We start from the raw sequence: 137611 nt of genomic DNA, 5'->3' as shown, positions 1-137611 counted from the left end.
GTTAGACACGTGGGGAAAGTGTGTGGAGGAAAGGGAACCAGGGTAGAATGTTATCCAGGAATTAGGTCGAGGCAGATGTTGAGGAAAGTAGAAGAGAGGGAGGAGGGGAAGGAGAAGGTGGTAGTGTTTCACGTTGGTACCAACAACGTAAGGCAAGCTGATATAAGTACCAACATAGTTGGAGATGTGTGGGATCTGGTAAATGCAGCACGGGTGAAGTTTAAGAAAGCGGAGATTGTTATTAGTGGAATATTGTGTAGGAGGGATACTGACTGGAAGGTGATTGGTGATTGGGGATTTAAATGAGACTATGGAGCAGGTATATGGGAAACTGGGAGTGAGATTTCTAGACCCTCATGGGTGGGTAGGAGTTAGGGATCTGCGTTCAGATGGCCTTCACTTAAACCGCAGTGGTACATATAACTTAGGAAATTTGTTTGGAAGGGTATAATAGGGAGGTACATTCAGGGAAACCGGATGGCCTAGGGAGCGGTGATAAGGGAACAGGGAACTGGAAATCAAGTAGGGATGACATAAAATTGTTAGTGTTGAACTGTAGAAGTATTGTAAAGAAAGGAATAGAATTAAGTAATTTAATAGATATATACTGTACTTACCAGATATTGTAATATGAGTTGAATCATGGCTGAGAAATGATATAATGGATGCAGAAATTTTCTCACGGCACTGGAGTGTGTATCGTAGAGATAGGATAGGAATAGTAGGAGGGGAGGGTTCATTCTCGTGAAAGAAGAATTTGTAAGCTACGAAAAAGTTAAAGATGAGACACATGAAATTCTAGGTGTAAGGCTCATTTCTAAAGATAATAAGCAACTTGATATATTTGGAGTGTACAGATCGGGAAAGGGTAGCACTGACGCGGATTCGGAATTATTTGATAGGATAGTCAGCTATGTGGGAAACGACATGGAAAGAAATGTGATTGTAGCGGGAGATCTGAATTTGCCAGATGTCAATTGGGAAGGAAATGCGAACGACAGGAAGCATGACCAACAAATGGCAAATAAGTTAATATGGGAAGGACAGCTGATTCAGAAAGTGATGGAACCAACCAGAGGGAAAAATATCCTGGATGTGGTGCTGATAAAACCAGATGAGCTCTATAGGGAAACTGAAGTAATAGATGGTATTAATGATCATGAAGCTGTTTTTGTGGTAGTTAAAAATAAATGTGATAGAAAGGAAGGTCATAAAAGTAGGACTGTTAGGCAGTACCATATGGCTGATAAAGCAGGCATGAGGCAGTTTCTAAAAAGTAACTATGATCGGTGGAAAACGGTAAATAAAAATGTAAACAGACTCTAGGATGGGTTTAAAGAAATTGTTGAGGAATGCGAAAACAGGTTTGTACCTATAAGGGTGGTAAGGAATGGTAAAGACCCACCTTATTATAATAGAGAAATAAAGAGACTAAGAAGGAGGTGCAGACTGGAAAGAAATAGAGTTAGAAATGGCTGTGGAAGTAAGGAGAAATTGAAGGAACTTACTAGAAAATTGAATCTAGCAAAGAAGGCAGCTAAGGATAACATGATGGCAAGCATAATTGGCAGTCATACAAATTTTAGTGAAAATGGAAGGGTATGTATAGGTATTTTAAGGCAGAAACAGGTTCCAAGAAGGACATTCCAGGAATACAGTAATTAATGAACAAGGGGAGTGTGTATGTGAAGATCTTTAAAAGGCAGAAGTATTCAGTCAGCAGTATGTAAAGATTGTTGGTTTCAAGGATAATGTCGAGATAGAGGAGGAGACTAAGGCCAAAGAAGTAATAAAATTTACATATGATAACAATGACATTTACAATAAGATACAAAAGTTGAAAACTAGAAAAGCGGCTGGAATTGATCAGATTTCTGGGGATATACTAAAGACAATGGGTTGGGATATAGTACCATATCTGAAGTACTTATTTGATTATTGTCTGGTCGGAGGAGCTATACCAGATGAATGGAGAGTTGCTATAGTAGCCCCTGTGTATAAAGGAAAGGGTGATAGACATAAAGCTGAAAATTACAGGCCAGTCAGTTTGATATGCATTGAATGTAAGCTATGGAAAAGCATTCTTTCTGATTATATAAGACATGTTTGCAAAATTAATAACTGGCTTGATAGAAGGCAGTTCCCTTTTAGGAAAGGTTATTCCACTGAAGCCCAACTTGTAGGATTCCAGCAAGATATAGCAGATATCCTGGATTCAGAAGATCAATTAGACTGTATCGCGATTGACCTGTCTAAGGCATTTGATAGTGTATATCATGGGACACTACTGGCAAAAATGAGTGCAATTGGACTTGACAAAAGAGTGACTGAATGGGTGGCTCTGTTTCTAGAAAATAGAACTCAGAGAATTAGAGTAGGAGAAGCTTTATCTGTCCCTGTAAAAATCTAGAGGGGAATGCCTCAAGGCAGTGTTATTGGACCTTTAGGTTTTCTTACATATATCAATGATGTGTGTAAAGAAGTGGAATCAGAGATAAGGCTTTTCGCAGATGATGTTATTCTGTACAGAGTAATAAATAAGTTACAAGATTGTGAGCAACTGCAAAATGACCTCGATAATGTTGTGAGATGGACAGTAGGCAATGGTATGATGATAAACGGGCATAAAAGTCAGGTTGTGAGTTTCACAAATAGGAAAAGTCCTCTCAGTTTTAATTACTGCGTTGATGGGATAAAAGTTCCTTTTGGGGATCATTGTAAGTATCTAGGTGTTAATATAAGGAAAGATCTTCATTGGGGTAATCACATAAATGGGATTGTAAATAAAAGTTACCGATCTCTGCGCATGGTTATGAGGGTGTTAGGGGTTGTAGTAAGGATGTAAAGGAGAGGGCATATAAGTCTCTGGTAGGACCCCAACTAGAGTATGGTTCCAGTGTATGGGACCCTCACCAGGATTACCTGATTCAAGAACTGGAAAAAATCCAAAGAAACGCAGCTCGATTTGTTCTGAGTGATTTCCGACAAAAGAGTAGCGTTACAAAAATGTTGCAATGTTTGGGTTGGGAAGAATTGAGAGAAAGAAGAAGAGCTGCTCGACTAAGTGGTATGTTCCGAGCTGTCAGCGGAGAGATGGCGTGGAATGACATTAGTAGACGAATAAGTTTGAAAGGCGTTTATAAAAGTAGGAAAGATCACAATATGAAGATAAAGTTGGAATTCAAGAGGACAAACTGGGGCAAATATTCATTTATAGGAAGGGAAGTTAGGGATTGGAATAACTTACCAAGGGAGATGTTCAATAAATTTCCAATTTCTTTGAAATCATTTCGGAAAAGGCTAGGAAAGCAACAGATAGGGAATCTGCCACCTGGGCGACTGCCCTAAATGCAGATCAGTATTGATTGATTGATTGATTGATTGATTGATTGACTGATTGATTGATTGATTGATTGATTGATTGACATTGATGGTCAATCTAGTTCTCACTAGATCCTTTGGTGAACCGCGTTTCACGTTGAATCAGTGTAGTATGTAAGTCCTCTTTTCTTTATCCGATGTAGATATGTGAGATATCTTGCTTATTTTGTGTTTATTGTAAATATAGCGTAGGAAAATGCCACTGGTATTTTTCATAATTCATATCGTGTCCCATTGCGTCTTAATTTTCCTTTTGATTCGAATGTTTTATTTTATCTTAATTTTTCCTTTTTACGTTTAATCTTGCGACGACTCAAGGTACGTAGAATACAAGGTAGGGATCACGAGAGAGGTGCGCAGTGGCAAAGCAGAGCTGTGACGTCACGCAGGACCCTCGCGTTGAATCTGCTCTGAGTGAGGTAGAGGGAGTTCGAGTAAGAATCGCTGTGCACGCAGAAGCTGGGTGCTAATGATACACGATAGTAACATATCTGTGGTGTATAAGAAACCGTGTGTGTTTATTTTACGAGATAAAACGTAAAAAAGCAATAATAATGTACACTTTTCAGTATACTTTGTCATGCCATTGAAGGCTGCACAAATCCTAGCAGGCACGCGAAGGAACGAAACATACACTTTCATGAATTCCCTCAAACCACTGACGTAAATAAATGGTGACAGAAGTAATCAAAACACTATCGAAAGCTATCTTTCTCAGCTTCGAGAGTTCGGAAGGCTTTATGACGATCCTCTTCCGACAGCTGTGACGCGAAAGGTGAAATCACTGCTTCTAGCCTCAATGCTTCCAAGGCGATAAGAAATTCCAACTGTTCTCCGGAAGATTATGAAATATTGCGCCCAAATATGTACTGATGAACTCGATCAAAACTCGGATATCGTGTGCCAGTCTAAGGCCAGCGTTGAGCCCACAACATCCTATTTTTCATCGGAGGATGAGCAAGGGTTCGTTAAAGCCCTTGAAGATCTAGTAAAACAGCTCGAGGGGAGTCGTGAAACCAAGGAGCTGCTTGAAGACTTCACTGGCTATATAGCTTTTAGGATAAAGAAGAACCTCGATATAGAAAGTAATTACGGAGAGAAAACAGGTCAATCTACAAGGGGTGGAAATTAAATTTCAAAAAGAGTCCCTTTTTTTTGCAAATTGCTTTACGTCGCACCAACACAGATAGGTCTTACGGCGACGATGGGACAGGAAAGGGATAGAAGTGGGAAGGAAGCGCCCGTGGCCTTAATTAAGTTACAGCCCCAGCATTTGCTTGGTGTGAAAATGGGAAACCACAGAAAACCATCTTCAGGGCTGCCGACAGTGGGGTTCGAACCCAATTTCCCGAATACCGGATACTGGCCGCACTTAAGCGACTACAGCTATCGAGCTCGGTAGTTTCAATTTTACCACGGGAAAGAACTGAAAGAGGGTTCTAACATCATCACAAACCTTACGGATATCCTGAAAAAGAAATTCTCCGAAATTTATGAGCTTGCAAGTTGCTTCGTTAGAAGCCGTTCTTTTATTCGAATGGACGCTTTAAACAAAAGTAAGACATTGAATAGATCGGGTTTCTGTTAATACAACACCGATAAAGAAAGAAGAAAGCAAAGAAATTCCACTGATGCTATGGATAAGTGTGTTTGATATTTTTTTTAATATCAGCATTATTCTTTGTGTATAACATACCCGTTATTTTTTTATGAAAGGCAATTTATTATGTTGTATATGAAACCAGTGCTAAGAATGTTAATATACAGGCTCATGAATATGGCCTATCTAATGTTAACGTGGAATTTGTCATTTCTTGGCACTTGCAGGAAAACATTTACTATACTGTTTGTATTGTGGACAGTTTCCTAACATTTGCTGTTTGTGTTGTTGACGGTGTATATAGTTTCCCAATACTGCTTGTAACAACGGTCATATTTCTTGCAGTCATCAAGCTTTATGTTCGAGTCTGTAACAATTAGAGCCCCTTGTTATTGTTATCATAGGTGTTGAGAACATGAACATACGGAATGGCCATTCCACTGCTATCACAGTCTTAGCATTGTTACATCCTTTTATACAGATCGAAATACTTCAGAAACGCTGCTGGATTCACACTGTATTTGATCTCCTATTATTATCTCCTATTATTACTCTACTGTAATAGTGAAGTGGAATGCATTTTCTTAGGTGATGTTAAAATATCAATGAAGTTATCTCTAACTTGTGGCTAAAACAGAATAGCTTACAGCTGTGTATTAGCCTTCCTCATAGAGAGGACAAGGCGCTGAGGGTTCACGTGACGTCATCGACGGCCAAGCTTGGTGGGGAGACCTGCGCGTGATCCCTACCTCTTACTCTAACTACCTTGGCGACGACTCTAGAAAATTAAAAACCCGTATCAATGTGATACTTTAAATTATGTGGCTCCATGCGAATCGATTACGAATCAGTATACGCTTACGTATGCTATTACATAAAATGGACACTGGACAATCTGATGAAGAATATTTTGAAAAGTTTACAAGTATTCAATGTTGTGTTTGAGATTTTATTTCACATTTAACTTTTTTTGATTAATGATCGTTTTAATGTCCAGTCTTTCTTCAGATTTTGAGATTATGTCAATGTCATCATTATTATTGATTTTCTTGACTTTTATTAGTATGATTCGGGGCTATTTTGTGAATAAATTCATCCTAGCCCATATTATTGTTTCTCATTCGAGTTATACCTCCATTTTCCTGTCATTTACTTATATTTAAGTGAGAAACCTCGACTTTTAGCCTGGCCCATCGACAACCAACCCACTTCTCTGCCCAACCCTGAGTTAGTTTGGATGTTTATACAGGAATGGAGGCATCGTCCTAGTGGGTTACGACCCCTGGGTACGGTACAGTACATGCCAAATGTTGTCCAGGAAGGCGACCGATTCGGACAAGGTTCTGTGATGGTGTGGAGTTGAATCATTATTGATGGCCGTACGGATCCTGTCGTCTTCCGTGGTAATCTTACCGCTACGGGGTACATCGAGCAGATACTGCTATAACATGTGTTGGTTGCTGCATGTGGTATTGGCCCTGAATTCGTACTCATGCACGACAATGCCAGGGTTCATGTAGCGCGCATCACCAGAGCTGTCTTTCGAGAACTGGACATTCAAGAGATGGAATGGCCAGCAGAGAGTCCCGACCTTAATCCCATTGAGCATGTGTGGGATAGGCTTGACAGAAGTGTTCGTGGGCGCCCTGTTCCACCACAGACTCTCCAACACCTCGAACATGCTCTCATTGAAGAATGGAACCTGATACTGCAACCTGACCTCCATCGACTTATACGGAGCATGCCACGTAGGTGCTAAGCTGTGATAAATGGTCGTGGAGGACATACGGCACACTGAAGCTTTCCAACTGTGATAAAATCCACCCTGGAGGTCTGTTTCTGTTTGTTTTTGCCCCTATTTGGACATTTCCCTTTGTGTTCTGAAAATGAACGCGAATCCATCGATGTTCTTCTGTATCAATCAATCAATCAATCAATCAATCAATCAATCAATCAATCAATCAATCAATCAATCAATCAATCAATCAATCAATCAATCAATCAATCAATCAATCAATCAATCAATCAATCAATCAATCAATCAATCAATCAATCAATCAATCAATCAATCAATCAATCAATCAATCAATCAATCAATCAATCAATCAATCCTGATCTGCATTTAGGGCAATCGCCCAGGTGGCAGATTCCCTATATGTTGTTTTCCTAGCCTTTTCTTCAATGATTTCAAAGAAATTGGAAATTTATTGAACATCTCCCTTGATAAGTTATTCCAATTCCTAACTCCCCTTCCTCTGAATGAATATTTGCCCAAGTTTGTCCTCTTGAATTACAACTTTATCTTCATATTGTGAACTTCCCTACTTTTAAAAGCGCCTTTCAAACTTATTCGTCTATTAATGTCATTCCACGCCATCTCTCCGCTGACAACTCGGAACATACCACTTATTCGAGCAGCTCGTCTTCTTTCTCCCAATTCTTTCCAGCCCAAACTTTGCAACATTTTTGTAACGCTACTCTTTTGTCGGAAATCACCCAGAACATATCGAGCTGCTTTTCTTTGGATTTTTTCCAGTTCTTGAATCAGGTAATCCTGGTTAGGGACCCATACACTGGAACATACTCTAGTTGGGGTCTTACCAGAGACATGTATACTTCAACGGTATAGAATAAATGTTTAGTTGGTAATAAACCTGGGTGTGAGCTATTGTTTTGTTGATCATGGCGTACGTTCAAAACATGTTCCCCTAATTTTCTGAACTGCGTAGTATTTTAAATAACTGCTGACGATCCGCACAACACTAGGAGTGGAAAGCGAGGCTTAGTGAAAATCAAAAACATTTACGATAAGTTGGAGAATCTACTGCCTCTGTGGTGTAGTGGTTAGCGTGATTAGCTGCCACCCCCGGAGGCCCGGGTCCGATTCCCGGCTCTGCCACGAAATTTGAAAAGTGGTATGAGGGCTGGAACGGGGTCCTCTCAGCCTCGGGAGGTCAACTGAGTAGAGGTGGGTTCGATTCCCACCTCAGCCATCCTGGAAGTGGTTTTCCGTGGTTTCCCACTTCTCCTCCAGGCGAATGCCGGGATGGTACCTAACGTAAGGCCACGGCCGCATCCTTCCCTGTTCCTTGCCTATCCCTTCCAATCTTCCCATCCCTCCACAAGGCCCCTGTTTAGCATAGCACGTGAGGCCGCCTGGGCGAGGTACTGGTCATTCTCCCCAGTTGTATCCCCGACCAAGAGTCTGAAGCTCCAGACACTGCCCGAGGGAAAAGCCGACCCTGGAGGGTAAACAGATGATGATGATGATGATGATGATGATGATAGAGAATCTACTGGAGATAGTTACTCCGGCCCTCACTTTAACCGCTCAGTTGCTTACTGTGTTTCGCTTCTCTCGAGCCGTGAACGTGCTGTGACCTCACAAGTTAACGAGTTGTTTGAGGCTGGTTTAGATCATTCATAGAGACTTGCAGACTAAACAAGGCGTAACATCCAATAACTGTTACGTTTTTTTATGAATTATGGATTAAGATGGAGTATTACATGGATATAAGGACACTGTAGCGAACTACTCTGTAAGCTAGTGTATGAGGGAGATATCGCGTGCCACATGTAGGACTAGAAAATTGATTCAGTTTGTTAGACCGAGCTGTAATATGGGGGTGTAGCTCAGTGGTAGAGCGTCCGCTTCGCATGCGGAAAGTCCTGGGTTCAAATCCCAGTTCCTCCATTTGCTTTTTGATGCTCAGTAGATGCCGTTTATGTCCTCGTACCATTCAATTCTTCGTGACAGCTAATCACACTAACCACTACACCACAGAGGCAGACTACAAAATGAATGTAAACAAATATTGAAGCATAGATTCTTAATTTATTCTGCATTGTTTGAAACCAATTGTAATCGCCGTGTCTTTAATGAAAAACTAATCTGGAATACCTTCTTTCTTTCTTTCTTTCTTTCTTTCTTTCTTTCTTTCTTTCTTTCCTTCTCCCTTTCTTTCTTTAATCTGTTTACCCTCCAGGGTTGGTTTTTCCCTCGGACTCAGCGAGGGATCCCACCTCTACCACCTCATGGGCAGTGTCCTGGAGCGTGAGACATAGGGTCGGGGGATACAACTGGCGAGAATGGCCAGTACCTCGCCCAGCTGGCCTCACCTGCTATGGTGAACAGGGGTCTGGTGGGGGGATGGGAGGATTGGAAAGGGTAGACAAGGAAGAGGGGAGGAAGCTGCCGTGGCCTTAAGTTAGGTACCATCCCGGCATTTTCCTGGAGGAGGAGTGGGAAACCACGGAGAAACATTTCCAGGTTGGTTGACGTGGGAATCGAAACCACCTCTACTCAGTTGACCTCCCGAGGCTGAGTGGACCCCATTCCAGCCCTCGTACCACTTTTGAAATTTCGTGGCAGAGCCGGGAATCGAACCCGGGCCTCCGGGAGTGGCAGCATCCGGAGGATCTAAAGCCCTAAATAACCAGTCCACCACTACACTTGAAGTGTCAGCACAAGACACGACAACGCTCATATTGGAAAAGAAGAAGCCAAACTCTTGCTCTGCTAACATCGGTCTACCACGCGGATGCCTGTTCAACTACTCGTCAACTTACATGAAATAAGGACGAGACACGTCACGTGGATAGAATTAGGCGTAAATCTGTATTGTTAATGTTAGGTAGCGTAGCTGGTTGACGTGCCTGTTTAGTAAACAGGATTTGGAGGGTTCAAACTTCTCCGGTGCCAAGCATCCCTTTAAATGATGCTTATCAACCCGAGATCAAGTCAGATATTGTTCAGCTATATATACTTCCCGCCTGCCTCTGTGTGTAGTGGTTAGTGTGATTAGCTGCCACCCCCCGGAGGCCCGGGTTGGATTCCTGGCTCTGCCAACAAATTTGTAAAGTGATGCGAGGGCTGGAACGAGGTCTACGCAGCCTCGGGGGTCAATTGAGTAGCGGGGGATTCAATTTTCCACCTCAGCCATCCTCGAAGTGGTTTTCCGTGGTTTCCCCACTACTTCTCCAGGCAAATGCTGGGATGGTAACTAACTGAAGTCCAATTTCGCTTCCTTCGCTCTTCCTTGTCTATCCCTTCCAATCTTCCCAACCCGAAACGTTCGAGTTGTTTAATGTCCATCCGTTCTTAAAAGACGCCGCGCTGTAGGAATTTTTCCCCATAGCAGTTCTACGTGCCAGAAGCCAACTACATGGTATTATCACCTATAAACACCCTTAAAAGCCACCGACCACAGTCCGGTTTAAACCCGTTAATTTGGGATTAGTAGACTAACGCCGTATCCACTATACCACTGCGGCCGGCAGTCAAAAGTCAAAGCAAAAATTGATCTGATACCTCCGACTGTACTGTTCACTACAAGTGCTAAGAATACAGTAGGGGCGAAAATCCCGACGAGCAACAGAGGCTAGGATAATAACTCAACGATCCAATGTAGATGACGTACTGTGTACTGACGTGATCGGTGTACGATGTCTGTACTGTATGCTTCAATCTGTGTTTACGAGTTGAAGGGGTACATTGATCAGTTCTATCCAAATAGAGTTGTACCCGGTTACGGCACTTGCAGATATAGTCTACCTGTACGGACAAGCAAATGGAAGCAGCAAAGAAGCCGAAAGATTGTACAGGACCAAGTATCTACGTAGGAGACATCCGGCTCGCACAGTGTTTCCACGACTGTTCCAGCGATGAAGTGAAACAGGGCAATTGGTAAAACAGTACAATGACCGATGAGGACGACCAATTACACAGACTCACGACTTAGGAGATGCAATGCTTGCTCGCGTGGATGAGGCGCCTGCAATCAGCACTCGAGCAGTTGCACGTGAAATGAATGTTTCGCATATGACTGTGCGGCGGGTATTACGCGAAATGCAGCTACACCCCTACCATCCACAGAAAGTACAGGCTTTGAGTCCTGCTGACTTCGCATCTCGAGTCGTGTTCAGCCAATGGTCTTGCAGCGCCTTGCAGTATATCCTCACTTTTCTGCGTATGTGCTTTTCACACACGAAGCCTGTTTCACCAGAGACGGAATGTTAATTTTTCTCAATAGTCATGTTTGGGCCGATGAGAATTCCCAATCTACAGTTGTGAAGAGCCATCAGCACAAGCTTTCAGTCAACGTGTGGGTAGCCATAGTCAATGATTACGTAGTACGCCGTACACAGTGCTGCTCAGAGATGTGCTACCCATATTCCTGGAACACATCCCACTTGCCTTTCGTCAACGGATGTGGTTCCAACACGATGGAGCCCCACCTCACTTTGGACTGAGGGCTCGTGAACACCTGGACCAGACAATCCCTGCAAAGTCGATAGGAAGAGGAGGTTCTGTTTCGTGGCCCGCTCGTTCACCTGATCTCACCCCACTCGATTTCATCTTGTGGGGCCACGTGAAAAGCCTTGTGTATGAGATACCTGTCGACACTGAAGAGGATCTCTTGATAAGAATTCTCGCTGACTGCGACGCTGTTCAAAAAACACAGGAGATATTCGAACGGGTACGACAGAACTTTGTGCAACGATGCCATGCGTGCATTGGCGCAGAGGGACGCAATTTCGAACATTTGTAGTAAATAGATCAGCTTTTGAAACTTGTACAGGTAAACGGACTTAAATGAGTAGAATATTGCTTAACTTTTGACTCGATTGTTTCCGGAATATGGTTCCTTATATCAAATTGATCCATTTGCCGTCCTCCATTATCTCTGAAATTTTGTAACATCATCACGGATACACCCTGTATAATTGCAAAATCCTATTCACAATAAAAGCAATAACATTCTTCTTCTTCTTAATCTGCGTACTCACCAGGGTCCGTTTATCCCTCGGACTCAGCGAGGGGTCCCACCTCTACCGCCTCAAGGGCAGTGTCCTGGACCATGAGAATTTCGGGAGGGGGATACAACTGGGAAGGAAGACCAGTTCCTTACGCAGGTTGCCTCACCTGTTATGCTGAACAATTAGAAGTTATAGACATGGAAGAGGGTGGAAAGCGGCCGTGGCCTTAAGTTAGGTATCATCCCGGAAACCATGGTAAACAACTTCGAGGATGGTTGAGGTGGGGATCGAACCCCTTTGTACTCAGCTGACATGCCGAGGCTGAGTGAACCCCGTTCCAGCCCTCGTACCACTTTTAAAATTTCGTGGCAAAGCTGGGAATCGAAACGGCGGGGGACAGATAATCGCACTAACCACTACACCGCAGAGGCGGTCTCTAACCAAGACGTAAACCTCCAAATAACCAGTCTGCCACTGCGCTTGAAGCATCAATACGCCAGCCCTTGCATTGGGAAGGACCAGTGGAACTCTAGCTTTGATTACATCGACCTCCCACTACGATACCTGCACTACTACTTGCCACCAGACATGTTACTATGTACTGCAATAGGACGAGACCCTTCACGTGGATGGAACAAGATTATCAATCAATCAATCAATCAATCAATCAATCAATCAATCAATCAATCAATCAATCAATCAATCAATCAATCAATCAATCAATCAATCAATCAATCAATCAATCAATCAATCAATCAATCAATCAATCAATCAATCAATCAATCAATCAATCAATCAATCAATCAATCAATCAATCAATCAATCAATCAATCAATCAATCAATCAATCAATCAATCAATCAATCAATCAATCAATCAATCAATCAATACTGATCTGCATTTAGGGCAGTCGCCCAGGTGGCAGATTCCCTATCTGTTGTTTTCCTAGCCTTTTCTTAAATGATTTCAAAGAAATTGGACATTTATTGAACATCGCCCTTAGTAAGTTATTCCAATCCCTAACTCCCCTTCCTATAAATTAATATTTGCCCCAATTTGTCCTCTTGAATTACAACTTTATCTTCATATTGTGATCTTTCCTACTTTTAAAGACGCCGCTCAAACTTATTCGTCTACTAATGTCATTCCATGCTATCTCTCCGCTGACAGCTCGGAACATACCACTTAGTCGAGCAGCTCTTCTTCTTTCTCTCAATTCTTCCCAACCCAAACATTGCAACATTTTTGTAACTATACCCTTTTGTCGGAAATCACCCAGAACAAATCGCGCTGCTTTTCTTTGGATTTTTTCCAGTTCTTGAATCAGGTAATCCTGGTGAGGGTCCCATACACTGGAACCATACTCTAGATGGGGTCTTACCAGAGACTTATATGCCCTCTCCTTTACATCCTTACTACAACCCCTAAATACCCTCATAACCATGTGCAGAGATCTGTACCCTTTATTTACAATTCCATTTATGTGATTACCCCAATGAAGATCTTTCCTTATATTAACACCTAGTGTAACGGTTCAAATCCCGTTACAAGATGATATCTGTATTTTTATTATTGTATGATTTTATCTGTATTTTATTATTATTATTATTATTATTATTATTATTATTATTATTATTATTATTATTATTATTATTATTATGTCAGTATTATTATTATGTTATCTGTGATATTGTACTATTATTGTAATTATCCGTTTTATTCAATTTTGCAATTGCCTGTTGCTTGCAAGATTGTACTTAGATGTATACATATATACGTATGTGTAGTATAACACTCAATACGTGTACAGTGAGAATTGTTGTATATATCAGAGATTAGATGTGACGTTGGGACATTGTGCAGGATTAGTGGAGATTCTGCCAAGTCATCGCCAAGCCATGGCTACGTCATCGTATTTATTTAGCAATGCGCGCACGGACTCAGTCGCCGCGGGGCGATTTCACCACTGTTTGTAATATCTGTCGCGTAGGTGGGAGTATGTCATGGTTATTTCTGGAGATTATGTAGCTGTGTCAACCAACGTCTATATAAGGTGGATGCATATTGTAGCGTCAGTCATTAGTTATACGGATGCAGTACAGTGAAGTAGTCTACTAGATCAAGAGGCCTTAGTTGGTCAGTCAACCAGTGTGAACGAGAGATGGTGAAGACTCAGTGAGCCATTATTGGTCATTGAGAGAGTGAGACCAAATGGTTGGTCCGTCACTAAGTGGAAGACACGGACGCAAGGGTTTACCATGGAGTCAGAGAGGGCAACCCTGGACCTGCCAAGAGGTCATACCATATTGACTTACAAAGAAGTCAGATGATATGGAGAAGAAGCAGTCACAAGGATGTATCACCAAGTTAGGCGTGACACATCTACAGTAAACACCAGATCAAAGGAATACGTCGTAATTACACTAAAAGTGTTGAAGGTACAGTCAAGTGAATCAGTGAGGGAAATATTTCGTATAAATTGTTAAATGTCCGGTCAAGAAGAATTCAAATTCATGCCTAGTTTCTTTCAGTTGCAATGTCATAATTTCATATTCTCATCTGTTTTATCGCAACAAGACTCACTATTTTTTGATATATTATTTAAAGAATATATATTGTTCTATCAAACGAATTCATAGTTTCATTTCATTGACAGTAAAATATCTTAACCTCAAAATTAATGGGGAAACCGAACGCCAATCTCCTTTTCCCAGAAATTATATGGTATGTTGTCAAAAGTAAGCTTATTACCCCACACCCTGTTAGTTTTTAGTAATAAATAGCCTACAAAGTGTCGACGCAACGTGGGACTCGAAGAAATTCAGAATTTGTTCTGAATGACAGCATATCATAGGTTCATTTGGGAAGAGTATGCACATTTAAGCCAACGGAATTATTACCGGTAAATTTCAGGACTATAATTTTGTGATATATATTTGTATTTTGGGGATATGTCAAGGGATTTGAAGAGGGAAATTAATTTGAGATCGCGTACTATCACTAGTGAACCAAAGATGGACAAGGAAGACAATAACAAGTCATGTGACGACGAGGTCATTGTTTCTGCGGACATCCAAGGTGAAATTCAGAGTAGGGAGCAGGTGAATACGATGGAAGCTTCTGAGAAAATTCAGGAAAGTGCAGAAATTGAGAAGCACACTGAAACTCAAAAGGAAGTCCCAGGGGGGATGAACCAAGATCAATTTTCCTTGCTGATGGCCACAATAATTAGTAGTAATGAAAGTCAGAAACGTATGGAGGAAAATAATAAAGAGATGAAAGAATTAATTAGTAATAGTAATGAAAATTGTAATAAACAGATTAACTCCCTAAGTAGTAAAATCGAACAAGTAATTAGTAGTAACGAAAATAGTAAGGAAGAGATGAAAGAATTAATTAGTACTAATAATGAAAATTGTAATAAACAGATTAACTCTCTAAGTAGTAAAATCGAAGAATTGATTAATGGTAACAGTGCGATCAATGAGAAAATAGATGGGTTAAATGAATCACTTAATTCTAAAATAGATACTAAGATAGTAGAGGTAACTGGTCAAATATGCAAGTTAGAAAATAAGTTAAACAAAGAGTGTGGTGACCTTAGAGAAGAAATGGAGTTGAATCGGAGCTATCTTCATACTCAAATTGAACATGTCAAAGGAACTTGTACAAAGAATATCAAAGAGTTAAGTAATAAGATTTCGAGTAATCGGGAAGAAATTCATGAGGTAGTCGAGAAAAGATTGGACAAAATTTACAATGCAGTTAGGGAAGATACGAGGGAACAGATTAGTAGAATTGAACAAATTGAAAGCAAACTTGTGGAAGTCAGTGAACTACGGAACGAACAGGAAACGCTATCACAGCAGGTGAGTGAGAGAGAGGAAGAATTGCAGGAAGACGTGAGAATAGTGGAAGAGAATGCTGAAAGAGCAGCGGAAGAAGAAGAAGTTGAGAACTGCCAGGGAGTGATACGGCAGAAAGGTACAGGTGAGACGGCGAGAGAAGTGGTAATAGCGAGTGGTTTGTTCAGTAGAGATCGTGATTTAACCAGGTTTTCTGGAAGACAGTTCAGTACTATAGAATTTGTAAAAGTAGTTGAGAAAAGATTTGCAAGTCGAGGAATAATATTAATGAATGGGAATATGTGTTGGAGATTTTGTCTAATGTTTTTATCGGTGAAAGTAAAATAAGGTTTCGAGTGTACTGGGATAATATGTCTATTTTAGGAGAGTTTAAAGTGTTCATTGACAGGCTTTGGGAAGAATGTTTACAGGGGCGAGAGAGAGAGCGCATGATGTCTGGGGAAAATAGTATAGTAGAGAGAGGAGGAAAAATGTTAGCCGTGTATCAGAGGAGAGGTAGTGATCATGATCCGCAGAGGATTAATAGTTGTGTTGAAGGTGATAGTGGTCGGAAGAGTAATCAGAGAGAATCGGGAGATGGGAGGCGTATGTATTTGAGTTATGAGGGAGAGGATCAGAAGAGTAATCAGAGAGAATCGGAAGATGGGAGGCGTATGTATTTGAGTTATGAGAGAGAAGGTCAGAAGAGTAATCAGAGAGAATCGGAAGATGGGAGGCGTACGGATTTGAGTTATCAGAGGGATTACGATAAGCCGAATATGAAGGTTATCAAGGTGTCGTTATCGAGTCAGAGTATTTCAGATTGACAGGGAATCGGGTAAATTAAGTGAACAGTCCAAAGGTAGAAGATGAACTGGTATTTAGTATAAGTAGTTATGTAGTGAAAGTAGAGTTAAGAGTAGTGTGATTGTGACCTAAGTAATGTTAAGTGAGATATTTAAGTAATGACGTAGTCGTAGATAATGATGTAATTGATGGTAGCAGTAAGTTAGACGTAAGAAGTGTTCTGTTAAGTGATATAAGTACTTGTAATGCCGAGAATATGACGTAAGTAGTGAGGTAGTAACTCCGATGACGGAAATTGTGAGGTGAAGAAGGTAATATTATAACAGCCGTTGGGTAAGTCAAAGTGAGTAAATAAAAATGATAGCGGTACCAATCATAATTGAAGATAATTGTAAGTTTCAGACATGCCTTGTTGTACCAGAACTTGTGTATTCAGTTGTTTTAGGGGCTGACTTGGTTGCAAATCATGGAAGTAGAGTAGACTTTAATTTAGGTAGTGTGTGTTTGTTCTATGAGGAAGCTAGCAAAGAAGTACGTGTTAATTATGATGGTCTGAGGTAAGTGTGTTGGTGACGTGTGTTCTTTGAAATATATGAGAGGTAAGTGAGGTTGTTCCTAGTGAGAGGAAATGTTTTGTTGGGTGTGTTACGTGCCTTTACGACCAGTATCCGAGGGATAGTCGGTATGAGGCAGTGACGTGAGGTAATTTGGGTGAATTACAGGAGGAGTAATTGTGTTCGATGTTAGGTAAGCATCGATATGTATTTAGTGGTAAGTGAGGAAGAACACGTATGTGAACATAAATTTGTTGTACATGACCATTCATCATTTGTGGGAGGTAAGTACCCCATTCAACTTAAAAATGCTAGTGACGTCGAAGAACAGATAAACATTATGCTGGATTACGGAATAATTGAACCATCTTGTAGCTATGGTATTGAGTCTTTAATTATTGTTGCCAAGAAGGATGTGATTTATTGATATATGTAAGTCAATGAGGGCAAAATTGTTTCAGTTTGAGTGACAGAGTGCTACTCAGAGTTCCATTCCCATCATCTGCAGAGGCGGGAAATATGTCTAAATTCTTTCTTTTGTATCAGGGGTATTTCACTATTGTGAACCGTATCGGGAAGTGTGCATATTCCTTAAAAGATCAGGAAGGGAAGATTGTCGGTACTTACAACATTAAGAACTTAAAGAAGTATTTCACGTGAGATTTGTTGAGATAAGAGTAAGATGATTAAATTTTGTGAGAAACTGGCAAAATAAAACTAACATCTGCGATTTGCGTGTGAACCAAGTGTCGTATTGGTGTATTGGAAGAATAAGTGCTACATTGTCATGTACTGTGTGACAAAAAAAGCGGAGAACAGGACATTGGACAGTTATCTGCGATAACAATATGCGAGAACAGTTCTCATATAAGTGATATTTCACAAAAAGTTTTGATATGTTAAAAAAAAGAAGAATGTTGTATATTGATTGAAAATTATTTGTGTGTGTTAAATTGAGTGCTTTATCCTTGTGATTTGTATGAGAGAAAAAGAGAATGGGACACTGAACAGTTATCTACGATGGCAATGTGCGAGAAAAATTCTTATATGTGATGTATTATAAAATGTATGGATGCTGAAAAAGAAAATTATTGTTGTATACTCATTCAAAGTGTGTATATGTGTCAGTGTTATATTTATATTATGTTGTTCATAAATCAATCGATTCTTTGTTCTTCGATTTATTTATGAGGGAGGCGAATTGTAACGGTTCAAATCCCGTTACAAGATGATATCTGTATTTTTATTATTGTATGATTTTATCTGTACTTTACTATTATTATTATTATTATTATTATTATTATTATTATTATTATTATTATTATGTCAGTATTATTATTATGTTATCTGTGATATTATACTATTATTGTAATTATCCGTTTTATTCAATTTTGCAATTGCCTGTTGCTTGCAAGATTGTACTTAGATGTATACATATATACGTATGTGTAGTATAACACTCAATACGTGTACAGTGAGAATTGTTGTATATATCAGAGATTAGATGTGACGTTGGGACATTGTGCAGGATTAGTGGAGATTCTGCCAAGTCATTGCCAAGCCATGGCTACGTCATCGTATTTATTTAGCAATGCGCGCACGGACTCAGTCGCCGCGGGGCGATTTCACCACTGTTTGTAATATCTGTCGCGTAGGTGGGAGTATGTCATGGTTATTTCTGGAGATTATGTAGCTGTGTCAACCAACGTCTATATAAGGTGGATGCATATTGTAGCGTCAGTCATTAGTTATACGGATGCAGTACAGTGAAGTAGTCTACTAGATCAAGAGGCCTTAGTTGGTCAGTCAACCAGTGTGAACGAGAGATGGTGAAGACTCAGTGAGCCATTATTGGTCATTGAGAGAGTGAGACCAAATGGTTGGTCCGTCACTTAGTGGAAGACACGGACGCAAGGGTTTACCATGGAGTCAGAGAGGGCAACCCTGGACCTGCCAAGAGGTCATACCATATTGACTTACAAAGAAGTCAGATGATATGGAGAAGAAGCAGTCACAAGGATGTATCACCAAGTTAGGCGTGACACATCTACAGTAAACACCAGATCAAAGGAATATGTCGTAATTACACTAAAAGTGTTGAAGGTACAGTCAAGTGAATCAGTGAGGGAAATATTTCGTATAAATTGTTAAATGTCCGGTCAAGAAGAATTCAAATTCATGCATAGTTTCTTTCAGTTGCAATGTCATAATTTCATATTCTCATCTGTTTTATCGCAACAAGACTCACTATTTTTTGATATATTATTTAAAGAATATATATTGTTCTATCAAACGAATTCATAGTTTCATTTCATTGACAGTAAAATATCTTAACCTCAAAATTAATGGGGAAACCGAACGCCAATCTCCTTTTCCCAGAAATTATATGGTATGTTGTCAAAAGTAAGCTTATTACCCCACACTCTAGAGATAGTCAAGAGTCTCATTCTATTATTGCTGTACTGAGTGACAGCTGGCGCCCTTCAAATAACGTATGTGTAAGTAAGCAGGTAACAAGTAAGTGTGAGTACAAGGTTCGACGAGTGTGTATTTTATTTAATGAATGTTAATTTTTATAATTTACATTTTGAATGCAGATATTTCATATTGTTCAAGTAAAATGCAGATTTATAATATTTGTAAAGTTAGTCAGCAATTCAGGAACATGTTTACACTAGATACTTACAATGATCCCCAAAAGGAATTCTCACCCCATCAACGCAGTAATTAAAACTGAGAGGACTTTTGTAAAACTCACAACCTGACTTTTAACCCCGCTTACCAACATACCGTTGCCTACTGTCCATCTCACAAAATTATCGAGGTCACGTTGCGGTTGCTCACAATCTTGTAACTTATTTATTACTCTATGCAGAATAACATCATCTGCAAAAAGCCTTACCGCTGATTCCATTTCTTTACTCATATCATATAAGAAAACGTAAAGGTCCAATAACACTGCCCTGAAGAATCCCCCTCTTAATTATTACAGGGTCAGATAAAGCTTCGCCTACTCTAATTCTCTGAGATCTGTTTTCTGGAAATATATCAACCCATTCAGTCACTCTCTTGTCTAGTCCAATTGCACTCATTTTTGCCAGTAGTCTCCCATGATACACCCTATCAAAAGCTTTAGACAGGTCAATCGCAATACTGTCCATTTGACCTCCTGAATACAAAATATCTGCTATATCTTGCTGGAATCCTACAAGTTGAGCTTCAGTGGAATGTCCTTTCCTAAAACCGAACTGCCTTCTATCGAACCAGTTATTAATTTCACAAACATGTCTAATGTAATAAAAAGAATGCCTTCCCAAAGCTTACATGCAACGCATGTCAAACTTACAGGCCTGTAATTTTCAGTTTTATATCTATCACCCTTTCCTTTATACACGGGGCTACTATAGAAACTCGCCATTTATTTGGTATAGCTCCTTCAAGGAAACAATAAACAAATAAGTACTGCATATATGGTACTATACCCCAAGCCATTGTCTTGAGTATATCCCCAGAAATCTTATCAATTCCAGCCGCTTTTCTAGTTTTCAACTTTCGTATCTTATTGTAAATGTCGTTGTTATCATATGTAAATTTCAATACTTCTTTAGCATTAGTCGCTTCCTCTATCTGGGCATTATCCTTGTAACCAACAGTCTTTGCACACTGCTGACTGAATACTTCTGCCTTTTGTAGATCCTCAAATACACACTTCCCTTGTTCATTAATTATTCCTGGAAAGTCCTTCTTGGAACCTGTTTCTGCCTTAAAATACATACATACCCTTCCATTAATCACTAAAATCTGGATGACTGCCAATTATGCTTGCCATCATGTTCTCCTTAGCTTCCTTCTTTGCTAGGTTCAATTTCCTAGTAAGTTCCTTCCATTTCTCCTTACTTCGACAGCCATTTATAACTCTATTTCTTTACAATCTGCACCTCCTTCTTAGTCTCTTTATTTCTCTATTATAATAAGATGGGTCTTTAACTTTCCTTACCACCTTTAAAGGTTTTTACATTCCTCAACAATTTCTTTAAACCCATCCCAGAGTCTGTTTACATTTTTATTTACCGTTTTCCACTGATCATAGTTATTTTTTAAAAACTCCATCATGCCTGCTTTATAAGCCGTATGGTACTGCCTAATAGTCCTACTTTTAAGACCTTCCTTTCTAACGCATTTATTTTTAACTACGACAAAAACAGCTTCATGATCACTAATGCCATCTATTACTTCGGTTTCTGTATAGAGCTCATGTGGTTTTACGAGCACCACATCCAGGATATCTTTCCCTCTAGTTGGTTCCATCACTTTCTGAATCAGCTGTCCTTCCCATATTAACTTATTTGCCATTTGTTGGTCATGTTTCCTGTCGTCGTATTTCCTTCCCAATTGACATTTGGTAAATTCAGATCCCCGCTACAATCACATTCTTTTCCATGTCGTTTCCCACATAGCTGATTATCTTATCAAATAATTCTGAATCCGTGTCAGCGCTACCTTTTCCCGGTCTGTACACTCCAAAGACATTAAGTTGCCTATTATCTTTAGAAATGAGCCTTACACCTAGAATTTCATGTTTCTCATCTTTAACTTTTTCGCAGCTTAAAAATTATACTTTCACCAGAATGAATACTCCCCCTCCCACCATTCCTATCCTGTCTCTACGATACACTCTCCAGTTCCGTGAGAAAATTTCTGCATCCATTATATCATTTCTCAGCCATGATTCCACTCCTATTACAATATCTTATAAATATATATCTATTAAATTACTTAATTCTATTCCTTTCTTTACAATACTTCCACAGTTCAAGACTAACATTTTTATGTCATCCCTAAATGACTTCCAGATCTCTGTACCCTTATCACCGCTCCCTAGACAGCACCGCTTTCCTGAATGTACCTATCTATTGACCTTCCAAACAAATTTCCTAACTTATACGTACCACTGCGGTTTAAGTGAAGGCCATCTACTAATTGGAATGAGACCGAAATTTACATTATTACTGCCTGTTACATCGGCGCCGTTGCTTACTTAGTTAAAGCGCCTCTGTAGTAACAGGAGATCGAGAGTTCGAATCTCTCCGGTGCCTTGTGTAATTTTAAATACTGCATTGAATTTACCTTCCAATGACTCAACCCAACATTACGTTATGTATTGAACAGCGACATATACTTCGCGAGAATATCGGCTCTTTGGCAGCACGTCCAGGCTGGATACCATCGTACTGTATGATCCATAATTATTGTTTTGAAAGAAAATGCTATTAAGCAACAATCCACCCTGAACACCATTAGGTCCACCTCTGTGGTGTAGTGGTTAGTGTGATTAGCTGCTTAGCCCGGAGGCCCGGTTTCAATTCCCGGCTCTGCCACGAAATTTGAAAAGTTGTACGAGGGCTGGAACGGAGTCCACTCAGCCTCGGGAGGTCAACTGAGTAGAGGTGGGTTCGACTTCCACCTCAACCATCCTCGAAGTGGTTTTCCGTGGTTTCCCACTTCTCCTCGAAGCAAATGCCGGGATAGTACCTAACTTAAGGCCACGGCCGCTTTCTTCCCTCTTCCTTGTCTATCCCTTCCAATCTCCCCATCCCCCCGCAAGGCCCCCTGTTCAGCATAACAGGTGAGGCCGCCTGGGCGAGGTACTGGTCCTCCTCCTTTGTTGTATTCCCCGACCCAAATCTCACGCTCCAGGACGCTGCCCTTGGGACGGTAGAGGTGGGATCCCTCGCTGAGTCCGAGGGAAAAACCGACCCTGGAGGTAAACAGATTAGGAAGAATAAGAATAAGAAGAAAAGTGCACCCCTTTGTCCCGTTTCTTGATACAGGGTCAGGGATGAGATGAGATGAATTTATATGGCCGGGTACCCTTTCTGACGCCAACCTGGTTTGAGGAGCTTCTGAAGATGAAACGAATTATAGTGATTGAAATATTGGGTCGCCTCTGTGGTGTAGTTGTTAGTGTGATTAGCTGCCACCCCCAAGAGCCCGGGTTCGATTCCGGCTCTGCCACGAAATTTGAAAAGTGGTACGAGGGCTGGAACGGGGTCCACTCAGCCTCGGGAGGTCAACTGAGTAGAGGGGGGTTCGATTCCCTCCTCAGCCATCCTTGAAGTGGTTTTCCGTGGTTTCCCACTTCTCCTCCAGGAAAATGCCGAGATGGTACCTAACTTAAGGCCACGGACGCTTCCTTCCTCTTCCTTGTCTATCCCTTCCTAAATTCCCATCCCCCACAAGGCCCGTGTTCAGCATAGCAGGTGTGGCCGCCTGGGCGAGGTACTGGTCATCCTCCCCAGTTGTATTCTCAGACCCAGAGTTTGAAGCTCCAGGACACTGCCCTTGAGGTGGTAGAGGTGGGATCCCTCGCCGAGTCCGAGGGAAAACTGAACCTGGAGGGTAAACAGATTACGAACGAACGAAATATTGGGTAAGGAGTTGGAAGGAACCGGCTGTGTTCAATGAATTGGAACTGTTCCGGCATTTGCCTGGAAATGAAAATAGAAAACCACAGAAAATCATTTGTAGGTAACTTAGATGAGGGAAATACCACGATGGTTGTTAACATTCTTTTTGTTGCCTATCTTATGAAGGGGGTGAATCAGTACAATATTCCAGGCTCTTGGAGGTTTCTCTGTTTCCCATATCTCGTGGATGATGCCTATCAGTTCATCAATCCTTTTATCAGCTGCTATCGAGTCCTCACCTGGTCCCTTGTTGTTCTTTAATGACTGGATGACCTGTTTGATTTCTTCTTTTGTGGGTGGGGTTGAATCATGAAGCATCACAGTTGAGGATGGATTGAACGTAATCCGCCAGTATCTGGTAATTTTCTTTGTTACTGTGTACTGTTTTCCCGTCCGAGTTTGTGAACTGTAGGCTTGGGGGGTTCACTTGCTTAGATTTCGTCTGAAGATTCTATAGAATACTCGTGTATTGTTCTTCTGAAAGTCCTGCTCAATCTGTGCCAGCTGGTCCATGTAGAAAGCACGTTTCAATCTGCGGATGTTTCTCGCAGCATGTTGTCTCCCAGTCAGGAAGTTTGCCCAGTTAAAGGTGGCCGTACACTTGAGAGTAAATACTGGCGAGAACCTCTCGATAGCAGTTACTCGCCAATGGACACAGTGCCGAGAGCAACCAAGGGAAAATCGGTCGCAACTCTCCGAGAGCTAACTTATCTCAACGTGCTCGCTAGTCGACACGTGCTCCCCGGCCCGCTCGGAGATTAGCTCTCCAGATACGAACTCTGTTCGAATTGTGGCGAAACTATCGAGAGCTTGGTTATATTTTCAATTTCAAGATGACTAAAAATTGGAGGAACCAAAACTGTTAATTGAAATGTATGAAAATCGAGAAATTTTGTGGAATGTGAAATATACCGATTATCGTGACAGAATGAAGAAACATAAAACTTCAGAAGAAATAGGAATTAAGTTTTCGTGTTCCGGAGCTGAAGGTCAAAGGTAACTTGACAACTCAAGGAATCAGGTAAGACTGTTTAATAAACGGTAATCAATCAATCACTACTGATCTGCATTTAGGGCAGTCGCCCACGTGGCAGATTCCCTACCTGTTGTTTTCCTAGCATTTTCTTAAATGATTGCAAAGAAATTGGAAATTTATTGAACATATCCCATGGTAAGTTATTCCAATCCCTAACTCCCCTTCCTATAAATGAATATTTGCCCCAATTAGTCCTCTTGATTTCCAACTTTATCTTCATATAGTGATCTTTCCTACTTTTAAAGACACCATCCAAACTTATTCGTCTACTGATGTCCTCCCACGCCATATCTCCACTGACAGCTCGGAACATACCACTTAATCGGGCAGCTCGTCTCCTTTCTCCCAAGTCTTCCCAGCCCAAACTTTGCAACATTTTTGTAATGCTACTCTTTTGCCGGAAATCACCCAGAACAAGAATCAATAAATCCTGGTAAGGGTCCCATACACTGGAACCATACTCTAGTTGGGGTCTCACCACAGATAAATATGCGCTCTCCTTTACATCCTTACTACAACCCCTAAATACGCTCATAACAATGTGCAGAGATCTGTACCCTTTATTTACAATCATATGTATGTGATTACCCCAATGAAGATCTTTCCTTATATTAACACCTAGGTATTTACAATGATCCCCAAAGGGAACTTTCACCCCATCAACGCAGTAATTAAAACTGAGAGGACTTTTCCTATTTGTGAAACTCACAACCTGACTTTTATGCCCGTTTATCATCATACCATTGCCTACTGTCAATCTCACAACATTATCGAGGTCATTTTGCAGTTGCTCACAATCTTGTAACTTATTTATTACTCTGTACAGAATAACATCATCTGCGAAAAGCCTTACCTCTGATTCCACTTCTTTACACACATCATTGATATATGTAAGAAAACCTAAAGGTCCAATAATACTGCCTTGAGAAATTCACCTCTTAATTTTTACAGGGACAGATAAAGCTTCACCTACTCTAATTCTCTGAGTTCTATTTTCTAGAAACAGAGCCACCCATTCAGTCACTCTTTTGTCAAGTCCAATTACGCTCATTTTTGCCAGTAGTATCCCATGATATACCCTATCAAATGCCTTAGACAGGTCAATCGCGATACAGTCCAATTGACCTTCTGAATCCTGGATATCTGCTGTATCTTGCTGGAATCCTGCAAGTTGGGCTTCAGTGGAATAACCTTTCCTGAAAGGGAACTGCCTTCTATCAAACCATTTATTAATTTTGCAAACATGTCTTATATAATCAGAAAGAATGCTTTTCAATAGCTTACATACAATGCATGTCAAACTGACTGGCCTGTAATTTTCAGCTTTATGTCTATCACCCTTTCCTTTATATACAGGGGCTACTATAGCAACTGTCCATTCATTTGGTAAAGTTCCTTCATGCAAACAATAATCAAACAAGTACTTCAGATATGGTACTATATCCCAACCCATTGTCTTTAGTATATCCCCCGAAACCTTATCAATTCCAGCTGCTTTTCTAGTTTTGAACTTTTGTATCTTACTGTAAATGTCATTGCTGTCATAGGTAAATTTTAATACTTCTTTAGTATTAGTCACCTCCTCTATCTGGACATTATCCTTGTAACCAACAATCTTTACATACTGCTGACTGAATACTTCTGCATTTTGAAGATCCTCGCATACACACTCCCTTTGTTCATTAATGATTCCTGTAATGTCCTTCTTGGAACCTGTTTCTGCCTTAAAGTACCTCTACGTATCCTTCCATTTTTCACTAAAATTAGTGTGGCCACCAATTATGCTTGCCATAATGTTATCCTTAGCTGACTTCTTTGCTAGATTCAATTTCCTAGTAAGTTCCTTCAATTTCTCCTTACTTCCATAACTATTTCTAACTCTATTTCGTTCCAACCTGCACCTCTTTCTTAGTCTCTATACTTCTCTGTTATAATACAGTGGATCTTTACCATTCCTTATCACCTTTAAAGGTACAAACCTATTTTCACATTCCTCAACAATTGCTTTAAACCCATCCCACAGTCTGTTTACATTTTTATTTACCGTTTTCCACCAATCATAGTTACTTATTGAATGAAGAGTAAATTGTTAGTATACATTTTATTAAATTCACTTCAATTTGCATGAAAAATATATTATAATGATTGTAGCCTGGTCATTATTATAATAACAAGTATGTAATATATGTGTATATATGTAATATTTAAATTAATCAATAATGTGATGCTCTCTATTATTTAAGGTATCTCAAGAATTAAAAAATGAAAAACAGAAAAAGCCGTAGCTGGATGCATGACAGTTACCAAAGTAGTAGGCCTTATTTCAATGCTCTGAAGTTCGTCATCCCGGGACTTATTCCCTGTTCAACACAATGTAATTTGGTAAGTTCATATTCTCAGGTCACTCTTCAACGCAAGTTTATTATTCTCTGTTGTGGGTTGAGATGCGTCTATACTGCCAGTCCACTTCACCCTCAGTAGTAGTTTTTGAATTCAATTCTCACATCCTTTCGTGAAGTCGCATAGTTATTTATTTTGCCTCGTTCCAGCAGGAAAAGCGTAGTACCAGGGTTATCTTCATCACGCCGAAGTGCAGATATCACATCTCGACTTACCGCTTCTTCTGAATCAATCATTCCATTTCCTAAGTAGGCTGACTTATTTGCGTTCAGTAGGAAATTATGTATTCGGATCCAAGACCATAGGTTTTCTCAGTACTCAAAATCTGTTCGTTAAAATCCCGAAACTGTTTTCCACAGTTCTACGCGCTCTTGACAGGCGATGATTAAAAATTCGGTTGGGTGCTGGTTGATCACGAAAGGGAAAGGGAAAGGGATAAGGTTTCAAAAGGTATGTTTTCATTGCAAACGCATCATCACCAATAAGATAGTATGGCACTGGCATATTCCTTCCTGGAAGTGTTCCAATTTATCGAAAAAACTGCTGTTAGAAAGTACACCGCCATCAGAAATTCGGCCATTACAACCGATGTCTAGGTAAATAAATTTGTAATTAGCATCTGCGATTGCCAACGAAACAATACTGTGCGTTCCTTTGTAGTTGTAAAACAGATTCCTACTGTCATTAGTAGCTTATAAAACTAAATACTTCCCCTCCAAGGTACCGAGATAATGAGAGAAATTCCATCGTCTTTCAAAATCTTCTGCTATTTTAAGCCATGCATTCGTGGTTTGTGGAAACTGTAATGATAGAATAATAATCTGCTTATTCAATGAATAACTAGCAAGATGTATTAACTAATTACTGTTATAAACAATAATACTTGTTTTCATAGTAGATATCCTTTTTTAATTTGGTATTTTGGAATTTAATTTTAGGTGGAGATTTCTTCAAATTCCGAAAAAGACATACGAAAGGAAGGAGAATTTTTAGAAACTTTGGAAAAGCCCTGCAAAAACGAGGAGACCACTCTAAATGTAGTAAAAAGGAAAACAACTTCGAAGTCGACTAAAAGGAAACGCGAGGAAGAAGATGAAATTGGAATAAAAACTGCATTAGACGGACTGGCGAAAGGAACACCAGAAGAATACGACAAATTTGGGGAATATGTTACTTTAGAACTACGCACTCTTGGAAATGAGCATGTTAGAAGGAAGTTAAAAATGAAATAATAAAAGCCATAGTTCGTGCGGCAGATGAAGATGAAGAAGCAACATATTCATTCTCTTCAGTGACTGCCAGCAACATCACTTTACCAGGATACAATAATTTTCTCTCATCTCCTCCTGCATTTCCACAGACTTCTGAGACGAATTAGGCAAGAGATTTTGTTAATACTTTTAATTTGGCAGATCTGTAATGCAAAATTATGTACACTATATTTCCTTCCTGTACGAAGTGAAAACTTATGTGCAGTATGCCTAAAATTGTACTTTTCGGTTTATTTACCTTGAATTATCAGTTTGCTTTACTAGAGCTCGTATCATTACTTTCACGAATAAATAAGGTCCGCCTCTGTGGTGTTGTGGTTAGTGTGATTAGCTGCCACACCCGGAGGCCCGGGTTCGATTCCCGGCTCTGCCACGAAATTTGAAAAGTGGTATGAGGGCTGGAACGGGGTCCACTAAGCCTCGGGAGGTCAACTGAGTAGAGGTGGGTTCTATTCCCACCTCAGCCATCCTGGAAGTGGTTTTCCGTGGTTTCCCACTTCTCCTCCAGGCAAATGCGTGGACGGTACCTAACTTAAGGCCACGGCCGATACCTACCCTCTTCCTTGTCTATCCCATCCAATCATCCCATCCCCCACAAGGCCCCTGTTCCGCATAGCAGGTGAGGCCGCCTGGGCGAGTTACTGGTCATTCTCCCCAGTTGTATCCCCAACCCAGAGTCTGCAGCTCCAGGACACTGCCCTTGAGGCGGTAGAGGTGGGATCCCTCGCTGAGTCCGAGGGAAAAACCAACCCTGGAGGGTAAACAGATTACGAACGAACGAACGAACGAACGAACGAACGAACGTATAAATAAGATTAAATAAGGAGATTAAAGTGATTTCTTTACCTGTAAGTATTTTCCTTTGATGGCATTGTAGATAGCGGGAGCAACTTCTGTTACTATTCTTCCTATCGTGCATACGGGGATACGGAAAAGATACTTTAATTATAGGTGGAGAGTTCTTCAAATTCCGACATAGACATACCAAAGGAAGGATAATTTTTTCAAACTTCGGAAAAGCCCTGCGAAAACGAGGAGACCACTCTAAATGTAGTAAAAAGGAAAACAACTTCGAAGTAATCTAAAAGGAAACGTGAGGAAGAAGATGAAATTGCAATAAAATCTGCATTAGATGTACTGGCGAAATCACCTGAAAAGTATTTTATTGTATACGGTAAACTATTAGTTCGAATAGAATACACCTTACTATAAATACAAATCATTCAATTAAACTTACCTGTGGCAAAAAATATTAGAGTAACCCCCACTCAATCACGCAATGCTATAGCTTTTCACATTTTAGTGTCCTTTTTGAAGATTACCGGTCCCACAGATCCTATAATAAACTCAACTTCAGAGCTCGTTAACCTACAAACATTTCGAAACTGCTGTCGGTATTCAGTTGGTAATGACCGGCACCTACATATTTTTACAGAGAATATTCACAGCTTGTCTGTAGAAGTGTAATGACATTTCGACTACTCTCCACTCTCCATTCTCCACTCTTGTCAAATGGACAGGGTGTGACGAGAACTTGTGGAAGCTATCTTGACGAGGGACTCGCCGGGTACTCTCGATAGTTATTCCGGCTGAAATTAACTCTAAAATGCACAACAATCTGAGAACGGATATTGAGAGTTACTCTCCCAATTAATCTCAAATGGAAACCCACCCTAAAGTTTGGATCGTTTGAGAGTTCCATCTCTGCCAGGCGAGCTTCCCGTACTTTGTCGCAACATCGCAGTCACTGTTCCACTAGGCATGTTTTCGTGGCTTCGTTAGTGGCATTGTCTCCTTAGCTGTTACGATCAGGGCCTCTTGTAATTCTTTCCAGTTCTGGGAGTTCAATAGATTCTAGCTTCTGGTTGAACTCCCGGATAGATTCCAGTTTAAAAAAAAAAAAAATCAAATCTAATGATCTTTCTCGGTTGGCTCTCTCTCTCTCTACCTGGCGAGTTGGCCATGGGGTTAGGGGCGCACGGCTGTCAGCTTACATCCGGGAGATAGTGGGTTCGAACCCCACTGTCGGCAGCCCTGAAGTTGGTTTTCCATGGTTTATCACTTTCACACCAGACGAATGCTGGGGCTGTACTTTAATTAAGGCCACGATAACGTCCTTCCGACTCCTAGGCCTTTCCTATCCCTTCGTTGCCATAAGAACTATCTGTGTCGGTGCTACGTAAAGCCAAATGTAAAAAAAATCAGTTGGCTCTTCCTAGTGTTTTGCGGAAGCAACTTAATGTTTATTTTAGATAGATAGTGATCTGAATCCAGGTCGGTATTTCTTGGAACCTTCACATTTTGGATCTCTTTCTGGGCTTTCCGAGCGATCGCAACGTGATCTATCTGGAATTCGCCAATGTTGGGATTTGATAACTTACAAGTTCTCTGCTTTCTGGGCAGGTGTCTACAAGCGGTTGATTTCAGAACCAGATTGAATGCTTTACACAGTTTCACAAGCCTTTCTCCACTGCGATGTGTTTTCCTGTGAGCCGGATAATTACCTACAATGTTTTGGACTTCTTCACTTTGCCGAGTTGGGCTTTGAAACCTCCAATCAGGCTGGTTGTGCTTGTCTGGGATCTCCAAGCTCTTTCCAGAATCTGTCTGTTTCTTCTGGGTCTTTCTTGTTTGCGTGATGAATCGGTGCATGCACATTCACGATAGTATACCCTTTATTAGTGCTTCAGAAGGTGAGGGTCGAGATTCGGCTGCTGGGTGATATGAAGTCTGCGACTGCTTCCAGAATTTTCCTGCTGACTGTAAATCCATTGACTAGGCGAGGGATAGATTCAATGACACGTTTATCAGCTTTATTTTGAAAATTCTGTAACCTTGTGACTCAAAAGCTGTTCATCAGTAGGAATAAATCCTGTCTCCTGAATCACTGCTATTAGGATTTGATTTTGGGACAGGATATCATTGAGTTATTTTAGCTTGCCGATTTATAACAGAGACCTTGCGTTAAAGGTAGGTATGAAATTTCGGAGTTTGTGAATGATACTTTCTGGAGTCTCCGATACCTCCAAGCATGTCGGTGCAGGCTCTTCAGAATCCGAATGTCTGCATGCGTCACTCAAGGTGACGATGGATTTGTTACCACCAGGGACAGTAGTTTCCTGTTTACTAGAGAGGCGCCTTAACCAACTAAGCCACGGCGCCAGGATGTGCGTGATTTCATGGGGCGAAGTAGCGTAGGTGGTAAAATGTAAGTAGACAACAATAACACAGATATCGACGACAGTTAAAGTAAAAGAATGAGAATCGCAGTAGGCACCGGAGGGATTCGAACCCTCTTTCTCCTGTTTACTAGACAGGCGCTTTAACCATCTAAGCCACGGCGCCAGGCTGTGTGAGTATTCACCGGGCGAAGTAACCTAGGTGGTAAAGTGTAAGAGTAGTATAATTGGACAGTTCGGCGGCCGCCGCCGCCGCACGCCTCCTCCTCCGCCGCCTCCTCCGCCGCCGCCGCCGCCCGCGGGAAATTTGAATTTTGGCGGGAAATTTGAATTTTGGCGCGAGATTTGAATTTGTAAACAAAGCCACGTGCTTTTTGACAGCTGTCATCGACAACAACGCAACGCTAACCTCACTGCTGCCATCTTGACGGGCCTAAACCTCACTAGTGCCAACTTAACCTAACTAGCATGAGGTAAACAAAGCCACGTGTTTTTAGACAGCCACGTGCTTTTTGACAGACAATAACGCATCGCTAACCTCAGTACTGCCATCTTGACGGGCCTAAACCTCAGTAGTGCCAACTTAACCTCACTAGCGCGAGGTAAACAAAGCCACGTGCTTTTTGACAGCCACGTGCTTTTTGACAGATTTGTAAACAAAGCCACGTGCTTTTTGACAGCTGCCATCGACAACAACGCATCGCAAACCTCAGTACTACCATCTTGACAGGCCTAAACCTCAGTAGTGCCAACTTAACCTAACTAGCATGAGGTAAACAAAGCCACGTGTTTTTTGACAGCCACGTGCTTTTTGACAGATTTGTAAACAAAGCCACGTGCTTTTTGACAGACAACAACGCATCGCTAACCTCAGTACTGCCATCTTGACGGGCCTAAACCTCAGTAGTACCAACTTAACCTAACTAGCGCGAGATAAACAAAGCCACGTGCTTTTTGACAGCCACGTGCTTTTTTGACAGCTGTCATCCGCCATCTTTGAGCACCGTGCTGCCCTCTTTCGTCACCTGTCATCGGCAGTGCTGCCATCTTGACGGGCCTAAACCTTAGTGCTACCAACTTAACCTCACTAGCTCGAGATAAACAAATCCACGTGCTTTTTGACAGCCACGTGCTTTTTTGACAGCTGTCATCCGCCATCTTTGAGCACCGTGCTGCCCTCTTTCGTCACCTGTCATCGGCAGTGCTGCCATCTTGACGGGCCTAAACCTTAGTGCTACCAACTTAACCTCACTAGCTCGAGATAAACAAATCCACGTGCTTTTTGACAGCCACGTGCTTTTTTGATAGCTGTCATCCGCCATCTTTAATCTATAGAGCACAGTGCTGCCCTCTTTAGCTACTTACCTTTGAAATGTGGTGGCGGATAATTTGAAAAATGCTTTTCGACAAGCAGCCATCTTTAATCCAGAGAGAACAGTGCTACCCTCTATGTGGTGGCGGCAAATTGAAAAATTCCACGTGCTCTTGTTTGAAAACAAACTCACGTGCTTTTTTGACAGCTGTCATCTGCCATCTTTGAGCACAGTGCTGCCCTCTTTAGTTTGAAATGTGGTAGCGGCAAATTCCACGTGCTCTTGTTTGGAAACAAAGCCATGTGCTTTTTTGACAGCTGTCATCCGCCATCTTTAATCAACAGAGCACCGTGCTGCTATCATGCGGGCAATTTCATCACCTATCACCCGCCATCTTTAATCTACAGAACACCGTGCTGCCCTCTTTATGGCTACTACCTTAAGCATGTAGTAGCGGGCAATTTGAAAAGTTCTGTTAGCTATCATCCACCATCTTTAATCAAGAGAGAACCGTGCTGCCATCTTTAGCTAGATACCTTTGAAATGTGGAGGCGGCAAATTGAAAAATTCCACGTGCTCTTGTTTGGAAACAAACTCACGTGCTTTTTTGACAGCTACCATCCGCCATCTTTAATCAACAGAGCATAGTGCTGCCCTCTTTAGTTTGAAATGTGGTGGCGGCAAATTCCACATGCTCTTGTTTGGTAAACATAGCCACGTGCTTTTTTGACAGTTATCATCCGCCATCTTTAATCCAGAGAGCACCGTGCTGCCCTCTTTATCGCAGTAGATGTAAATTCGTCACCTGTCATACGCAGTGCTGCTATCTTTAGCTAGATACCTTTGAAATGTGGTGGTGGATAATTTAAAAAGAAAAATTCTTCAGCAGTCCTCTCTCGACGCTAATTGCATAAGATGGCGGCTATACATGACTCCTTAAGGGTGCTTACGCAAGATGGCTGCTATACACAGGTTCTTATGAGACGCCCTTGGGATGCTTGCGCAAGATGGTGGTTATACAAGGCTCCTTATGAGACGCCCTAGTGATGCTTGCGCAAGATGGCGGTTGCTCTTATGAGGCGGCTTAAGGGTCCTTGCACAAGATGACTAGAGACGCCCTAAGGATGCTTGCGCAAAATGGCGGACGCAAGATGGCGGCTATACACGACTCCTTATGAGACGCCTTAAGGGTGCTTGCGCAAGATGGCTGCGGCTCTTAGCTTAGAGGCTAACGTGTCATGCTAGTTCGATTCATTAAATTTGGGGCTTAAATGCAAAATGTTAAATATCTCGAAAACAGTGCATCGTAGAGCAAAACGGACAAAATTTTTCCGCCCAATACCTCGGTTCGCAGTACGAGGAACATGATAGCGTAAGTCTAATGATGAGATCGACGGTTCGGTTCCTACTTAGGCCCTATGGCATTCACTCTGTTTTAGCTTGTATTGAAGCAAGTCTTCGTAACATGATCAGGTCTAGCTATGGTAGAGAGTATAACGTGCCGTGCAGGTTCGATTCATTAAATTTAGGGCTTAAATGCAAAATGTTAAATATCTCGAAAACGGATAAAATTTTTCTACCTGATACTTAGGTTTGCAGTATCAGGAGCATAAGAAAAACATAGTCTAATGATGAGATCGACGGTTCGATCCCTACTTAGGCCCTTTGGCATTGGCAGCTATCTAATTCTACAAGATGGCGGCTATACATAGCTTCTTATGAGACAGCTTAAGAGCGCTTGCACAAGATGGCTGCTGCTCTTATGAGACGCCCTAGGGGTGCTTGCGCAAGGTAGCAGTGACAAGACGGTGACTATACACAGCTGCTTATGATACGGCCTAGAGGTGCTCACACAAGATGGTGGCTGCTCTGATGAAGAATGTTAGCTTTGCATCGTGCAGGTATCTTTACAGAGCACTAAACCTCATACCTTTGAAATGTGGTGGCAGGTAATTTGAAAAATTCGACGTGCTTTTTCATAAGCTGTTAAGGCCTCCTCTTATGTCAAGGCATAGCTCTATCGAACGAGTTTAAACCTGCATCGGGATAGCTAGAGTAAGCGCGTGCTGCAGTGATGACGTCATTATGCATGTTTAGACTTGCAAATCACAGAAGAAACGTAACAAGGCTGGAATCGAAAACTGCACTCTATGCTGTTAACTTTATCATGTGATCGAAACATTGATTGAAGTATTTAGAACACGCAATAAGTAGAACCAAACACTGTACTCGATACAACATGTGTTTAGAAAATGTCAGGGGATATCTTTGTTCTAAGAAGATTAGTTTACCGCACATTCCTTGGCTAAAGGGCTAATGGGCTAAAGGGCTAATGGGCTAAAGGGCTAAAGGGCTAATGGGCTAAAGGGCTAAAGGGCTAAAGGTGCAACAACCTCGTCGATCGCTATCAGCAAGAACGCTTGTACTTTGTAGAAAATTAATCTTTATTTGTAAATGGTTTCATGTTCAGAACAAGGAATGGAACCTAGGGGTTACGTCTTACGTAATAAAATCCCAGAGGTGCGATGAGTTACGTTTTTCGAACTAGTGTTTGGAACACTGAACTTTTCAAGATGATAGCAGAGAGTTTAGCAATGTTCTGTTGTTGGATTTTAAATTCCGCGCTACAACATGCATAAGGTGGTAGCCCTTGAGGTTCACCGCCGTAAGGATGGCAAGAGTGAGGTTAGCAATGTTCCGTTGTTGGATTTTAAATTCCGCGCTATAACATGCATAAGGTGGCAGCCTTAAGGTTTACCGCCGTCAAGATGGCAGCAGTGAGGTTAGCGACGCTATATTGTCCTTCAAAGTGAGGTTAGGGTTCGTCAAGAAGACAGCTGTCAAAAAAGCACGTGGCTATGCTTACCAAACAAGAGCACGTGGCTGTGACGTCACGGTCACGTAGTATGCTGCCTCAGCATGCAAAGTTCAATGTCTACACCTACGTAGTTAACACTCTGCTATGTTCACAAGATTTTTATACATCACTATTCTTTATGCTTTAAGTTCATTCACATAGGCTATGCTAAGATAGCAGCACAAACACATGCGAACTTTGTACATTCTAATGGAATAAGTTTAGTACTGTGTGCGTCATGGATACATGATGCGTGCACGCATTTAATCTTGACTATACGTAATGCTGCTGCTTTGTTTACAAGATTTTTTTACATTGCTATTCTTTATGCTTTAAGTTCGTGCACGCACAAGCGATACTCGTACGTTCTAGCAGGAGAAGTTTAGTACGATATTCGATACATACATTATCGATAGGTGATGTGTACACGCTTTAGAACATAGCTCATCTTTATGCTTTAAGTTCATGCACATGGGTTAGGGATACACAAAAGCGATTGCTACATGCTCTAGCGGAAGAAGTCTAGTACGATAGTCGATGCATGTAAAATCGATAGCTTATGCTAAGATAGCAGCGCACTTACACGATTTTAGCACAATCTAGTAGGAAAAGTTTAGTATGATAGTCGTTTCGTGCAAAATCATTAGGTAATGTGAAAACGCTTTGAAACAAGGCTATTCTTTGTACTTTAAGTTCATGCGTACAGGTTATGCTAAGATAGCAGCACAATCTAGCGCAAGAAGTTTAGTACGAGACATGCAAAATCGATAGTTGATGTGTACACGCTTTAAAACATGGTTATTCTTCGTACTTTAAGTTCATGCGTATAGGTTAGGCTAAGATAGCAGCACAGTCTAGCGTAAGAAGTTTAGTACGAGAGTCGATGCATGCAAAATCGATAGGTGATGTGTACACACTTTGAAACATGGCTATTCTTTGTACTTTCAGTTCATGCATCTTAGTTATGCTAAGATAGCAGCACAATCTAGCGGAAGAAGTTTAGTACGATATTTGTTGCATGCAAATCGATAGGTGATGTGTACACACTTTGAAACATGGTTATTCTTTTTACTTTAAGGTCATGCGTATAGGTTATGCTAGGATAGCAGCACAATCTACCTGCAGAAGTTTAGTACGAGAGTCGATACATGCAAATTCGATAGTTGATGTGTACACGCTTTGAAACATGACTAATCATTGTACTTTAAGTTCATTGGTATAGGTTATGCTAAGATAGCAGCACAATCTAGCGGAATAAATTTAGTACGAGATTTGATGCATGCAAAATCAATAAGTAATGTGTACACGCTTTGAAACATGGCTATTCTTTGTACTTTAAGTTCATGTGTATAAGTTATGCTAAGATAGCAGCACGACCTAGCGGAAGAAGTTTAGTACAATATTTGTTGCATGCAAAATCGATAGGTGATGTGTACATGCTTTGAGACATAGCTATTCTTTGTACTTTAAGTTCATGCGTACAGGTTATGCTAAGATAGCAGCACAATCTACCTGCAGAAGTTTAGTACGAGAGTCGATACATGCAAATTCGATAGTTGATGTGTACACGCTTTGAAACATGACTAATCATTGTACTTTAAGTTCATTGGTATAGGTTATGCTAAGATAGCAGCACAATCTAGCGGAATAAATTTAGTACGAGATTTGATGCATGCAAAATCAATAAGTAATGTGTACACGCTTTGAAACATGGCTATTCTTTGTACTTTAAGTTCATATGTATAAGTTATGCTAAGATAGCAGCACGACCTAGCGGAAGAAGTTTAGTACAATATTTGTTGCATGCAAAATCGATAGGTGATGTGTACATGCTTTGAGACATAGCTATTCTTTGTACTTTAAGTTCATGCGTCTTAGTTATGCTAAGATAGCAGCACAATCTACCTGCAGAAGTTTAGTACGAGAGTCGATACATGCAAATTCGATAGTTGATGTGTACACGCTTTGAAACATGACTAATCATTGTACTTTAAGTTCATTGGTATAGGTTATGCTAAGATAGCAGCACAATCTAGCGGAATAAATTTAGTACGAGATTTGATGCATGCAAAATCAATAAGTAATGTGTACACGCTTTGAAACATGGCTATTCTTTGTACTTTAAGTTCATGTGTACAAGTTATGCTAAGATAGCAGCACGACCTAGCGGAAGAAGTTTAGTACAATATTTGTTGCATGCAAAATCGATAGGTGATGTGTACATGCTTTGAGACATAGCTATTCTTTGTACTTTAAGTTCATGCGTACAGGTTATGCTAAGATAGCAGCACAATCTACCTGCAGAAGTTTAGTACGAGAGTCGATACATGCAAATTCGATAGTTGATGTGTACACGCTTTGAAACATGACTAATCATTGTACTTTAAGTTCATTGGTATAGGTTATGCTAAGATAGCAGCACAATCTAGCGGAATAAATTTAGTACGAGATTTGATGCATGCAAAATCAATAAGTAATGTGTACACGCTTTGAAACATGGCTATTCTTTGTACTTTAAGTTCATATGTATAAGTTATGCTAAGATAGCAGCACGACCTAGCGGAAGAAGTTTAGTACAATATTTGTTGCATGCAAAATCGATAGGTGATGTGTACATGCTTTGAGACATAGCTATTCTTTGTACTTTAAGTTCATGCGTCTTAGTTATGCTAAGATAGCAGCACAATCTACCTGCAGAAGTTTAGTACGAGAGTCGATACATGCAAATTCGATAGTTGATGTGTACACGCTTTGAAACATGACTAATCATTGTACTTTAAGTTCATTGGTATAGGTTATGCTAAGATAGCAGCACAATCTAGCGGAATAAATTTAGTACGAGATTTGATGCATGCAAAATCAATAAGTAATGTGTACACGCTTTGAAACATGGCTATTCTTTGTACTTTAAGTTCATATGTATAAGTTATGCTAAGATAGCAGCACGACCTAGCGGAAGAAGTTTAGTACAATATTTGTTGCATGCAAAATCGATAGGTGATGTGTACATGCTTTGAAAAATGGCTATTCTTTGTACTTTAAGGTCATGCGTATTGGTTATGCTAAGATAGCAGCACGATCTAGCGGAAGGAGTTTAGTACGAGAGTCAATGCATGCAAAATCGATAGTTGATGTGTACACGCTTTGAAACATGACTAATCATTGTACTTTAAGTTCATTGGTATAGGTTATGCTAAGATACCAGCACAATCTAGCGGAAGAAGTTCAGTATGAGATTCGATGAATGTAAAATCAATAAGTAATGTGTACACGCTTTGAAACATGGCTATTCTTTGTACTTTCAGTTCATGCATCTTAGTTATGCTAAGATAGCAGCACAATCTAGCGGAAGAAGTTTAGTACGATATTTGTTGCATGCAAATCGATAGGTGATGTGTACACACTTTGAAACATGGTTATTCTTTTTACTTTAAGGTCATGCGTATAGGTTATGCTAGGATAGCAGCACAATCTAGCGGGAGGAGATTAGTACGAGAGTCAATGCATGCAAAATCCATAGGTAATGTGTACATGCTTTGAAACATGGCTATTCTTTGTACTTTTAAGTTCATGTATATAAGTTATGCTAAGATGCCAGCACAATCTAGCGGAAGAAGTTTAGTACGAGAGTCAATGCATGCAAAATCGATAGGTAATGTGTACACGCTTTGAAACATGGCTATTCTTTGTACCTTAAGGCCATGCGTATAGATTATGCTAAGATACCAGCACAATCTAGCGGAAGAAGTTTAGTACAATATTTGTTGCATGCAAAATCGATAGGTAACGTGTACATGCTTTGAGACATAGCTATTCTTTGTACTTTAAGTTCATTGGTATAGGTTATGCTAAGATATCAGCACAATCTAGCGGAAGAAGTTCAGTATGAGATTCGATGAATGTAAAATCAATAAGTAATGTGTACACGCTTTGAAACATGGCTATTCTTTGTACTTTAAGTTCATGTGTATAAGTCATGCTAAGATACCAGCACGACCTAGCGGAAGAAGTTTAGTACAATATTTGTTGCATGCAAAATCGATAGGTAATGTGTACACGCTTTGAAAAATGGCTATTCTTTGTACCTTAAGGTCATGCGTATAGGTTACGCTAAGATAGCAGCACAATCTAGCGGAAGAAGTTTAGTACGAGAGTCGATGCTTGCAAAATCGATAGGTAATGTGTACACGTTTTGAGACATAGCTATTCTTTGTTCTTTAAGTTCATGCGTCTTAGTTATGCTGAGATAGCAGCACAATCTACCTGCAGAAGTTTAGTACGAGAGTCGATACATGCAAATTCGATAGTTGATGTGTACACGCTTTGAAACATGACTATTCATTGTACTTTAAGTTCATGGGTATAGGTTATGCTAAGATAGCAGCACAATCTAGCGGAAGAAATTTAGTACGATATTTGACGCATGCAAAATCAATAAGTAATGTGTACCCGCTTTGAAACATGGCTATTCTTTGTACTTTAAGTTCATGTGTATAAGTTATGCTAAGATAGCAGCACAACCTAGCATAAGAAGTTTAGTACGATATTTGTTGCATGCAAAGTCGATAGGTAATGTGTACACGTTTTGAAACATGGCTATTCTTTGTACCTTAAGGTCACGCGTATAGGTTATGCTAAAATAGCAGCACAATCTAGCGGAAGAAGTTTAGTACGAGAGTCGATGCATGCAAATTCGATAGGTGATGTGTACACGCTTTGAAACATGGCTATTCATTGTACTTTAATTTTATGGGTATAGGTTATAATAAGATAGCAGCACGATCTAGCGGATGAAGTTTAGTACGATGGTCGATGCATGTAAAATCGATAGGTGATGTGTACACGCTTTGAAACATAGCAATTCATACTGCTGCTCTGTTCCCAAGACTTTTAAGAATAGCTAATCCTAATACTGCTCTTAACGACGTCGAGCTAAGGATTGATTACGTGACCGTGACGTCACAGCCACGTGCTCTTGTTTGGTAAACATAGCCACGTGCTTTTTTGACAGCTGTCTTCTTGACGAACCCTAACCTCACTTTGAAGGACAATATAGCGTCGCTAACCTCACTGCTGCCATCTTGACGGCGGTAAACCTTAAGGCTGCCACCTTATGCATGTTATAGCGCGGAATTTAAAATCCAACAACGGAACATTGCTAACCTCACTCTTGCCATCTTTACGGCGGTGAACCTCAAGGGCTACCACCTTATGCATGATGTAGCGCGGAATTTAAAATCCAACAACAGAACATTGCTAAACTCTCTGCTATCATCTTGAAAAGTTCAGTGTTCCAAACACTAGTTCGAAAAACGTAACTCATCGCACCTCGGGGATTTTATTACGTAAGACGTAACCCCTAGGTTCCATTCCTTGTTCTGAACATGAAACCATTTACAAATAAAGATTAATTTTCTACAAAGTACAAGCGTTCTTGCTGATAGCGATCGACGAGGTTGTTGCACCTTTAGCCCTTTAGCCCTTTAGCCCATTAGCCCTTTAGCCCTTTAGCCCATTAGCCCTTTAGCCCATTAGCCCTTTAGCCAAGGAATGTGCGGTAAACTAATCTTCTTAGAACAAAGATATCCCCTGACATTTTCTAAACACATGTTGTATCGAGTACAGTGTTTGGTTCTACTTATTGCGTGTTCTAAATACTTCAATCAATGTTTCGATCACATGATAAAGTTAACAGCATAGAGTGCAGTTTTCGATTCCAGCCTTGTTACGTTTCTTCTGTGATTTGCAAGTCTAAACATGCATAATGACGTCATCACTGCAGCACGCGCTTACTCTAGCTATCCCGATGCAGGTTTAAACTCGTTCGATAGAGCTATGCCTTGACATAAGAGGAGGCCTTAACAGCTTATGAAAAAGCACGTCGAATTTTTCAAATTACCTGCCACCACATTTCAAAGGTATGAGGTTTAGTGCTCTGTAAAGATACCTGCACGATGCAAAGCTAACATTCTTCATCAGAGCAGCCACCATCTTGTGTGAGCACCTCTAGGCCGTATCATAAGCAGCTGTGTATAGTCACCGTCTTGTCACTGCTACCTTGCGCAAGCACCCCTAGGGCGTCTCATAAGAGCAGCAGCCATCTTGTGCAAGCGCTCTTAAGCTGTCTCATAAGAAGCTATGTATAGCCGCCATCTTGTAGAATTAGATAGCTGCCAATGCCAAAGGGCCTAAGTAGGGATCGAACCGTCGATCTCATCATTAGACTATGTTTTTCTTATGCTCCTGATACTGCAAACCTAAGTATCAGGTAGAAAAATTTTATCCGTTTTCGAGATATTTAACATTTTGCATTTAAGCCCTAAATTTAATGAATCGAACCTGCACGGCACGTTATACTCTCTACCATAGCTAGACCTGATCATGTTACGAAGACTTGCTTCAATACAAGCTAAAACAGAGTGAATGCCATAGGGCCTAAGTAGGAACCGAACCGTCGATCTCATCATTAGACTTACGCTATCATGTTCCTCGTACTGCGAACCGAGGTATTGGGCGGAAAAATTTTGTCCGTTTTGCTCTACGATGCACTGTTTTCGAGATATTTAACATTTTGCATTTAAGCCCCAAATTTAATGAATCGAACTAGCATGACACGTTAGCCTCTAAGCTAAGAGCCGCAGCCATCTTGCGCAAGCACCCTTAAGGCGTCTCATAAGGAGTCGTGTATAGCCGCCATCTTGCGTCCGCCATTTTGCGCAAGCATCCTTAGGGCGTCTCTAGTCATCTTGTGCAAGGACCCTTAAGCCGCCTCATAAGAGCAACCGCCATCTTGCGCAAGCATCACTAGGGCGTCTCATAAGGAGCCTTGTATAACCACCATCTTGCGCAAGCATCCCAAGGGCGTCTCATAAGAACCTGTGTATAGCAGCCATCTTGCGTAAGCACCCTTAAGGAGTCATGTATAGCCGCCATCTTATGCAATTAGCGTCGAGAGAGGACTGCTGAAGAATTTTTCTTTTTAAATTATCCACCACCACATTTCAAAGGTATCTAGCTAAAGATAGCAGCACTGCGTATGACAGGTGACGAATTTACATCTACTGCGATAAAGAGGGCAGCACGGTGCTCTCTGGATTAAAGATGGCGGATGATAACTGTCAAAAAAGCACGTGGCTATGTTTACCAAACAAGAGCATGTGGAATTTGCCGCCACCACATTTCAAACTAAAGAGGGCAGCACTATGCTCTGTTGATTAAAGATGGCGGATGGTAGCTGTCAAAAAAGCACGTGAGTTTGTTTCCAAACAAGAGCACGTGGAATTTTTCAATTTGCCGCCTCCACATTTCAAAGGTATCTAGCTAAAGATGGCAGCACGGTTCTCTCTTGATTAAAGATGGTGGATGATAGCTAACAGAACTTTTCAAATTGCCCGCTACTACATGCTTAAGGTAGTAGCCATAAAGAGGTCAGCACGGTGTTCTGTAGATTAAAGATGGCGGGTGATAGGTGATGAAATTGCCCGCATGATAGCAGCACGGTGCTCTGTTGATTAAAGATGGCGGATGACAGCTGTCAAAAAAGCACATGGCTTTGTTTCCAAACAAGAGCACGTGGAATTTGCCGCCACCACATTTCAACTAAAGATGGCAGCACGGTGCTCTCTCGATTAAAGATGGTGGATGATAGCTAACAGAACTTTTCAAATTGCCCGCTACTACATGCTTAAGGTAGTAGCCATAAAGAGGGCAGCACGGTGTTCTGTAGATTAAAGATGGCGGGTGATAGGTGATGAAATTGCCCGCATGATAGCAGCACGGTGCTCTGTTGATTAAAGATGGCGGATGACAGCTGTCAAAAAAGCACATGGCTTTGTTTCCAAACAAGAGCACGTAGAATTTACCGCTACCACATTTCAAACTAAAGAGGGCAGCACTGTGCTCAAAGATGGCAGATGACAGCTGTCAAAAAAGCACGTGAGTTTGTTTTCAAACAAGAGCACGTGGAATTTTTCAATTTGCCGCCACCACATAGAGGGTAGCACTGTTCTCTCTGGATTAAAGATGGCTGCTTGTCGAAAAGCATTTTTCAAATTATCCGCCACCACATTTCAAAGGTAAGTAGCTAAAGAGGGCAGCACTGTGCTCTATAGATTAAAGATGGCGGATGACAGCTATCAAAAAAGCACGTGGCTGTCAAAAAGCACGTGGATTTGTTTATCTCGAGCTAGTGAGGTTAAGTTAGTAGCACTAAGGTTTAGGCCCGTCAAGATGGCAGCACTGCCGATGACAGGTGACGAAAGAGGGCAGCACGGTGCTCAAAGATGGCGGATGGCAGCTGTCAAAAAAGCACGTGGCTGTCAAAAAGCACGTGGCTTTGTTTATCTCGCGCTAGTTAGGTTAAGTTGGTACTACTGAGGTTTAGGCCCGTCAAGATGGCAGTACTGAGGTTAGCGATGCGTTGTTGTCTGTCAAAAAGCACGTGGCTTTGTTTACAAATCTATCAAAAAGCACGTGGCTGTCAAAAAACACGTGGCTTTGTTTACCTCATGCTAGTTAGGTTAAGTTGGCACTACTGAGGTTTAGGCCTGTCAAGATGGTAGTACTGAGGTTTGCGATGCGTTGTTGTCGATGACAGCTGTCAAAAAGCACGTGGCTTTGTTTACAAATCAATCAAAAAGCACGTGGCTGTCAAAAAGCACGTGGCTTTGTTTACCTCGCGCTAGTGAGGTTAAGTTGGCACTACTGAGGTTTAGGCCCGTCAAGATGGCAGTACTGAGGTTAGCGATGCGTTATTGTCTGTCAAAAAGCACGTGGCTGTCAAAAAACACGTGGCTTTGTTTACCTCATGCTAGTTAGGTTAAGTTGGCACTAGTGAGGTTTAGGCCCGTCAAGATGGCAGCAGTGAGGTTAGCGTTGCGTTGTTGTCGATGACAGCTGTCAAAAAGCACGTGGCTTTGTTTACAAATTCAAATCTCGCGCCAAAATGCAAATTTCCCGCCAAAATTCAAATTTCCTGCGGGCGGCGGCGGCGGCGGCGGAGGAGGAGGCGTGCGGCGGCGGCGGCCGCCGAACTGTCCAATTATACTACTTGTAAGTACACAAAAAATACACAGATATCGACATCAGTAGAAGTAATGAAATAATAAAGATACTAGGCACCGGAGGGATTCGAACCCCCGATCTCCTGTTTACTAGACAGGCCCTTTAACCATCTAAGCCACGGCGCCAGGCTGTGTGAGTATTCACCGGGCGAAGTAACCTAGGTGGTAAAGTGTAAGTACACAAAAAATACACAGATATCGACATCAGTAGAAGTAATGAAATAATAAAGATACTAGGCACCGGAGGGATTCGAACCCTCGATCTCCTGTTTACTAGACAAGCGCTTTAACCATCTAAGCCACGGCGCCAGGCTGTGTAAGTATTCACCGGGCGAAGTAACCTAGGTGGTAAAGTGTAAGTACACAAAAAATACACAGATATCGACATCAGTAGAAGTAATGAAATAATAAAGATACTAGGCGCCGGAGGGATTCGAACCCTCGATCGCCTGTTTACTAGACCGGCGCTTTAACCATCTAAGCCACGCCGCCGGGCTGTGTCAGTACTCACCGGGCGAAGTAAACTAGGTGGTAAAGTGTAAGTACACAAAAAATACACAGATATCGACATCAGTAGAAGTAATGAAATAATAAAGATACTAGGCGCCGGAGGGATTCGAACCCTCGATCTCCTGTTTACTAGACAGGCGCTTTAATCAACTAGGCCACGGCGCCAAGCTGCGCGAGTATTCACCGGGCGAAGTAACCTAGGTGGTAAAGTGTAAGTACACAAAAAATATACAGATATCGACATCAGTAGAAGTAATGAAATAATAATGATACTAGGCGCCGGAGGGATTCAAACCCTCGATCTCCTGTTTACGAGAAAGGCGCTTTAACCAACTAGGCCACGGCGCCAGGCTGTGGGAGTATTCACCGGGCGAAGTAACCTAGGTGGTAAAGTGTAAGTACACAAAAAATACACAGATATCGACATCAGTAGTAGTAATGAAATAATAAAGATACTAGGCGCCGGAGGGATTCGAACCCTCGATCTCCTGTTTACTAGACAGGCGCTTTAACCAACTAGGCCACGGCGCCAGGCTGTGTGAGTATTCACCGGGCGAAGTAACCTAGGTGGTAAAGTGTAAGTACACAAAAAATACACAGATATCGACATCAGTAGAAGTAATGAAATAAGAAAGATACTAGGCGCCGCAGGGATTCGAACCCTCGATCTCCTGTTTACTAGACAGGCGCCTTAACCAACTAAGCCACGGCGCCAGGCTGCGGGAGTATTCACCGGGCGAAGTAACCTAGGTGGTAAAGTGTAAGTGCACAAAAAATACACAGATATCGACATCAGTAGAAGTAATGAAATAATGAAGATACTAGGCGCCGGAGGGATTCGATCCCTCGATCTCCTCTTAACTAGACAGGCGCTTTAACCAACTAGGCCACGGCGCCAGGCTGTGCGAGCATTCACCGGGCGAAGTAACCTAGGTGGTAAAGTGTAAGTACAAAAAAAAATACACAGATATCGACATCAGTAAAAGTAATGAAATAATAAAGACACTAGGCGCCGGAGGGATTCGAACCCTCGATCTCCTGTTTACTAGACAGGCGCTTTAACCAACTAGACCACGGCGCCAGGCTGTGCGAGTATTCACCGGGCGAAGTAACCTAGGTGGTAAAGTGTAAGTACACAAAAAATACACAGATATCGACATCAGTAGAAGTAATGAAATAAGAAAGATACTAGGCGCCGGAGGGAATCGAACCCTCGATCTCCTGTTTACTAGACAGGCGCTTTAACCATCTAAGCCACGGCGCCAGGCTGTGTGAGTATTCACCGGGCGAAGTAACCTAGGTGGTAAAGTGTAAGTACACAAAAAATACACAGATATCGTCATCAGTAGAAGTAATGAAATAATGAAGATACTAGGCGCCGGAGGGATTCGTAACCTCGATCTCCTGTTTACTAGACAGGCGCTTTAACCATCTAAGCCACGGCGCCAGGCTGTGTGAGTATTCACCGGGCGAAGTAACCTAGGTGGTAAAGTGTAAGTACACAAAAAATACACAGATATCGACATCAGTACAAGTAATGAAATAATAACGATACTAGGCGCCGGAGGGATTCGAACCCTCGATCTCCTGTTTACTAGACAGGCGCTTTAACCATCTAAGCCACGGCGCCAGGCTGTGTGAGAATTCACCGTGTGAAGTAACCTAGGTGGTAAAGTGTAAGTACACAGAAAATACAGAGATATCGACACCAGTAGAAGTAATGAAATAAGAAAGATACTAGGCGCCGGAGGGATTCGAACCCTCGATCTCCTGTTTACTAGACAGGCGCTTTAACCAACTAGGCCACGGCGCCAGGCTGTGTGAGTATTCACCGGGCGAAGTAACCTAGGTGGTAAAGTGTAAGTACACAAAAAATACACACATATCGACATCAGTAGAAGTAAAGAAATAATAATGATACTAGGCGCCGGAGGGATTCAAACCCTCGATCTCCTGTTTACTAGACAGGCGCTTTAAGAATCTAAGCTACGGCGCCAGGCTGTGTGAGTATTCACCGGGCGAAGTAACCTAGGTGGTAAAGTGTAAGTACACAAAAGTATACAGATATCGACATCAGTAGAAGTAATGAAATAATAATGATACTAGGCGCCGGAGGGATTCAAACCCTCGATCTCCCGTTTACGAGACAGGCGCTTTAACCAACTAGGCCACGGCGCCAGGCTGTGTGACTATTCACCGGGCGAAGTAACCTAGGTGGTAAAGTGTAAGTACACAAAATATACACAGATATCGACATCAGTAGTTAATGAAATAATGAAATTACTAGGCGCCTGAGGGATTCGAACCTTCGATCTCCTGTTTACTAGACAGGCGCTTTAACCATCTAAGCCACGGCGCCAGGCTGTGTGAGTATTCACCGGGCGAAGTAACCTAGGTGGTAAAGTGTAAGTACACAAAAAATATACAGATATCGACATCAGTAGAAGTAATGAAATAAGAAAGATACTAGGCGCCGGAGGGATTCGAACCCTCGATCTCCTGTTTACTAGACAGCCGCTGTAACCATCTAGCCACGGCGCCAGGCTGTGCGAGTATTCACCGGGCGAAGTAACCTAGGTGGTAAAGTGTAAGTACACAAAAAATACACATATATCGACATCAGTAGAAGTAATGAAATAATGAGGATACTAGGCGCAGGAGGGATTCGATCCCTCGATCTCCTGTTAACTAGACAGGCGCTTTAACCAACTAGGCCACGGCGCCAGGCTGTGTGAGTATTCACCGGGCGAAGTAACCTAGGTGGTAAAGTGTAAGTACACAAAATATACAGAGATATCGACATGAGTAGAAGTAATGAAATAATGAAGATCCTAGGCGCCAGAGGGATTCAATCCCTCGATCTCCTGTTTACTAGACAGGCGCTTTAACCATCTAAGCAACGGCGCCAGGCTGTGTGAGTATTCACCGGGCGAAGTAACCTAGGTGGTAAAGTGTAAGTACACAAAAAATACACAGATATCGACATCAGTAGAAGTAATGAAATAAGAAAGATACTAGGCGCCGGAGGGATTCGAACCCTCGGTCTCCTGTTTACTAGACAGTCGCTTTAACCAACTAGGCCACGGCGCCAGGCTGCGTGAGTATTCACCGGGCGAAGTAACCTAGGTGGTAAAGTGTAAGTACACAAAAAATACACAGATATCGACATCAGTAGAAGTAATGAAATAATGAAGATACTAGGCGCCGGAGGGATTCGATCCCTCGATCTCCTGTTTACTAGACAGGCGCTTTAACCATCTAAGCTACGGGGCCAGGCTGTGTGAGTGTTCACCGGGCGAAGTAACCTAGGTGGTAAAGTGTAAGTACACAAAAAATACACAGATATCGACATCAGTAGAAGTAATGAAGTAAGAAAGATACTAGGCGCCGGAGGGATTCGAACCCTCGCTCTCCTGTTTACTAGACAGGCGCTTTAACCATCTAAGCCACGGCGCCAGGCTGTGTGAGTATTCACCGGGCGAAGTAACCTAGGTGGTAAAGTATAAGTACACAAAAAACCCACAGATATCGACATCAGTAGAAGTAATGAAATAATAATGATACTAGGCGCCGGAGGGATTCAAACCCTCGATCTCCTGTTTACGAGACAGGCGCTTTAACCAACTACGCCACGGCGCAAGGCTGTGTGAGTATTCACCGGGCGAAGTAACCTAGGTGGTAAAGTGTAAGTACACAAAAAATACACAGATATCGACGTCAGTAGATGTAATGAAATAATAAAGATTCTAGGCGCCGAAGGGATTCGAACCCTCGATCTGCTGTTTACTAGACTGGCGCTTTAACCAACTAGGCCACGGCGCCAGGCTGTGTAAGCATTCACCGGGCGAAGTAACCTAGGTGGTAAAGTGTAAGTACACAAAAAATACACAGATATCGACATCAGTAGAAGTAATGGAATAATGAAGATACTAGGCGCCAGAGGGATTCGATCCCTCGATCTCCTGTTTACTAGACAGGCGCTTTAACCATCTAAGCCACGGCGCCAGGCTGTGTGAGTATTCACCGGGCGAAGTAACCTAGGTGGTAAAGTGTAAGTACACAAAAAATACACAGATATCGATATCAGTAGAAGTAATGGAATAATAAGGATACTAGGGGCCGGAGGGATTCAAACCCTCGATCTCCTGTTTACGAGACAGGCGCTGTAACCAACTAGGAAACGGCGCCAGGCTGTGTGAGTATTCACCGGGCGAAGTAACCTAGGTGGTTAAGTGTAAGTACACAAAAAATACACAGATATCGACATCAGTAGAAGTAATGAAACAATAAAGATACTAGGCGTCGGAGGGATTCGAACCCTCGATCTCCTGTTTACTAGACAGGCGCTTTAACCATCTAAGACACGGCGCCAGGCTGTGTGAGTACTCACCGGGCGAAGTAACCTAGGTGGTAAAGTGTAAGTACACAAAAAATACACAGATATCGACATCAGTAGAAGTAATGATATAATGAAGATACTAGGCGCCGGAAGGATTCGATTCCTCGATCTCCTGTTTACTAGACAGGCGCTTTAACCATCTAAGCCACGGCGCCAGGCTGTGTGAGAATTCACCGTGTGAAGTAACCTAGGTGGTAAAGTGTAAGTACACAGAAAATACAGAGATATCGACACCAGTAGAAGTAATGAAATAAGAAAGATACTAGGCGCCGGAGGGATTCGAACCCTCGATCTCCTGTTTACTAGACAGGCGCTTTAACCAACTAGGCCACGGCGCCAGGCTGTGTGAGTATTCACCGGGCGAAGTAACCTAGGTGGTAAAGTGTAAGTACACAAAAAATACACACATATCGACATCAGTAGAAGTAATGAAATAATAATGATACTAGGCGCCGGAGGGATTCAAACCCTCGATCTCCTCTTTACGAGACAGGCGCTTTAACCATCTAAGCCACGGCGCCAGGCTGTGTGAGTATTCACCGGGCGAAGTAACCTAGGTGGTAAAGTGTAAGTACACATAAAATATACAGATATCGACATCAGTAGAAGTAATGAAATAAGAAAGATACTAGGCGCCAGAGGGATTCGAACCCTCGATCTCCTGTTTACTAGACAGGCGCTGTAACCATCTAAGCCACGGCGCCAGGCTGTGCGAGTCTTCACCGGGCGAAGTAACCTAGGTGGTAAAGTGTAAGTACACAAAAAATACACATATATCGACATCAGTAGAAGTAATGAAATAATGAGGATACTAGGCGCAGGAGGGATTCGATCCCTCGATCTCCTGTTAACTAGACAGGCGCTTTAACCAACTAGGCCACGGCGCCAGGCTGTGCGAGTATTCACCGGGCGAAGTAACCTAGGTGGTAAAGTGTAAGTACACAAAATATACAGAGATATCGACATGAGTAGAAGTAATGTATTAATGAAGATACTAGGCGCCAGAGGGATTCAATCCCTCGATCTCCTGTTTACTAGACAGGCGCTTTAACCATCTAAGCAACGGCGCCAGGCTGTGTGAGTATTCACCGGGCGAAGTAACCTAGGTGGTAAAGTGTAAGTACACAAAAAATACACAGATATCGACATCAGTAGAAGTAATGAAATAAGAAAGATACTAGGCGCCGGAGGGTTTCGAACCCTCGGTCTCCTGTTTACTAGACAGGCGCTTTAACCAACTAGGCCACGGCGCCAGGCTGCGTGAGTATTCACCGGGCGAAGTAACCTAGGTGGTAAAGTGTAAGTACACAAAAAATACACAGATATCGACGTCAGTAGAAGTAATGAAATAATAAAGATACTAGGCGCCGGAGGGATTCAAACCCTCGATCTCCTGTTTACGAGACAGGCGCTTTAACCAACTAGGCCACGGCGCAAGGCTGAGTGAGTATTCACCGGGCGAAGTAACCTAGGTCGTAAAGTGTAAGTACACAAAAAATATACAGATATCGACATCAGTAGAAGTAATGAAATAATAATGATACTAGGCGCCGGAGGGATTCAAACACTCGATCTCCTGTTAACTGGACAGGCGCCTTAACTAACTAGGCCACAGCGCCAGGTTGTGCGAGTATTCACCGGGCGAAGTAACCTAGGTGGTAAAGTGTAAGTACACAAAAAATACACAGATATCGACATCAGTAGAAGTAATGAAATAATAAAGATGCTAGGCGCCGGAGGGATTCGATCCCTCGATCTCCTGTTAACTGGACAGGCGCTTTAACTAACTAGGCCACAGCGCCAGGTTGTGCGAGTATTCACCGGGCGAAGTAACCTAGGTGGTAAAGTGTAAGTACACAAAAACCCACGGATATCGACATCAGTAGAAGTAATGAAATAATAATGATACTAGGCGCCGGAGGGATTCAAACCCTCGATCTCCTGTTTACGAGACAGGCGCTTTAACCAACTAGGCCACGGCGCCAGGCTGCGTGAGTATTCACCGGGCGAAGTAAACTAGGTGGTAAAGTGTAAGTACACAAAAAATATATACAGATATCGACATCAGTAGAAGTAATGAAATAATAATGATACTAGGCGCCGGAGGGATTCAAACCCTCGATCTCCTGTTTACGAGACAGGCGCTTTAACCAACTAGGCCACGGCGACAGGCTGTGTGAGTATTCACCGGGCGAAGTAACCTAGGTAGTAAAGTGTATGTACACAAAAAATACACATATATCGACATCAGTAGAAGTAATGGAACAATAAAGATACTAGGCGACGGAGGGATTTGAACCCTCGATCTTCTGTTTACTAGACAGGCGCTTTAACCATCTAAGCCACGGCGCCAGGCTGCGTGAGGGTTCACCGGGCGAAGTAACCTAGTTGGTAAAGTGTAAGTACACAAAAACCCACGGATATCGACATCAGTAGAAGTAATGAAATAATAATGATACTAGGCGCCGGAGGGATTCAAACCCTCGATCTCCTGTTTACGAGACAGGCGCTTTAACCAACTAGGCCACGGCGCAAGGCTGAATGAGTATTCACCGTGCGAAGTAACCTAGGTGGTAAAGTGTAAGTACACAAAAAATACACAGATATCGACATCAGTAGAAGTAATGAAATAATAAAGGTACTAGGCGCCGGAGGGATTCGTACCCTGGATCTCCTGTTTACTAGACAGGCGCTTTAACCAACTAGGCCACGGCGCCAGGCTGCGTGAGTATTCACCGGGCGAAGTAACCTAGGTGGTAAAGTGTAAGTACACAAAAAATACACAGATATCGACATCAGTAGAAGTAATGAAATAATGTAGATACTAGGCGCCGGAGGGATTCGATCCCTCGATCTCCTGTTTACTAGACAGGCGCTTTAACCATCTAAGCCACGGGGCCAGGCTGTGTGAGTGTTCACCGGGCGAAGTAACCTAGGTGGTAAAGTGTAAGTACACAAAAAATACACAGATATCGACATCAGTAGAAGTAATGAAATAAGAAAGATACTAGGCGCCGGAGGGATTCGAACCCTCGCTCTCCTGTTTACTAGACAGGCGCTTTAACTATCTAAGCCACGGCGCCAGGCTGTGTGAGTATTCACCGGGCGAAGTAACCTAGGTGGTAAAGTATAAGTACACAAAAAACCCACAGATATCGACATCAGTAGAAGTAATGAAATAATAATGATACTAGGCGCCGGAGGGATTCAAACCCTCGATCTCCTGTTTACGAGACAGGCGCTTTAACTAACTAGGCCACGGCGCAAGGCTGAGTGAGTGTTCACCGGGCGAAGTAACCTAGGTGGTAAAGTGTATGTACACAAAAAATACACAGATATCGACATCAGTAGAAGTAATGAAATAATAAAGACACTAGGCGCCGGAGGGTTTCGAACCCTGGATCTCCTGTTTACCAGACAGGCGCTTTAACCAACTAGGCCACGGCGCCAGGCTGCATGAGTATTCACCGGGCGAAGTAACGTAGGTGGTAAAGTGTAAGTACACAAAAAATATACAGATATCGACATCAGTAGAAGTAATGAAATAATAATGATACTTGGCGCCGGAGGGATTCAAACCCTCGATCTCCTGTTTACGAGACAGGCGCTTTAACCAACTACGCCACGGCGCCAGGCTGTGTGAGTATTCACCGGGCGAAGTAACCTAGGTGGTAAAGTGTAAGTACACAAAAAATACACAGATATCGACGTCAGTAGATGTAATGAAATAATAAAGATTCTAGGCGCCGAAGGGATTCGAACCCTCGATCTCCTGTTTACTAGACTGGCGCTTTAACCAACTAGGCCACGGCGCCAGGCTGTGTAAGCATTCACCGGCCGAAGTAACCTAGGTGGTAAAGTGTAAGTACACAAAAAATACACAGATATCGACATCAGTAGAAGTAATGAAATAATGAAGATACTAGGCGCCAGAGGGATTCGATCCCTCGATCTCCTGTTTACTAGACAGGCGCTTTAACCATCTAAGCCACGGCGCCAGGCTGTGTGAGTATTCACCGGGCGAAGTAACCTAGGTGGTAAAGTGTAAGTACACAAAAAATACACAGATATCGACATCAGTGGAAGTAATGGAATAATAAGGATACTAGGGGCCGGAGGGATTCAAACCCTCGATCTCCTGTTTACGAGACAGGCGCTGTAACCAACTAGGCCACGGCGCCAGGCTGTGTGAGTATTCACCGGGCGAAGTAACCTAGGTGGTTAAGTGTAAGTACACAAAAAATACAAGGATATCGACATCAGTAGAAGTAATGAAATAATAAAGATACTAGGCGTCGGAGGGATTCGAACCCTCGATCTCCTGTTTACTAGACAGGCGCTTTAACCATCTAAGACACGGCGCCAGGCTGTGTGAGTACTCACCGGGCGAAGTAACCTAGGTGGTAAAGTATAAGTACACAAAAAATACACAGATATCGACATCAGTAGAAGTAATGATATAATGAAGATACTAGGCGCCGGAAGGATTCGATCCCTCGATCTCCTGTTTACTAGACAGGCGCTTTAACCATCTAAGCCACGGCGCCAGGCTGTGTGAGAATTCACCGTGTGAAGTAACCTAGGTGGTAAAGTGTAAGTACACAGAAAATACAGAGATATCGACACCAGTAGAAGTAATGAAATAAGAAAGATACTAGGCGCCGGAGGGATTCGAACCCTCGATCCCCTGTTTACTGGACAGGCGCTTTAACCAACTAGGCCACGGCGCCAGGCTGTGTGAGTATTCACCGGGCGAAGTAACCTAGGTGGTAAAGTGTAAGTACACAAAAAATACACACATATCGACATCAGTAGAAGTAATGAAATAATAATGATACTAGGCGCCGGAGGGATTCAAACCCTCGATCTCCTGTTTACTAGACAGGCGCTTTTACCATCTAAGCCACGGCGCCAGGCTGTGTGAGTATTCACCGGGCGAAGTAACCTAGGTGGTAAAGTGTAAGTACACAAAAGTATACAGATATCGACATCAGTAGAAGTAATGAAATAATAATGATACTAGGCGCCGGAGGGATTCAAACCCTCGATCTGCCGTTTACGAGACAGGCGCTTTAACCAACTAGGCCACGGCGCCAGGCTGTGTGAATATTCACCGGGCGAAGTAACCTAGGTGGTAAAGTGTAAGTACACAAAATATACACAGATATCGACATCAGTAGTTAATGAAATAATAAAATTACTAGGCGCCTGAGGGATTCGAACCTTCGATCTCCTGTTTACTAGACAGGCGCTTTAACCATCTAAGCCACGGCGCCAGGCTGTGTGAGTATTCACCGGGCGAAGTAACCTAGGTGGTAAAGTGTAAGTACACAAAAAATATACAGATATCGACATCAGTAGAAGTAATGAAATAAGAAAGATACTAGGCGCCGGAGGGATTCGAACCCTCGATCTCCTGTTTACTAGACAGGCACTGTAACCATCTAAGCCACGGCGCCAGGCTGTGCGAGTATTCACCGGGCGAAGTAACCTAGGTGGTAAAGTGTAAGTACACAAAAAATACACATATATCGACATCAGTAGAAGTAATGAAATAATGAGGATACTAGGCGCAGGAGGGATTCGATCCCTCGATCTCCTGTTAACTAGACAGGCGCTTTAACCAACTAGGCCACGGCGCCAGGCTGTGTGAGTATTCACCGGGCGAAGTAACCTAGGTGGTAAAGTATAAGTACACAAAATATACAGAGATATCGACATGAGTAGAAGTAATGAAATAATGAAGATACTAGGCGCCAGAGGGATTCAATCCCTCGATCTCCTGTTTACTAGACAGGCGCTTTAACCATCTAAGCAACGGCGCCAGGCTGTGTGAGTATTCACCGGGCGAAGTAACCTAGGTGGTAAAGTGTAAGTACACAAAAAATACACAGATATCGACATCAGTAGAAGTAATGAAATAAGAAAGATACTAGGCGCCGGAGGGATTCGAACCCTCGGTCTCCTGTTTACTAGACAGTCGCTTTAACCAACTAGGCCACGGCGCCAGGCTGCGTGAGTATTCACCGGGCGAAGTAACCTAGGTGGTAAAGTGTAAGTACACAAAAAATACACAGATATCGACATCAGTAGAAGTAATGAAATAATAAAGATACTAGGCGCCGGAGGGATTCGAACCCTCGATCTCCTGTTTACGAGACAGGCGCTTTAACCAACTAGGCCACGGCGCAAGGCTGAGTGAGTATTCACCGGGCGAAGTAACCTAGGTGGTAAAGTGTAAGTACACAAAAAATATACAGATATCGACATCAGTAGAAGTAATGAAATAATAATGATACTAGGCGCCGGAGGGATTCAAACCCTCGATCTCCTGTTTACGAGACAGGCGCTTTAACCAACTAGGCCACGGCGCCAGGCTGCGTGAGTATTCACCGGGCGAAGTAAACTAGGTGGTAAAGTGTAAGTACACAAAAAATATATACAGATATCGACATCAGTAGAAGTAATGAAATAATAATGATACTAGGCGCCGGAGGGATTCAAACCCTCGATCTCCTGTTTACGAGACAGGCGCTTTAACCAACTAGGCCACGGCGACAGGCTGTGTGAGTATTCACCGGGCGAAGTAACCTAGGTGGTAAAGTGTATGTACACAAAAAATACACATATATCGACATCAGTAGAAGTAATGGAACAATAAAGATACTAGGCGACGGAGGGATTTGAACCCTCGATCTTCTGTTTACTAGGCAGGCGCTTTAACCATCTACGCCACGGCGCCAGGCTGCGTGAGAGTTCACCGGGCGAAGTAACCTAGGTGGTAAAGTGTAAGTACACAAAAAATACACAGATATCGACATCAGTAGAAGTAATGAAATAATAAAGATACTAGGCGCCGGAGGGATTCGATCCCTCGATCTCCTGTTAACTGGACAGGCGCTTTAACTAACTAGGCCACAGCGCCAGGTTGTGCGAGTATTCACCGGGCGAAGTAACCTAGGTTGTAAAGTGTAAGTACACAAAAAATACACAGATATCGACATCAGTAGAAGTAATGAAATAAAAAAGATACTAGGCGCCGGAGGGATTCGAACCCTCGATCTCCTGTTTACTAGACAGGCGCTTTAACCATCTAAGCCACGGCGCCAGGCTGTGTGGGTATTCACCGGGGAAGTAACCTAGGTGGTAAAGTGTAAGTGCACAAAAAAAAACACAGATATCGACATCAGTAGAAGTAATGAAATAATGAAGATACTAGGCGCCGGAGGGATTCGATCCCTCGATCTCCTGTTTACTAGACAGGCGCTTTAACCATCTAAGCCACGGCGCCAGGCTGTGTGAGTATTCATCGGGCGAAGTAACCTAGGTGGTAAAGTGTAAGTACACAAAAAATACACAGATATCGACATCAGTAGAAGTAATGAAATAATAAGGATACTAGGCCCCGGAGGGATTCGAACCCTGGATCTCCTGTTTACTAGACAGGCGCTTTAACCAACTAAGCCACGGCGCCAGGCTGCGTGAGTATTCACCGGGCGAAGTAACCTAGGTGGTAAAGTGTAATTACACAAAAAATATACAGATATCGACATCAGTAGAAGTAATGAAATAATAATGATACTAGGCGACGGAGGGATTCAAACCCTCGATCTCCTGTTTACGAGACAGGCGCTTTAACCAACTAGGCCACGGCGCCAGGCTGTGTGAGTATTCACAGGGCGAAGTAACCTAGGTGGTAAAGTGTAAGTACACAAAAAATACACAGATATCGACATCAGTAGAAGTAATGAAATAATGAAGATACTAGGCGCCGGAGGGATTCGATCCCTCGATCTCCCTGTTTACTAGACAGGCGCTTTAACCATGTAAGCCACGGCGCCAGGCTGTGTGAGAATTCGCCGGGCGAAGTAACCTAGGTGGTAAAGTGTAAGTACACAAAAAATACACAGATATCGACATCAGTAGAAGTAATGAAATAAGAAAGATACTAGGCGCCGGAGGGATTCGAACCCTCGGTCTCCTGTTTACTAGACTGGCGCTTTAACCAACTAGGCCACGGCGCCAGGCTGTGTGAGTAATCACCGGGCGAAGTAACCTAGGTGGTAAAGTGTACGTACACAAAAAATACACAGAAATCGAGATCAGTAGAAGTAATGAAATAATAATGATACTAGGCGCCGGAGGGATTCAAACCCTCGATCTCCTGTTTACGAGACAGGCGCTTTAACCAACTAGGCCACGGCGCCAGACTGTGTGAGTATTCACCGGGCGAAGTAACCTAGGTGGTAAAGTGTAAGTACACAAAAAATACACAGATATCGACATCAGTAGAAGTAATGAAATAATAAAGATACTAGGCGCCGGAGGGATTCGATCCCTCGATCTCCTGTTTACTAGACAGGCGGTTTAACCAACTAGGCCACGGCGCCAGGCTGTGTGAGTATTCACCGGGCGAAGTAACCTAGGTGGTAAAGTGTAAGTACACAAAAAATACACAGATATCGACATCAGTAGAAGTAATGAAATAAGAAAGATACTAGGCGCCGGAGGGATACGAACCCTCGATCTCCTGTATACTAGACAGGCGCTTTAACCATCTAAGCCACGGCGCCAGGCTGTGTGAGTATTCACCGGGCGAAGTAACCTAGGTGGTAAAGTGTAAGTACACAAAAAATACACAGATATCGACATCAGTGGAAGTAATGAAATAATAAAGATACTAGGCGCCGGAGGGATTCGAACCCTCGATCTCCTGTTTACTAGACAGGCGCTTTAACCATCTAAGCCACGGCGCCATGTTGTGTGAGTACTCACCGGGCGAAGTAACCTAGGTGGTAAAGTGTAAGTACAAAAAAAAAAACACAAGATATCGACATTAGTAGAAGTAATGCAATAAGAAAGATACTAGGCGCCGGAGGGATTCGAACCCTCGATCTACTGTTTGCGAGAGAGGCGTTTTAACCATCTAAGCCACGGCGCCAGGCTGTGTGAGTATTCACCGGGCGAAGTAACCTAGGTGTTAAAGTGTAAGTACACAAAAAATACAGAGATATCGACATCAGTAGAAGTAATGAAATAATGAAGATACTAGGCGCCGTAGGGATTCGATCCCTCGATCTCCTGTTTACTAGACAGGCGCTTTAACCATCTAAGCCACGGCGCCAGGCTGTGTGAGTATTCACCGGGCGAAGTAACCTAGGTGGTAAAGTGTAAGTACACAAAAAATATACAGATATCGACATCAGTAGAAGTAATGAAATAATAATGATACTAGGCGCCGGAGGGATTCAAACCCTCGATCTGCTGTTTACGAGACAGGCGCTTTAACCAACTAGGCCACGGCGCCAGGCTGTGCGAGTATTCACCGGGCGAAGTAACCTAGGTGGTAAAGTGTAAGTACACAAAAAATACACAGATATCGACATCAGTAGAAGTAAGGAAATAATAAAGATACTAGGCGTCGGAGGGATTTGAACCCTCGATCTCCTGTTTACTAGACAGGCGCTTTAACCATCTAAGCCACGGCGCCAGGCTGTGTGAGTATTCACCGGGCGAAGTAACCTAGGTGGTAAAGTGTAAGTACACAAAAAATACACAGATATCGACATCAGTAGAAGTAATGAAATAATGAAGATACTAGGCGCCGGAGGGATTCGATCCCTCGATCTCCTGTTTACTAGACAGGCGCTTTAACCAACTACGCCACGGCGCCAGGCTGTGTGAGTATTCACCGGGCGAAGTAACCTAGGTGGTAAAGTGTAAGTACACAAAAAATACACAGATATCGTCATCAGTAGAAGTAATGAAATAAGAAAGATACTAGGCGCCGGAGGGATTCGAACCCTCGATCTCCTGTTTACTAGACAGGCGCTTTAACCATCTAAGCCACGGCGCCAGGCTGTGTGAGTATTCACCGGGCGAAGTAACCTAGGTGGTAAAGTGTAAGTACACAAAAAATACACAGATATCGACATCAGTGGAAGTAATGAAATAATAAAGATACTAGGCGCCGGAGGGATTCGAACCCTCGATCTCCTGTTTACTAGACAGGCGCTTTAACCATCTAAGCCACGGCGCCAGGCTGTGTGTGTATTCACCGGGTGAAGTAACCTAGGTGGTAAAGTGTAAGTACAAAAAAAAACCCACAAGATATCGACATTAGTAGAAGTAATGCAATAATAAAGATACTAGGCGCCGGAGGGATTCGAACCCTCGATCTCCTGTTTACGAGACAGGCGCTTTAACCAACTAAGCCACGGCGCCAGGCTGTGTGAGTATTCACCGGGCGAAGTAACCTAGGTGGTAAAGTGTAAGTACACAAAGAATACACAGATATCGACATCAGTAGAAGTAATGAAATAGTAAAGATACTAGGCGCCGGAGGGATTCGAACCCTCGATCTCCTGTTTACTAGACAGGCGCTTTAACCATCTAAGCCACGGCGCCAGGCTGTGTGTGTATTCATCGGGCGAAGTAACCTAGGTGGTAAAGTGTAAGTACACAAAAAAAAACACAAGATATCGACATTAGTAGAAGTAATGCAATAAGAAAGATACTAGGCGCCGGAGGGATTCGAACCCTCGATCTCCTGTTTACGAGACAGCCGCTTTAACCAACTAAGCCACGGCGCCAGGCTGTGTGAGTTTTCATCGGTCGAGTAACGTAGGTGTCCGCCTCTGTGGTGTAGTGCTTAGCGTGATTAGCTGCCACCCCCGGAGGTCCGGGTTCGATTCCCGGCTCTGCCACGAAAATTTGAAAAGGGGTACGAGGGCTGGAACGGGGTCCACTCAGCCTCGGGAGGTCAATTGAGTAGAGGTGGGTTCGATTCCCACCTCAGCCATCCTCGAAGTGGTTTTCCGTGGTTTCCCACTTCTCCTCCAGGCGAATGCCGGGATGGTACCTAACTTAAGGCCACGGCCGCTTCCTTCCCTCTTCCTTGTCTATCCCTTCCAATCTTCCCATCCATCCACAAGGCCCCTGTTCAGCATAGCAGGTGAGGCCGCCTGGGCGAGGTACTGGTCGTACTCCCCAGTTGTATCCCCCGACCAAGAGTCTGAAGCTCCAGGACACTGCCCTTGAGGCGGTAGAGGTGGGATCCCTCGCTGTGTCCGAGGGAAAAGCCGAACCTGGAGGGTAAACAGATGATGATGATGATGATGAGTAACGTAGGTGGTTAAGTGTAAGTCTATACCAAAGACACAGATCGATGATGGTATTTGTAAAATAATAAGCATGCCATTAGGCACCAATGGATTCAAACCCTCGATCCACTGTTTACTAGACAGACGCTTTAATCAACTACGCCGCGGCGCCACGCATTGAAAGCCTTCATCGGGCGAAATAACGTAGGTGGTAAAGTGCAAGTATACAACAACAACACATATATCCATGACAGTTGAAGCAATGTAATTGTGCCGGGAGGTACACCTCGACGCCGCTATATAAATCTTGCGCCTAATAAAACTCCTCTACTGGAGGAACAGTGAACTTGAAACTGGACCAACTTATACATTTACTCAGAAGAGGTCACTATAGAAATTTGATGTAATTTTGTTATTGTGAATTTTCCCTACTGTGTGAATTTCTACTTGTTTTGTTTGCCCTTTATCAAGAAGTTTGGACTTTCTTCAACAGATGTCACTACTAAAGCTATGATCATGCACCCTGGTGCGAAGTGGATGAACTTTGATTTAAAGAAGTTTTGTATTCATAAGTTGTTTTTTTTACTAATTGATGTTCACTTATTTTTGGGTTGGCAATATTTTCCTTTTCTTTCCGCCAGTTTAGAATTTAGCCAATCACGAATTGCTGTAATTAATTTTCCGCCTATCACAGGCTTCTTCCTCGATTTTGAGTGTAACTTTGGAACTGTCCAATAAAGTGAGAGGCTAGTTCATTCATGAAAGACCTCGAACTTTCCCCGAGGGTTTATAAACTGCGGATTTTCACGTCTCTTGGCCATTTGATCTTCATCTAACTGTGTGTGCGTCAAGCAGGAGGCGGGAGGCGCCTCTTTCATCAGGCAGCAGTTCCTCGGCAAGGTAATGGCCAATTAACATCTTTATTTCTTGCTAGCTCCGCAGTTTAACCTGAGGGAGAGGCCCGAAACTTTAACCACGTAACCTATTTTTCTGTAAATGTTACTTCTGCCGGCTTATGTAATAACTTAATAAATCTTTAACTGTGAATCGTGGATAGAGTGTGCTGTACCCTCTTGAGCTCCCCTTCATATTGGTTTGAGGTGACTACGTTTTGTAACGTCTTAAATTTCCTTCTTATACGAGTCACCTCCATAGTTTGGGAATAGCCCCTGTTTCATCGGCCTAGTGCCCCTTAGGTTTTAAGAATGCATATTTAGGATTGCAAGTACACGCCGCCATTCAATTTGTGTTTTGGGCCATTTACTTAACCTGTTCTTTTCCGCTACGGCCCAATAGGTTGGGTACGAGATACCCTTGTTTCAATTTTTAAGCTGGGCTATGGAAGGCCAAAAGATGAAAGATATTTTTTGGGTGTCGCCTTGAATAGGCTTGGAAAACTGAGAGCCTGTTAGCTCTTTTCAAGTGTTGAAAGAGGTGCCTCTGTGAGGCTAGATATTATAAGTGGGAGCAAGTGCTCCATGTATTGAGGGATTTCTGCCCTAGAGTAAATTGGTACTCTTTTGTAAATTTGAGCTAAGAGCTCAAGAATTGTGAAGTGAGGGGCTTGAAACCCAGGACTTTTGGAATTCACTGTGTTGTATTTTCCTCGACTTGTTCCAAATTTGCTAATTGTAACTGTTATTCGTTGATTTTTTTGAAATTCAAAAAATATAACCTTTGTTATTTTAAATTAACTTTGATATTGTAGTTAGACCCATTCACCCCGGCACCTTCTTTCACCTCTGCTGGTCCACGGGTATCCCCGTAACAGTAATAATAAAAAAGGAAGTAGGCACCGGAGGGATTCGAACCCTCGATCTCCTGTTTATTAGACAGGCGATTTACCCCACTAAGCCACAGCGAAAGGATTTGTGTGTTTTCACTGCGCGAAGTAACGTATGTGGTAAATTGTACGCATACAACAATAACACAGACTGACGTTAGCTGAAGTAAAGTCATACGAATGCAACTAGGCACCGGAGCGATCGAACCTTCGACCTCCTGTTTACTAGAGAGGCGCTTTAGCCAACTAAGCCACGGCGCCGCGCTATGTGAGTTGTCAGCAGGCGAAGTAACGCAGGTGGTAAAGTGTAAGTCTACAACAAAAACATAGATATCGATGACAGTAGAAGTAATGTAATGACTAATGAGACACATACTAGGCAGCGGAGGGATTTGAACCCTCGATCTCCTGGTTATTAGACAGGCGTTTTAACCAACTAACCCACGGCGCCAGGCTGCGTATGTATTCATCGGGCGAAGTCACGTAGGTGGTAAAGTGTAAGTCTACAACAACAACAACCAGAAGACGGATATCGACGACAGTTGAAGTAAACTAATGAGAATGCTACAAGGCAACGGAGGGTTTCGAACCCTCGAACTCCTGTTTACTAGACAGGCGCTTTACCCAACTCAGCCGCGGCGCCAGGTTGTGTGTGCTCTCGTCGGGCGAAGTAACGTAGGTGGTAAATTGTACGTATACAACAATAACACATGTTCCGGGGTTTGTGTGGAACGCAGAGATTGTGAAAGAAGGTGCGGACTTCAATAGGTCTAACTACAACATAAAAAATTGAGTTAAAACTTTACAAGGTTATATTTCTTTTCCAAAAGCAACTTAACAATATTTTTCACTGACTGAACAACATATCAGGTACAAAACAATCTTGAAACAAGACGAGGAAAATCCAACGTTCAGAACTTTAAACCATTTTGGGTTTCAAACCCCTAGTTACAATGTCAGAGATACCGGATTCAGTTTACAAAACTTTAATTTAAACAAGGTATCATTTATCCAAGCCGCCTCTGTGGTGTAGTGGTTAGCGCGATTAGCTGCCACCCCCGGAGGCCCGAGTTCGATTCCCGGCTCTGCCACCAAATTTGAAAAGTGCTACGAGGGCTGGAACGGGGTCCACTCAGCCTCGGGACGTCAACTGAGTAGAGGTGGGTTCGATTTCCACCTCAGCCATCCTGGAAGTGGTTTTCCGTGGGCGAGGTACAGGTCATTCTCCCCAGTTGTATCCCCGACCCAAAGTCTGAAGCTCCAGGACACTGCCTTTGAGGTGGTAGAGGTGGGATCCCTGGCTGAGTCCGAGGGAAAAACCGACCCTGGAGGGTAAGCAGATTAAACAGAACAGAAAACCTGTAGGGCTCTCGGCCGAAGAAACAGGGGCTAATCCCAAGCTACTTGTGGTGGCCCGCATGGAAATAACTGTAATACATTACAGGAAGAAAAAAAGGTTGCTAAATCGCAGCCACCACAAACGAAGATGAAGGGGAGCTCGAGAGGGTACCTCACTCTCTATCCCCGATTTACAATTAAAGGTTTTACGAAGTTTTTACATTAGCCGAAAGAAGATTTACATTTTAGAAAATTTTGTTACATAACTAAAGAGTCGGACCTTTGTCTCTGAGTAAACTGCGGAGGTAGCAAGAAGGAATGATTTTATGTGGCCATTACCTTATAGATGTTCTGCTGACGGAAGAAAGAGGCGGCCCCGCCTCCTGCCTTAACACACACTCTTATACCGACGGTGATCAATTGACAAGGAAACGTGAAAAGCCACAGTTTATAAACCCTCAGGGAAGGTTCGAGATCATTCAAGACTAATCTGGACACACCCTCTTAATTTTTATTGGTTAAATATGATCTGGCAGGAGAGGTAAGAGGACTTCTCAGGTCATTAGCAAGCGAAATCCCTATAAAACCGCCATGAAGATGGGAACATGGAATGTACGAACGCTACTGAAAGCGGGAAAACTGGGTGACGTGAAAGACCAGATGAGGAAGAATGAGATAGACATATTAGGTATGTGTGAGACAAGATGGGAAAGAAATGGAGATTTCTACAGTGATGAGTTTAGAGTAATTTATAGTGGTGGAGAGAAACAGGAAAGCATGGAGTGGCATTCATAATAAAAGGAAAATGTCAAATAATGTTTGCAGTACGTACCATGTCAGCGACCGGTTAATAATGGTGAGAATTAATAGTACACCTGTGGACTTAGTGATAATTCAGACATATTTCCTAACATCCCCTCATGACTTGGAATAAGTGGAGACTATGTATGAAGATACTGAAGAACTATTAAAACAACCTAAAGAAAAAGATAATGTCGCAATAATGGGCGATTTTAATGCAATAGTGGGATCCCATACAGGCAATAAAACAGTAGGAAATTTTGGTTTGGGGGAAACAAATGAAAGAGGTGAAACTTTGGTAGATTTCTGCAGTCAAAATGATATGGTTATTACAAACACATTATTTGAAGTTCCCCTTAGAAGAAGGTACACATGGGAGGCGCCAGACAAAAGACGAGTGTATACTAACGAAGCAAAGATACAGGAATCAGATAAAATCATGCCACAGCTATCCAGGTCCTGATATAGATAGTGACCATACACTTGTGTTAGCCAAGTGCAACATTAGATTTAAAAGAACCAAAAGAACTATCAAAAAGAAGTGGAGATTAGAAGGTCTGAATGAAGCAGCAACAAAGGCGGCTTTTGAAGAACAAACCAATAAAGTAGACAATGGAAGCGATGCGCCAATGCAGTGGAATAACATCAAGATAAGGATAATTGAAGCAACAAATGAGCTTTAGGAAAAAGGAAATTGGAGCCCAGAAAATCTTGGATGACAGAAGAAACACTCAACCTACTTCAAAAAAGGAATAAACTCAGGAACGAAAACAGTGTAGATGACTACAAAAGTATTAAAAATCAGATCACAACCAAATGCCGAGAATAAAAAGAGAAATGGACCAAAAACATTGCTGAAGAGATAGAAGAAGATATAAAAAAGGGAAAACAGGATAAAGTTTATAAGAAAATAAGTGCCCTTCAGTGTAAAAATAGAATCAAATCTGCAGTAGTAAAAAACAAAGCGGGAATATTACTTGTAGGCAACGATAAGATATGTGCTCGATGGAAAAATACATAGAAGAACTATACGATGATAAGGACTTCAAGGATGACAATAAGCTAATTGAAGACATCAAAGGGTGTAGAAGAGAAATGCAAGGTCCTCCAATCATGAGTCATAAATAGGACTGGACTGGAAGGATAGAAGAATGATTAATCAACTGTATCTTAACCAAAGCACAAAAATAGTCATCAATCAGGTAGAAGAAAAGGCCAGGATTAGGAAAGGAGTTAGACAAGGTTGTCCCCTATCACCGCATTTATTTGATATGTTCATTGAGAACCGGGCGAGTTGGCCGTGCGCGTAGAGGCGCGCGGCTGTGAGCTTGCATCCGGGAGACAGTAGGTTCGAATCCCACTGTCGGCACCCCTGAAGATGGTTTTCCGTGGTTTCCCATTTTCACACCAGGCAAATGCTGGGGCTCTACCTTAATTAAGGCCACGGCCGCTTCCTTCTAACTCCTAGGCCTTTCCTATCCCATCGTCGCTATAAGACCTATTTGTGTCGGTACGACGTAAAGCCCCTAGCAAAAAAAAGAGTTCATTGAGGAAGCTATTCAGCTCATGAAGGAGAGGACAAAGGGAATGAAAGTCAATGGTGAAAGGATACATTGTATCAGATTTGCAGATGCCATAGTATTAATTGCAGACTCAGAAAAAAAAAATTAATAGAATGCTGAAAGTCCTCTCAGGCACTCTTAAACTATGGAAATTAAAAGTAAATGAACGGAAAACGAATCTAATGGTAGTACGGAAAAATTTGGAGAAAATTAAAACCAATATAAAATTGATGGTCCGCCTCTGTGGTGTAGTGGTTAGTGTGATTAGCTGCCACCCCCGGAGGTCCGGGTTTGATTCCCGGCTCTGCCACGAAATTTAAAAAGTGGTACGAGGGCTGGAACGGGGTCCACTCAGCCTCGGGAGGTCAACTGAGTAGAGGTGGGTTCGATTCCCACCTCAGCCATCCTGGAAGTGGTTTTCCGTGGTTTCCCACTTCTCCTCCAGGCAAATGCCGGGATGGTACCTAACTTAAGGCCACGGCCGCTTCCTTCCCTCTTCCTTGTCTATCCCTTCCAATCTTCCCATCCCTCCACAAGGCCCCTGTTCAGCATAGCAGGTGAGGCCGCCTGGGCGAGGTACTGGTCATACTCCCCAGTTGTATCCCCCGACCACGAGTCTGAAGCTCCAGGACATTGACCTTGTGGCAGTAGAGGTGGGATCCCTCGCTGAGTCCGAGGGAAAAACCGAACCTGGAGGGTAAACAGATGATGATGATGATGATGATGATGATAAAATTGATGACGTCAGAATTGATCAGGTGAAACAGATAACAGAGGATAATAGATGCTTCCTGGAAGTAAAGGGAAGAATAGCATTGGAAAGCAGGCATTTATGACAAAGAAAGTCATTTTAACCAGCACACAAATGAATATAGATCTCAAAAAATCCTATGCTAAATCATTTGTATGGAGTACACTTCAGTACGTAAGTGAGAGTTGGACTCGGCGTGAATTAGAAAGGAATCAACTTGAAGCTGATGAAATGTGGATATGGCGGAAAATGTCCAGAACGAGCTGGACGGAAAGAAAAACCAACCTGAAAGTCTTAAGGGAAGTTAAAGAAGAGAGAAGATTTTTAAAGGAAATGGAAAACAGTAAATTAAACTTTTTGGACATGTCATCAGACACAATACTTTTATCACTAACATACTTGAAGGGAAAGTGCTGGGAAAGAAAGTGAGAGGAAGGCCTAGGATGAAGTATTTGGACGACATCAAGAAGAGGTTAGGTTGTGACAATTACATGGAACTGAAACGAACAGCCAATGAACGAAAAGAGTGGTTGAACCTACAAGGCATTAGCCTTTAGAATATTGATTGATTGGTTGATTGATGATTTTCTTACCTATTCTATCTTGTAAATTTCTGTAACTTAAAATATTTTTCTCCATCTAGTCACCTCAGTAATATAGGCTTAGTCTCTGTTTAATGTAAATTTTACGGAGTGTAAGTCTTCGCCTCCTCATCATTTTGGTTTTTGGTCCAGTAAGTTTACCTTTTTGTTTTTACCAAAGGCCTTTTTTGGCTAGTTGCTTTATGTCGCACCGACACTGTTAGGTCTTATGGCGACGATGGGACAGGAAAGGAATGGGAAGGAAGTTGTCGTGGCCTTAAGCGTATGGCTTTTAGTGCCGTGAATGTCAGAGGACATGTTCGGCTCGCCAGGTGCAGGTCTTTTGATTTGACGCTCGTAGGTGACCCGCGCGTCGTTATGAGGATGAAATGATGATGAAGACAACACATACACCCAGCTCGCGAGCAGCGAAGTTAACCAATTATGGTTAAAATTCCCGACCCTGCCAGGAATCGAACCCGCGACCCCTGTGACCAAAGGCCAGCACGCTAACCAATTAGCCATGGAGTCGGACGGCTGGAATTGTATAATGTCTGGAGAATAGTTTTCTTGATAATTTCCCGGAGCAAAGGTGCCCTTGTCATTTATAATATTACTTCTATAGCTCATTGTTGTACCTGAAATTTTGTTATTCACTTAGCGAATGGTTTTGTTACAATTTAACATCTGAAAAGAAACAAAAGAAGAGAGGGAAATATAGTTTCAATTTTAAAGTTTTAAATTAACCTTCGGTATCCCCGTAACATGTGGTAGCAGAGCGTGGTTGAATGGGTCTGGATAAAGCCACTTTTGACGGATACACATAGAAATCAATACCGACTCTAAAAAAATTTGTTTGCTGGAATTTTTCAAATGATGTCAGGTTTTCTATCACAATGTCTGGTTCTCGCGAAGTCCTGCACCTGGGTACCTGCGCAAGGAGGAATTAATTTATGAACTTCTAATTGGGAAAGTCCACTCTGGTGGCACGGTTGCGGCAGATATTGCCAAACTTGAGGAGCCTTTAGTTTTCCCCCCTTGTATCCCAGTATTCGGGGAGAAAGATATTGATGAGACTCTGTCCACTATAACTGAGGGTACCACGGAGCTAGCGTTTATTGTTAGTTTTCTTGAAGTAAGTGACCCGTCTGCTAATCAACGTAAGCGTGTTCAAGCTAGATTTTTCCATCTTTACAAAAGGTCTAGGGAGCTATAGTCTCTCAAACTAAAGGACGGTCATGCTAAGGAAGGTAGTAACTTGCTTGAACATCTGTCTGATGTGTCTAATAGGGTTAGCCATCTGTTGTTCGGGGCCGCTAGTGCTAAAAGCGACCATGTTCCAACTGTAAACTTCACTACGGAAGAGGACTCTAGTAGGTCTGCTGAGAGTAGGAGGTCGGTGGCTACACAACAAACGCCGGTCCCATCACAACAAGCATCGGATCATCTAAAACAACTTCTAACCAGTATTCGGGGAGAAATATATTGATGAGACTCTGTCCACTATCATTGATAATACCACGGAGTTAGCGTCTTAGCGTCTGTTGTTAGTTCTTTTGAAGTAAGTGACCCATCTGCTAATCACCTTAAGCGTGTTCAAGATGGATTATTCCATTTTTACAAAAAGGGCTAGGGAGCTATAGTCTCTCACACTAAAGGACGATCATGCTAAGGAAGCTAGTAACTTGGTCGAACACCTGTCTGATGTGTCTAATAGGGTTAGTCATCTGTTGCCCGGGGCCGCTAGTGATAAAAGCGACCATATTCCAACTGTAAATTTTACTACGGAAAAGAGGACTCTAATAAGTCTGTTGAGAGTAGGAAGTCGGTGGCTACACACCAAACGTCGGTCCCGTCGCAACAAGCATCGGATCATCTAAAACAACTTCCACCCTTCTTAATGAGTGTACCGGAGGTGTATCCGCCCCGTACATTTAAATGAAGTGCGAACTGTAATCTAAAACTCACATCATCTAATATAAGAAGTTTGGACCTTTCTCTACAGATGTCTCTATTATAAACGTTATGCCCTCTAGTGTGAAGATTGACTATTCAAATTATAAATTAATTTTGTATTTTAAGGTTGTCCGACTCGTTGGCTTAATGATCAGCATACTGGCCTTCGGTTCAGAAAGTCCCGAGTTCGATTCCCGGCCGGGTTGGGGATTTTAATCTTCACTGGTTAATTCCAATGGCCCGGGGGCTGGGTGTTCGTGCTGTCCCCAACATCCCTGCAACTCACACACCACACATAACACTATCCTCCACCACAATAACACGCAGTTACCTACACATGTCAGATGTCGCCCACCCTCATCGGAGGGTCTGCCTTACAAGGGCTGCACTCGGCTAGAAATAGCCACACGAAATTATTATTTTAAGGTTTACTACACTAAATTGTCCGCCTCTGTGGTGTAGTGGTTAGCGTGATTAGCTGCCACCCCCGGAGGCCCGGGTTCGATTCCCGGCTCTGCCACGAAATTTGAAAAGTGGTACGAGGGCTGGAACGGGGTCCACTCAGCCTCGGGAGGTCGACTGAGTAGAGGTGGTTCGATTCCCACCTCAGCCGTCCTGGAAGTGGTTTTCCACTTCTCCTCCAGGCTAATGCCGGGATGGTATCTAAGTTAAGGCCACGGCCGCTTCCTTCCCTCTTCCTTGCCTATCCCTTCCAATCTTCCCATCCCTCCACAAGGCCCCTGTTCAGCATAGCAGGTGAGGCCGCCTGGGCGAGGTACTGGTCATACTTCCCAGTTGTATCCCACGACAAAGAGTCTGAAGCTCCAGGACACTGTCCTTGAGGCGGTAGAGGTGGGGTCCCTCGCTAAGTCCGAGGGAAAAACCGAACCTGGAGGGTAAACAGATGATGATGATGATGATGATGATGATGACTACACTAAATTGGTTATTCTTTGTTTTAGGTGTGTTAAAGTTTACTTCACTTCTATCTCTTCCTAATAGAAAATTTGTTTTTTTATATTTTTCATCCAATCAAGTGCTTCTGGTATTTATTTGATCCTCCAATAAGAATTGGGGCGTGTCGGGCCTTAACCTAAGGATTTCTGGAACTCTCCCCTCGACTATAAAAGCAGGCACATTTTCGGACCAGGTTGTCTTATTGATCGTTCCAGTCTACAGAGTGAGTGTTTATAAAGGAGGCGAGGCGCCACGTCCTTCTTCGAGAAGTCCACCATCTCAAGGTAATGGAAGTCCTGGTTTAACTAAGTGATAATCTTTGAAAGCTAGCTCGAGAGGAAGGTTTCCAATCTTTAGTGAAGTAACTTATATTTTCTAAAATGTAAATTTCAAACTTTAAATGCAAATTTCAAACAAGTCGAGGGAACTTAGCCGACATCAGGGAATAGAGAGTGAGCTATCCTCTCGTGTTCCCTATCAAGTTAATTTTGAGGTGACTGTGATTTTGTAACTTTTTCAGTTTGTAATCTTTGTAACTTAACCTGTTGTTGTTCACAAAGGCGTGGTAGATGGGTACTAGATACCCCTGTTAAATTCTATTCCATTCCTTTTATAAAGTTGTTAGACTGTTGAACATATTAGACAATGAATAGCGCTTGAATTTGAAAAATGTAGATTGTTCCTTTGATAGGCCTGGAAATTTCTGGAAATGGGTTCCTAAGAGTAAATTTTCAATTTTACACTTTACTAAGAAAGCAACAATTCAGGTACAGAACTAGCCCGTTAGCTTAAGGACAATGTTGGAAAAATCAGAATAATCAACAAATTGACAATCAACAATCTGAGCCTAACAGTTCTTGCCACCACCTCGCCCAACCTTCCCCACACGCTAGTGTTATGCGTGCGGATCGACTAAACACTTCCCTTGGTAAAATCTAGTGGAACTAGAAACGGAGCAGGTCCGTCCCAAGGTTGTTTTAAGTGCGGTCGTTTTCCCATCTAGCAAAAAATTGCACTTCACTTAACACCCCACCTTCCTGTTCTACTTCTGGTGCTGCTTCCACTAACTCAGGCGATAGGAAGTGACTAGTGTCATCCGCTGAGTCACCACAGAGGCGGACAACAGTTGTCTTGCCCTGTAATATTGGCGGCCGATTTCATGTCTCACTCTGGTCTTGTGCTCGACTTTCAAAGCAAGTCGTGCAAATTCAAATATTATAATAACGTTAATATTCTCTTTTGAAATGTAATTCTGTGTTATTTGCATCTATTTCGCCTACCCAGAGTGAGAAGTCGTTAGATCTTGGGCATCTACCTGAGGATCGGGCTGAAAGTATTCGAAGGTTGTGTCAGTCTTTTTCTGACATATTTTCAGAAACCTTTGGTGTCACTGAACTGATTGAGTATAAGATTGAGGTAACAGATTCTATTCCAGTTAGGTTTCCTCCTTATAGGCTATCTCCACCTACTGTAAAATGGAGGCTCTTAAGGAGATCATAGATCAAATGTTAAAGGACGGCATTATTCGACCTTCAAAGTCGACGAATTCGTCCCCCATTTTTCTTGTACCGAAACCCCAAGGTGGTTTCAGGCCTGTCATTGATTACAGGGCTTTAAACCGTGAGGTTGTATTGCAATCAGTACCCCTTCCTCATCTTCATTCTTGTTTACCATGGTTTTGTAAGGTTAAGTTCTTTACCATCTTAGATCTTAACCAAACATATAATCAGATACCTCTGGCGGAAGAATCCAAACATCTAACGGCTTTCGCAACGGTCGCGGCTGTCCTTACTAAACTGCTGGATAGGGTCTTCTCCGACATCAAATGTGAATATCTTTATCATTACCTCGACGATATCGTGTTGTTTTCTGAGACCTTTGAAGAACACTTAGATCATCTTAAGGAAGTTCTCAATCACGGTCATAAGGCTGGGTTGACAGTTAAATTTTCTAAGGTAGCTTTCGCTAAGCCTTCTATGTTATTCTTACGCCATATTGTGTCGCCCAATGGTGTTGCTATCGACCATTCCAGGACGCAGGCTATTCGTGATTTCAAGCCGCCTAAGGACGTCAAAGGAATCGCTAGGTTCATAGGCATGGTGAATTTGTTCATGAAATTTATTCCTTAAGATAGGTACCATCCTGGCATTTGCCTGGAGGAGAAGTGGGAAACCACAGAAAACCACTTCCAGGATGGCTGAGGTGGGAATCGTACCCACCTCTATTCAGTTGACCTCCCGAGGCTGATTGGACCCCGTTCCAGCCCTCGTACCACTTTTCAAATTTCGTGGCAGAGCCTGGAATCGAACCCGGCCCTCCGCAGTTAGCAGCTAATCACACTAACCACTACACCACAGAGACGCACAGAAACATACTCCAAATAAGTATTACTTACGTCTTTTAGCCCATTCTACTCTACGATGAGCATTGTGATAGTAGTACACCACTATCGTTCCAAGTGCGGGTGTAGCTCAATGGTAGAGCGTCCGCTTCGCGTGCGGCAAGTCCTGAGTTCAAACCCCAACTCCTCCAAAGTGACATTTTTTCAGTAACAAGCACGATTTTCCACAGAACACACATTAAGTAAGAATTGCACATATGTTTTAGTCCACGTTACTATAGGACAAGCACTGCGATAGTACTACACCACTTTCGCTCGCAGTGGGGGTGTAATTCAGTGGTAGAGCGTCCGTTTCACATGCGGAATGTCCTGGGTTGAAACAACAGTTCCGCCAAAATCCTTTTAATCAGTAACACACATGATTTTCCACAGAATCATACGTTAAGTAAGAATTGCACACATGTCTTAGTCCATGCTACTATAGGACAAGCACTGTGATAGTAGTACATAACACTCGCTAGCTATGGGGGGTGTAGTTCAGTGGTAGAGCGTCCGCTTCGCATGCGGGAAGTCCTGGGTTCAAACCCCAGCTCCTCCAAATTACTTTTAAACAGTAACACATATGATTTCCCACAGAATCATACGTTAAGTAAGAATTGCTCACATGTTTTAGTCCATGCTACTATAGGACAAGCACTGCGACAGTACTACATCACCCCGCCCCGCTCTAGGTGTGTAGCTCAGTGGTATAGCGTCCGCTTCGCAAGCGGAAGTTCTTGGGGTCAAACCCCAGTTCCTTAAAGATATTTTTAATTAGTAACACACATGATTTTCCACAGAAACATATATTAAAGAAGAATTTCACAAGTCTTTTTTTAAGCCTCCGTGGTTCAGGTGGCAGCGCGCCTGTCTCTCGCCGCTGGATACCGTGGTTCAAATCCCACTCACTCTATATTACGTTTGTGGTAGACAAGGCGGAGGCGGGACTGGTTTTTCGCCGGGTACTCCGGTTTTCCCTGTCTTCTTTCATTCCAGCAACACTCTACATTAAATTTTCATTTCATCTATCAGCCATTTATAACTGCCCCAGAGGAACGTGAGAGGTTGCGGCAGCCGGCACATTACCTATCTTCGCCGCTAGATGGGGCGCCACAAATTCCCGGTCGATGACTGGAAGCAGGCTATGGATTTTCATTTACACAAGTGTTTTAGTCCATGCTACTCGAGGACAAGCACTGGGATAGTAGTACGTCGATTCATCTCACACTGGGGGTGTAGCTCAGTGGTAGAGCGTTCGTTTCGCATGCGGAAAGTCCTGTGTTCAAACCCCTGCCCCTCCAAAATATTTTAAATCAGAACACACATGATTTTCCACAGAAACATACATTCACCTTTCGCTCTTTTTTACTCAATCGGTTTACCCCTCAGGGTCAGCTTTTCCCTCGGACTCAGCGAGGGATCCCTCCCCTACCGCCTCAAGGGCAGTGTCGTGGAGCGTGAGATAATGGGTTGGGGATACAACGGGGGAGAATGACCAGTACCTCGCCCAGGTGGCCTCACCTGCTAAGCTGAACAGGGGACTTTTCGGGGGATGGGAAGATTGCAAGTGTTAGACAAGGAAGACGGAAGGGAGCGGCCGTGGCCTTAAAATACTGTAGGTACCATCCTGGCATTTGCCTGGAGGAGAAGTGGGAAACGACGCAAAACCACTTCCAGGATGGCTGAGGTGCGAATCGAACCCGGCCCTCCGGTGTTGGCAGCTAATCACACTAACCACTACACCACAGAAACATACACTAAATAAGTATTACTCACGTCTTTTAGTCCATGCTACTATAGGAAAAGCACTGTGATAGTAGTCCACCACCATCGTTCTAAGTGGGGGTGTAGCTCAGTGGTAGAGCGTCCGCTTCGCATGCGGAAAGTCCTGGGTTCAAACCCCAGCTCCTCCAAAACGATTCTTTTCAGTAACGCACACGATTTTCCACAGAAACACACATTAAGTAAGAAATGCACACATGTTTTAGTACATGCTACTATAGGACAAGCACTGCGACAGTACTACATCACGCTCGCCCGCTGTGGGTGGGTAGCTCAGTGGTATAGCGTCCACATCGCAAGCGGAAATTCCTGGGGTCAAACCCCAGCTACTTCAAGCTATTTTTAATCAGTAACACACATGATGTCCGCCTCTGTGGTGTAGTGGTTAGCGTGATTAGCTGCCACCCCCGGAGGCCCGGGTTCGATTCCCGGCTCTGCCACGAAATTTGAACAGTGGTATGAGGGCTGGAACGGGGTCCACTCAGCCTCGGGAGGTCAACTGAGTAGAGGTGGGTTCGATTCCCACCTCAGCCATCCTGGAAGTGGTTTTCCGTGGTTTCCCACTTCTCCTCCAGGCGAATGCCGGGATGGTACCTAACATAAGGCCACGGCCGCTTCCTTCCCTCTTCCTTGCCTATCCCTTGCAATCTTCCCATCCCTCCACAAGGCCCCTGTTCAGCATAGCAGGTGAGGCCGCCTGGGCGAGGTACTGGTCATACTCCCCAGTTGTATCTCCCGACCAAGAGTCTGAAGCTCCAGGACACTGCCCTTGAGGCGGTAGAGGTGGGATCCCTCGCGAAGTCCGAGGGAAAAACCGAACCTGGAGGGTAAACAGATGATGATGATGATGATGAACACACATGATTTTCCACAGAATCGTACATTAAATAAGAATTAGTCCATGCTACTCTAGGACAAGCAGTGCGATAGTTGTACATCGCATCCACTCGCAGTGGGGGTGTAGCTCAGTGGTTGACCGTCCACTTTGCATGTGGAAAGTCCTGGGTTCAAACCGCAGCTCCTCCAACATACTTTTGATCAGTAACACACATGATTTTCCACAGAAACATATATTAAATAAGAATTTCACAAGTCTTTTTTTAAGCCTCCGTGGTTCAGGTGGCAGCGCGCCTGTCTCTCGCCGCTGGATATCGTGGTTCAAATCCAGCTCACTGTATGTTAGATTTGTGGTAGACAAGGTGGAGGCGGGACTGGTTTTTCTCCGGGAACTCCGGTTTTCCCTGTCTTCTTTCATTCCAGCAACACTCTACATTAACTTTTCATTTCATCTATCAGCCATTTATAACTGCCCCAGAGGAGTGCGAGAGGATACGGCAGCCGGCACATTTCCTATCTTCGCCGCTAGATGGGGGCTTCACAAATTCCCGGTCGATGACTGGAAGCAGGCTGTGGATTTTCATTTATACAAGTGTTTTAGCCCATGCTACTCGAGGACAAGCACTGGGATAGTAGTACGTCGATTCATCACACAGTGGGGGTGTAGCTCAGTGGTAGAGCGTCCGCTTCACATGCGGAATGTCCTGGGTTTTAACCCCAGCTCCGCAAAATACTTTTAATCAGTAATCTACAAGATGTCCGCCTCTGTGGTGTAGTGGTTAGCGTGATTAGCTGCCACCCCCGGAGGCCAGGGTGGCGAGGCTAGCATAGACCTTGGAGAGTCAGAACAACCCAGGAATGAGTGATCAACAAATAACACAAGACCGAAGTGAAGTGAGTACAGGTAGTGAACAGGTGATGGGAGGGAAAAGGAGTCAGGGTAGTGACTCAACCTCGCCAAATAAGAGAAATGCAGAAAGAAACTTGGAGAGAAATCAGGCGTTGAATAAGGGGAGAGCGTTAAGTTTAACAGATCTATGAGGAGGGTAAAAAGGCTTTGGCATGGAAAAGGGGATGGATGGGGGAGAGGGAGAAGAAAGGGACAGAAGGGGAGAGGGATGGGGAGGAACCACAAAGAAGAATTACGAGAAGTAAGGGGGGGAAGTGGTGAAACGCAGAAGTAGAGAGAGGGAGGGGGAGGAAATAAATAACTAGAGATGTTGATATTGGTACTGAATATTGAAGGGTTGATGGGGAAGTTAGGGAATAGGGAAATTGTGGATTTAGTGAAAGATTTTGAGACAATTGCTCTAGAGGAGACGTGGATAGGGAAAGGGGTTGACATTACACGGGATGGTTATATGGTAGTCAATGTGTTAAGAAAAAAAATAGGAAAGAGGGGCCGAAACCCAGGGAAAATATTAGTTCTAATAAGAAATGAGGTAGCTGAATGGGTGGAGATGTTACTGAGTAGGGTAGAGGGGGTAGTGTGGCTAGAGTAAAAATGGGGAAGGGGACAGAGGAATCAATTTGTCTGGCCCTGCTTTATAACCATCCGAGTGATTCAGTTTATGCAAATAAACATTTTTTGAAGAACTGCTTGAAGAAATAAATATAATTAAGGGGCTGTATGTAGAAGATGGGATGATTTTTTGGGGGATTGGAATGCGAGTGTGAGCAATAAGGTACCGGTGTACGGTAAAGAAGTAAAAGTAGGCGGGGGGGCCTGCTAAGAAGGAGTAAGGATAATGGTGTAAATAGTTATGGGGAAAGGTTATTGGGACGGTGCTCAAAAGTATCAGCCTCGTGGCGGTCGATTTACTGGCACGTAAAAGAACCCCTGCTGCACTAAATTCCGGCACCTCGGCGTCTCCAAATACCGTAGAAGTTGTTAGTGGGACGGAAAGCCATTAACATTGTTACTGGGTTACCCGTGGATCGCAGAGGTGAAATAAGGTGCCAGGGTGAACAGGTCTAACTACAAAGTCAAGAATGGATATTAAAAGTTTAACAAAGGTTATATTTTCTTCCTCTTTTAGAATTTTAAAAATCAACGAGTAACAATGTAACAGGGCCCATAGGCAAGTTAGAAATGAGTCAAGTAAAATACAAGTTAGTGATTTCCACAAGTCCTGGGCTTTAAGCCCCTCCCTTACATTTCCTGAGCTATACGCTCAAATTTTCAAAGATCATAACGTTACTTAAGGGCAGAAATCCCCTAATACATGGAGCCCTTGCTCTAGCAATTACAATATCAGGCCTCCCAGAGGCACCTTTACAACACTTGAAAATAGCTGACACGCTCTCAGTTTTCAAGCCTATTCAAGGCAATATCAGACTTTACAATTACTTGCCATCAAGGCACAACTCACACAAATGAAACGGGGGTATCTCGTACCCAACCTACTAGGCCTTAGCAGAAAAAGAATAGGTTAAGTAAATGGCCCGAAACACCAAGTTGAATAGAGGCGTGTACATGCACTCCTAAACATGCATTTTTAAAACCTAAAAGGCACTAGGCTGATGAAACAGGGGCTATTCCCAAACTATGGGGGTGACTCATATAAGAATAATTTAAGACATTAAGGAAGAGAAAAAAATCAGCTACCAAATCGTAGTCACCTCAAACTAAAATGAAGGGGAGCTCGAGAGGGTGCATCACTCTCTATCCCCGAATTACGGTTACAGATTTTATTAAGTTTTTTACATAAGCCGACAGAAATTTACAATTTTAGAAAGTAGGCTACATGGTAAAAGTTTCGGACCTTTCCCGCGGGTTAAACTGCTGAGCTAGCAAAAATAAAGATGTTAAACGGCCATTACCTTGCTGAAGAACTGCTGCATGATGAAAGAGGCACCAGCCGCCTCCTGCTACACCTACACACACTCAGTTAGTTGTTGATCAATTGGCCAAAAGCCGTGAAAATCCGCAGTTTATAAACCCTCGTGGAACGTTCGAGAACTTTCATGAATAATCAAGCCACACCCTCTTACTTTTATTGGCTAGCGTAAAGTTACACACCAAATCGAAGAAAAAACCTGTAATAGGCCGAAAATAAATTACAGAAATTAGGGATTGGCTGAATTCAAAACTGGCGGAAAGAAAAGATCAATATTGCCAACCCAAAAATGAATGAACATAATTTAGTAAAGGACAAACTTATGAATACAAAATTTCTTCAAATAAAGTTCCTTCACTTCGCACCAGGGTGCATGATCATAGTTTTTGTAGTGACATCTGTTGCAGAAAGTCCAAACTTTCTGATAAATGGTAAACAAAACACGTAGAATTTCATACGGTACTGGAACATTCACAATTACAAAATTAAGGTGACATCTTCTGAGGAAACGTTTAAGTAGATCTAGTTCCACGTTCTGTGTTTCTCCTGTAGAAGAGTTCTAATTGGCGCAAGATTTAAATGTGCGGCGTAGAGGTGACCGCCCGGTTCAAAAATAACACATTTAGGCAAATTCAGACCACACAGAACCGTGCGCTACGACTCATCTGAGGAGTCCCCTGGTCCAAACGAATTCGTGATGTCCACGATGAGCTCAGCATTAACGAGGTTTCCTCAAGAACCAAGAAGACTTACCGGAAGTTCTATTCTGAGCTAAAATCTAAACCCAAAGTCCTAATATCAAAACTGGGCAATAATGATATCGCAGGCTTCAAATGCAAGACATCTAAGGTCGTACTAGATTAGTCCTTCATAGCGGGTGCAGGTCACATCCTAACGAGGGGGATTTTGTTAACCAGGGCCGCCACATTAATTTAGCTTACATAATACATTGCACAAGAAGTACTCAAAACCCTAATGGGTTGAAGGGCAGAAATGCTCAATAGATTGAGGCATGGCTAACTGACCAGCGAGCTAAGTTAGTTCGCAATAACTAACATCGGTTTCTATCATCGGCCACTTCTAAATAGATTTGTACTGAGTTGACTAACGACTCTTCACTAGTTTTTACAAAGGCACTGCACGTTAACGTACAATTTTCCAGCATCCGGCACCACTTTATTTGACGCATTTGAAGTCCGTATATCACCTGAAACTTTGTTTACTGCGCTGTAAATCAATGTTTCGGGCTGTCTTCTCACGGCTTGCAGACCTTATGCTATCTTAGGAGTGGCTAGTTATGTTTTAATATTAAGTTAACATATCGATAGAACTTCCGCAACGCATTATAACTCACGGAACGAATTGTTTCTCGTATTTTAGTGAACAAGAATCAACTCGTCCGCCTCTGTGGTGTAGTGGTTAGTGTGACTTGCTGCCACACCCGGAGGCCCGGGTACGTTTCCCGGCTCTGCCGCGAAATTTGAAAAGTGATGCGAGGGCTGGAACTGGGTCCACTCAGCCTCTGGATGTCAACTAAGTAGAGGTGGGTTCGATTTCCACCTCAGCCTTCCTGGAAGTGTTTTCCGTGGTTTTCCACTTCTCCTCGGGGCAAATGCCCTGATGGTACCTAAGGCCACGGCCGCCTCCTTCCCTCTTCCTTGTCTATCTCATCCAATCTTCCCATCGCCCGCCAAGGCCCTGTTCAGCATAGCAGGTGAGGCAGCCTGGTCGAGGTACTGATCATCCTCCAAAGTTGTATCCCTGACTCAAAGTCTCACGCTCCAGGACACTGCCCTTGAGGCGGTAGAAGTGGGTTCCCTCGCTGAGTGCGAGAGGAAATCCAACCCTGGAGGGTAAGCAGATTTAGAAGGAAAAGAAGAAGAAGAAGAAGAAGATGATGATGATGATGATGATGATGATGAACGGCGTATTTCTTATTTTACAGCAATTTTTTACTTCATTTGTGTAAAAGGAATTATTATGTTCCATTTGGGACAAATATTACAGTGACATTTCGTAGATAGGTATGCGCTACGTAACTCCCCAAGGTTAGTAAATACTAACATTGCCTGTTCCCATTCTAAACATGCTACCAGGCAGTCATGTGATGTGATGTGGCGAGTGATGGTTGCGGAGAGACAGGGGGAAAACTCATGGGTGGGGAAACAGAATTGGTGGATTTCCTGTGTAAATGCGAAAATTTTCCTGGTGTCAGAACCACACATTAGTATAAACCGCAAAACAGGAACAATATTCAATGCCACAAATAAAGCAGGACGCAATGTACAGGAGCTTACGTTTAAAACTTGCAACCATGTACGCTGTGGGGGTGTAGCTGAGTGGTAGAGCGTCCGCTTCGCGTGCGGAAAGTCCTGGGTTCAAACCCCAGCTCCTTCAAGTTGTTTTACTCCTCCTCTGTGGTTAGTGGTTAGCGCAGGGTTCGATTGCTGGCTTACCCACGAAATTTGACATGTGGCTCGAGAACTACAACAGGATTTACTAAGCTAAGACAGGTCAACTGAATAGATGATGATGGACTCCCACCTCAGATATCGTCGAAGTAGTTTTCCATGGTTTCACGCTTCTTCTCCAGAAAAATGCCAGGATGCTGCCTAACTTAAGGCCAAGGCCGCTTCTTTCCCTCTTTCTTTTCTATCCCTTCCTATCTTCTCATTCCACCACAAGGCCATTGTTCAGCAATTTTAGGCGAGGCCGCCTGGGCGAGATCGGAAGGGATAGACAAAGAAGAGGGAACGAGGCGGCTGTGAGCTTAAGTTAGGTACCATCACGTATTTGTCGGGAGGGGAAGTGGGAAGCCGCGGACAACCACTTCAACGATGGCTGGGGAGAGATTAAAATCCCCGTTACTTTGTCGACGTCACGAGGCTGAGCGGACCCCTTTCCAGACCTCGTACCACTTTTCAAATTTTGTGGCAGAGCCTGTGAAATACACATGTAATTGGTAATCTCTAGGGAGCGTATTTTTATGTAATTACATATTTTTTTTGCGTAAGTTTTAGCTCAAGTTACGAAGTTAATTATTCCTATTGTGCATCCCCAAGTGTAAAAACTGAATCTTATTTCACATAAAAACACATATTTTCACAATTTTTTTTATGTAAATACATATTTTAAGAAAATCTATAATAAGCACATAAATCGCCAATATTTGTTGATCAATAACTTTTAAAATGCTTCTGTGTTAAAAACAATGCTCATATTTTCATTTTACGATTACGGTATTGTTTTTAACAGTGTATTTAACATAATGTATCTGAATGTTTCGGCTATTTATGGACTTCCCTCCATAAGTTCTAAAACTTGCTGGTCACTGGCTACGTCGTTACATTTAGACAGCGATTTGATTTGCTGCACAAGATGTTTCCTTGCATGATGCCATTCCAACTCTTTATGAGTCAGCCCTCTCGGGGTTTGTTTATAGAATATCAGCGAACGACAATCACGGAGAGATAAGGTGACGTAATTCCGTTACGACATGGGAGACTCGGAAGAATATTACCCCACCATTAGGTAGTGGAATTTCACCACTGCTAAGAGTAAGGTTAGCTGTTCGGGTCCATGTATCATTCCCGTAGTCGTGTGATTTTGTATGGATTTATAAGAAATATTTCCTTCAGTGTCCGCTGCTATTCTTTTTATTGAAACGGTGATTCACCGTAAATGCGTGTGTCATAACCTGCAAAATAATGCCAAAAGAGAAGTCGAGTACAAGGTCGCGTCTTCAACGATACGTAGTGGAATTTAAAAGCATTTTCACTACCGATGGAAAAGTATTATTTTGCCAACCGTGTGGTAAAACAGTACGTGCAGATCAACGTTCTCAAGTAATCCAGCATTTGTCTGGAAATAAGCATACTGCGGCTGCTTCGCGTGTGCGTTCGCGACAATTACTAATAGCTGAACCAGCTACTTCAAATGCAGGCCCATCTAAATATTCCCAGTATTATTTAGATGTGTGCAGAGCATTTGTTTGCGTCAACATTCCTCTTGGTAAAATAAATAATCCGAGACTGAGAAATTTCCTAACAAAGTGCATTAATTTTGAGCCTCCAGACGAATCCACATTAAGGAAAAACTATCCCCCAAAATGTTACGAAGAAACTTTACAGAGAATTCGGGCCGTATGTGATAGCGAAAAACTGTGGGTGAGCATTGACGAAACCACTGATTCAAGTGGCAGAAAAGTAGGAAATGTTGTAATTGGTGTGTTGAAGAATGACAAAACTGCTTGCGAACATTCTTATTTGCTAGCGTGTAAAGAAATGCTTGCTGCAAACCACGTCACTGTAGCTAGGTTATTCAATGAAGCCATGCACTTACTTTGGGCAAAAGGTATAAAATACGACCATGTATTGCTTTTCCTTGCTGACAGTGCAGCTTACATGAAAAAGGCAGCCGAAGGCCTATCTGTGAGCTTTCCGAAAATGATACACGTAACTTGCGTTGTTCATGCTTATGGTCATGTGAAATTGTGCGGGCTCAGTATCCTCAAGTGGATAAATTAGTGTCTAATGGCAAAAAAGTCGTAAAAGCACCCTCAAGAATCGATCTCTTTAAAGAGAAAAACCCGGATCTTGCGCTTCCTCCTCTGCCTATTGTTACGCGGTGGGGTACCTGGCTTAGCGCTGTACTATACTACGCAGACAATTTCGAAAGTTTTGCATACGTTGTGAACGTGCTAGTTAAAGAGAGGAATGTCACCAACAATAACGCCATCAATTTCGCCAGCATGAGCACCCTCTAATACATTATAATTTGGCACGCGTCGTCAATTGAGATTCTTCAAGAGATACTAAAAGACAGCTCTTTGAAAAATGATTTGGCGTTTATTTCTGCCAATTTAAGCTTCTTGTGTAAAACTATAGAGATACTTGAAAAATCCACTAACCTGTTGTCCGAAACAGTGAAGGAAGTGCGCGCTGTTGAAAATAAATTAGATTCACTCCCGGCTTCGCAGGTACAGGGACTGTTAAAGGTCAAATATTAAAATTTGTTCAGGAAAAACAGAGGATTTCAAACAATGTGCCAAATTTCTAATGTATTACAGGGTGCTCATGTTGGCGAAATTGATGGCGTTATTTTTGGTGACATTCCGCTCTTTAACTATGCTCGTCTGACTTCCTGTGATGTGGAGCGATCGTTTTCGCAGTATAAGGCGTTCTTTAGAGATAATCGGCATGCATTTGTGATGGACAATTTGGAGATGACCTTTGTTGTTCACTGCAATTCTGAGACTACTTCTAGCAACTAATATTCCAGCGTGTGATGGGCGAGTATGAACCGGTACCATTTTTTCAAAGATGATAGGTTGCTTTTGCCATATTTAAGCAAATCATTACCTTTAAAAAATAACCCTTCATAATATCTACTCTGGAATATCAAAAATTAATATACCATACAGCACGTTAACATACACAGACATCATTTTGCCTTAAGGAGCACGTTTGGTAGCACCATATTCTAATACAAAACATTATACTTATTTACTTCTTGAGCGCGAGTAGTTATGTGATATTTAAAGGAAAATAATTTCAATTTTTTATCACATATTTTAACGTTTTTCAGCACATAAAAATATTTTTCACATTTTTAGCACATAAAAATCCGCTCCCTAGTAATCTCACTACGCCGCCTCGCGTAGCTCGTGTCTCCAATCACCTGGACCGTAATTGAACTGAAGCATTAAAGACACTAAGTAGGCAGTGGAGGGATTCGAACCCTTGATCTCCTGTTTACTACACAAGCGCTTTAACCAACTAACCCACGGCCCAACACGGGCTGTAAAGCTGCCCAACTTGAATGTCAGATTGTCTTCATTCCCGCGTTAAGCTTTTTTTTTTTTGCTAGGGGCTTTAAGTCGCACCGACACAGATAGGTCTTATGGCGACGATGGGATAGGAAAGGCCTAGGAGTTGGAAGGAAGCGGCCGTGGCCTTAATTAAGGTACAGCCCCAGCATTTGCCTGGTGTGAAAATGGGAAACCACGGAAAACCATCTTCAGGGCAGCCGATAGTGGGATTCGAAACTACTATCTCCCGGATCCCGCGTTAAGTGATATGATTTAAGAAAGAAAGAAAGAAAGAAAGAAAGAAAGAAAGAAGTCCGCGTCTGTGGTGTAGTGATTAGCTGCCACCCCCGGAGGCCCGGGTTCGATTCCCGGCTCTGACACGAAATTTGAAAAGTGGTACGAGGGCTGGAACGGGGTCCACTCAGCCTCGGGAGGTCAACTGAGTAGAGGTGGGTTCGATTCCCACCTCAGCCAAAGGCACTGCACTTTACTGTACATCTGTTCAGCATCCGGCATCACTTTATTTGAGACGTACGAAGCCCGTATTTCACCTGAAACTTTGTTTAATGAGCTGTAAATCAATGTTTACGCGTGCCTTCTTACGGCTTGGAGACCTTACTGCTATCTTAGGAGTGGCTAGGTATATTTTAATATTAAGTTAACATATCGATAGAACTTGAACAACACATTATAACTCACGGAACTAACTGTTTCTCGTATTTTAGTGAACAAGAATGAAGTCCCCCGCCTCTGTGGTGTAGTGCTCTGTGTGACTTGCTGCCACCCCCGGACGCCCGGGTTCGTTTCCCGGCTCTGCCGCGTAATTTTAAAAGTGATACTGCTCGCTGGTGTGGATGTGATAGGCGTCATTCAATTGTAATTAAGTATGGAGGAATATATATTTCATTTTCAGAAGCAAGAAAATCGTACTTTATGTATTGTAATTGCGAGTAAGGCATAAGGTGTTGTGAAGCCTATCACATACCGATATCTTCACTAAGATTAAGAAACACAATGGCCAGCAGAATTAGTTTTCTCAGAAATGGTGACGAAGGGGAAAGAGAGAGGCGAGAGTTGTTGAGAAGTTAGTGGAAAGAATCATCGCCGCGAGCGAAATTTGCAGTGGCAACCCCGCAAGAGCCATGTGCAAAATTCCTAGAAAAGACTTCAAGGGATCTCCAAGTTACTAGCAGGAGCTGAGCGCCCGGTTGGCACTTGAATAAAAGATTATGAAACTTCTCTGTCCCGCGCTAGCTTGGACCAATCGTAAAATTCGCAGGCCAGGAAGCAGGCACAACTTCGTATTGTAAGAGCAGTAGCAACAGTAACTCTACGGGTTAATTTTATAGAAAGAAGTGAGTTATAAATTCGGGATAAGGTGAAATTTAGAAGCCTAACCATATAATAAAAATTATTAAAAGTTATTAACCGAAGGAGGTTGATTGGCGTAATTCTGAGTATACATGAATGCTATCCGTTGATTGTCTGCAGGCAAGAGACGCGAAATCCCAGGCCGGGATACAAGAGCTAAATTCGCAATTATATCACTTACCAGCGAACGATATTAATTGAGAATTGACATGGAGCCTCTGAGAACATAATTATATCATTGGTTCCCATATTTAAGCCACTGGAAGAGCCGCAAGTAGTCGTATGAGGATATCCGAGCTGCGCGTCGTAAGATGACCTCCCGTGAACTCGGAGGAGAGGGGAGACGAATATAAATATAGTGTCGTGGATACGGAATTACTTCTGATAATGTGTTCGAGCTGTTACCATGCCAGGGGTGCGTAACTTACTTTATGAATATTTTCCGTGCTGTTACTTCGCCAGGGAGCATGTGTGTATTTACTCGTGGAGTAGTGTTCGAAGTGATAGAATGTTACGTAGCACAGTGATTCGTGACGTGTAATAGTTCATATTACAGTCTTGAACACTCTACTAGCAAGAAGAGTTCCAGTATTTACCGAACTCATTAAAACCTACGGATAGGAGTGTGAGATTCTACAAAAAGAAATTAGGAAGTACGTGACTTCAGAACGATCACGGGTGTTCGACGTATTTCACCCAGTAAACAGTCAATCATCAATTGATACCTGGTCAGCTGCGCGCACGCATGACGGGAAATCGAGTGCGCGCCCGGGCCGTTGTAAAGGGGATCCCGAGGTATCCCATGTTCCTAGAGTCCGGGAAAGGAACGAAGTATATATATTTACATTAGGTGGGCTAGGTAAAAGGCCAGAAATGTAAAGTTTCAGTTCAATATTAGTGTGTAAAATTGTAAAAATGTTAAAATTTTAAAAACCTCAATTTAATATGTATACGTCTGAAAAGTGCATTGGATTACCTCTTCAAGCTGGCATGAATACCAGTAAGATGCAATTCTAAATATGCGTGAGGGCTATGCTCCTCGTCCGGTTTAGCAAACTACAGGCTGAGATGAGTACCCATTAATATATATTTGTAGATTGCTATCGTTAGCGGGAGGAAATCATATTCTTTCATTATGGTAACTTGATTGTGAAACAAACCGTTTCCGGCTCGTATAAATTCAGAGATAGATAGACAAAGGGACAAATTAATATGTACATAATTAGATCAAGCACTCATCGTAATTTTGATTATTTAATAGAGTAGAGTAGGGTGGATTTGTTTGTTCAAGTGCTTGAATGGTTTGAAATTATATGGAGCACGTTTCACGTAAAGATAAGATTAATATTCATTCTAGAAGTGCTCAACTGTAGTTTTCAGTTATCGGAAACATTATAGATATTAAGGCATGTTGTAAGATTTTCCGGTAGTAGAAGGTTTCCAAGTGACTTTAATGGTTGTGGGACGGAATGAAGTCCATTGAATTGTCTGTAAATATCGATGATTATTTGTGCCGCGAAGTTTCGCCAGTGGACAGAAATAATAATAATCAGTAGAAGTGTCAGTGTAATCAATTAATATGGGTAATGTGTAAATGCGTGTTTAATAATTGTACCGGGTGGTACACCTCCACGCCGCTAATTCAAACTTTGCGCCAGTTGAAACTTTAACTACCATGTTAATTCTCTAGTTTCTCAGAAGATGTCCCTACTTGTAAATTTTGAAGTGTTAGTGGATACGGAATTACTTCTGATAATGTGTTCGAGCTGTTACCATGTCAATTTCGATTCTCTGTAGCAAGAAGTGTGAACATTCTCTTCTAGATGACACTACTTACGAACTACTATTGTGCACCCTAGTGCGAAGTGAGGGAACCCTTTTTTTTTTGAAGAAATTTAATATTTATAAGTTTGTTCCTTATTAAATTTCTTTCAGCTTTTGTTTAAGTTGGCAACGTTAACCCTTTCTTTCTGCCAGTTTTGAAATTGGCCAATCATAAATTTCTGTAATTAATTTTCCACCAATCCTGGTTTTCTTCTTCAGTTCTGACATGTAATCTTTTGGTCGTCCAATAAAAGGCTTGTGGGCGGGTGTTCTCATTCATGAAAGGTCTGGAATGTTCCGCGAGGGTATATAAACTGCTGATTTTCGGGTCTCCGCACCACTTCAGTAACACCTATCATTGTGTAAATTATGTAGCAGGGGGCGGGAAGCGCCTCTTTCTTCGGGCAGCAGTTCAACCACCAGGTAATGGCCGTTTTATAAATTATTTTCTTGCCAGCTCAGCAGTTTAACCCTCGGGGCGGGTTTGAAACCTTTTACCATGTAACTTTCCTCTAAAATGTAAAAGACTTTTGATTTAAATTCTGCCTCTGTAACTACATATTGGGATAGAGAGTGCTTAACCCTCTCGAGCTCCCACTCATATTGCTTTGAGGTGAACTTATTTTCACAACCGTTTCTTCCCTTCGAATGTAATGTAAATCGTTTTCTTATATAAGTCACCTCTTTATTATGGGATTAGCCCTTGCATTAGCGGCCTAGTGCCAAGTAGGTTTTAATAAGGTGTATTTGGAGTGCAGTTTCGCCTCCTCTCAAGTTGGTATTTTGGAGGCCATGTAATTGTCCTGTTTCTTCACTTAATAGGCCTCAGTAGGTTGGGTATTTTTTACCCCTGTGTGTATGTCCTTGGAGGACAGCTTGAATATGGAGTTTGGTGTGGCCTTTGATAGGCTGGAACTTTGAGAGCGGGTTGCTCTTCCAAAAAAAATTGTTTCTGTGCGCCTCGAGGAGGCTTTACTGTGTAATTGGGAGTAAGTGCTCCCGGGCATGATAGGGGTTTCTCCCCCTTTTGTTGAATCTTGTATATTCGAGTAAAGTTGGGCTTATTGCTCAAGGATCGTAAGTCTGGGTCTCGACGCCCAGATCCTGTAACCTCGGTAATTGTGCATTTTTCATTGGTTGCTATGCTACTATGTACCTGTCATTCTTGTTATTTCTTGATTTTGCAAAGAAAATATAACCTTGTTAAATTTTATCTTAACTTTAATTTCGTAAGTTGAGACCTGTTCACCTCTAACTACCACGGAAAACTCCGTAACAATAATAGTGCTTTGCGAATAAAGGCGCGGGTCAAATTTGATAGAACGATTGCAAATTAAAGTAATTAAAATATGGAGATAACAAGTGGCGTGAATATTTTAATTCGGGGAGTAAATCCGATTTTAACACTAATGGTTGATTTAACGTTTCTTATGGACTCCATAATAATCATTGTAGAAACGATAGAGGCACTTGTATAAGATGGTCACGCTATGTTGGGAGCCCAGAGTGATTTGAGCCAAAAGTTGTGGTCGGAAGTCATGTGGGACAGAAATCCGGCACGAGATGAAAGTGAATTGTACTGATGTTGATGAAGAAATAGATGGATATCAATGCCGATATTGAGGTCGTTTGCCGAGACCGGTGTTATGAGTGGCAGAATAGAGTCCACGCACCGAAGATTAATTAATTAAATGTTTTGAAGAGTCCCAGTGGAATAAATGGGCTTCAAAAGGAAAAGGAAGGAATGATTTAGCACTTGCAGAGATTGGAGGTATTTGCCCAACTGCGAGGTGTTATGGGATTTGAGATTTGTCTTAGGAGGACATGGTCTCCATGAATTAACGACAGTACGAAAATAAGGTTGTGAGTACGAATACCGTTATTATGTCCCAACCGATATGAAATCGGATCTTGGTGGTTCATATTCGGGAGTTAACATATGTGACTAAGTTCTAAAGATTGAAATTAAAATATAAATTTTCGAAATGATAATGATTGTTACCGAGGTTTGGTGGATCAGCAGAGGTGAAAGAAGGTGCCGGGCTGAATGGGTCTAACTACAAAGCCAAGATATGAATTAAAATTTCATTAAATTTTATATTTTGGAAAATGACGAAACTTAACAATTTTCACATATAATTTCAAAATTTAATAAATAATAACAAGTCAACAAATAACCGACAATCAGGTACAAGACCAGGAAAAGCCAAGGTTCAGAACAATTCTGGGCCTTATGCCCCTCTCTTTACAATTTCCTTGAGCTTCTAGCTCGAATATACCAAGCACAATACATTCAAGGGCAGAAAACCCCTACCACACGGAACACTTGCTCCCAAAAATTGCAATATCAGCCTCCCAAAGGCACTGGAAAAGAGCTAACACGCTCTCAGTTTTTCACGCCTATTCAAGGCAATATCAGACTTTACAATTGATTGCCATCAAGACACCACTTGCAACAATGACACGGGGGTATCTTGTACCCAATCTACTGGGCCTTAGCAGGAAAAGAACAGGTTAAGTAAATGGCTCGGAATACCAAACAGAATGGAGGAGTGTACTTGCACTCATAATACACATTTTAAAACCTAAAAGGCACTAGGCCGATGAAACAGGGGCTATACCCAAACTATGGAGGTGACTCTCATAAGAATAATTTAAGGCATTAAGGAAGAGAAGAAAATCAGTTACCAAAACGTAGTCACCTCAAACCAAACTAAAGGGGAGCTCGAGAGGGTAAAGCACTCTCTATCCCCGATTTACAATTAAAGATATTTACATAAGCCGGCAGAAATTTACATTACAGAAAGGTAGGTACATGGTAAAAAAGTTTTAGACCTTTCCTGCGGGTTAAACTGCTGAGCTAGCAAGAAATAAGGATGTTAAATGGCCATTACCTTACTGAAGACCTGCTGCCTGATGAAAAAGGCACCTCCCGCCTCCTGCTATATACCCGTACCCTAGGTTAGATGTTAATCAAGTGGCCACGAGACGTGAAAATCAGCAGTTTATAAACCGTCGGGGATAGTTCGAGGCTTTTCATGAATGATCAAGATACACCCACGGTGTTTTATTGGTTAACATCAAAAGGTACACACAAAATCGAAGGAGAAATACGGGATTGGCTGGAAATTAATTACAGAAATTATTGATTGGTTAACTTCGAAACTGGCGGCGGGAAAAGATAAATATTGCCAACCCAAAAATTAATGAACAAAATTTATTAAAGAAAAACTTGTGAATACAAAATTTTTTCAAATAAAATTCCTTCACTTCGCACCAGGGTGCAAGATCAAATTTTTTTAATAGAGACATCTATGAGAGAATGTCCACACTCCTTGATCAACGGAAAACAGAACAAGTTGAAATCCACACAGTTCTGACAACTTCGTAATCACAAAATTTACGGTAGTGACACCTTCTGTGGAAAAATTTAAGTTGGTCTAGTTCCAAGATCAGCGTTTCTCCAGTACATGAGTTCTAATTGGCCCAAGATATAAAGGTGCGGCTTAGAGGTGTACCACCCGGTACAGACCTCCCGCCCCAAATGTCCTTCCCAGGGGGACACAAAATAATTTTTTTTATCATTTGTTGTAGAAAATTTCTAATTCCATGCAAATAGGTTTGTGAAAGAGCATGGAAGAGACGTTAATAGTTGAAGAAGAATTTCCAAAGTCTTTTAACGTGGATTTGTAGAAGAATTTTGAAGAACGTTAATAGAGAAAAAATTCAGTATTTTTTTAAATAGATAGGTAGAAATTGTTTATGCTCCCACATTAGAGTATCTTTGTTGCCGTAGAATGCGAAATACATGCTGCTAATTTTGACGGCAAGTCCTGCCGCCGCTGCTGATATCCAGTTGAGGTCGCACGGACCCCTCAAGTACCCTCAGATACACCTCTCCCGCTATAGTGAGAGGGTAGTCGTCGTGAAGGACGCCGCAGATCAGAAGTATATTCACAGTCCCCAGGTAAGTTATCGGTTGGTGTTCCGCACATCAGCCGTGGCCGGGAGATGGATTCCAGCGCGCCGTACAAAGCTGGACATCACGGGAGCGGAGTGGACCCGTACCCCACCTCAGTGGCGGTACTGCGACGAGCGGCTGAGGGGCACTGAAACAGTAAGATCTCGGCGACAGAAAAGTTTTGTTGGAGACGTGCGATTTAGAGTACAATCATTATTGGTGATGCTGAGGCCTGGGCGACGTGGGAGGCTTTACATGCCACGGTGTGGATCTGCAGGATGCGGGGGCTTGGTAATGACCACACAGGAACTGACAGCAGGAAAACCAGAGGGAAAGATCGTACATCAAATACCTATTTCTATAAAAATTAAAATAAATTGGGGCAGAAGGCCTCTTAAAAAATACAACCTTCACACTGTTGTAAAACGTAGATGGCTAAGTTAACAATGATATTACACAGGTTTCACCTGAGACAGGTGAACCCTAAAGATCCTCTCGGCGGCTGGATTGCTCAGTAATAATGTAACAGGAGTCAGGAAATCTAAAATGATGCACGGCCCATGAAATCTGGGGGCAAAGTTGCCCGCGGAGCAAAGTTTTTAACCATGACTTGATCTCCTACTTTTAGATTGGTGGGCCTCTGTCCACGATCATACCTTTCCCTAACCTTTTCATGAGAAGTTTTAAGATTGGCCTTCGCCTTCTTCCATAGATCTCTAATATTATCGGGATCTGTTGTGTCTGGTAGAATATCACTAAGAGAATAATGATTAGAGAGTGGCGTGTTCGGCACAAACTTAAATACCAAGGAAGCTGGAGTGAACTTACGGGACTCATGAACCGCCGAATTCAAAGCGAAGACCAACCAATGCAGAGATGTATCCCACCTGGAATGATCATCATGATGATAGGCAATAAGAGCCGATCTCAGATTACGATCGACCCACTCAGCCAGCGATGGTTGAGGATAATACGCTGATGTTGTTACATGTGAGATGGATAGATCAAAACAGAATTTACGGAAGAGATTGGAGGTAAAGGCCTTAGCATTATCAGACACTATATATATTGACACGGACCAAAAGAGGCAAAGATGGTATTTAAACAAGCAATAGTGGACTGAGCGGTAGCCAGCTTAGTCGGAAATAACCAGGAAAATCTTGTGAAACCATCTACACACACGAGAATGAATTTGTTGGCATTCCCCTTTGATTGGGGGAAGGGTCCTACGTAGTCGATGTAGAGGCGTTCCATGGGGCGCGACGCTTGATGAGAAGATAATAGCCCTAGCTTAGTGGACAAGGTGGGCTTACTAAGCAAACAAGCTTTACAAGCTTTTACCAATTCACGAATTTCACCGTCCATGCCTTTCCAAATGAACACATCTCGGATCTTTTCTCGGGTTTTGAAGATGCCTAAATGCCCCCCAAATGGGATCTCATGGTAGTACTTGAAGATCATGGGTACAAGAACAGCTGGAAGCACAACATTCATCTTCTTATCATGCCCCGACGGGCAACATAAAACACCATTCCTCAATACATAAGGGACGACATGTTCTCCAGAAGAAAGGGTTTCCATAATAGGAGCCAGCACTGGATCTTCACGTTGATACTTTTCAATATCCCTAAACAACATGGGGGTATCGGTTAGAAGGCATTTACACCAGGAGGTTTGGGCTCGGGAAGAGAAGAACTATCTTAAAACTCGGAGGTCTCCACATCGTGAGCAAACATACGGCTTAGTCCGTCCTCGACAAATTTTCAGATCCCCTTATATAAATCTTTATTGCGACCAATGGTCAAATAAAAGATTAGAATACATAGCACTATTCACTACAGAGACTTTTCAGAGAGTAGGCTCTCTTTGGGCACTCCAAAGCGTGGTAACGACCACAAAGTCTATTGCACCATCGACATACACAGTCACTATTCGGATCGTGAAAGCGGAGAGTAGCACAAGCCTTGTGGTGAAATCCGTGGACCGCTGCACGGGTCACCGCGTGTCTCAGTTCAAAACAACTTTGTTGCCAGTCAGTTGTAGTCATTGCATCGGTTGTGTAGAAGTCACTCCATATTTCGGTCTTTTTAAATTTCAAATTACGCAGGAAGTCTTGGTATTCTGTCGTCGATTGCAGGATCATAGAATACAGTAGGTCTTCGATGAAAAACAGTTCTCTTGTCAGTTCGTAAACAAGTCTCGAAGGCGTGTATTTGGACACACAAAGGATTCGTTTAAGGAAGGTAGCTTTAACCCTTTCTAATTCCTTTAGGTCTTTCTTTTTCAAGAAGGTCCATATTAGTTCTAAACCGTAAGTTGCAATTGGAGTAATCTTTAGATGAAACAGTTTCATTGCTGTCTCAATTGATAATTGATCGATATGCTCTATATCATTTATTGCTATTATTGCTGCAAGAGATCTTTCTTTCACGTGAGTTGAGAATGTTTTGCCGTTCATTTGGAGAGTTATTCCAAGGTATTTGAAAGAGTTCACAGAATTTAGAAGAGAATCTTCAAAATAGAAAGTATCTGCAGCCGCTCGTTTTCCTCCTCTTCTAAAAACCATCACTACTGTTTTCTCTTTGTTAACTTCCAAACCGGCCTCTTCACACCATTTTGACAGTCTATCAAGTGCTGTTTGTAGTTATTCTTTACAAGACGCGACAATAACCATGTCGTCTGCGTATAGATAGATACTTGTCTGCTCTGTAACGATGGCTTTCGTTATGTCATATGTTGCGACATTAAAGAGTAGTGGACTCAAAGGATCAAACTGGAAGGCAGCAATTCTGATGGCCCGGCGGGCTATACGACCCGTACGACGCGGCCTACCTAACACCCAACTTAAGGCTTGGTTATCTGTTTCCAAGTCGAACTTGACATGTTCCAGATAGAGGCGGAACCTCTCTAGTGCAAATAAGACTGCCAAACCCTCAAGTTCATAGATGGAATACTTGGCTTCTTGAGCCGATAATGTCCTCGATGCATAGGCGATGGGTCGCCGTCCGAGTTTAGTCTCTAGAAGAAGGACTACAGCCACCGCCGACGACGACGCGTCGGTTTCGACGATGAATTTCTTCGAGAAATCAGGCATAGAAAGGACAGGGGCATTATAAAGAGCTTCTTTCAGGTCTTCGAAAGCGGCTTGTTGAGAGGGCCACCACTCGAATTTGATGCCTTTTCTACCAAGTAAGTTCAAGGGCGCCGCTCTGTTAGCGAAGTTAGGAATACATTTCCTAAAGAAATTCACCATACCTATGAAGCTAGCAATACCTTTGATGTCCTTAGGAGGTCTGAAATCACGGATGGCCTGTGTTCTAGAATAATCGATCGAAACGCCATTGGGTGACACAATATGCCCTAGAAATGACATGGAAGTCTTAGCAAAGGCAACCTTGGACAACTTCACAGTTAACCCCGCCTTCCGAAGGAGATTAAGGACCTCTTTTAGATGATCTAGTTGTTCTTCAAATGTCTCAGAAAATACGACGACATCATCAAGATAATGGAAAAAGTATTCAAACTTGATGTCGGAGAAGACCCTATCTAGTTGTCTGGTAACCAGAGCTGCTCCCGTGGAGAGCACGAAAGGCACGCGGTTGTACTCATACAAGTTCCAATCGGTGGCAAAAGCTGTGAGATGTTTGCATTCCTCAGCTAGAGGGATCTGATTATACGCCTGATTAAGGTCTAAGATGGTGAATATCTTAGCATTCCGAAACCACGAGAAACAAGAATGAAGGTCGGGAAGAGGCACAAATTGTAACACCACCTTCCGATTTAATGCCCCATAGTCAATCATGGGCCTGAAGACGCCTTGGGGTTTCGGAACGAGGAAAATGGGCGATGAATACGCCGACTTAGAGGGTCGAATTATACCATTTTTCAGCATCTCATCTATGATCTCCTTTAGAGCCTAACTGGGATCGAAACCGTAACCTCAATCTTGTATTCGATAAAGTCAGTAACTCCAAGAGTGTCGGAGAACACATCAGGAAACGACTGACACAATTTACGAATATTATTAGCCTGCTCCTCAGGTAGATGTCTAAGGTCTAAGAACATCTCATCAACAGATGAACATGACACAGAATTACATTTTAGTAAGGGGATTTTACTATTACTGGCAAATTTGAAAGTGCACGACTTACTCTGAATGTCGAGCACTAGACCAGTATGAGACATGAAATCCGCCCCCAATATAATGGGGCAAGACAATTGCTTAGCCACAAACAGTTTAACCTTCCAAGTGAACTTAGCAATCCTAATTTTGGCAAAGATAAAACCTAAAATTTCTACTGGAGAAGAGTTGCCCGAAATGCATTGAACCGAAGAGGGACAATAATCGGGAAATTTACAATCAGATTTTAATATAGATTACCATTCAGCCGAAATAAGGGAACAAACACTGCCTGAATCTAATAGAGTCTAATAGAGCGGTGACGGGTTCATCATTCAATTCAATTTTGAGAAATGGTACAAGTGCGGGGGTCTCCGCCGCAATCCTAAGACATTCTTAAGGCACCCAAATGCGGGGTTGGAAGAATTTCTACCTTGTTCCAACTTTCGGAGGCTTTAACCGGGGCTCAGCCTTGAAAAGATGAACACACTGGCTCAGCCGGAGCCACTAGTCACTTTTGATTATTTACGTTGGTGGAAGTTGCACCAGATGTTGAACAGTACGGTGTGCTATTAGCATTCGGGCAATTCTTGGCAATATGAGAAAACGAGCCACATTTAAAACAGCCTTAGGATGACCCTGCTCCGTTCTTTGTCCCACTGGATTTAATCAAAGGACACTTGTTCCGGAGATGATCTGCCGACCCACAAGCATAACATTTGCGGGATGTGAAAGTTCGGTGAGGTGGAGGCCGAAAATGACACGTAATGTGTCGGCATTATCTAACTCCTTCGGCTGAGACAGCCATAGCTTTTAATTCGTCAAAAGTGTGCGGACGCGACGCAGAACACAAATATGATCTATAGGGTGGTGAAATTCCTTCCACAATGGCCTGCACAATTTGGTCTTCTGGGAATGAAGAGCAAACATCCTAGTATAAAACTTAATATCTTGGATGAAGTCTGCCAAGTTTTCGTCCAGTCGTTGTACTCTGTAATAATACTTTTGTATTAACGAAGACCTTGATCGAGCGGGAATGAAGTTTGCCAGAAGGTGTGCATGGAAGTCTTCAATAGAAGATTGCTCAGTTATGGCTCTGACTATTTTGTCTGAGAGGACACCAATGGAGTAAGGGTAAATAATCTGAAGAATTTGAGAAGGGGAAAGTGAAAACACAAGAGCGTGATCCAGAAACTCAACTAAAAATCGTAGCAATCAGATGACATCGCTAGTAGAATTGACCGAAAATTTAGAAATTCCCCTAAGTAACAGCCAAAGGATGAGGCAAACTACTAAACCCGGGTGACATCACAGTTAACGGCCTAGGGGGTGAAGAAGCTTCAGAGACAGCGTTATTTAAAACGAAAAGTGGAATGCAAGTACGACGATCAGACTCATTTCTGTTGAGTGGCCACAGATTTTCTACTTTCTTCTCCTTAGGACGAATCCTCTTCATTAGCTATGTTTACAACTGTGGCTTGATCGGCCTTGGGAGGAACTGTCCCAGTTAACAACTGACTAACTTTACTGGACATTTTGGAAAGGTGTTCAACAAGAGTACAAGCCTCCTTACTCCGAAGATAATTTAACTTAAGAGACAATAGATCTCTCACCCTATTATAAAAATGGTACAATCTAGCCTGCACTCTTTGAAGTTGATTAGGAGATGGATCACTTACTTCATAAAAACTAACTACAGATGCTAGCTCAGTAGTGTTGTCTGTGATCGTGGAGAGAGCCTCATCAATGTCTTTCTCTCACAAGGTCGGGATACTAATCGGCAAATCAAGGGAATCCTTAAGCTTGGTGGTATCGGTCGCAACCGTCCCTCCAGATTGAATATTTCTAATAGTTCATTCATAGATCAATTCCTCCTTGCGCAAGTAGCCGGGATGGAGGACTTCGCAAGGGCAGGACATGATGACAGAAACTTTCACGATTTTAGAAAATAGGAAAGAAGATTCCAGCGACTGAGAAAGCTGTTAGAGTACAAGTCAAATCGAATGTTTAGCCATCAAAGGGGGCTTAATTGATACTCATTCACCCACGCTCTCCTACCACTTGTTACCGATGTTTGGTGGATCAGCAGAGGTGAAAGAAGGTGCCGGAGTGAATGGGTCTAACTACAAAGCCAAGATATGAATTAAAATTTCATTAAAGGTTATATTTTCGATAATGACAAAACGTAACAATTTTTACATAGAATTTCAAAATTTAACAAATAATAACAAGTCAACAAATAACCGACAATCAGGTACAAGACCAGGGAAAGCCAAGATTCAGAACAATTCTGGGCCTTACGCCCCTCTCTTTACAATTTCCTTGAGCTTCTAGCTGGAATATACCAAGCAAAATACTTTCAAGAGCAGAAAACCTCTACCACATGGAGCACTTGCACCCAAAAATTGCAATATCAGCCTCCCAAAGGCACTTTTACCTACTGGAAAAGAGCTAACACTCTCTCAGTTTTTCACGCCTATTCAAGGCAATATCAGACTTTACAATTGATTGCCATCAAGGCACAACTTGCAACAATGACATGGGGGTATCTTGTACCCAATCTACTGGGTCCTAGCAGGAAAAGAACAGGTTGAGAAAACGGCCCGGAATAACAAAAGGAATTGCGGCGTGTACTTGCACTCCTAAATACACATTTTAAAACCTAAAAGTCGCTAGGCTGATGAAACAGGGGCTATACCTAAACTATGGAGGTGACTCGTATAAGAATAATTTAAGACATTAAGGAAGGGAATGAAATCAGTTACCATAACGTAGTAACACAGCAGGTGAGGCCGCCTAGGCGAAGTGTTGGTCATCCTCTAAAGTTGTATCCCTAACCCAATATCTCACTCTCCAGGACACTGCCTTGAGGAGGTAGAGGTGGGATCCCTTGCTGAGTGTGGGAGGAAAGCCAACCCGGGAGGGTAAGCAGTATAAACAGAAGACTAACGACGGTATTTCTTAATTTACGGCAATTTTTCACTTCATTTGTGAAAAAGGAATTATTATGTTCCATTTGGGACAAATATTACAGTGACATATCTTACATAGGTATGAGCTACGTAATTCCCCAAGGTTAGTAAGTACTAACCTTGCCTGTTCCCATTCTAAGCATGCTACAAGGCAGTCATGTGATGTGATGTGGCGAGTGAGGGTGGCGGAGAGACAGGGGGAAAACTCACGGGTGTGGAAACAGAAATGATGGATTTCCTTTGAGAAAAAGCTAAATATTTTCTGGTGTCAGAACCACACATGAGTATAAACCGCAAAACAGGACAATATTCAGTGCCCCAAATAAAGTGGGACGCAATGTACAGGAGCTTACGTTTAAAACTTGCAGCGATCCGGGCTGTGGGGGTGTAGCTCAGTGATACAGCGTCCGATACGCATGCGGAAAGTCCTGGGTTCAAACCCCAGCTCCTGCAAGATGTTTTAGTCCTCCTCTGTGGTTAGTGGTTAGCGCAGGGTTCGATTGCTGGATTACCCACGGAATATGACATGTGGCTCGAGAACTACAACAGGATTTACTAAGCTAAGACAGGTCAACTGAGTAGAGGATGATGGACTCCCACCTCAGCTATCGTCGAAGTAGTTTTCCATAGTTTCACGCTTCTTCTCCAGAAAAATGCCAGGATGCTGCCTAACTTAAGGCCAAGGTCGCTTCTTTCCCTCTTTCTTGTCTATCCCTTCCTATCTTCCCATTCCCCCACAAGGCCATTGTTCAGCAATAGCAGGCGAGGCCGCCTGGGCGAGATCGGAAGGGATAGACAAAGAAGAGGGAACGAGGCGGCTGTGGGCTTAAGTTAGGTACTATCCGCATTTCTCGGGAGGGGAAGTGGGAAGCCGCGGACAACCACTTCAAGGATGGCTGGGGGGAGATTCAAACCCCGTTATTCTGTCGACGTCACGAGGTTGAGCGGACCCCGTTTCAGCCCTCGTAACACTTTTCAAATTTTGTGGCAGAGACTATGAAATACAGATCAAATTGGTAACCTCACTACGCCGCCTCGCGTAGCCGGTGACTCCAAGCACCAGGATCGTAATTGAACTGAAGCATTAAAAACATTAAGTAGGCACCGGAGGGATTCGAACCCTCGACCTCCTGTTCACTAGACAGGCGCTTTAACCAACTAAGCCACGGCGCCACACATTCTGCCAAAATGACAAATTTGAATGTAAGATTGTCTTCATTCCCGCGTTAGGTGTAAGGATAAACGGATTTAAGAAAGAAAGAAAGAAGGAAGGAAGGAAAGAAAGAAGGAACGCAAGAAATAAAGAAAGAAGGAAGGAAAGAAATTGCTCTGTGTGCGGAGACTTTAAATGCAAAAATATATTCCTTGCCTGTATTAATAGGAGACTAAAAGGGTTTACCCTCCAGGTGTTATCAATTCGGGGGCGGGAGTTGGTTGTAACGGGGTCAACCTCCTTGCTTTCATTTCATCCTGTTCGCGTGTTATTGCAGGAGAATGGGAAACCACGGAAAACCATTCTCTGGAACCAACCCCTCTCCGACTCCCGGGTACAGAGGCGTACAGACACGGTAGAGCCGTGGTCACTCGTGGACGGAAGCCTACACTGCAACCACCGAACGGTCGAACTACGTAAATAGCCATCCTGTCGTGGTCTCTACCTAGACAACAGACTAACTCTCTATAAGTCCTCCTTAAGGCCTATCCTAGAGTATGCCAATCCGGCCTGGGGTACGGATGGCAACAAAAACATATTTAGCCGGGCTGAGTGGTTCAGACGGTTGAGACGCTGGCTTTCTGACCCCAACCTGGCAGGTTCGATCCTGGCTCAGACCGGTGGTATTTGAAGGTGCTCAAAAATATCAGCCTCGTGTCGGTAGATTTACTGGCACGTAAAAGAACTCCTGCACGACAAAATTCCGGCACCTCGGCGTCTCCGAGAACCGTAGAAATAGTTAGTGGGACGTAAAGCCAATAACATTATTATTTAAAAAGGCACAGTTAGGCAAGTTTAAGCGCACACAGAACCGTGCGCTACGACTCAGCTGAGGAGTCCCCTGGTTCCAGCGAATTCATGATGTCCAGGATGAGCTCAGTATTAACGAGGTAAGCTCAAGAACCAAGAAGACTTACCGGAAATTCTATTCTGGGCTAAATTCTAAACCCAAAGTCCTAATATCACAACTGGGCAATTATGATACCGAAGGCCTCAAATGTACGAGGATAAAGGTCGTACTAGATTAGTCATTCATAGCGGGTGCAGGTCACATCCTGACGAGGGCGGTTTTGTTAACCAGGACCTGCACATTTAGCTTACATAATACATTGCACAAGATGTACTAAAAACCCTAATGGGTTGAAGGGCAGAAATGCACAGTAGATTGAGGCATGGCTAAGTGACCAGCGAGCTAAGTTAGTTCGCAGTAACTAACATCGGTTTCTATCATCGGCGACTTCTAAATAGATATGTACTGAGTTGATTAACGTGTCTTCACTAGTTTTCACAAAGGCACTGCACATTACTGTACACGTGTCCTGCATCCGGCATCACTTTATTTGACGCATTTGAAGCCCGTATTTCACTGAAACATTGTTTACTGCGCTGTAAATCAATGTTTCGGGCTGTCTTCTCACGGCTTGCAGACCTTACTGCTGTCTTAGGAGTGGCTAGTTATGTTTTAATATTATGTTAACATATCGATATAACTTTCACAACGCATTATAAATCACGAAACGAATTGTTTCTCGTATTTTAGTGAACAAGAATCAAGTCGTCCGCCTCTGTGGTGTAGTGGTTAGTGTGACTTGCTGCAACCCCTGGAGGCCCGGGTTCGTTTCCCGGCACTGCCGCGAAATTTGAAAAGTGGAACTGGGTCCACTCAGCCTCTGGATGTCAACTAAGTAGATCTGGGTTGGATTTGCACCTCAGCCATCCTGGAAGTGTTTTCCCCTGGTTTTCCTCTTCTCCTGGTGGCAAATGCAATGATGGTACTTAAGGCCACGGCCGCTTTCTTCCCTCTTCCTTGTCTATCTCATCCAATCCTACCAACCCCCACCAAGGCCCTGTTCAGCATAGCAGGTGAGGCCACCTGAGCGAGGTACTGGTCATCCTCCCCAGTTGTATCCCGCGATCTAATGTCTCACGCTCTAGGTTACTGCCCTTGGGGTGGTAGACATAGGATCTCTCGCTGAGCTCGAGAAAGAAACCAATCCTGGAGGGTAAACAGATTAAGAAAGAAAGTACGGTTGTATTAATATTTATGCCAGGTGCTGCGTAATGGTAAATAGTTATATGAACACTGTAAAGTATTATTGAAGACTTTGACACGGATATTAACATTCCATGTCGATCGGCCATATCAATCAATCAATCAATCAATCAATACTGATCTGCATTTAGGGCAGTCGCCCAGGTGGCAGATTCCCTATTTGTTGTTTTCCTAGCCTTTTCCTAAATGATTTCAAAGAAATTGGAAATTTATTTAACATCTCTCTTGGTAAGTTATTCCAATCCCTAACTCCCCTTCCTATAAATGAATATTTGCCCCAGTTTGTCCTCTTGAATTCCAACTTTATCTTCATATTGTGATCTTTACTACTTTTATAAACGCCATTCAAACTTATTCGTCTACTAATGTCATTCCACGCCATCTCTCCGCTGACAGCCCGGAACATACCACTTAGTCGAGCAGCTCTTCTTCTTTCTCTCAATTCTTCCCAACCCAAACATTGCAACATTTTTGTAACGCTACTCTTTTGTCGGAAATCGCCCAGAACAAATCGAGCTGCTTTTCTTTGGATTTTTTCCAGTTCTTGAATCAGGTAATCCTGGTGAGGGTCCCATACACTGGAACCATACTCTAGTTGGGGTCTTACCAGAGACTTATATGCCCTCTCCTTTACATCCTTACTACAACCCCTAAACACCCTCATAACCATGTGCAGAGATCTGTACCCTTTATTTACAATCCCATTTATGTGATTACCCCAATGAAGATCTTTCCTTATATTAACACCTAGATACTTACAATGATCCCCAAAAGGAACTTTCACCCCATCAATGCAGTAATTAAAACTGAGAGGACTTTTCCTACTTGTAAAACTCACAACCTGACTTTTAACCCCGTTTATCAACATACCATTGCCTGCTGTCCATCTCACAACATTTTCGAGGTCACATTGCAGTTGCTCACAATCTTGTAACTTATTTATCACTCTATAGAGAATAACATCATCCGCAAAAAGCCTTACCTCCGATTCCACTCCTTTACTCATATCATTTATATATATAAGAAAATCATTCCTTACCACCCTTAATGGTACAAACCTGTTTTCGCATTCCTCAACAATTTCTTTAAACCCATCCCAGAGTCTGTTTACATTTATATTTACCGTTTTCCACCGATCATATCTACTTTTTAGAAACTGCCTCATGCCTGCTTTAAGTAATAATACTTTAGAGAGTATCTTCAGTGTTGTATTTGTGCTGAGGCGGCGTAGGGCCGGTGACACAAGGTGTCTGAATACCGGTAATGCAGTGGTTCGATTTTTATTTTTGACTGGCAGACCTTGTCGCATTTTAACGAGCACACATTGTTTATGCACACTTACCAGGTCACATCACAGAACGTATTCATTCACTCACGATGTATTACAGTGACGAGTACGTTGATATGTTGCTCATTTATGGGGAAACCAGGCAGAACGCAGTCCAGTCGCAACGTCTCTATCACGAGCGTTTTTCTCACATAGGACTACGGACTACCAATACGTTCCGAAACCTTGAACGAAGTTTGTAGTCAGCTGGGACGCTTAGAAGTGTAACTTCCGTTACAGATGCTCCTGTAACGTTTGGTTCAAATTAAGGCAGATTTGCCTCAAGGAGAAGTGGGAAACCACGGAAAACCACTTCCAGGATGGTGAGGTGGAAATCGATCCCACCTCTACTCAGTTGACCTCTCGATGCTGAGTGGATCCCGTTCCAGCCCTCGTACCACTTGTAAAACTTCATGGCAGAGCCGGGAATCGAATCCGGGCCTCCGCGGTTGGCACCTAATCACACTAACCACTACGCTACTCGACCGTACTTTCTCCATAAATTAGCACAACTCAGCGTACTCACCATAGCAATACATCGTGAGGTGCTGTGATGTGACCTCGTAGGTGTGGATTATTATTTGTGTGCGTTGGAGTCGGGAGGTTGTGGATTCTTTTTTTTTTTTTTTTTTTTTTGCTAGGGGCTTTACGTCGCACCGACACAGATAGGTCTTATGGCGACGATGGGATAGGAAAGGCCTAGGAGTTGGAAGGAAGCGGCCGTGGCCTTAATTAAGGTACAGCCCCAGCATTTGCCTCGTGTGAAAATGGGAAACCACGGAAAACCATCTTCAGGGCTGCCGATAGTGGGATTCGAACCTACTATCTCCCGGATGCAAGCTCACAGCCGCGCGCCTCTACGCGCACGGCCAACTCGCCCGGTGGTTGTGGATTCGAATCCCATGCTGGGCGTTCTGAAAATGGTTTGCCTCAGTTTCCCATTTTCACCACCAGGAAATGCAGGGACGTTACCTTAGTAAAAGACCATGGCCGATGCCCTTCCCAATCCGTCCCCCACCCATCCTTATGGGAAAGGCGCCAAATCAGAGCGAATCCCTTAACACCAATAAGAAAGAAATATTGATTATTATATCCCCGCTAAAATGGAGCATCTCTGTCGTTCAAAAAAAAAAGGTGCTCCATGCTGGGTTAGAACCACTAAGCTGTCGATCCTCACATAACCTCTGCTCCAGCGCCTGACCGATTCGGCCAGGAATTCAACTACCGTAGGAGTTGTCAGAGGTCTAGTACTTTCGTATGGTCGTTCCACGTCGAAAGTTAATATCCGTGTCAAAATCTTCAATTATGTTTTACAGTGTTCCTTTAACTTCATTAAATTACAGAGCACGTGGCATAACCTATCAATTCGTTTATATTACGGGTACCGGTACCTGTTATGTTTCAAGGCGCAATAAATCACATGTTTGCCACATATTGTCCACGGTTGGCTTTTGCCTCAAGGGCAGTGTCCTGGAGCTTCAGACATCGGATCGGGGGATACAACTGGGGAGAATGATCAGTACCTCGCCCAGGCGGCCTCACCTGCTATACTGAACAGGGGCCTTGGTGGGGGATGGGAAGATTGGAAGGGATAGACAAGGAAGAGGGAAGGAAGCGGCCGTGGCCTTAAGTTAGATACCATCCAGGCATTTGCCTGGTGGAGAAGTGGGAAACCACGGAAAACCACTTCCAGAATGGCTGAGATGGGAATCAAAACCACCTCTACTCAGTTGACCTCCCGAAGCTGAATGGACTCCGTTCCAGCCCTCGTACAACTTTTCAAATTATGTGGAAGAGACGGGATTCGAATGTGGGCCACCGGGGGTGGCAGCTAATCATACTAACCACTACACTATAGAGGCGGACTTAAAAAATCTAACGACTGAATTAATAAACGCGGCCTTAAGTTAGGTACCATCGCGGCATTTGCCTGGAGGAGAAGGGGGAAACCACGGAAAACCACTTCCAGGATGGCTGAGGTGGGAATCGAACCCATCTCTACTCAGGTTACCTCCCGAGGCTGAGTGGACCCCGTTTCAGCCCTCGTACCACTTTCCAAAAATTTCGTGGCAGAGCCGGGAATCGAACCCGATCCTCCGGGGGTGGCAGCTAATCACACTAACCACTACAGCACAGAGGTGGACGGTCCTTAGTATTTGGGGCGGAATTGTGGATAGTAGTTTTTTCTTTGCTAGGTCTTTCTTTCTTTCTTTCTTTCTTTCTTTCTTTCTTTATCTATTTACCCTCCAGGGTTGGTTTTTCCCTTGGACTCAGCGAGGGATCGCACCTCTACCGCCTCAAGGGCAGTGTCCTGGAGCGTGAGACTTTCGGTCAGGGGATACAACTGGGATGGATTACCAGTACCCCGTCTAGGCTGCCTCACCTGCTATGCTGAACAGGGGCCTTGTAGGGGATGGGAAGATTGGAAAGGATAGACAAGGAAGAGGGAATGAAGCGGCCGTGGCCTTAAGTTAGATACCATCCAGGCATTTGCCTGGAGGAGAAGTGGGAAACCACGGAAAACCACTTCCAGAATGGCTGAGATGGGAATCAAAACCACCTCTACTCAGTTGACCTCCCGAAGCTGAATGGACTCCGTTCCAGCCCTCGTACAACTTTTCAAATTATGTGGAAGAGCCGGGATTCGAACGTGGGCCACCGGGGGTGGCAGCTAATCATACTAACCACTACACTATAGAGGCGGACTTAAAAAATCTAACGACTGAATTAATAAACGCGGGCGAAGCTGTGGGTTCCTACTAGCATAAGATATAACTCAGGTATGACCCACCTGTACCAATTAAGATCTGCGAGTTAAGGGTGGTAGTATGCAGGGTTATCGGCCCCTGTACAGTATTGTTATAAATTTACTGGTACTCCTGAAAGAGGGAGTCACATTGTTGCTGGATGTTGTCATGGCGAGCCAGTGGTTCTGTAATTACTGACGTTAACTGCTCTGATCACGTGGCTTTACTGCCGCCCATCATTAGGACGGCTTAGTTGATGACTCGCCGCTCGTTCATTGGAGCAACATCCTCTGACTAAACGTTCCGGCTCGTCGTTTACTTCAATGAAAATCTGCTATTGCTCCGAACCTGCGGGGCACTAAAAATAGGCAATCCGGCAGAGTCTAATGCGAAACATCTTCGACCAGGAAAATTAAACTTCAAATACTTTAGTGCCTGACAATCAACGGGAACAATATAAAACTGAAGATCCAATGACTATACCAAGTTATTTAGAACTTCAAGCCTTCATTTTTGGTTTTTCAGATCTTCCAACACCCATTTTTCTGATACCCATTCACACCCTCGTGATAATTCAACTTCTCAAAACTATAGTTTGTTTGCTGAGTTGATGAGTCTTTAAAACCAAACAGTTTTTATGTTTACTATGAGGGTGCCCGTACTTCGCTACGGGGACGGTGAATTTTTATTCATTTGATTTGGAAGATCCTTTTCGACTACTTCCTCGGCCAGTGGCTGGACATCCCACAAATGCCACTTGACTGTGGAACTGTCACGGAAAACGACACCGAACAAACAATGTTGTTGAAGTTACCATTGATGCTTTCACGGTCCGCACTTATAGACATGATATAGTCTTTTTATGCTAATGCCGTGTCAAGAAAATAAGGTGAAATTCTTTGCTCTGCGCCTTGGGAAGAAAATCTCAACCGTTCACGAGAAAGACTTCTCCAAGAATGAAAGTTAGAATTTAGACCTTACTAATAGAAGTGTTAGTGGTACGTTTATTCGTCACCAGATGGCTCACCGTGCACAGTACAGCGCTAGCATTCGAAGCAGAAGCTGACGGAACCATCAGAATCGGTCTGGAAGGGGGTCACATAACAGAAATACACACATATTGAAAGTATGATACTGACACAAGCCTGGAATAAAACATCTGGTGATGAGGAACGCACGAATTTGGAAAACACCGAAACGAAATAACAATAGTGAAGGGAAAGGGAAGGGAGCTACCTAAGTAAATCCTTAATTGCAGGTAGCCACGTATTAGGAATTGATAGTAATTGTTGAAATTCTTCAATTACAACACTTCTATTACTAAAGTCCAAATTCAAACTTTCACTTGAAGAACAGGTCAATTGATCGGCACATTATTTTGTTCTTTGCTGCTGAAACATTCTAAGTTAAGATTTTTTAATATCTTTGTGCTCAGATATTGTGGCACACTTGATTTTTTAAAAACTTTCTTTGTAAAGAGACTGGATTTTCTCTCTTTCTTTCTTAATCTGTTTACCCTCCAGGGTTGGTTCTTCCCTCGGACTCAGCAAGGGATCCCACCTCTACCTCCTCAAGGGCAGTGTCCTGGAGCGTGAGACATTGGGTCGGGGATACAGCTGGGGAGAATGACCAGTACCTCGCCCAGGCGGCCTCACCTGCTATGCTGAACAGGGGCCTTGCGGGGGGATGGGAAGATTGGCAGGGATAGACAAGGAAGAGGGAAAGAAGCGACCGTGGCCTGAAATTAGGTACCATCCCGGCATTTGCCCGGAGGAGAAGTGGGAAACCACGGAAAATCACTTCCAGGATGGCTGAGGTGGGAATTGAACCCACCTCTACTCAATTGACCTCCCGAGGCTGAGTGGACCCCGTTCCAGCCCTCGTACCACTTTTCAAATTTCGTGGCAGAACCGGGAATCGAACTCGGACCTCCGGGGGTGGCAGCTAGAGGCGGACGGATTTTCTCTCTGGCCTTCGAAATTGTAGAAATCGTCAGTGTGATGCTGACGTTTGTTTCCCAACTTTCTATTCGTAAGTATGTGTGACTTTTCTACGATATTTTAACACTTTCCTTTTACTTTTTGACGTCTTCACAGTGATGCTTGCTAGAGATGGCTGAAAAATAACGTAGCTGTTACTTTGTCACAGTTACATGCCTGTCACTGTTACAAATGGAACGAGGACAAAAAATAACAGGTTACCGAGTAACGACAACAAAATAACGTACTATTGAAAACAGTAACTGGGAAGTGGGAACTGTCACTAGTAGCAACTTACAGACACAGAATGTGACCTTCAGGGTTAAGATATTACGCAGTGTCTTCCAAGTGGGAGCGCTTTAAGCTAAATACACTATAGCGTATAAAATACTTTGTAGTGTATTATTTTGTTTAAGTTGCTGCTGTCATCTGGTAACTAAAGTGTAAACTGTTATGACATATTCAACTCCTCAGGGGTAATCGTTGACTCAGACATCGCGCAGGGCTACCTACATTATAATATTATTATACATTTCACCTGTATAATTTTACTTGTACCATAAATAAATTTGTATGCTAACTTTGCTTATTGATATTGTACCGGGCGGTACACCTCCACGCCGCTAATTCAAACTTTGCGCCAGTTGAAACTCCCCTACTGGAGGAAGTCTGAACTTTATCTAAGGTGTTAATTTTCAAGTTTCTCAGAAGATGTCACTACTTGGAAATTTTGAAGTTTCTGAACAGGGTCGTTTTCGATGTATTTTTGTTTCGCCTGTAGTAAGAAGTGTGAACTTTCTCTTCTAGAGGACACTACTGAAGAACTACAATGGTGCACCCTAGTGCGAAGTGAAAGAACTGTTTTTTGGAGAAAATTTGAATTCATAAGTTTGTTCTTTGTTAAATTTCTTGCAGTCATGGTTTAAGTTGGCAATATTAACCCTTTCTTTCCCCTTGTTTTGAATTTAGCCAATCCCGAATTTCTTTAGTTAATTTATGACCAATCAGGTGTATCTTCCCCAAAGGGGATATGTTGCTTAACCCTAGCCAATAAAATGATTGTGGGCGGGTGTTCTCATTCCTGAAACGCCCCGAAATTTCCGCGAGAGTATATAAACTGCTGATTTTCGGGTCTCCGCGCCACTCCAGTAACATCTTCTGGTGTGTAAAGTACATAGCAGGGGGCGGGAAGCGCCTCTTTCTTCGGGCAGCAGTTCAACAACAAGGTAATGGCCGTTTAATAACTTCTTTTCTTGCTAGCTCAGCAGTTTAACTCTCGGAGCGGGTCCGATGCTTTTCCACCATGTAACCTTTTCCTAAAATGTAAAGACTCTTAGTATCTATTCTCTCTTAAGCTGCATATTGGGATAGAGAGTGCTTAACCCTCTCGAGCTCCCACTCATATTGCCTTGAGGTGAACTTATTTTTCACAACCGTTTCTTCCTTAACGTAATGTAAATTGTTTCTTTCTAAAGTCACCTCTTTAGTATGGGATTAGCCCTTGCATTGACGGCCTAGTGCCAAATAGGTTTTAAACAAATGTATTAGATGTGCAGATCGCCTCCTCTCAAACTGGTATTTTAGAGGCCATGTAATTAACCTTTTCTCACTTAAAAGGCCTCAGTAGGTTGGGTATTTTACCCCTGTGTTTATGTCCTTAGAGGACAGCTTGAAGGTGGAATTTGGTGTGGCCTTTGACAGGCTTAAATTTTGAGAGCGAGTTGCTCTTTCTTGAAAATTTTGTTTTCTGCGCGCCTCAAGGAGGCTTTACTGTGTAATTTGGAGCAAGTGCTCCTGGGCATGAATGGGGTTTTCTGCCCCTCTGTTGAAACTTGTTTTGGGGTAAAGCTGGGCTAATTGCTCAAGAATTGCGAGTTCGGGGCTCGAAGCCCAAATCCTGTAAATACTGTAATTGTACTTTTGTTGCCTTGCTACTCTGTACCTGCCATGCTTATTATTTCTTGATTTTGAAAAGAAAATATAACCTTGTTAAATTTTAAATTAATTTTAATTTCGTAGCCTGAGACCTGTTCACCCCCGCACCTTCTTTCACCTCTGCTGTTCCACAGATACCTCGGAACAGATATTATAGATAACATAACATGACTTCATTTTACTTAATCGATCCACTTGTACCGGTTTGTGTCGAGGTTTGGCAGACAGATCTTTATGTTTTCTTGTCTTCTATCCTTGATCGGGCATTGTCAAAGTCACTCCTCTAGATTTCAGAAAACACGCTATGTTGTCTTGTCATTTCATCCGTTGTCTGCCTCTCGTTAATATAAATGCGTGCTTTGCTGCACCTACTTTCAACAGTGTAGTGTTGCGTGCGCGCATGTGCGAGTGAATGCATAATGGGCTTCGCAGCACAGCTGTAAAAAGACAAGCTTGAAGCCGTGACCAATGAATGGTAACGTTGGACGTTATTTTTAACTGTTACTTTTCACGGTTACTTTATTGTAGCAGTGACAGATGTAGTAGTTACACAAAAATAACCGTTTGTCACACCTCTAATGCTTGCCTTGACTATTTAATAGACAGAGTGATTTTTAAATCAACAATAATAAGCGTTACATTCGTGTCAGGAATCCCAAAATACTTAACAAGCGAAAATCGACATTGGACGTTATAGCCACTGCCTTCGTGATGTACAGGCCGTAATGAAGGTCCGATGACGTCACGCAAAAAGGCGAACTGTTTACTCCATCCGACCCAGGCAATGCAAGGACATGATACAATCAATCAATCAATACTGATCTGCATTTAGGGCAGTCGCCCAGGTGGCAGATTCCCTATCTGTTGCTTTCCTAGCCTTTTCCGAAATGATTTCAAAGAAATTGGAAATTTATTGAACATCTCCCTTGGTAAGTTATTCCAATCCATAACTCCCCTTCCTATAAATGAATATTTGCCCCAGTTTGTCCTCTTGACTTCCTACTTTATCTTCATATTGTGATCTTTCCTACTTTTATAGACGCCATTCAAACCTATTCGTCTACTAATGTCATTCCACGCCGACAGCTCGGAACATACCACTTAGTCGAGCAGCTCTTCTTCTTTCTCTCAATTCTTCCCAAGCCAAACATTGCAACATTTTTGTAACGCTACTCTTTTGCCGGAAATCACCCAGAACAAATCGAGCTGCTTTTCTTTGGATTTTTTCCAGTTTTTGAATCAGGTAATCCTGGTGAGGGTCCCATACACTGGAACCATACTCTAGTTGGGGTCTTACCAGAGACTTATATGCACTCTCCTTTACATCCTTACTACAACCCCTAAACACCCTCATAACCATGTGCAGAGATCGGTACCCTTTATTTACAATCCCATTTATGTGATTACCCCAGTGAAGATCTTTCCTTATATTAACACCTAGATACTTACAATGATCCCCAAAAGGAACTTTCACCCCATCAACGCAGTAATTAAAACTGAGAGGACTTTTTCTATTTGTGAAACTCACAACCTGACTTTTAGCCCCGTTTATCAACATACCATTGTCTGCTGTCCATCTCACAATATTTTCGAGGTCACGTTGCAGTTGCTCACAATCTTGTAACTTATTTATCACTCTATAGAGAATAACATCATCCGCAAAAAGCCTTACCTCTGATTCCACTCCTTTACTCATATCATTTATATATATAAGAAAACATAAAGGTCCGATAACACTGCCCTGAGGAACTCCCCTCTCAACTATTACAGGGTCAGACAAAGCTTCACCTACTCTAACTCTCTGAGATCTATTTTCTAGAAATATAGCAAGCCATTCAGTCACTCTTTTGTCTAGTCTAATTGCACTCATTTTTGCCAGTAGTCTGTACCTTGTAAACTTTCACTCACTGTATTTACAATTTCAACAGATTGAAAATGAAAAACCACAGCCTATTTCTAGCCATACGACCGGGTGAGGAAATGGAATGAATGAAGCCCCATCTAGCGGCGAGGATAGGAATTGTGCCGGCTGCCGAAGCCTGTCGCACTCCTCTGGGGCAATGATTAATGACTGACAGATGAAATTAAATGATATTGAAGAGTGTTGCTGGAATGAACGATGACAGGGAAAACCGGAGTACCCGGAGAACAATCTGTCCCGCCTCCGCTTTGTCCAGCACAAATCTCACATTGAGCGACCGGGATTTGAACCATGGGATTCAGCGGTGAGAGGCCGGCGCACTGCCGCCTGAGCCACACAGGTTTCCTCTGTTTAGGTAATATAAGAATATCACCGCAGTATAATTTCCTGTGGCTATTACTAGCCGCCTGAGCCACGGAGGGTATATTTTCAACACGCTCTAGTTCTCACCTGCACTGCTGTACACATCCCGTTCGCTGGAACAACACGGTGGGTTCGTCGAACCTGTTGCTTGCTAGTGTCTCTAGTCCTTACTCTCCAAGCATGTTACCAACGAGATATGTAACGTACTGCGGTTAAGCCAAGAGACAGACGGTGACACAGATAGTGACGTTAAAAAAAAGAATTCCCTTTACATTTCACAAGTATATAGCGCCGATGGGATTGGAAAGGGCTAGGAGTGGGAAGGAAGCATTCGTAGCCTTCTTTAAGGTACAGCCACAGCATGTGCCCGATGTGAAAATGGGAAATTACGGATAAAAGCATCTTGGGGGCTGCCGTCAGCGAGGTTCGAACCCACTATCTCCGGAATGTAAGCTGACAGCTGCGTGACCCAAACTGCACAGCCATTTGCTCCGTCAGATGGTAAGTGAAGGACAGGCAACAGTGAACGAACATAATATGAACTACTTTAAGTGACAAGTGGCAATTGTTGCGAGATCGATTCTCTTACTATTTATCCCTAAGCTATTGCCCACTTCTTCAACCACCTGTGTTCAGATTAATGAATGAAAATTCACAGCATGTTTCCAATCTCTCGTAAAGGTTAGGAATGGAATGAATGAAGCTTCCATCTACGGCCGAGATACGAATTGTGCCGGCTGTCGGAGCCTGTCGCACTCCTCTGGGGCAATGATTAATGACTGACAGATGAAATGAAATGATATCGGAGAGTGGTGCTGGAATGAAAGATAACAGGGAAAACCGGAGTACCCGGAGAGAAACCTGTATCGCCTCCGCTTTGTCCAGCATAAATTTCACATGGAAAGACCGGGATTTGAACCACGGAACCTGGCGGTGAGAGGCCCGCGCGTTGCCACACGACCCACACATATTTCCTCTGTTCAGGTAATATTTATAAATAATGTCACCGCAGTTTAATTTCCTGTGGCTATTACTATCCGGGTACAGTCCTTGTCATGCACATCCACCCACGCGGATTGGTAGCATCTGTCATGTATAGGAATCTCCACCCCGAACGGGAATCGAACTCAGGGCCTTGTGACCCGACGTCCAGTACGCTGATCATTCAGCAAAGGTAGCGGACCGCAGGTTCAGTTAGTTTAAGGAGTATATTCATTTTTAAGAGTGGAGGTCTGGTTTCTACATTTCTTCGCTTCTTGAAGGCAATTCCCAGGGCTAGGCATCTCCTAATAATATTTATGATATTCTGAATTGTAAACATCACTTAACAATGCTCTCTCTATGTAAGTAAAGTTGTTATTTATGGCCTCAGTCCGTAAACATTAACGCGCTTATTTATTCACTTAGCGTGTGGTTATAGGACTAAATGCTTGAGTCTATATGGCCAGGATATCGGTCGAAATTCAACAGATATTGTGGCAGCCTTTAAGTTGTGGCTCTGGGGGTCAGGCGTACGACAATTTAAAGTTAAACCCACGGACGTGAGCAATGTTCAACGCTGTAAACGTGCTAGTCTGTTATAAAAAAAAAAAAAAAAGGCAACCACTTTCCCTTTGCGAAAATCAAATGATCATAAATATGTCTCACGGTCATGGCCATCCTTCAATGGCTGCTAATTTTATATGACCACCAGCCATAACGCATAGCCTGCACGGTTGCTAGGTAACACTGTTTGACCATCCTTACATCACTGCATACACAGTTGCTATGGTTACACTGTTTGACCATCCTTACATCACTGCATACACAGTTGCTATGGTTACACTGTTTGACCATCCTTACATCACTGCACGCACAGTTGCTATGGTTACACTGTTTGACCATCCTTACATCACTGCACGCACAGTTGCTATGGTTACACTGTTTGACCATCCTTACATCAATGCACGCACAGTTGCTATGGTTACACTGTTTGACCATTCATCCATACCTTACATCACTGCATACACAGTTGCTATGGTTACACTGTTTGACCATCCTTACATCACTGCACGCACAGTTGCTATGGTTACACTGTTTGACCATCCTTACATCACTGCACGCACAGTTGCTATGGTTACACTGTTTGACCATCCATCCATACCTTACATCACTGCATACATAGTTGCTATGGTTACACTGTTTGACCATCCTTACATCACTGCGTGCACAGTTGCTATGGTTACACTGTTTGACCATCCATCCATACCTTACATCACTGCATACACAGTTGCTATGGTTACACTGTTTGACCATCCTTACATCACTGCACGCACAGTTGCTATGGTTACACTGTTTGACCATCCATCCATACCTTACATCACTGCATACACAGTTGCTATGGTTACACTGTTTGACCATCCTTACATCACTGCATACACAGTTGCTATGGTTACACTGTTTGACCATCCTTACATCACTGCATACACAGTTGCTATGGTTACACTTCCGTTACACATTTTGTCGCGTCACGTTACACAAATTTTCGGATGACCCGTAGCCATAAGACATACACACAGTCGAACCTCGATATCTCGAACCTCCATTACTGGAATTTTCAGTATCTCGAAGTAACTTAAATTTCCCGGCCGTATGTCTTATTATTCACGTGTATTTATTTCTCTTCTTATTCTTCAGACGTCGTTTCCAAACGGAGGTAGACGATCCACACGGCCAGCTCCGATCTTGACGTTGCAGCCACGCCATGTGGATTTATTGGAATATCTTTCAGGATCTTTAATGCAGTGGTTTCCCGTTGCCTTCTGCATTCTAATGCCGTTGACCAAACTGGTTCCTCCGCCTTTGGGAACAATTTCTTGTCCCCAGGACAATGGAGTGCCCTTACCCATACCCGCTCATCCACTCTCACGGAGACTGTTGGCACTTGGTATAGGGGATCTCCTTATACCGGGAGATAATCGGTCCCTTCATTCGTTAGCCGCCTGCATATAAAATATTATTTTTATATGCAGCCGTTGCCCCCTCTCTACCGCGGGGAGGTGAATGTCAGGATTTCACCGTCATTGAAACAAGGACCAAATGGCATTTCCTTGTTTCTCTGGTTCTTTAGAGTGGATTTATTTCTCTATCACTCGCAAATCGGTTACACGAATTTCTCGATTTCTCGAAACAAACATTTCCTCCTTTGAAGCAAAACATACACTGTTGTGTGTGTCCTCCACGCCTACAATCTCCGCAGCCCGCCCGACACATGGATGTTTCCAGAGACCACGAGGCAGACTGCACTGCGCTGACGTGATCGTCTGTAACGTCAGCCAGCGCTATAAAAGGAGCAACGTTTCTCGCCTCTCCAGGACTCCTACAGTGTCCAACGACCAGACTACACCGCAAGTCAGACACGGAGGTACCCTCTTAAAAATGTGTTCTGAATACGTGGACTGATTGCTGGTCATGAGGTTTCACCTCTGGACATTGCCTCATTCATCCTGCATCCCGTAGCCACGTCGAGCACCCATCCAAGCATTCTGCTACTTATACAAGTCCCTACAGTGCTCCGACTCCAATCATAGCATTCTGCTATATATGAACATTAAATGCAAGTTCCTTGCAAGTTATATGCCTCCCGTTAGCATTCTGCTAATACGAACTCTCTCTACAAGTTCCATTTGTTATTATACATGACCGATAGTTTTCGACTATCAAGAACATTCTCTCATTTGAACAGGCTGTCTCATCAAGACAAGATTGAATGTATATAGGAATCTCAATTCTTACGTATGTAAATATTCTTCAGGCCCCCAGCCTACTACCTTATATTAACATTAAACGTGTGCAACTCAACAAGCTTCAAGAAAAGTTTCGTTCTATTTCATGTAGATATTGTATAAATGTGTTGAAGCAATAAACTTTTATATTGTGCCTTGTATACCAAGTTCCTTGTATACAACATACACTGTAACTCGGTTTTTGTGCAACTTTAACTGTGTAACACGGCATTTGTGGTTTGTGACGAACAGTTAACAAGTGAAGACAGGTTTACAGTGATGCTGGGAGCTAATATGACGGGAACCGAGAAACTAAAATCGGTGAATTCACTCTGTTACTCGGGTATGAATTAATTACCACTCACGTACGAAAGCAACCCCCGAAGTCGTGGACGAGAAGCTCCATTTACGAATCTCGGCTGCGTGATATTGACGAGAAGTTTCAACGTGAAGGGAGGAAAGGTTAACAGTAACAAATAGAAGACACTAATGGATTTTTTCCTAAGGTGTTAACCGAGATATGTTTCTTGTTTTACTACTGTATGTACTGTACTCTGTCTTCTAAAAAGTTACTATAATAAGGGTTATAATTAAAGTGATGTCGTAAAATAGAATTTGTTTGTATAATTTTAAATGCCGTTAAAAACAATGTATTCAGTATACGCCTGTAGATACGGATGATTCTTTATATGCTATACACGCTCAAAAACGGTATTGTCTATATCTCGATATCTCGAATACACGAAATAAAATTTAGCTCTCGAGGTGATTCGAGATATCGAGGTTTGACTGTATTTATGTCAAAACTAGCAAATGTGCCCATGCTTCACTACGGTATTCTACACTGTATACGGATATCCAAGTAAATTATTGTACTTGCATGTCTCTTAGCGTTATCCGAGAAACAGCAGGGAGAGGTTCCCATACGTCGCTTCCAATATAAAGTGCAAGTTGCGAAATTGTGATGATAACGGCAGGCTCATTTGCCTACTGTCATTCACAATAGAGTAGGTAAGTTACAATCGATTTTTGGAGTTTTCGTTACAATGGCAGGTGCCCTTTCCTACTTCCAGACAGATTACAATTGAGGAGCTTTTATTACAATAGCAGGCACCTTCCTTACTGCCAGTCAAAATTGAATTGTACTGTTATCATTATAATGACAGGCCCCTTTCCTTAATGGCAGTCTCACCGAGTTGGTGAGTTTTCGTTATAATAGCAAGGACACTATGCCTAATGCCAGTCACATTTTAGATGGGTAAATTTGTTTATAATGGCGGGCAAAATTGCCTACTCCCAAACACAATCGGTTAGGGGAGTTTTGAACAAAATTGCATGCTCCCTTGATTACTGCCAGTCAAATCGAGAAGGGAATTATTCATTACAACGGTAGTTCCTCCTTACTAATGCCAGTTACACAGGAGTTGGAGAAGGATCCCATTCCTACGGCTATTCAAACTCGATGTGGAGAGTAATGATTACAATAGCAGACGCCCTCCTGCTGAGTGTCACTATCGATTTGTAAAATATTAATTATAATGGCAGACACACCCTTTCTACATCATCGCTGCATATAGACTTCAACGAATATATATAGATCGATTGGCTGTTTACAGTATTGCAAGCCTTCATTTACAGATTAACTGCTGCTAAACGATACATCATATCGACAAACGGATTGTACCAGACGATGCCTCATTTAGCGTTCTAAATGATCGGTCTTAAGATATTTTCTTCTGTCTCATATATTTATGGGTAAAATTGTGTTAGAAACGTTGCATACGGGAAAATTTGGGTAAGGTTTTCTCACCTTTGGGTTCTAATGTGACAGCTACAAACATAGAATTTGACTCACGTATGGGCCACTGTTCGTGCAGAATTAGATGATACTATCTTTCATATAAGTGATTCGAACTACGAATTATACGTGTACAACGAGCAAAATGAAGGCATAATCGATAAATGGAGACGAATTTAACATATAAAGAATAGAGATACGACGAAACGTCATAGGACCAAAGTCGTAGATCACTCCAAATTGAACTGAGATTGTACCATCTGTTTTCTGATACGATTTACCGTTTAGCCGCGAAATACCTCGAAACGGAGGTCTGTACCAACATTAAAATTACCTCATTATTCTGATATTTTTCGGGGGTAAAAAATGAAATATGTAAAGATCTTAGAAGCTTAGAAACGGATTTTCATCAAGTTTGGTCGATTTCCAGTCAGGCTGGTCTTGTATATATTGTGGGAAAGTAAAATCATTGCCTCAGTTCCCTATGAACCCCCAGTCCAATCCTGGAATTTGAAATAGTATGGACCTTAAAACCTACCTTTGGACAGGCGGATGCTGAAAATAAAGTTTGGTTGAAATAACTTCAGTAGTTTTCAAGTTATACAAAATACGGTTAACACTCATCCGCTCTTGAGTTAAGTCGTTAAGTCCGGTGAGACTTGTACCGATAAACTGTCCGGTTATGATGATTCCCTTATTAATCCTCGTATAGAAATAATGCACATGAGGGAAAAGGTTTAGAAATTGATTTCCATTAAGGCAGGTCGAATTCCATTAAGTTTGGTTGTATATATTTTGTGGGGGTGCAAAATCACGGTTTCGGTTTCGTATAAATCCCAGTCAGTTCAGAGATTTAGAAACAATATTGGCCCTGAAGGACAGGTGGATTCTAAATATGAAGTTTGGTAGAAATACACTTAAGAAAATGGAAATTTCAACACCATGAAGGCATTAGTCGTTTGTGTTGATTTTCAAGATATGGAACGATGCCATATAGGTATGTAAACGATTAGAGTTTCAGACCCATCGGATTGTTGCTACAGGTCTCCCCATGTGATTGGTCGCGGAGGAATCAACTCCAGTATACGGACTCTGGTGTAGCGTAGTTGACTTGCAGTCTGTGCACTGAAGTGTTCCCCGTCAAACATGCCTCGACGACAGAGAAGAGCACGCTGTCAACAACTGCCGCCGTTTGAGAGGGCTCGAATAATTGGGCTGTGTGAGGCTGGATTATCGCTAAGGACTGTCGCTGCACGTGTTGGCCGACAGGCATGTACGGTACAACGTGTATGGCAGCAGTGGTCAAATGAAGGTACCCACACTCGTAGACCTGGCACAGGCCCAGCGCGACAGAAAACTGTAAGAGAGGATCGCCGCATCATTCGGATGGCCCGGATGGAACCCCATGCAACAGCAGCGCAAATTCGAGCAGCTGTGGCACCCCACGTTACGCAACAAACAGTTGGTAATTGCCTGCGTGCAGTTGGCTTACGAGCCCGTATCCCTGCAGAAGGTGTTCTATTGACCCCACAACAGCGACGTGTAAGGCTGCCCTGGTGTCGAGAAAGATCGACGTTGGTCGACGAATGGCATAGGGTCATCTTTAGTTATGAATCGCGCTTCTGTCTTGCCCGCAGTGATCGCCGGAATCGTGTGCGCCGACGTACCGGGGAGAGGGGCCGCCCAGATCTTATTGTCGAGAGGCACACAGGGCCAACACCAAGCATTATGGTCTGGGGAGCTATTGGCTTTAATGTGAAATTACAATTAGTGCTTGTTGAGGGCATTATGACTGCTCGACAGTACGTTGATAGGGTACTCAAACCAGTGGTTGTCCCTATGATGGCGAACATTGCTAATGGGATGTTTCAGCAGGACAATGCCCGGGTTCACACTGCACGCATCTCCAGAGAAGCTCTCCACGACATCACAACCTTAGAATGGCCCGCCAGATCCCTGGACATCAGTCTTATTGAGCATGTGTGTTACATGATGGGTCGACAACTGGCCAACCGTCCTCAGCCACCCACAACTCTGGAACAACTGACCCGTGCAGCGCAGCAAGCATGGGCCACAATTCCTCAGGAAGCGATCCAGGGCCTTATTGACTCCATGCCTCGACGAATTCATCAATGAATTGCAGCTCTTGGTGGGCACATCCTGTATTGATTGTTGTCCAAACTTGCGGTCAGAGGGACCTGAAAGTATAATCATCGAATCACAACCGAACACTCGTCCTGCATGTTCAAATGCAGCAATGTAGCACCACTCCTTCTGGGTGTTGCAATTTCCATTTTCTTCAGCGTATATCCAGTAGTTTTCAAGTTAAAGACAAACAGACAAACAAACAGACAAGCAGACAAACAGACATCAAAGCTAAAAAATATGCATATGGTCATTATTACACCTGAAACGGATAACTGTACGGAAATTTCGCCAAAATAGTCAATGTACAGACACACTGTTGTTAGGATTTTATTTGTATAGATAGACCAGGGGTTACCAAATGGCGGCCCGCGAGGGCTTTATAAATGTATTTTAAGAAATGTGAAGAAAATTTACGAAACATATTTCATAGCTGGTTCAAAAATGAAATCATTTTTATATCCTGTATAGACCAAAGTCAGAACTAATTCATTCTTTAATATTATCTCCTGTTTTTTTTTTGTATTTACTTGTGCTGAATAGATTCTTTCCCTTAATAAAATTAAAATCCAAACTTCGCAGGAAAATGAGTCCTCACAAATACCAGTTCTAGGTCTTAACCATCATAAAATTGGCTATAGGATCAATACCAATTGTTGAACTCCATGCCAACCTCACTGTGTTCTTTTTATTCAACGTGGCAAGCAATGAATTCCAAGAATTGTCCGACAAAAGAGTAGCGTTACAAAAAGGTTGCAAGTTTGTGCTGGGAGGACTTGGGAGAAAGGAGACGAGCTGCTCGATTAAGTGGTATGTTCCGAGCTGTCAGTGGAGGGATGGCGTGAGAGGACATCAGTAGACGAGTAAGTTTGAGTGGTGTCTTTAAAAGTAGGAAAGATCACAATATGAAGATAAAGTTGGAATTCAAGAGGACAAATTGGGGCAAATATTAGTGTACCGGTTGGTACACCCCGACCCCGCAAATCTAAATTGTGCGCCTAAAAAGTATCCCCTACAGGAGAAACTCTGAACTTTAAAATCTGTATTAACTCAACGGTTTCTCGGAAGATGGCACCCCTGTAAATTTTGTCATTTTGAAGTGTTCTGAACTGTGTCTATTTCGAATTGTGTTTGTTTTGCCCTGTATCAAGAAGTGTGGACATTCTCTTCTAGATGTCTCTACAGAGATAAGATTACGATTGTGCACTCTGGTGCGAAGTGATGGAACTGTTTTTTGAAGAAACCTTGTATTCATAAGTTTGTTCTTTGTTAAATTTCTTTCTTTCAGTTTTTGGGTTGGCAATATTGATCTCTGTTTCCGCCAGTTTTGAATTCAGCCAATACCGAATTTTCTAAATTAATTTTCCTCCAATCCTAGGTTTCTTGTTCATGTTGTGTGTAACTTTTGATGTTAGCCAATAAAGGGAAGGGGCGTGGCGCTTTTATTTCATGAAAGGTCTCGAAGCTTCGTTGTGGGTATAAAACTGCTGAGGTTCCTGGCTCGTCACCACTCCATCGACATCTTGCTTAGTGTGTGAATATGTAGCAGAGGGCGGGAAGCGCCTCTTTCTTCGGGCAGCAGTTCATCAACAAGGTAATGGCCGTTTAATAACTTTATTTCTTGCTAGCTCAGCAGTTAACCCACGGGGCAGGTTCGAAACTTTTCTCATGTAACCTACCTTTAAAATGTAAAAGGCATTTGGTAAAAATTCCGTCTCTTTAACTACAAATTGGGATAGAGAGTGCCTAAACCTCTCTACCTCCCACTCATATTGTTTTGAGGTGACTACGTTTTCATAACCGAGTTTCTTCTTTTCTGAATGTAATAAAGTTTTCTTATATGAGTCACCTCCTTAGTATGGGATTAGCCCTTGTGTAAACGGCCTAGTGTCAAGTAGGTTTTAAAAGTGTATTAGGAGTGCAAGCTACGCCTCCAGTCAATTTGGTATTTTGGGCCATGTAATTAACCTGTTCCTTTTCTGAGTAGGCCCAGTAGGTTTGGTACATGATACCCCTGTGTAAATTTGTAAGTTGTGCCTGCAGGCAAGTGATTGTAAAAGTCGAGGATGCCTTAAATAGGCGTGAGTAACTGGGAGCCGGTTCGCTCGTTTCGAATTAGGTTTCGAGTGCCTCTTGAAGGCCGCAATGTATTAGGTGAGAGCAAGTGCTCTTTGATTTCAGGGGAATTCCGCCCCAGGTGGTCTGGTTGAATATTGGTAAAGTGGAGCTTGGAGCTCATTAATTATTCACCCGGGGTGAACCCCAGCAAATGTAATTTATTAACTTGTTTTCTTGCTACTTGGTACCTGTTACTCTGTTGTTGTTGTTGTTATTTGTTGATTTTGAAAAGAAAATATAACCTTTGTTAAAGTTTTAAATTAACTTTAATTTTGTAGTTGAGACCTATTCCAGCCCGCACCATCTTTCACCTCTAACTACCACGGATATCTCCGTAACAAGTGGTAGCAGAGCGTGGTTGAATGGGTCTCAAATTGCCCCTTTTGACTTCCTTTGTTTTGAACTCCAACAATTTTCTCAGTTGCTGGAATTTTTTTGTTTTCTAAAATTTTTCTGTCGACATGTCCGGCACTCGCGACGTCCTCCATCCCGGATATTTGCGCAAGGAGGAATTGATCTATGAATTAACAATTAGAAATGTACAATCTGGAGGCACGGTTGCAGTAGATACCAATAAGCTTAAAGAATCACTTGATTTGCCTATTTCCATCCCCACTTTGGGAGAGAAAGGGATTGACGACGCTCTCTCCACGATCACTGATAATACTACTGAGCTAGTATCTGTAGTTATTTTTTTTGAAGAAAATGATCCTTCTCCAAATCAACTTAAACGTGTGCAAGCTAAATTGTTCCATTTTTACAATAGTTGAATGACATTCAAAAGAAGGAAGCTAGTGTCGTTCTCGAAAATCTTTCTGATTTGTCCAGTAAGGTTAGCCTTTTGTTAACTGGGGCAGCCCCCCCCCCAAAACCGACAATCCCACTCCGGTAAACGTTGTCAGCGAGGAGCGTTCTCCCACCGGGGAAGAAAATACTAAATCTGTAGAAGCCCAACAAACTTCTGTTCCATTAGGAACTGAGTCCGTTCGTCGCACACCCATTCCACCCTTTGTGTTGACTAATGCACCCTCTGAAACAGCTTCTCCGCCCCTTAGAACTTTACCTACTATGTAACCCGGGTTCAGTAGTTTGCCTCATCCGTTAGCAATGTTGCTCAAGGGTATTTCTAAGTTTTCTGTTAATTCCACCAGTGATGTTATTGCCTTTCTAAGATTTTTTGTTGAATTTCAGGATCATACTCTCGTTTTTTCTCTTTCTCCGAGTCAAATCCTTCAAATTATTTATCCCTATGCAATTGGTGTTCTCTCAGAAAAGATAGTTAGGGCAATTGCTGAACAATCATCCATAGAAGACTTCCATGCCCATCTGTTAACAAATGTTATCCCCGCTCGAGCTAGGTCAGCGCTCATTCAAAAGTACGACTACCGAGTACAACGGTTGGATGAAAACTTGGCAGACTTCATCCAAGATATTAAATTCTATACCAGGGTGTTTGCCCTTCACTTCCCTGAAGATCAGATTGTACAGGCCATTGTGGAATGCATGTCTCCATCATATCGATCATACTTGTGTTTTGCGTCGCGCCCGCAAACTTTTGCCGAGTTAGAGGCTATGGCTGTCTCAGCCGAAGGAGTTAGATACGCCGATACCTTGCGTGTCGCGAAAGAACCCCCTCCATCCTCTAGTAGTTTTCGGCCTCCACCTCGCCGACCCGTCACACCCCGCAAATGTTATGCTTGCGGGTCGCCTCAGGGTCATCTCAAGTCTGTTTTAAATGCGGCGCGCTTTTCCCATATCGCCAAGAATTGCCCAAATTCGAATAGCACCCCCTCCTGCTCAACTTCTGGAGCAACTTCCACCAATGCCAATAATAACAAGTGACTAATGGCTTCGGCTGAGTCGACGAACTCTTCTTTCCGAGGCTCAGCCCCAAGTAAAACTGCCGAATTCCTAAGGAAAACTCAGTTTTCGAATTCATCTTTTGAAGGCCCTAAAGAATGTCTTAGGATTGCGGCGGATACCCCCGTACCTGTTCCATTTCTTAAGATTGAATTGAATAATGAACCTGTAACCGCCCTATTATACTCTGGTAGTGTGTGTTCCATTATTTCGGATGAATGGTATTCCAAATTAAAATCTATTTGTAAACTTCCTGATTTTTGTTCGTCTTCGGTTCAATATGTTTCGGCCAACTCATCTCCATTAGAAATTTTAGTTTCGCTGTATGCCAAGATCCGCATTTTGAAATTCACTTGGAAAATAAAACTGTTTGTGGCTAAGCACTTGTCTTGCCCCATTATATTGGGAGCTGATTTCATGTCTCACACCGGTCTAGTGCTCGACATTCAGAGCAAGTCGTGCACTTTCAAATTCCATAGTAATTCCAAAATCCCTTTATTAAAATGTAGTTCTGTGTCATGCTCATCTATTTCGCCTACCCAGGATGAGATGTTGTTAGATCTTAGACATCTACCTGAGGGGCAGGCTGATAGCATTCGTAAGTTGTGTCAGTCGTTTCCAGAGGTTTTCTCTGATACTCTTGGTGTCACTGACCTTATCGAATACAAAATTGAGGTTACGGATTCGATTCCAGTCCGGTTTCCGCCTTATAGGCTATCTCCACCTAAAATGAAAGCTTTGAGGAAATCATAGATCAGATGTTGAAGGATGGTATTATTCGGCCCTCTAAGTAGAAGTATTCTTCGCCTATTTTTCTAGTCCCGAAACCCCAAGGTGGCTTCAGGCCTGTGATTGATTATAGGGCTCTCAATCGGAAGATCGGAAGGTGGTGTTACAATCTGTGCCCCTTCCCGACCTTCATTCTTGTTTTTCATGGTTTCGTAAAGCTAAGTTCTTCACTATATTAGACCTCAATCAGGCTTATAACCAGATACCGCTAGCAGAGGAATTCAAACACCTGACAGCGTTTGCCACGGATTGGAACTTGTATGAGTACAACCGCGTGCCTTTCGGGCTCCCCACGGGGGCAGCTGTGCTTACGAGACTGCTAGACAGGGTCTTCTCCGACATCAAATTTGAGTACTTGTAACATTACCTGGATGATGTCGTCGTATTTTCTGAGACCTTTGGAGAACACCTTGATCATCTGAAAGAGGTCCTAAGTCGCCTTCGTAAGGCGGGGTTAACGGTGAAGTTGTCCAAGGTTGCATTCGCTAAGCCCTCCATATCATTTCTAGGGCATATTGTGTCGCCCGATGGTGTCGCTGTAGATCATTCTAGAACACAGGCCATCCGTGATTTCAAACCTCCCAAAGACATCAAAGGTATTGCTAGGTTCATTGGTATGATGAATTTCTTCAGGAAATGTATTCCAAATTTCGCCAATAGAGCGGCGCCCTTGAACTTACTTCGTAGGAAAGGAGTCAAATTTGAGTGGGGAACTTCTCAACAAGCCGCTTTTGAAGATCTCAAATTAGCTCTGTGTCATGCATCTGTTCTTGCAATGCCGGATTTCTCGAAGAAATTCATCGTCCAAACAGACGCGTCATCGTCGGCGGTGGCAGCAGTCCTTCTTCAAGAGACCGAACTAGGGAGGCGACCCATCGCCTATGCATAGTAGGACTCTTTCCGCTCAAGAAGCCAAGTATTCCATCTATGAGCTTGAAGGTTTGGCAGTCTTATTTGCTTTAGAAATGTTCCTTCTCTATCTGGAACATGTCGAATTCGACTTGGAGACAGATAACCAAGCCTTAAGTTGGGTCTTAGCTAGGCCGCGTCGTACGGGTCGAATAGCCCGCTGGGCCATCAGGATTTCTGCCTTCCAGTTTGATGTTAGGCATATCAGAGGTACTGAAAATGTTGTGGCAGACGGACTAAGCCGTATGTTTTCCAATGATGTAGAGACCCATGAACTGGTTGATAGTTCTTCACCTCCCGAGTCCATACTACCTGAGGTCAATGCCATTCTAACAGATGCTCCCATGCTCTTTAGGGATATTGAAGAATATCAGCGTGAAGATCCGACGCTGGCTCCGATAATGGAAACCCTTTCTTCTGGGGAACACGTCGTCCCTTATGAACTGAGGAATGGTGTTTGATGTTGCCCGTCGAGGCATGATAATAAGATGAAAGTTGTAGTTCCAACTCTTCTTGTACCAATGATCTTCAAGTACTACCATGAGACCCCATTGGGGGGCATTTAGGCATCTTCAAAACTCGAGAAAAAATTCGTGAAATGTTCATCTGGTAGAGTATGGACGAAGAAATCCGTGAATTGGTAAAATTTTGTAAATCTTGTTGGCTTAGTAAACCCACCATGTCCACTAAGCAAGGGCTTTTGTCTTCTCATCAAGCGTCGCGCCCCATGGAACGACTCTATATCGACTACGTCGGACCCTTTCCCCAGTCAAAGGGGAATGCCAATAAATTCATCCTTGTGTGTGTAGACGGCTTCACTAGATTTTCTTGGTTATTTCTGCCTAAGCTGGCTACCGCGCAGTCCACTATCTCTTTTTTAAATTCCATTTTCGCTTCTTTCGGTCCGTGTCAATATATTATGTCTGATAATGCTAAAGTTTTCACATCCAATCTCTTTCGTAAATTCTGTTTTGATCTGTCCATCTCTCATGTGATTACTTCTGCTTACTATCCTCAACCATCTCTAGCTGAACGGGTCAATCGTAACTCGAGTTCGGCTCTTATTGCCTATTATCATGAAGATCATTCTAGGTGGGACACGTCCCTGCATTGGTTAGCTTTTGCTTTGAATTCGGCGGTTCATGAATCTCATAAGTTTACTCCAGCTTCGTTGATGTTCAAGTCTGTTCCCAACACGCCGCTCTCTAACCTTTGGTCTCTTTATTCTACCTGAGACAATAGATACAGATAATATTAGAGATCTTTGGAAGAAGGCCAAGGTAAGTCTTAAAATTTCTCATGGAAAGGTTAGGGAAAGATATGATCGTGGACGGAGACCCACCAATTTATAAGTAGGAGACCAAGTTATGGTCAAGAATTTTGTTCCCGCGGGCAAGCTTGCCCCCAGATTTCTTGGGCCGTGTACAGTCTTGGATTTTTTAACGCCGGTGATATTGTTAGTGAGTAATCCAGCCACCGAGAGGATCTTTAGGGTTCACCTGTCTCAGGCGAAACCTGTGTAAATTACTCGCTCATTGGATCTTTAGCATCTTGTAAAAACCCCAAAGGTTATATTTTTGGTGGGTTTCAATTTTAAGGCCTTCTACTCTGTGTATGTACAGTGACCTTATACAACCTTCTCCATAGTTACTCTGCTGTCCTGTCAATATGGCCATTACCACGCTCCCGTCTCCTGCTAAACCACACCAGTGGAATTGAAATTAAATAAAAATTTCCACGCCGCTGGCCCCTCAGCCTCACCACAAAGACTGTACCCTGCAAAAATTCTGCATCCGAGATCTTACTGTTTCAGTGCCCCCGCAGCCGTGCGGCGCCGTACCGCCACTGAGGTGGGGTACGGGCCCACTCCACTCCAGTGAGGTCAACCTGTGTACGGCGCGCCGGAGCCCTCCTTCCGGCCAAGGCTGATGTGCGGCGCACCACCCGCAAGCCACTTGTGGACTGTAAACAAACGTCGCATCTGCGGCGTGCAGCACGACTACCCCCATAGTGCGGGAGAACGGTACCTCAGGGTACTCGAGGGGTCCGAGCGGCATCGGTGAGATATCGGCAGCGGCGGCAGGACTTGCCGTCAAGACCAAGCAGCATGTAAAAGTCACATGGACATTCTATACCTACATTTAATATATTTTGACTCCAACATCAACCGTGCTGAAATTTAAAATATATTCCTTCAAGAATTAAAGTTTTGTTTCGGAATCCAACTACTACCGTACTCAAATTTTTTTTTTTTTTCCAACTACAACAAAGACACTCTCTAGCCGGAGTTCAACTAACTCCTAACTATGTTGAAACATGTCCTGATGCTTTAAATGGTTCCTGTTTAAATGCTGCTACAGACTCTGAACATTTTTAATAACTCCTCCATATACTCCTACAAATGTATTTCAAAGGAAGCTGCAATTCAATTAATTTCAAATTATCTACAACAAACTTGGACTTTGTTTTGGGAAAAGATTTTCTTCAACATTCTTCTGTGTCACCCCTGGGAAGGAATTTTGCGGGGGGGGGTCTGTACCGGTTGGTACACCCCGACCCCGCAACTTTAAATTGTGCGCCTAAAAAGTATCTCCTACAGGAGAAACTCTGAACTTTAAAATCTGTATTAACTCAACGGTTTCTCAGAAGATGGCACCCCTGTAAATTTTGTAATTTTGAAGTGTTCTGAACTGTGTCTATTTCGAATTGTGTTTGTTTTGCCCTGTATCAAGAAGTGTGGACATTCTCTTCTAGATGTCTCTACAGAGAAAAGACTACGATTGTGTACTCTGGTGCGAAGTGACGGAACTGTTTTTTGAAGAAACCTTATATTCATAAGTTTGTTCTTCGTTAAATTTCTTTCTTTCAGTTTTTGGGTTGGCAATATTGATCTCTGTTTCCGCCAGTTTTGAATTCAGCCAATACCGAATTTTCTAAATTAATTTTCCTCCAATCCTAGGTTTCTTGTTCATGTTGTGTGTAACTTTTGATGTTCGCCAATAAAGGGAAATGGTGTGGCGCTTTTATTTCATGAAAGGTCTCGAAGCTTTCTTGTGGGTATAAAACTGCTGAGGTTCTTGGCTCGTCGCCACTCCATCGACATCTTGCTTAGTGTGTGAATATGTAGCAGAGGGCGGGAAGCGCCTCTTTCTTCGGGCAGCAGTTCATCAACAAGGTAATGGCCGTTTAATAACTTTATTTCTTGCTAGCTCAGCAGTTTAACCCACGGGGCAGGTTCGAAACGTTTCTCATGTAACCTACCTTTAAAATGTAAAAAGCATTTGGTAAAAATTCCGTCTCTTTAACTACAAATTGGGATAGAGAGTGCCTAACCCTCTCGACCTCCCACTCATATTGTTTTGAGGTGACTACGTTTTCATAACCGATTTTCTTCTTTTCTGAATGTAATAAAGTTTTCTTAGATGAGTCAGCTCCTTAGTATGGGATTAGCCCTTGTGTAAACGGCCTAGTGCCAAGTAGGTTTTAAAAGTGTATTAGGAGTGCAAGCTACGCCTCCAGTCAATTTGGTATTTTGGGCCATGTAATTAACCTGTTCCTTTTCTGAGTAGGCCCAGTAGGTTGGGTACATGATACCCCTGTGTAAATTTGTAAGTTGTGCCTGCAGGCAAGTGATTGTAAAAGTCGAGGATGCCTTAAATAGGCGTGAGTAACTGGGAGCCGGTTCGCTCGTTTCGAATTAGGTTTTGAGTGCCTCTTGAAGGCCGCAATGTATTAGGTGAAAGCAAGTGCTCTTTGATTTCAGGGGAATTCCGCCCCAGGTGGTCTGGTTGAATATTGGTAAAGTGGAGCTTGGAGCTCATTAATTATTCACCCGGGGCTTGAACCCCAGCAAATGTAATTTATTAACTTGTTTTCTTGCTACTTGGTACCTGTTACTCTGTTGTTGTTGTTATTTGTTGATTTTGAAAAGAAAATATAACCTTTGTTAAAGTTTTAAATTAACTTTAATTTTGTAGTTGAGACCTATTCCAGCCCGCACCTTCTTTCACCTCTAACTACCACGGATATCTCCGTAACAATTAATTTATAGGAAGGGGAGTTAGGGACTGGAATAACTTACCAAGGGAAATGTTCAATCATTTTCCAGTTTCTTTGCGATCATTTAAGAAAAGGCTAGGAAAACAACAGATAGGGAATCTGCCCCCTGGGCGACTGCCCTAAATGCAGATCAGTAGTGATTGATTGATTGATTGATTGATTGATTGATTGATTGATTGATTGCTTGATTGATTGATTGATTGATTGATTGATTGATTGATTGATTGAAGAAATACTTCAAAAGCCATTGGTGTAAGAAGCGGTTTCATTTTTTCGTTCTTCTCTAATTGCCAGTACCAGCTGGTACACAGTGAAAATTTTCAAGGAAGTACTCCTGGAAGTACATTGTTGGGATTTTAGGCTCTTACAACCGTGTAGCATTGTGCTCTTCACACTACTCCTCTAAATTTTCCTTCTTTTTGTTTTGACTACATTATTAATTTTAGTTTGTCTATTGTTTTACTTTTTCATTTGTCAAATATTAATTCAAATGAACTGACATTGTTGGGCGCTCTTCTCCCAAATTAAATCGTCTTGGGTTTATTAGCGATTATTCTTTATTTCACTCTTTTATGCAATTTTTAAATAGTGTTTTAAGCAATTGAAATTATTAAGCCTTCATTTCAATTGAACTATGCATATCATTTTGTATACTGGTACCTCTGTTCTATTTGCGGAATTTTACGAAAGTTGACCTATTATTAAAGTGCGGCCCGTGGTCATGCTTCAGGTTTCCAATGTGGCTCTTGAGTTCTTACTAATTGGAAACCCCTGAGATAGACGATATATAAGCATGGGCACGTTTATAAGTGCAGACATTCATTTCGAGATTTACTGCTCCTAAACGGTACATCATACCAAGAAACGGTTTACACCATCAAACGCCCCTTTTATTGCTCTACATGTTTGGCCTGAAAATATTTTCTCGTATCTCCCATATTTATGGGATCGATTGAGTTAAGATATTTGAATGGGGTGACATTTGGGTACAGTTTTAACATTTTACATTATTTTTCACATACTAATATGAAAGCTAGAATCATAAAATATGGTTCGCGTATAGCGATTGGTTGCGTCAATGTGCGTGCAAAATTTCATGATCCTATCTTTCCTGTAAGTGTGTCAAACTGTGTAATATACGTGTATAAAGCACAAAATTTACGAACCATCGAGACATACAGCCAAATCTAACGTGTAAGAGAGAGATAGACGACAAAAAGCCATACGACCAAAGTTGTAGATCACTCCAAATGGAACGGAGATTGTGCCACCCGTTTTGTGATAGGACTTACCGTTTAGCCGCGAAATGCCTCGAAACGAAGGTCTGCACTGTCATTAAAATTGCCTCCATATTTCGATATTCTTCGGAGATAAAAAGTGAAAAATTTAAAGAACTTGGAAGTTTTTCATAGTTTACAGGCTACAACGTATAATTTTGCCTAATTTCAATTTTCTAGCTCGTCTGGCAGATTGTGCCGCAATCTTGATTTTGGGAAACGGGGGTAAAATGTAGGGCTTTCAGGAAACTATAGCTAAAATATTGGCAGATATTCATTATTACCCCTTAAACGGAAGACTGTACGAAAATTTCGCCAAAATAGTCAATACATAGACACGCGGTCGTTACGATTTTATTTATATACATAGATAAGGAATCTGCTCCATGTACAATAACTTTTGAGCTATGTCCTCTGGACTTAGCTTGCAAAACCGACCGTTTATGATGTCTCCCTTATTAATCCTCCTGTCGAAAAACTGCACACGAGAAAAATATTTTAGAAAAGCATTTCCATCAAGGTTGGTCGATTTCCAGTCAGGTTGGTCTTGTATATATTGTGGGAGAGTAAAATCACTGTTTCGGTTCCCTATAAACCCCCAGTCCCTTCCGGGAATTTGAAATGGTATGGACCTTAAAACATACCTTTGGACAGGCGGATGCTAAATATAAAGTTTGGTTGAAATAACTTCAGTAGTTTACAAGTTATAAGAAATACGCTTTACACACATCCGCTCTTGAGTTAAGTCCGGTGGGACTTGTACCGATGAACGGTTCGGTAATGGTATCTCCCTTATTAATTCTCGTATCGAAATAATGGACATGAGGAAAAAGGTTTAGAAATTGATTTCCATTAAGGCAGGTCGATTTCCATTAAGTTTGTTTGTGTATATTTTGTGGGGGTGCAAAATCACGGTTTCGGTTTCGTATAAATCCCCAGTCAGTTCATGGATTTTGAAACAATATTGGCCCTAAATCCTACCCAAGGACAGGAGGATTCTAAATATGAAGTTTGGTAGAAATATATCGAATAGTTTTCAAGTTATAGACAAACAGACAGACAAACAGGTAAAGGAGAGGGCATATAAGTCTCTGGTAAGACCCCAACTAGAGTATGGTTCCAGTGTATGGGACCCTCACCAGGATTACCTGATTCAAGAACTGGAAAAAATCCAAAGAAAAGCTACTCGATTTGTTCTGGGTGATTTCCGACAAAAGAGTAGCGTTACAAAAAAGTTGCAATGTTTGGGTTGGGAAGAATTGAGAGAAAGAAGACGAGCTGCTCGACTAAGTGGTATGTTCCGAGCTGTCAGCGGAGAGTTGGCGTGGAATGACATTAGTAGACGAATAAGTTTGAATGGCGTTTATAAAAGTAGGAAAGATCACAATATGAAGATAAAGTTGGAATTCAAGAGGACAAACTGGGGCAAATATTCATTTATAGGAAGGGGAGTTAGGGATTGGAATAACTTACCAAGGGAGACGTTCAATAAATTTCCAATTTCTTTGAAATCATTTAGGAAAAGGCTAGGAAAGCAACAGATAGGGAATCTGCCACCTGGGCGACTGCCCTAAATGCAGATCAGTATTGATTGATTGATTGATTGATTGACAGACACAAAGCTTAAAAATATGCAGATGGTCATTATTACACCTGAAACGGATAACTGTCCGGAAATTTCGCCAAAATAGTCAATATACTGACACATTGTCGTTACTATTTTATTTATTGAGATTCTGCTACCTTCGGTGACATTGACGTGTGTAAGGGGCTTTGCTTTAACCTAGACGAAGCGCCAGTCAAGTAATATAGCCATTGTATTGTATATAGAAGGCTGAGTTCTGGCGCACGGTAATAACATGAGGAAGAAGACGAGCACTGAATGTCTGCTTACCACCATGTCGGATTTCTCTCCACACAAAATGCTCTACGCTAAGTTGATGGCACTAATTTCAGATAGACCCAAACTCAGAAACATATCCTTGTTCAAATGTAGAAACCTGCATCCATTTAAAAACTACTCTTATAGAATATTCTAAATCGATGCTGCGGGATATAAAACCTTGAATAAATTCTACTTTTAAGAACTGAACGCCCTTTCCTGTCAATCGCTGAGGGAGTACGTGAAACTAGCGACACTGAGCAGTCGACACTGCGGTCGCAAAGTTATACGGGAGACAAAATTATGAGTGGACTATAGCCCGATAACCTCAGTGTTCTTGTTATCAGGAGAAGATGATCGCGTGACAAAGTGGAGCCTGTGCAAGGTCTACTAGTAAACATGTCAAGTGTTGTTATGTAAATATCACTGTCTCGTGATCACCCTCGCTGTTAGCTTGATTCATTCTCCTGTGCTTGTGGAGACACGAGACTTCACTATCACATAGTATCAAGACTGTGTTGAAATAATAATGACGAGAAATTGCAGATTTTATCATTTTAATTCATCCTGGCTTGAATTCCTTTCTCTCATCTGAAAAAAAAAGTACTTCTCATGATATTCGAACTCTTAATGTAACACAAAATAAACAGAAAATTAAAAATATAGACAGTATTTCAAACCTTAGGTGCAATCGATGTTACAAAGGCAAGCATGAAGCGATGTTCTCATGTTGATCATCCCAGCAGGTTACATTGTAGTAGGTCTGATCCAATACAAACAGTGAGTTGCATTGCTTATTTTGACCGAGCTCGATAGCAGCAGTCGCTTAAGTGCGGCCAGTATCCAGTAATCGGGAGATAGTGGGTTCGAGCCTCACTGTCGGCAGCCCTGAAGGTGGTTTTCCGTGGTTTCCCATTTTCACACCAGGCAAATGCCGGGACTGTACCTTAATTAAGGCCACGGCCGCTTCCTTCCAATTCCTAGGCCTTTCCTATCCCATCGTCGCCATAAGACATATCTGTGTCGGTGCGACGTAAAGCAAATAGCAAAAAAAGAAGCTTATTTTGAACCACTATCAAATTTGAGACTTATGCAGAACAACCTCACGGAGTGTATGAAGGAAGAAAGAGAAATACTGGATATGTCTAACATTCCATATTATATGGAAAAGCACGAGTTACAAGATAATCGAAGTCATAAGCCTCATGTTGGGAACGAGGAGAACTTTTCCCGAGCTGATCATCTTACGGCGTCACCTCTATTTCATAAGTTAAATAACAATAATCGTCCACCTCTGTGGTGTAGTGGTTAGTGTGATTAGCTGCCACCCCCGGAGGCTCGGGTTCGACTCCCGAGTCTGCTACAAAATTTGAAAACTGGTACGAGGGCTGGAATTGGATCTACTCAGGATCAGATGGTCAACTGAGAAGAGGGTGTTCGATTCCCACTTCACTCATCCTAGAAGTGTTTTTCCGTGGTTTCCCACTTCTTCTCCGGGCAAATACAAATGCTTCCTTCCCTCTTCCTTGTCTATCCCTATCAATCTTCCCATGCGCCACAAGGCCCATGTTCAGCATAGCAGGTGAAGCCGCCTGGGTGAAGTAATGGTCCTCTTCCCCAGTTGTATCCACCGACCAAAAGTCTCACGCTCCAGGACACTGCCCTTGAGGCAGTAGAATTGGTGTACCTCGTTGAGTCCGATGAAAAACAATCCTGGACGGTAAACTGATTAAGAAAGGAAGAAAGAAAAAAAAGAAAGAAAGAAAACAATCGTATAGCCTCAGCTACCGTCTGCAAGCATTGTTATTTGAAGCCATCTGGCTTGTGTGCTCGTCAATTTCGCAGTTCTAATTTACTCTAGGCCTACTAGATGGCAGAGGAGATCAAATCTCACTTGCTCGTCTAAGGCTGACACCAAATGTGTCACTAGAGGTCTTGTAAATGCCGACATCGTAAGATATGGAGTGTCGAATGGACTTTCCTCCGCCCTTGAAAAACCCGACTACCTCTGGCGGATTTGAACTCGTACCATGGGATCCGAAGGCCGAGACTCAACCTCTGATTGTAAGTCTAATTGTTTTGTAATTCATTCTATCTTATTACCTGAATGTTTTTGTTCCAAATGCATTTATTTATTTATTTATTTATTTATTTATATATTTATTTATTTGCCCTCCAGGATTGGTTTTTCCCTCGGACTCAGCGAAGGATCCCACCTCTACCGCCTCGAGGGCAGTGTCCTGGAGCTTCAGACTTTGGGTTGGGGGATAAAACTGGGGAGGATGATCAGTACCTCGCCCAGGCGGCCTCACCTGCTATGCTGAACAGGGGCCTTGCGGGGGGGATGGGAAGATTGGGGGCGATAAACAAAGAAGAGGGAAGGAAGCGGCCGTGGCCTTAAGTCAGGTACCATCCCGGCATTTGCCTGGAGGAGAAGTGGGAAACCACGGAAAACCACTTCCAGGATGGCTGAGGTGGGAATCGAACCCACTTCTACTCAGTTGAACTCCCGAGGCTGAGTGGACCCGGTTCCAGCCCTCATATCCATTTTCAAATTTCGTGGCAGAGCCGGGAATTGAACCAGGGCCTCGGGGGGTGACAGCTAATGACACTAACCACTACACCACAGAGGCGGACATATATTCATTTACTTTCCTTTTAGTTTTCGAATCACTATCGCCGAGAGCTTGATTGGTATTCTTTGTGATATTCGGCTAGTCCAAGTGTTTGAGGGCGATTTTCTTTCAGTCTGTAACAATGTAAATTATATACAATAGTAGTTTACTCGACAGCTACGGGGAGAAATGTTTTACCTCATGAGCGAGATATTTACTTCCGAGCCAGAAGCGAGGCGGAATTTCAATCAATCAATCAATCAATCAATCAATCAATCAATCAATCAATCAATCAATCAATCAATCAATCAATCAATCAATCAATCAATCAATCAATCAATCAATCAATCAATCAATCAATCAATCAATCAATCAATCAATCAATCAATCAATCAATCAATCAATCAATCAATCAATCAATCAATCAATCGATCAATCAATCAATCAATCAATCAATCAATCAATGGCATTTAGGGCTGTCGCCCAGGTAAGAGATTCTCTATTAGTCTTTTACCTAGATTTTTCTCAAATGTTTTCAAAGAACTGGGAAATGTATCGAACATTTTTCTTCATAAATTCTTCCAATACCTTATTCGTCGTCTTATCAATTAATATTTGCTCCAAATTATTTCTTTAATTACTTTTTACTTCGTAAATATTACTTGTAAAAATACCTGTAACATTTGTCAATGTTTACAGGTATTTTATAACATTCTAAGAGTTTTATTCGTGTACGATACACTGAAAGTTATATTATACTTCAGTGGCTATAGCGTACAATATTTTATTCCATACTATGGCGAATTTAATTATTTCAAATTAAATATGTTACTATGAATAATATTGGCAAATCGCCATCCAAATCATGCATGATCGAGGCGGCCGTGACTAATACAATCGATACAGCAGAACGTGAACAACTGACAAACATAGTGCGACCAAATGATAAACATGGAGGGAATTTCAGAAAATTAATACTCGAGAGGAAACTTGAACCAATCAGAGAAGCTGTTGGTAAGTGAACGTGAGTTCAACTATTCAGAGACCCCTCTGAAATTAAAAGTATGCGGAAAGTAGCTAATGAAGCGTAAAGTGTTATTTTCTGTCTAGTTTTGAGTGTGGAAAGAAGTCAAATTCATCGTTGTGTGGGAGAGAATAAGTATCTTCCCCAAAATATTAAATAAGATATACACTGAAGAAAATGGAAATTGCAACACCCAGATGGAGTGGTGCTACATTGCTGCAACTTACCATGCAGAACGAGTGTTCGGTTGTGATTCGATGATTACACTTTGAGATCCCTCTGACCGCAAGTTTGGACAACAATCAATACAGGATGTGCCCACCACGAGCTGCAATACATTGATGAATTCGTCGAAGCATGGAGTCAATATGGCCCTGGATCTCTTCCTAAGGAATTGTGGCCCGTGCTTGCTGCACTGCACGGGTCAGTTGTTCCAGAGTTGTGGGTGGCTGAGGACGGTTGGCCAGTTGTCGACCTATCATTTCCCACACATGCTCAATAAGACTGATGTCCGGGGATCTGGTGGGCCATTCTAAGGTTGGAAGGTTGTGGAGAGCTTCTCTGGAGATGCGTGCAGTTTGAACCCGGGCATTGTCCTGCTGAAACATCCCATTAGCAATGTTCGCCATCATAGGGACAACCACTGGATTGAGTACACTATCAACGTACTGTCGAGCAGTCATAGTGCCCTCAACAAACACTAATTATGATTTCACATTAAAGCCAATAGCTCCTCAGACCATAATGCTTAGTGTTTGGCCCTGTGTGCCTCTCGACAATAAGATCTGGGCGGCCCCTCTCCCCGGTACGTCGGCGCACACGATTCCGGCGATCACTGCGGGCAAGACAGAAGCGCGATTCATAACTAAAGACGACCCTATGCCATTCGTCGACCCACGTCGATCTTTCTCGACGCCAGGGCAGCTTTACACGTCGCTGTTGTGGGGTCAATGGAACACCTTCTGCAGGGACACGGGCTCGTAAGCCAGCTGCACGCAGGCGATTACCAACTGTTTGTTGTATAACGTGGGGTGCCACAGCTGCTCGAATTTGCGCTGCTGTTGCATGTGGTTCCATCCGGGCTATCCGAATGATGCGGCGATCCTCTCTCACAGTTGTCTGTCGCGCTAGGCCTGTGCCAGGTCTACGAGTGTGGGTACCTTCATTTGACCACTGCTGCCATACACGTTGTACCGTACATGCCCGTCGGCCAACACTTGCAACGACAGTCCTTAGCGATAATCCAGCCTCACACAGCCCAATTATTCGAGCCCTCTCAAACGGCGACAGTTGTCGATAGCGTGCTCTTCTCTGTCGTCGAGGCACGTTTGACGGGCAACACTTCACTGCACAGACTGCAAGTCAACTACGCTACACCAGAGTCCGTATACGTGAGTTGATTCCTCCGCTACCAATCACGTGGGGAGACCTGTAGCAACAATCCAATGGGTCTGAAACTTTGATCGTTTACATACCTACATGGCATCGTTCCATATCTTGAAAAGCAACACAAACAACCAATGCCTTCATGGTGTTGCAATTTCCATTTTCTTAAGTGTATTTACATTGAGCATCAATAAGTTTGTAACTATAACAACCAAATGAGCTTGAAACATCAATATTTAAGTTTACTAAGACTTGGTTGAGGAGGAAAGAAAATTGAGGAC

At 42.7% G+C, this 137611-nt stretch overlaps 81 non-coding genes across 81 annotated transcripts; 4 read left to right on the top strand and 77 right to left on the bottom strand.

Annotated features, from left to right (window-relative positions):
• Positions 1–8603: 8603 nt before the first annotated feature.
• TRNAA-CGC (transfer RNA alanine (anticodon CGC)) lies at positions 8604–8675 on the top strand. The gene has a single exon. It is a non-coding gene; the product is annotated as a tRNA-Ala (tRNA).
• Positions 8676–31390: 22715 nt separating this feature from the next.
• On the bottom strand, positions 31391–31464 carry TRNAT-AGU (transfer RNA threonine (anticodon AGU)). Its single transcript has one exon. It is a non-coding gene; the product is annotated as a tRNA-Thr (tRNA).
• Positions 31465–44582: 13118 nt separating this feature from the next.
• Positions 44583–44656, bottom strand: TRNAT-AGU (transfer RNA threonine (anticodon AGU)). Its single transcript has one exon. It is a non-coding gene; the product is annotated as a tRNA-Thr (tRNA).
• A 109-nt stretch (positions 44657–44765) lies between these two features.
• On the bottom strand, positions 44766–44839 carry TRNAT-AGU (transfer RNA threonine (anticodon AGU)). Its single transcript has one exon. It is a non-coding gene; the product is annotated as a tRNA-Thr (tRNA).
• A 109-nt stretch (positions 44840–44948) lies between these two features.
• On the bottom strand, positions 44949–45022 carry TRNAT-AGU (transfer RNA threonine (anticodon AGU)). Its single transcript has one exon. It is a non-coding gene; the product is annotated as a tRNA-Thr (tRNA).
• A 109-nt stretch (positions 45023–45131) lies between these two features.
• TRNAT-AGU (transfer RNA threonine (anticodon CGU)) lies at positions 45132–45205 on the bottom strand. Its single transcript has one exon. It is a non-coding gene; the product is annotated as a tRNA-Thr (tRNA).
• Positions 45206–45314: 109 nt separating this feature from the next.
• Positions 45315–45388, bottom strand: TRNAT-CGU (transfer RNA threonine (anticodon AGU)). The gene has a single exon. It is a non-coding gene; the product is annotated as a tRNA-Thr (tRNA).
• A 109-nt stretch (positions 45389–45497) lies between these two features.
• On the bottom strand, positions 45498–45571 carry TRNAT-AGU (transfer RNA threonine (anticodon AGU)). Its single transcript has one exon. It is a non-coding gene; the product is annotated as a tRNA-Thr (tRNA).
• A 109-nt stretch (positions 45572–45680) lies between these two features.
• On the bottom strand, positions 45681–45754 carry TRNAT-AGU (transfer RNA threonine (anticodon AGU)). Its single transcript has one exon. It is a non-coding gene; the product is annotated as a tRNA-Thr (tRNA).
• A 293-nt stretch (positions 45755–46047) lies between these two features.
• Positions 46048–46121, bottom strand: TRNAT-AGU (transfer RNA threonine (anticodon AGU)). Its single transcript has one exon. It is a non-coding gene; the product is annotated as a tRNA-Thr (tRNA).
• A 109-nt stretch (positions 46122–46230) lies between these two features.
• On the bottom strand, positions 46231–46304 carry TRNAT-AGU (transfer RNA threonine (anticodon CGU)). Its single transcript has one exon. It is a non-coding gene; the product is annotated as a tRNA-Thr (tRNA).
• Positions 46305–46413: 109 nt separating this feature from the next.
• Positions 46414–46487, bottom strand: TRNAT-AGU (transfer RNA threonine (anticodon CGU)). The gene has a single exon. It is a non-coding gene; the product is annotated as a tRNA-Thr (tRNA).
• Positions 46488–46596: 109 nt separating this feature from the next.
• Positions 46597–46670, bottom strand: TRNAT-AGU (transfer RNA threonine (anticodon AGU)). The gene has a single exon. It is a non-coding gene; the product is annotated as a tRNA-Thr (tRNA).
• Positions 46671–46779: 109 nt separating this feature from the next.
• TRNAT-AGU (transfer RNA threonine (anticodon AGU)) lies at positions 46780–46853 on the bottom strand. The gene has a single exon. It is a non-coding gene; the product is annotated as a tRNA-Thr (tRNA).
• Positions 46854–46962: 109 nt separating this feature from the next.
• Positions 46963–47036, bottom strand: TRNAT-AGU (transfer RNA threonine (anticodon AGU)). The gene has a single exon. It is a non-coding gene; the product is annotated as a tRNA-Thr (tRNA).
• Positions 47037–47144: 108 nt separating this feature from the next.
• Positions 47145–47218, bottom strand: TRNAT-CGU (transfer RNA threonine (anticodon CGU)). Its single transcript has one exon. It is a non-coding gene; the product is annotated as a tRNA-Thr (tRNA).
• Positions 47219–47325: 107 nt separating this feature from the next.
• TRNAT-AGU (transfer RNA threonine (anticodon AGU)) lies at positions 47326–47399 on the bottom strand. Its single transcript has one exon. It is a non-coding gene; the product is annotated as a tRNA-Thr (tRNA).
• Positions 47400–47508: 109 nt separating this feature from the next.
• TRNAT-AGU (transfer RNA serine (anticodon ACU)) lies at positions 47509–47581 on the bottom strand. Its single transcript has one exon. It is a non-coding gene; the product is annotated as a tRNA-Thr (tRNA).
• A 109-nt stretch (positions 47582–47690) lies between these two features.
• On the bottom strand, positions 47691–47764 carry TRNAT-AGU (transfer RNA threonine (anticodon AGU)). Its single transcript has one exon. It is a non-coding gene; the product is annotated as a tRNA-Thr (tRNA).
• A 109-nt stretch (positions 47765–47873) lies between these two features.
• Positions 47874–47947, bottom strand: TRNAT-AGU (transfer RNA threonine (anticodon AGU)). The gene has a single exon. It is a non-coding gene; the product is annotated as a tRNA-Thr (tRNA).
• A 109-nt stretch (positions 47948–48056) lies between these two features.
• Positions 48057–48130, bottom strand: TRNAT-AGU (transfer RNA threonine (anticodon AGU)). The gene has a single exon. It is a non-coding gene; the product is annotated as a tRNA-Thr (tRNA).
• A 109-nt stretch (positions 48131–48239) lies between these two features.
• TRNAT-AGU (transfer RNA threonine (anticodon CGU)) lies at positions 48240–48313 on the bottom strand. Its single transcript has one exon. It is a non-coding gene; the product is annotated as a tRNA-Thr (tRNA).
• Positions 48314–48422: 109 nt separating this feature from the next.
• On the bottom strand, positions 48423–48496 carry TRNAT-AGU (transfer RNA serine (anticodon ACU)). Its single transcript has one exon. It is a non-coding gene; the product is annotated as a tRNA-Thr (tRNA).
• Positions 48497–48605: 109 nt separating this feature from the next.
• Positions 48606–48679, bottom strand: TRNAT-CGU (transfer RNA threonine (anticodon AGU)). Its single transcript has one exon. It is a non-coding gene; the product is annotated as a tRNA-Thr (tRNA).
• A 292-nt stretch (positions 48680–48971) lies between these two features.
• TRNAT-AGU (transfer RNA threonine (anticodon CGU)) lies at positions 48972–49045 on the bottom strand. The gene has a single exon. It is a non-coding gene; the product is annotated as a tRNA-Thr (tRNA).
• A 292-nt stretch (positions 49046–49337) lies between these two features.
• TRNAT-AGU (transfer RNA threonine (anticodon AGU)) lies at positions 49338–49411 on the bottom strand. Its single transcript has one exon. It is a non-coding gene; the product is annotated as a tRNA-Thr (tRNA).
• A 109-nt stretch (positions 49412–49520) lies between these two features.
• Positions 49521–49594, bottom strand: TRNAT-AGU (transfer RNA threonine (anticodon AGU)). The gene has a single exon. It is a non-coding gene; the product is annotated as a tRNA-Thr (tRNA).
• Positions 49595–49703: 109 nt separating this feature from the next.
• On the bottom strand, positions 49704–49777 carry TRNAT-AGU (transfer RNA threonine (anticodon AGU)). The gene has a single exon. It is a non-coding gene; the product is annotated as a tRNA-Thr (tRNA).
• A 109-nt stretch (positions 49778–49886) lies between these two features.
• On the bottom strand, positions 49887–49960 carry TRNAT-CGU (transfer RNA threonine (anticodon CGU)). Its single transcript has one exon. It is a non-coding gene; the product is annotated as a tRNA-Thr (tRNA).
• Positions 49961–50069: 109 nt separating this feature from the next.
• TRNAT-AGU (transfer RNA threonine (anticodon AGU)) lies at positions 50070–50143 on the bottom strand. Its single transcript has one exon. It is a non-coding gene; the product is annotated as a tRNA-Thr (tRNA).
• A 109-nt stretch (positions 50144–50252) lies between these two features.
• Positions 50253–50326, bottom strand: TRNAT-AGU (transfer RNA threonine (anticodon AGU)). Its single transcript has one exon. It is a non-coding gene; the product is annotated as a tRNA-Thr (tRNA).
• Positions 50327–50435: 109 nt separating this feature from the next.
• On the bottom strand, positions 50436–50509 carry TRNAT-AGU (transfer RNA isoleucine (anticodon AAU)). The gene has a single exon. It is a non-coding gene; the product is annotated as a tRNA-Thr (tRNA).
• Positions 50510–50618: 109 nt separating this feature from the next.
• TRNAT-AGU (transfer RNA threonine (anticodon AGU)) lies at positions 50619–50692 on the bottom strand. Its single transcript has one exon. It is a non-coding gene; the product is annotated as a tRNA-Thr (tRNA).
• A 109-nt stretch (positions 50693–50801) lies between these two features.
• Positions 50802–50875, bottom strand: TRNAT-CGU (transfer RNA threonine (anticodon AGU)). The gene has a single exon. It is a non-coding gene; the product is annotated as a tRNA-Thr (tRNA).
• A 474-nt stretch (positions 50876–51349) lies between these two features.
• On the bottom strand, positions 51350–51423 carry TRNAT-CGU (transfer RNA threonine (anticodon AGU)). Its single transcript has one exon. It is a non-coding gene; the product is annotated as a tRNA-Thr (tRNA).
• A 111-nt stretch (positions 51424–51534) lies between these two features.
• On the bottom strand, positions 51535–51608 carry TRNAT-CGU (transfer RNA threonine (anticodon AGU)). Its single transcript has one exon. It is a non-coding gene; the product is annotated as a tRNA-Thr (tRNA).
• A 109-nt stretch (positions 51609–51717) lies between these two features.
• On the bottom strand, positions 51718–51791 carry TRNAT-AGU (transfer RNA threonine (anticodon CGU)). The gene has a single exon. It is a non-coding gene; the product is annotated as a tRNA-Thr (tRNA).
• A 108-nt stretch (positions 51792–51899) lies between these two features.
• On the bottom strand, positions 51900–51973 carry TRNAT-CGU (transfer RNA threonine (anticodon AGU)). The gene has a single exon. It is a non-coding gene; the product is annotated as a tRNA-Thr (tRNA).
• A 109-nt stretch (positions 51974–52082) lies between these two features.
• Positions 52083–52156, bottom strand: TRNAT-AGU (transfer RNA threonine (anticodon AGU)). Its single transcript has one exon. It is a non-coding gene; the product is annotated as a tRNA-Thr (tRNA).
• Positions 52157–52265: 109 nt separating this feature from the next.
• TRNAT-AGU (transfer RNA threonine (anticodon AGU)) lies at positions 52266–52339 on the bottom strand. The gene has a single exon. It is a non-coding gene; the product is annotated as a tRNA-Thr (tRNA).
• A 109-nt stretch (positions 52340–52448) lies between these two features.
• On the bottom strand, positions 52449–52522 carry TRNAT-AGU (transfer RNA threonine (anticodon AGU)). Its single transcript has one exon. It is a non-coding gene; the product is annotated as a tRNA-Thr (tRNA).
• A 292-nt stretch (positions 52523–52814) lies between these two features.
• On the bottom strand, positions 52815–52888 carry TRNAT-GGU (transfer RNA threonine (anticodon AGU)). The gene has a single exon. It is a non-coding gene; the product is annotated as a tRNA-Thr (tRNA).
• Positions 52889–52997: 109 nt separating this feature from the next.
• TRNAT-CGU (transfer RNA threonine (anticodon AGU)) lies at positions 52998–53071 on the bottom strand. Its single transcript has one exon. It is a non-coding gene; the product is annotated as a tRNA-Thr (tRNA).
• Positions 53072–53180: 109 nt separating this feature from the next.
• TRNAT-AGU (transfer RNA threonine (anticodon CGU)) lies at positions 53181–53254 on the bottom strand. Its single transcript has one exon. It is a non-coding gene; the product is annotated as a tRNA-Thr (tRNA).
• Positions 53255–53363: 109 nt separating this feature from the next.
• On the bottom strand, positions 53364–53437 carry TRNAT-AGU (transfer RNA threonine (anticodon AGU)). Its single transcript has one exon. It is a non-coding gene; the product is annotated as a tRNA-Thr (tRNA).
• A 292-nt stretch (positions 53438–53729) lies between these two features.
• On the bottom strand, positions 53730–53803 carry TRNAT-AGU (transfer RNA threonine (anticodon AGU)). Its single transcript has one exon. It is a non-coding gene; the product is annotated as a tRNA-Thr (tRNA).
• Positions 53804–53912: 109 nt separating this feature from the next.
• Positions 53913–53986, bottom strand: TRNAT-AGU (transfer RNA threonine (anticodon AGU)). Its single transcript has one exon. It is a non-coding gene; the product is annotated as a tRNA-Thr (tRNA).
• A 109-nt stretch (positions 53987–54095) lies between these two features.
• TRNAT-AGU (transfer RNA isoleucine (anticodon AAU)) lies at positions 54096–54169 on the bottom strand. Its single transcript has one exon. It is a non-coding gene; the product is annotated as a tRNA-Thr (tRNA).
• Positions 54170–54278: 109 nt separating this feature from the next.
• TRNAT-AGU (transfer RNA threonine (anticodon AGU)) lies at positions 54279–54352 on the bottom strand. Its single transcript has one exon. It is a non-coding gene; the product is annotated as a tRNA-Thr (tRNA).
• Positions 54353–54641: 289 nt separating this feature from the next.
• Positions 54642–54715, bottom strand: TRNAT-AGU (transfer RNA threonine (anticodon AGU)). The gene has a single exon. It is a non-coding gene; the product is annotated as a tRNA-Thr (tRNA).
• Positions 54716–54824: 109 nt separating this feature from the next.
• On the bottom strand, positions 54825–54898 carry TRNAT-AGU (transfer RNA threonine (anticodon AGU)). The gene has a single exon. It is a non-coding gene; the product is annotated as a tRNA-Thr (tRNA).
• Positions 54899–55007: 109 nt separating this feature from the next.
• On the bottom strand, positions 55008–55081 carry TRNAT-AGU (transfer RNA threonine (anticodon AGU)). Its single transcript has one exon. It is a non-coding gene; the product is annotated as a tRNA-Thr (tRNA).
• Positions 55082–55190: 109 nt separating this feature from the next.
• TRNAT-AGU (transfer RNA threonine (anticodon CGU)) lies at positions 55191–55264 on the bottom strand. Its single transcript has one exon. It is a non-coding gene; the product is annotated as a tRNA-Thr (tRNA).
• Positions 55265–55373: 109 nt separating this feature from the next.
• Positions 55374–55447, bottom strand: TRNAT-AGU (transfer RNA threonine (anticodon AGU)). The gene has a single exon. It is a non-coding gene; the product is annotated as a tRNA-Thr (tRNA).
• A 109-nt stretch (positions 55448–55556) lies between these two features.
• Positions 55557–55630, bottom strand: TRNAT-CGU (transfer RNA threonine (anticodon AGU)). Its single transcript has one exon. It is a non-coding gene; the product is annotated as a tRNA-Thr (tRNA).
• Positions 55631–55739: 109 nt separating this feature from the next.
• Positions 55740–55813, bottom strand: TRNAT-CGU (transfer RNA threonine (anticodon CGU)). Its single transcript has one exon. It is a non-coding gene; the product is annotated as a tRNA-Thr (tRNA).
• Positions 55814–55924: 111 nt separating this feature from the next.
• TRNAT-CGU (transfer RNA threonine (anticodon AGU)) lies at positions 55925–55998 on the bottom strand. Its single transcript has one exon. It is a non-coding gene; the product is annotated as a tRNA-Thr (tRNA).
• A 475-nt stretch (positions 55999–56473) lies between these two features.
• TRNAT-AGU (transfer RNA threonine (anticodon AGU)) lies at positions 56474–56547 on the bottom strand. The gene has a single exon. It is a non-coding gene; the product is annotated as a tRNA-Thr (tRNA).
• A 109-nt stretch (positions 56548–56656) lies between these two features.
• On the bottom strand, positions 56657–56730 carry TRNAT-AGU (transfer RNA threonine (anticodon AGU)). The gene has a single exon. It is a non-coding gene; the product is annotated as a tRNA-Thr (tRNA).
• A 109-nt stretch (positions 56731–56839) lies between these two features.
• TRNAT-AGU (transfer RNA threonine (anticodon AGU)) lies at positions 56840–56913 on the bottom strand. Its single transcript has one exon. It is a non-coding gene; the product is annotated as a tRNA-Thr (tRNA).
• Positions 56914–57022: 109 nt separating this feature from the next.
• Positions 57023–57096, bottom strand: TRNAT-CGU (transfer RNA threonine (anticodon CGU)). The gene has a single exon. It is a non-coding gene; the product is annotated as a tRNA-Thr (tRNA).
• Positions 57097–57205: 109 nt separating this feature from the next.
• Positions 57206–57280, bottom strand: TRNAT-AGU (transfer RNA threonine (anticodon AGU)). The gene has a single exon. It is a non-coding gene; the product is annotated as a tRNA-Thr (tRNA).
• Positions 57281–57389: 109 nt separating this feature from the next.
• Positions 57390–57463, bottom strand: TRNAT-AGU (transfer RNA threonine (anticodon AGU)). Its single transcript has one exon. It is a non-coding gene; the product is annotated as a tRNA-Thr (tRNA).
• A 109-nt stretch (positions 57464–57572) lies between these two features.
• Positions 57573–57646, bottom strand: TRNAT-CGU (transfer RNA threonine (anticodon AGU)). Its single transcript has one exon. It is a non-coding gene; the product is annotated as a tRNA-Thr (tRNA).
• Positions 57647–57755: 109 nt separating this feature from the next.
• TRNAT-AGU (transfer RNA threonine (anticodon AGU)) lies at positions 57756–57829 on the bottom strand. Its single transcript has one exon. It is a non-coding gene; the product is annotated as a tRNA-Thr (tRNA).
• Positions 57830–57938: 109 nt separating this feature from the next.
• On the bottom strand, positions 57939–58012 carry TRNAT-AGU (transfer RNA threonine (anticodon AGU)). The gene has a single exon. It is a non-coding gene; the product is annotated as a tRNA-Thr (tRNA).
• Positions 58013–58121: 109 nt separating this feature from the next.
• TRNAT-AGU (transfer RNA threonine (anticodon CGU)) lies at positions 58122–58195 on the bottom strand. Its single transcript has one exon. It is a non-coding gene; the product is annotated as a tRNA-Thr (tRNA).
• Positions 58196–58489: 294 nt separating this feature from the next.
• Positions 58490–58563, bottom strand: TRNAT-AGU (transfer RNA threonine (anticodon AGU)). Its single transcript has one exon. It is a non-coding gene; the product is annotated as a tRNA-Thr (tRNA).
• A 109-nt stretch (positions 58564–58672) lies between these two features.
• TRNAT-CGU (transfer RNA threonine (anticodon CGU)) lies at positions 58673–58746 on the bottom strand. The gene has a single exon. It is a non-coding gene; the product is annotated as a tRNA-Thr (tRNA).
• A 109-nt stretch (positions 58747–58855) lies between these two features.
• On the bottom strand, positions 58856–58929 carry TRNAT-AGU (transfer RNA threonine (anticodon AGU)). The gene has a single exon. It is a non-coding gene; the product is annotated as a tRNA-Thr (tRNA).
• Positions 58930–59038: 109 nt separating this feature from the next.
• On the bottom strand, positions 59039–59112 carry TRNAT-AGU (transfer RNA threonine (anticodon AGU)). Its single transcript has one exon. It is a non-coding gene; the product is annotated as a tRNA-Thr (tRNA).
• Positions 59113–59221: 109 nt separating this feature from the next.
• On the bottom strand, positions 59222–59295 carry TRNAT-AGU (transfer RNA threonine (anticodon AGU)). The gene has a single exon. It is a non-coding gene; the product is annotated as a tRNA-Thr (tRNA).
• Positions 59296–59404: 109 nt separating this feature from the next.
• On the bottom strand, positions 59405–59478 carry TRNAT-AGU (transfer RNA threonine (anticodon AGU)). The gene has a single exon. It is a non-coding gene; the product is annotated as a tRNA-Thr (tRNA).
• Positions 59479–59589: 111 nt separating this feature from the next.
• TRNAT-CGU (transfer RNA threonine (anticodon CGU)) lies at positions 59590–59663 on the bottom strand. The gene has a single exon. It is a non-coding gene; the product is annotated as a tRNA-Thr (tRNA).
• A 109-nt stretch (positions 59664–59772) lies between these two features.
• TRNAT-AGU (transfer RNA threonine (anticodon AGU)) lies at positions 59773–59846 on the bottom strand. Its single transcript has one exon. It is a non-coding gene; the product is annotated as a tRNA-Thr (tRNA).
• Positions 59847–59957: 111 nt separating this feature from the next.
• TRNAT-CGU (transfer RNA threonine (anticodon CGU)) lies at positions 59958–60031 on the bottom strand. Its single transcript has one exon. It is a non-coding gene; the product is annotated as a tRNA-Thr (tRNA).
• A 2862-nt stretch (positions 60032–62893) lies between these two features.
• Positions 62894–62967, bottom strand: TRNAT-AGU (transfer RNA threonine (anticodon AGU)). The gene has a single exon. It is a non-coding gene; the product is annotated as a tRNA-Thr (tRNA).
• A 10170-nt stretch (positions 62968–73137) lies between these two features.
• Positions 73138–73209, top strand: TRNAA-CGC (transfer RNA alanine (anticodon CGC)). Its single transcript has one exon. It is a non-coding gene; the product is annotated as a tRNA-Ala (tRNA).
• Positions 73210–74491: 1282 nt separating this feature from the next.
• Positions 74492–74563, top strand: TRNAA-CGC (transfer RNA alanine (anticodon CGC)). The gene has a single exon. It is a non-coding gene; the product is annotated as a tRNA-Ala (tRNA).
• Positions 74564–80434: 5871 nt separating this feature from the next.
• Positions 80435–80506, top strand: TRNAA-CGC (transfer RNA alanine (anticodon CGC)). The gene has a single exon. It is a non-coding gene; the product is annotated as a tRNA-Ala (tRNA).
• Positions 80507–99265: 18759 nt separating this feature from the next.
• On the bottom strand, positions 99266–99339 carry TRNAT-AGU (transfer RNA threonine (anticodon AGU)). The gene has a single exon. It is a non-coding gene; the product is annotated as a tRNA-Thr (tRNA).
• Between the last annotated feature and the right edge of the window lie 38272 nt (positions 99340–137611).

The sequence above is a fragment of the Anabrus simplex genome, chromosome 3 (assembly GCF_040414725.1).
Source record: "Anabrus simplex isolate iqAnaSimp1 chromosome 3, ASM4041472v1, whole genome shotgun sequence".
Lineage (NCBI taxonomy): Eukaryota > Metazoa > Arthropoda > Insecta > Orthoptera > Tettigoniidae > Anabrus > Anabrus simplex.
Note: the sequence above shows the minus strand (reverse complement) of the source record. Positions and strands in the feature narration are given on the sequence as shown.